This window comes from Pantherophis guttatus, chromosome 10, assembly GCF_059756535.1.
Source record: "Pantherophis guttatus breed Tessera chromosome 10, ASM5975653v1, whole genome shotgun sequence".
Lineage (NCBI taxonomy): Eukaryota > Metazoa > Chordata > Lepidosauria > Squamata > Colubridae > Pantherophis > Pantherophis guttatus.
Window position 1 is genome coordinate 2,194,288 of NC_142072.1, and position 111,062 is coordinate 2,305,349.

Consider the following 111,062-nt stretch of genomic DNA (forward strand, 5'->3'; position numbering starts at 1 on the left):
GGTGCGGGAAGGGCGGTGTTCACACGTTCCTGGTGGCTATATGAGTGCCTGGGGTGGGAACCCCCTGTTACAAACAAGGGCTCACTGTTTTGTTTTTTGTTTTTTAAAAAATAAACGATTTTCAAATCTTCATGAAAAATGACGTGTGTCTGTCTGTGTAAAAACCCAACATCTCTCTGTGATCTGTCAGTCACCAGTTTGCTGTTCCCATCATATCTGTGGCTAAGTATTAGTAACTGCCAGTCCCCTAGAACAGGGGTTTCCAACCTTGGCAACGTTAAGACTTGTGGACTTCAACTCCCAGAATCCTTCGCTTTGCTGGCTGAGGAATTCTGGGAGTTGAAGTCCACAAGTCTTAAAAGTGGCCAAGATTGGAGAACCCTGCCTTAGAAACGGTCCCAACTCGTGATAGGTGATTAGGGTTTCAGCCTGATACAAAATTTAGACTAGAGGTCTTCAAACTTGGCAGCTTTAAGACTTGTGGACTTCAACTCCCAGAATTCTTTGCTTTGCTGGCTAGAGAATTCTGGGAGTTGAAGTCCACAAGTCTTAAAGCTGCCATGTTTGAAGACCTCTGATTTAGACCCATGACTTAACCCTCTTATATCAGTATCACCCCCACCCCTCCCCGGACCACAAAGAACCATATGGCCCCAAATTTTGCCAGTTTTGCGATGGAATTTCAGAGGTGTTTATCTCTGCAGGGCATGGAACAGCTTCTGTTGTAGGGCCTTAAAAATGGGGGTGAGTTGCGGTTCTGGACACCTTTCGATTGCCAGGGAAAAGAAGAAAGTTGCATTTGTGATTTTTTTTTGCCATTTTTTTGTTATTTTGTTCCTCTTTTAATTTTGGCTTAAAACACAGCTGTGATTGATGTCAGTAGAGATCACAAGGCCTGCTAGCATTCAAAAGTTTCATTTCCTTTTGTTCCGCTTGCTATTACTAAGAACAGCAGCTCACACGTCCTTTGGTGCGGTCCTGAGAACTTCTCAGTTTTAGGGAACAGGAAGGGGGGGGGAAATATCACATTTATTGTATTTGGTATTGCAGTAAATGAAACTCAACGTAGTTGTGGCTCAAGCCCACCGGGGAAACGTCATTTTCCATCCTCGCCTGAAGGCCGTCCTTGGCATGCGCATGTCCTGAGATGTTCCCCCCCCCCATCATTTCGATTCTTCCGATTGTGTGGGCTCATGGGTGTGTTTTGCGGTAGAAGTGAAACAACCGTCCCTTGTTGGGTATACACACATACTTCCCTTCAGATTAATCTGGAACATCCGGTTCCTTAAAGCAAGACCAAGTGATTACCAGGTTTTTTTTTCTTAAAAAAGGCATTTGAGTTTTTTTTTTTAAAACACTATATACATTTGGTCACCACACTATAAAAAAAGATGTTGAGACTCTAGAAAAGGTGCAGAGAAGAGCAGCCAAGATGATGAGGGGACTGGAGGCTAAAACATACGATGAACGGTTGCAGGAACTGGGCATGGCTAGTCTAGTGAAGAGAAGGACCAGGGGAGACAGGAGAGCATCTTCCAATATTTGAGGGGCTGCCACAGAGAGGAGGGGGTCAAGCTATTCTCCAAAGCACCTGAAGGCCAGACAAGGAATAATGGATGGAAACTGACCAAGGAGAGATTCAACCTGGAAATAAGGAGAAATTTTCTCACAGTGAGAGCAATCAACCCATGGAACAGAAGTTGCCTTCAGAAGTTGTGGGAGCTTCATCACTGGAGGCTTTCAAGAAGAGACTGGACTGCCATCGGTCAGAAATGGTGTAGGGCCGTGATGGCACGTGTGCCACAGGTGGTGCGCAGAGCCATATCTGTGGGCACGTGAGCATTGCCCTAGCTCAGCTCCAGCGCGGATGCACGCGCCGGCCAGCTGATTTTCGGGCCTTCCGGGCCCACCGGAAGTTGGGAAATGGGCCGTTTCTGGCCTCCGTGAGGCATCGGGGGTGGGGTGGGGGAGGCTGTTTTTGCCCTCCCCAGGCTCCAAGAAAGCCTCTGGAGCCTGGGGAAGGTGAAAAACAGGCCTACTGGGTACACCAGTAACCTTTTTGCCATCGTGTGCCAAAGGCGGGGGGAGTGTGGGGGAGTCATGTGCACATGCGCGAGGTATGGGGGACATTGAATTATGGGTGTGGGCACGCACGCATGTGATCCCCCCACACTCCCCCCACTTTTGGCATGTGACGGCAAAAAGGTTAGCCGTCACTGGTGTAGGGTCTCCTGCTTAGGTGGGTGGGTTGGACTAGATGACCTACAAGGTCCCTTCCAACTTGTTAATCTATTAAAAGACTCCACCTTTCACTGATCTGCACATGGGTGCACACTGAGGTCCGGTGTGCTGCGAAGCCTTCCTGCAATTTATCACACCCAACCAGTAGAATACCACCTGGGGAGGGTTGACAGGCCCATCTGGAGATCCCCTGCTTCTCGGAGGCAGTGTGAACAGGTTACGGCAACGTTTGCAAGCCAGAAGCACAAGTGAATGACGGGCAGGAAGTGGGCATCGAGAAGAATGCAGTGAAGCTGGATTGCGGCCTTGCTGAGCAAACCTCGGAGGAATGTTTGCTGCTGGTCGCAGGAAGCGATGAGGCAATGAGTCACGCTGCCAATGCTCCTAGTTGCTCCCTGGCTGGATTGGGACTGAATGATACGAAGCAAGCGATGTACAGTTGCGCCATGGTGCAATGCTCATCTTTGCAGTGTTACAGTAAGACTAACATGTTACATGAACCTAGCTTCGGAAAATGGATCAGTGTGTTCTTTCGCAATTAGGCAGCTCCCAGAATTCCTCAACAGCGGTGAGTTTAAGTCCACACGCCGGGGAAATGCTGGGTTAGTGCTATAACTGTGGTTGGTTTAAAACGGGCTTAGGCTGGGCCATTGTGAACTGTCACCCAAAGTTTATAACTTAGCCTTCTATCTGAATCTAGCCATTCTCGTTTCACTCAAAAAATCCAATTCTATGTTACTTGAATGGACAATATCAAATGTTAGAAGTATAAGGAAGGAATGTAAGGTTGGTTTACATGATCAAGGTTGAAATAGATATAGTTATTTCTGACACTCCTTACTGGACTTGATGACAATCCTTACCAGGATTGAAATGATAATATTTTATGGATTTGTTTAAAGATAAGAGATAAGATATGGGGAAAAGAGATCATTTGTTGCAATTTAAGAGGTGAAAATTACTAAAATTGCTTACACTTATTTTGATGAAAGTCAGGAGTTACTTATTTGTTTTTCTTTACTATATCCTTCCTTTCTTCCTCCTTTGCATCTTTCTTTCTTTTTTCTTCTTTCCTTCCTTTCTTCCTTCCTTTTTCTTTCTTTCCCTCCCTTCTCCTCCCTTCCTCCCTCCCTCCCTCCTTCCTCCCTTCTCTAATTTTTACTATTGCAATTATAATACTTCATGCCATTATTTAAAAGAAAACAGAGCACCTTGCTGGATTAATCCCTGGTGCTTTTGAGAAAGTGGGGCAGAGGGCAGGCGGGATGGATGTCTGTCCCCCACCTGTTGACATGTGACAGGTTGAAAGCTTGTTCCCTTGTCAAGCCTGACCGGCTTTTAAAAACAGCCAAGCAGGTTAATTATTGTATGGTTAATATTCCACCTTTGTTCAAAGCCTGTCCTGCCATTGAGTTTGCTTTGTCGGCTACTTGCAGCTTGCAGAAGGGACTGCCAAGCGGGGGGACGGGGGGGAGGGAGAGACTGACCCATGGGGGAATGCTGAAGCTGGAGCTCTTCAAGAGTTTAGCAGTCATTGTACTGCGTGGGACATTTTTTGCAAACAACAGGTGACGCTGGGCTGACCTCTGAGTTTTTTTCTATTTATCTTGCCGGCTTCTCTGATGTTCTGGGTTTGTCAGTCCAACATTTAGGACAGTGTTTCTCAACCTGGGCCCCTTTCAAAAAATGTGTGGACTTCAACTCCCAGAATTCCCCAGCCATCATGCCAGTGAATTTTAAAATGTGTGGACTTCAACTCCCAGGATTCCCCAGCCATCGTGCCAGTGAATTTTAAAATGTGTGGACTTCAACTCCCAGGATTCTCCAGCCGGCATGCCAGTGAATTTTAAGACATGTAAGACTTCAAGTCCCAGAATTCCCCGGCCAGTGTGGCATTAGGCATATCAGAAATTTCAATCACGTATTTTCTACCTGCTTGGAAGCCCACGCAGATCAGTGTGACCTGGGCTGAAAACGTTAAAGCTTTGCTTGTTGGTTTGGGTAGGTGGGAAAGAATGTCCAGGAAACACTTTGGGATCTAAAAATGGGCAGTGGCTCTCATTATCCTTCCAAAAAGATGAGGAAGGGGGAGAAATAGAGACCCAGGACCCGATCTGTGCTATGAGGTACAAAAGTTTACTCTTCCAAGTTTTGGGGGCCAGTACCGGAGCCCATCTTCACAGAACTTCTCTCTCTCTCTGGAACTTGTGTGAGAAAGAGAATTCTGGAGAGAGAGAATGAGAACGAGCCCGAAATCCTAGAAGAATAAACCTCTCGTCCCGGTGATCAACTCATTTGGGGATCCTGCAATATTATCCAGGGACACCTATATTTGCCTTCATTCGCAAATAACGACCCAGTTTGCTTTTCCAAATTTATTTATTCCTTAACCAGCCTAGGATAGGATGCTAAAGAAAATTCAGACAACGGCAAAATTTTCTGTCTCAACTCAAGGCATAGGAAGCAGCTCCCTCCCCCGCTTTGGCCCATCCTAAATCTTGTGCTAGAGGGGAAAAAAGGCAGAATCCCAGCAAGTGGAAAATTTGACGCAAAAAGTCAAATAATAGTAAGGGGGAAGCTTCCAGTTTCTGTATTCCCTCCCCTTTCAACCGCGAGGACGGCAGGAGCTGGCTTTTAACAGCCAGCCTGCCCAAGCTGTTTGCAGCTGTTTCCCTGCCCCATACACACAGCTCCCTTCCGGAATCAGAGGGTTTCCCTGCCACGGATAATATTTTGAATTTAAAAATAAATAAATAAAATTGCAGAGCCTGAACTTGCTGTCCCCTCCAAAAAGGAGAGTGAAAAAGAGGATCGAAATGGAGAAAAACCAGTTTCTTTTGACCTCCAATGTCTGGGCGTCTCTAAAGAAAATGTGCAATCTGGTGTTAGAGACTTAGAATAGTCTGGACCACAATCCGGTGCGTGACACAGGCAGTCCTTGACTGACAACAGTTCGTTTAGTGACCGTTTGAAGTTTATTTATTTATTTATTTATTTATTTATTTATTTATTTATTTATTTATTTATTTATTATATTTCTATACCGCCTTTATCCCGTAGGACTCAAGGCGGTGTACAGTCAAGAAAAATATAGATACGCAACATCATAAAATTGCTAATTAAAATTATTACGACGACATCGAAAAAAGTTTTTCACGCAATCATACAGCATCCCCATGGTCACGCGGTCAAAAACACTTGGCAACTGACTCGAACTTATGACAGTTGCAGTGTCGCAGAGTCCTGTGGTCACTTTTTGCGACCTTCTGACAAGCCAAGTCAACGGGGAAACCAGATTCACTTAACAACCAGGTGGCAAGAAAGGTTGTAAAATGGGGCAAAACTGACTTAACGAATGTTTTACTTAGCGACAGAAATTGTGGGCTCCGCTGTGGTTGTACGTCGAGGGCTACCACTGATTTAAAGTTCTGTCTTGCTCTCAGTCAATACATAAAGAAGGGAGATACGAAGGTTAGGAATAAGGAGTTGCTTTGCTCCTTTCAGATGTGATCTTGGCCTCCCAACTTTTGAACCAGATGGACTCCGTTTTCTGGGTTTTCCCATGACATCAGACCTCAAGTGGCTTCACACAATATGGTCAGGCACATCAGGACCTGAAACCAACGAGCATGTTGGGAAAATACGGCATGTGAATTTTTAACGGATCTGGTTAAGAACACCATGCATTGTCCACCTTCTTGGTAGACTTGGACATATCGATGTGAGGCCTTTGGAGCTCTCTGACCTTGGTGGTTTTCTTGCAGACCTTTCATGACCCAGCTAGGGAACATCATCAGCGGTAGAAGGGAGTGAGCTTTATAAACAGAGCAAATTCCACTCCACCTTAGCACTGGTGACTTAACATCAAGCTCAGAGAGCACCAAGGACCCCTCATTTCAACGCTGAGCTTCAGGCAATTCTCTACAGCAAATCAGTACCAGTGTGACTTTTCCCATCTACAAAAAGGATTGCAGTTGAGCTGACCAACTCCTGACACAATGCATATGAAGAGCTTGACAAAATAGCCACTTAGCTATAATGCTTTATTTATTTGTTCCATTTCTATGGCTACCCAGCTCAGCCAAAAGGCTCTGCCTGGCTTACAATTCAGCGCTTGGGCCGATTTACTTAATTCCTACTCCAGTTTTACGGTTTCTGCATTTCAGGCCCAAATCCCCGCCTTGCCTAAACTCTACACCCCTTCCAACTGTTGCTTCTCGAAAACCAACTGTGCAAAATACAATCTCCCCAGATCATTGAGAAAAGCCGACAGCAGAATTTGGACTTCAATTTTAGATCACTAAGTGTTTTTCCCATCCAGCTTTGATTCCAACTGGGTAATGCTTTAGATTTAGAATTTAAAAAGAGGTAAGCAATTTTTTTTTTCCTCTTCCCGGGAAGGAAGAAGGGAGGGATCAAAGTCATAAGCTCAGCCGAAGAGCAGGCTAGATTGCCTTTTTCTGCTGAGCAAACGGTTGTCTGTGCAAGCATCTCAGGATTATTAATTGCTGAGCGACCATAAATTCTGATCTGAGACACAGGAATGTTGCTGACAGCTGTGGGTGCAAATGATAACTTTGTCCTCTTTTTCCTTTCCTGCCCCATTAAGGAGCAAGGTTCTCTTTAATGGCCTTCCCCGTGTTTCAAAGTTTGGAGAGATTCTCAGTCATCCAGGTCATGGGGATCCCAAAGCGGCTTTTTCAGGAGGCAACTGGACTTCCTTGTTTTTTTGCCTTTTGAAGACGTTTCGCTTCTCATCCAAGAAGCTTCTTCCACTCTGTCTGAATGGTGGGGAATGGAATTCTTCAGTCAGAGTGGAAGAAGCTTCTTGGATGAGAAGCAAAATGTCTTCAAAGATAAACCAAGAAAGTCCAGTTGCCTCTTGGAAGAAAAGCACCTTTGGGACAACGGTGACCTGGAGGACTGAGAATCTCTCTAGAGCAGGGGTCTCCAACCTTGTCAACTTCTGAGACTTGTGGACTTCAACTCCCAGAATTCCTCAGCCAGCCAGCTTGTTTGCTGGCTGAGGAATTCTGGGAGTTGAAGTGCACAAGTCTTAAAGTGGACAAGGTTGGAGACTCCTGCCCTAAAACAAAAGCATTGGAAGGGACAGCAGGCAAAAGTCCATAGAAGTTTGGTTGCGTATTACGTTTTTTTTGCCACTCGGCTCCAAATGACTCGGCCCAAAGTTAATTAAAAAAAAAAAAACTTGCTAAGTTCTGCTAGATGGTCAAAACAGTCTAGATGGTGGACTTTCCTTGCTGCAAAGTGGCAACTTGGGAAAGGTAATGTCGCAACACCAGGCCAGACGTTCTGGATGCTGCAAAGGTCGTAAGTGTGAGGACCGGTCGTAAAAGTTACTTCTTCGGCACCGTTATAACTTGGAATGGTTGCTCAACAGAGCAGTCTTAAGGGAGGTCTTCCTGTGAATCCAGGTCCCAAGTCATGAGCTTCCATGGTGGATGATTGACAACTGACCTGGAGGACTGAGAATCTCTCTAGAGCAGGGGTCTCCAACCTTGGCAACCTTAAGACTTGTGGACTTTAACTCCCAGAATTCCTCAGCAAAGCAAAGCAAAGCTGGCTGAGGAATTCTGGGAGTTGAAGTCCACAAGTCTTAAAGCTGCACGTTTGAAGACCTCTGGTCTAAATTATATATTAGGCCGAAACCTAATCACTTATCACGAGTTGGGACCGTTTCTAAGGCAGGGGTCTCCAACCTTGGCCACTTTAAGACTTGTGGACTTCAACTCCCAGAATTCCTCAGCTGAGGAATTCTGGGAGTTGAAGTCCACAAGTCTTAAGGTGGCCAAGGTTGGAGACCCCTGCTCTAGACAAGCCAGGGGAAGCTATCGGGGAGCGGAAACAGGTCCTGGGACCTCTCCCCCTGCTTGGCTGGGATCCGTGGGTGACGCTCCCGAGCGCCTGCAGGTGGGTGTGAAGCAATAAGAGAGGCAGGCTGGGTTCACACAACACCTGGGCCAGCATGGGGTTAACAGTATGGTTCTAGTGTCGCATTGACCCAGTTCACGTGGCTTGATTAGGGTTAGTGCGTTGCATAAACTGCATAAGCCATCTTTTAGCCAGCATTGCCTTGCATGCAACTCCTTGGCCAAAGTTCAAGACAAGCTCCCATGATCCTTTGCGGTCCAGAGGTCCTTTGAACCAATCCCCGGGCAGGGTTGGCTCAGTACCAGGCCTTTCCCATGAGCCTTTGCTTCTCCACCATCTCGACGTTAAAGGAGGGAGGGACGGAGGGCGGGGCTTCTCTTGGTTGAACGTTCAAGACGACCGTTGGGAGAATCTGCCCCCTCCCCTTTTCTATTCTGGAACTGAGATTCTTATTGGTTCATATGATGAAGAGGGGCAGGGTTGGGACCGAAGTCACGTCTACCAATTAAAATAAAGCTCGAGCGTTGCCGGTCCAATGGGTTTCCAGAAAGAGGAGTGACGGGCATAAAAATCGGCCAATATCGTTTAACATCTTGGAGCGAACGCGTCTCCTTTATGGGACCCAATCAGGGTGTCCGTTTCAGATTTGGGGCAATCCGGTTTCGAACGGCTGAGATTGACCCTTCCTTGAGCCAATCGGATTTCAGGGTCAAACCGTCGCTTTTCAGGGGTCCCGACGGTTTTAATGAAGAAGAAGGAGGGAAGTTCATGAGGAGCAATGTGGTGGGGCGGGATGCCGCGAGGAGAGACGTCGCCTTGATCCAATCACTTTGAAGGAAGAGGGGACGGATGTTCCTGCTGGCCAACGGAAAAGGCCAAGACCTTTGATAAACGGATGCGAGAGCGAATCACATCGGCAGGCGGGAGATAGTCGACCCTATGGCGGCGGAGGGCGGGACAAGGGTAGGTAAGACACCACCTCGACCCAATGAGAGCCCGGAAGACCTTGAGCGACGGCGGGCCAGCCCAATAGAGGCGTGTCTGAGGTGGGAGCGAGGGTGGGCTGGTGTAGTGTGGGCGCCATGTCGCGGCGGAGGTGGCGAGGTTCGCAGAGCGGCGAAGGCGGCGGCGGCGGCTCGGGACGCGGAGGGGACATGGTGAAGATGGCCGGCGGCGGTGGTGGCGGCGGCGGTGGATCCGGCCGTTATTACGGGGGCGGCCCTGAAGGCGGGCGCGCCCCGAAGCGCCAGAAAACGGAGAACGCGGATCACGGGCCGGGGGGAGCGGCCGGCGGAGGCGGGGTGAGAGAACGGCCGCTGGGCTGAGGAGAAAAAAAAAAAAAGAGAGAGAAGAAAAGCAGCCGGGGCGGGGGAGAAGGGCGGCGTTTCCGGGCCGAGACGTCCCGCGGGGCCGAAAGGCCTTTTAAAGCGCGTCTGTCGCTGGACTACAACTCCCATCGTCCCTCATGGGAGGGGGCGTTTGCTTGTCCGCGGGCTGCGTAGTGGCTTGGTGGAAAGATGGGAGTTGTAGTCTTAGCGCGTGGGAGCCGAAGGCCCGGCGTGGAGCCTCCACGGGTAGGCGCAGTCTACCGTTAGACTCACGCCTTTTTTTCTCCCCCCTCTTTGAACCTGCGGCCACCTGGGAGGGAGGGGCCAAAGAGGGGACGTCCCTTCCTCTCCCCCCCCCAGCAGCTCTTCAGCGCTTATGGAGCTTGGAGGGGGAAAAGTGGGAGGGGCCTCAGGGCGGGGGTCGCCCTACCGGGTAAGTATAAGGTGGTCCTCAAGTTACGACCGCCAGGGAGCCCAAGGGTTCTGTTGCTGAGTGGAAACGTTGGTTCCAGTCAGCTTTGTCCCGTTTTAAGACCTTCCTTCCTTGCCACGGTTGTTAAGGGGGATCCCTGCGGTTGAGTAGCTCTGTGGTTAAGAGAATCGGGCTCCCCCATTGGCTTTGCCCGTCGGAAGGTCGCAAAAGGGGGAATCGCGTGACCTTGGGGCACTGCGACCGTCATAAAGAGGAACCACTTGCCAAGGGTCCGGATTTTGTACCAAGTGAACACCCCCCCCCCCCAAAAAAAAAGACTGCTGCAATGGTCGTTTAGTGTGGAAAAAAGGGTCCTGGGTCAGGTTTTTTTAGTGCTGTCACTAAATGAACTGTTGTAAGTCGAGGACTTCCTGCAGACAGGAGCAGTCTGTTGGGGCTGCTGTGAGGAAGGACAGCTGCCTGCTTCGCCTTCCTTCCTGTGATGCTTTAACATGGGTGGGCACCTCTAGCCCCTTTATGACCTTGGGGACTTCAGCTCCCAGAATTCCAGGAAGGGATTCTGAGCCAGGAATTCTGGGAGTTGAAGTCCCCAGATTGTAAAGGGGCCATAGGTGCCCATCCCTGCCTTAACATGACTGCATTCAGTGGCCCTTTGAAAGACTTGGGTTCACCCCAGGTTCGAGTCAGGACGGGAAGGCCCGTAAGGAAGGGTTGGCCTTGACTAGCAGAGCCTTATGGATCCACAAAGACGCCTCTGAGGCTCAGACCCCAGGCAAGCCATCGCTTTTACCTGCTGCAAATGTGCATGACAAGGCGGGTGTATTTACCTTGTGCACAAAGGTGGTTAGATTTGGGAGGAGTGGCTTGTTTGCATGCTTAATTGTGATTTATTGCACTCTAGTTCTGGTGCCCCAATTAAGAGCCAGTGGAAGGGATGTGGTGATCAGGATCAAGGCAGCTCATTCTGCAGCGTCCAATTCCATCTGCAGGGAGAGTCATTTAATCTTGGGGTTGGGTTGGGTTGGGTGTCCAAGGGCTTTTTCCTTTTGTGGAGAAAGTCATTGGTTAACTGCCTTTTTTTTTTTTTTCAGTTTGGGTGTGTGCATCTTGCAGGGTTTTTCGTAGCGGTTTCCTGGTTTAACTGTAAAGCAAGAGTCGCTTTGCATATTGAGATGGGCCACGTATAAATTTAATACTTTACTGGATTTAACTGTTGGTCCCAGAACATCTAGATTGTGGGTTCAAATTTACTGGAACGGTCAAAGGATATGTGGGATATATTTCTTTCTTGAACAAGAAGCATTTGCATAGATTTAGGAGGGGATTTTGAGCATGAATTGGCCAAAGAAATGTAACTGGTGCTCTTTTAGCATAAGCTGGGAGCAGAAGAGCTGTGCTGGATCCAGGCAACAGCTGCTTCTGTTGCTTCCCATCAACATATAAAATAGGCCACAATAGCCAAGGATGGTCTTTTCGTGGTTAATTTTCCCACTAAAAAAATAAGGCAGTAACTTTACCTCTGATGACGGGGAATTCCATTTGAACTGCATCCTGCTAAGTTATCCTCTGCCCAACAGAATCCGTTCGGGCTGCTTAGCGTTGCTTCAGCTGTTCCAGTTTGCAGTCTCCCAGAAACACATTTTTGTGAAAGAGTCTCCTCTTGTTATTTTGCACTAAAATTTTACCAGGGAAGCGTCAAATGACCTCCTCTTCTCTCGCAGGAGAACTATGATGATCCTCACAAGCCGGCTGCTTCTCCTGTGGTCCATATCAGGGGTCTGATTGATGGTGTGGTGGAAGCTGATCTGGTGGAGGCCTTGCAAGAATTTGGCCCTATCAGGTGAGGAAGGGCAGCCAGAACATCCATGGGGGGGGGGGGGAAATCATGACAGGTTGTGGAGTTTCAGTGACTTAATTCTTTTTTCTCTCTCGCCTCCCCAACCCTCCCCCCCCCCAAGCTATGTGGTGGTGATGCCCAAAAAGAGGCAGGCTCTAGTAGAGTTTGAGGACATACTCGGAGCATGCAATGCTGTGAATTATGCAGCGGACAATCAGATCTACATTGCTGGGCATCCGGCCTTCGTCAACTATTCTACCAGCCAGAAGATTTCACGGCCCGGGGACTCAGATGATTCGCGAGGAGTAAACAACGTTTTGCTCTTCACTATTCTGAACCCCATCTACTCCATTACGACGGTGCGTTACAAGGCTGCTTCGTTGTGGGGGGAACCCAAATCTAGGATGTGGCAGTCCTGGCTTTTGTTGGGCCTCCAAGTTTGCTTTAGACCCAGGCAGGAAGAGCAGACTGAGGGTTAAGATACTGTCTGAATGGTTTGTGGATCTGTCTCCTTGTCTCAATAAACTGAGCATTGAGGTCTGTGACAGGACAGGGCTGTCCTTGTGAGATCATGTTGACTTTTACGGTCTTTGTCTTATAGGATGTCCTGTATACCATCTGCAACCCGTGTGGTCCAGTCCAGCGCATTGTTATCTTTAGAAAAAATGGGGTCCAAGCTATGGTGGAATATCCTTTTTTCTTTTGATAGCTGAGAAGAGCGAAGCAGAACTGTCTGCTTCAGCAGGGGCGGTGGGAGGTTAGTAGCTTGAAGAGAGTTGACTAGGAAACACCCAGTTAAGATCTCCTTAATTCTGCAAACATTTGACTCTGTGCAAAGTGCTCAGAGAGCCAAAGCTTCTTTGAACGGGGCCGACATTTACTCTGGCTGCTGCACGCTGAAGATTGAATACGCCAAGGTGAGTGGGGGTTGCAGAAGAGAGGAGGGGCCCCTGTGTTGCACAGGAGGGTCTGCGGCCTCCCACCCCAAATCCGCAAACGCTTCTTTTCTGAAGGGCTCAACGAAATTGCTTCACCCAGATTCCCCCCCTAATTAGCTCTGTACCCTTGTCCTGAAGGTTCCCAATGGTTGTGCTGATACCGAAAAACCTTGTGAAATGGCAGAATTGTAGCTTCTTTGACGTTACTTCTTTGCATAAGATAACCTTGGGTTGAAAAACTGGGGAAACCAATCTAGCGTTTCTGCTCTGTTACAGAATGGTAGGAATTCCTACCAGTAGGGCAGGTAATCTATAAAATATAGCTAGTCCTCACTTAACGGGGATAATTGAGCCCAGCCAGTTAACGGTTGTAAGTCTTTACACTTGGGTCATTATGTGACCAACCTGATTTTACAATCTTTTGAGCAGCAGTCATTAAGCAAACTCCAGGACTTCTGGTTTCCAGTAAAAATGTACATTGTAGTCATGGGATGCTACAAACAACTGTAAATGCCAGCCTGTTGTCCAAAATGGCACATGGAACCGTTTTGGTGGCTGTTAGAACTTTGGAACCAGGTCGGAACTTTGGTCCCTAAGCAACCAGTCATAAGTCGAGGACTACCTGTGAGTTACAGCAACACTGTTGCAGTGGCTGCCAGAACAAAGAACTCTTAACATGCTCCCACTGGCTATTGGATGTTAAACTTCAGGGGGGGGGCCCTCTTCCCCCACCCTCCAAACTAGGAAAAAATTGTAAGTCCAGCATCCTTAATAGGAAGCGGGTTTATGACTCGGCCTGTTGCTAAAATTACATAGGCTTTACTAACAGTTGTGCTAACTGTTGTATACTATGGGCTAAGCTGGAACAGATAGATACCTATTATAAGCCAGTTAGGTCCCTGTTTTGTGACCTGTCCGCAGCCCGTATAATCGCACAGTGTGGCTTTGCTGCTTCCTCTCTCAATCTCCCTGTATTGTTTTTTGACCCATTTGTGCTTCGTTTTAGCCCACTCGCCTGAACGTCTTCAAGAATGACCAGGATACCTGGGACTATACCAACCCCAACCTCAGCGGGCAAGGTAACCTTGATAGCCTGCTCTCAAGCTACACACAGACCCTTTTTCCTGTTGAAGAAGAGCACACTTCCTCCAGCTGAATTGTGTGATGTAATGCCATTTGCCTGCTGTCCAACATGGGGCCCGGTTTGGGGGAAGCTTGGAGGGCAGCGTCCTGGCTTCAGGGCAGGAGGCTTCCCGAGCCTTCTAAGACTGGAGGCGCAGTGGGGTGGGTGGGTCGAGAATAGCTGCAAGGGAATCGGGGCAGCTCCGTCTCCCTGATTGCATCTGGTCAGGTATCCTCCCCCCCTCCTTGGTATTGCGTCTCTAGGCTCTGTGTGTGGATTGCAGCTACTAGGAAGGTTGGGGATGTAGTAGCGGGGGGGGGGGGGGAGTCGAAAAGCAAGCTGTGCTCAGATTTCCTTTTATGTTCTGGGGCATCCCAGAATGGATGCTAGGGAGCTTTAACTCCTGGAAGGTCCAGAGATGGCTATTCCCATCAGCCTCAGGCCTTATACAGACCTTTGGCCCTGGTGCTAATTGAGCCACCTCCTTTGTGGGTCTGGGGGCATATTGCATTTCTGCCATTCCATGGCTGGAGGGTGGTGGGCAGAGAGGAAAGCACTTCTCTCATGTTCAAGGGAAACGTTTTCTGCGTGCAGACTCTGGGACGTGGGAGGGTGGCATACGTCTTGGCTAAAGGGGTCTCCAGTGCCATTTCCTTGAGGGGGACAGTGAGGAGGGGGAGGGGGGTCGCCATCTGTGTCAGCTCAGTCTAAAGCGAATTGGAAGCCTTGCCTTGGCCTGCCTTCTTACTGCACGCGTGCAGAAAGAAAAGCACGTTCCCTCTGTGAGGTGGGCAGCATTGTCCCTCCAAGCACGGGCACGGCTAGGCTTTTACAGGAGGTGTTGCCTTCAGGCTTGGCAGTTGGGTTGGTTGGCTCCATGGAGCAAACCTGCCTGGGGAGGCTGTTGGATTGCGGGCAGGTGGGTGAGGCTCCGGCAGAGGTCACTTTTGACCCCACCCTCACGGCGAAGCAAGCAATGGCATTACATGACTTGACATGAACATGACTCACTTTCTCCTCCAAGGTACATACTTAGGCGCTGTGCAGATTGGCAGTGGCTTAAGTTGGCAGGGCTGGGCAGTTCAGAAGCTGCCTCCCGGCTCTCTGCCCTCTCCCTCAGGCTGGGCACCGAGGAAGGGGCGATATATCTGGCCTTTCCCCAGCTCTGAATCGATTTCCCACATGACCCTGGGGGACCCGCGCGCAGCTGCCGTGGAAGTTCTGAATTGCCTGGGATCTGCCTTCTGCTAGACACTCTCTTTAACAACACTACACAGTGTAGGAAAAAAAAAAACAAAACCTCAACCTTGCATTAGCTCTTCCTGGAGAAAACATGCAGCATCTTAAGTGTTACCCGAAAGGCAACAGATTGAGTTCATGTCCTCACATCAAGAACACCACACCGTGATCCGAGAGACATCTACAAGCACAGAGGGAGACAGAGAAAAAGAGAGAGAGAGAGAGAGAGAGACAGAGAGAGACTCACCAGGCCACGACATGCTTACAAAACAAAAACAGACAAAAGCCAAAAAAAAAAACCTTGAACCCAAGAAGGTAACACAGAAACTAGGAAAAACACCAGAGGGGTCTCAGACAAAGTGCGCCAACGGTCTTACGGAGAACGGAGTAGATCCCCGAGACCCTTCAAGACATAAGATGCTCTCCATATCAACTTGGTTTGGTTTGGGAGGGCCTTTTATTACTCTTTTCTTGCAGTCCTCGGCTGCCGACATTTTTATCAGCGCCAAGCGGAGACAGACAAACCCCAGACAAAAACACCCAAGTCCCCGACAGCCTCCCAGTTCCCTAGAGACTGGGGGGTCTTTTCCGCTTCAGGGGCACTTGAGATCCAAGGCACACTCCATTAACAGAGGAGAGAGACACGCACACGGGAGACCTACACAGCCAGAAGCACCAAAAAAAACCTGTTAACAGCACATGACAAAAAAAAAAACATCAGGAGACGCAACACGGAAGGGACACTCATTCACACCTTTTGTCATGTCCTTTTTTTTCCTTGATACCATCTGAAGACAAAAACAAAAACAAACAAAAATCTGTGAGCCCTTTTTCATTTAATTTTTTTTTAAAAAATTTGATTGTGTCAGTTTGGTGCCTTTTGACGTGACTTTGACTCTGGAACCATGTAACGCAGGGTCGCAGTGTATGTTTGATGGGACGCCATCTTTCAGAACTGTGCTTACACTGTTGAAGCGTCCAATGGTAAGAGAAATGCAGAATATATTTGTGACAAGGGACATTGTACTGTAAACTCCTGCTGTAAGTAGCCTTTTTCAATCTTTGTAAATGCCTATTGAAATAAACTGCGAAACTCTTTTTTACTTTTTTGTTTTTTTAAAAAAAGAACGAGAATTGTATGACTTGCTTTAAATTCTTCTGTCTTTGTATATCGATTTGTGTTTAAACTGGACAATTTTTGCTTTGCTTTGCCATCTTCTTCTTGGTCTTGTTTTAATCCTTTTAGCTCTGCTAGAGGTGGGGAGTGGGCTGGCCAAGACTTCCGTTTCCTCTTTTTTTTTTTTTTTTTCCCCCTGCTGCTCTAATGTTCGAATTGGTGAGGTGAAATTGACTTCTGTCGATCCTGTTATATATTTTTAAAAGCCTTCCCTGCCCCAGGGTTACATTTTCGGGAGGAAAGGGTGGCAGGCTTTAAGATAAGATGGAGAACCTTTGTTAGGCCAGATAGATGGTTGAGAACAACGCTTGGTGCCCAAGAGAGTTCTAGTTCATCAGGTTTGCTGCTTAAATAAAGGTCCGGAAGACGCATTAGTTCGAGGTAGTATCAGGATCTGTCCCAAATGGCCTCTTCGGGCACTCGCCTAACTGGGTGGACTGGGAGGAGAGGGAGTTGTACGGTGTGCCTCTGAAAAGGAAGTGTTGTTTTTAAAATCCCCCCCCCCTTCTCCCATGGTGGAAAAAAAAGAGACATATTCAGAGGAATCTGGAGTTTTAATATGGAGAATGCTTTAGGCCGGCTTCAGAGCATAACCAAAGTGTCCCAACACAGGTCAGCCTTAGAAATCAAGGCGACTGAGCTGTTTCCAGAAGTTTCTAACATTGGTCTGCTTTTGACAGGGGAGCCAGGCGGGAATCCGAATAAGCGCCAGAGGCAGCCTCCTCTCCTTGGGGATCATCCTGCGGAATACGGTGAGGCCCAGTTGGTGAGTGGGGCAGCGTCGTCTCTGGCCCTCATCCAGTTTTGCCTTGGCATTGGCTGACTTTTGCTTCCTCCTCCAGGAGGACCTCACGGGGGCTACCATGGCCACTACCACGACGAAGGCTATGGCCCTCCTCCTCCTCATTATGAAGGGAGGAGGATGGGGCCGCCTGTGGGGGGCCGCCATAGAGGACCCAGCCGCTACGGGCCTCAGTACGGGCACCCCCCGCCTCCACCACCCCCTCCGGAGTACGGCCCCCATGCCGACAGCCCCGTTTTGATGGTCTACGGCCTGGACCAGTCTAAGATGAACTGTGACCGTGTTTTCAACGTCTTCTGCCTCTATGGAAACGTGGAGAAGGTGAGCGGCTGAGGGAGAGGGCAGGCCTGATGTTGGCAGAGCTTCTGGAACGGCCTAGTTGGTGCTGAGTTTGGCCTCCATACATATCACACACACAAAAAGTTTTTGCTTGCTTTGGAGATATTTGGGCAAGATGCTGTACCATCTCTGGATGCCTACCTACCTGCTTGCTTTGTCTTGAGATTGGCCAGTTCCCCAAACCAGGTGTAAGATTTGGACCTGGTGAAATTGGAGGTGGAGAGACTTCCTTCCCCCTGATCACAAGAGGCTCCCTGGGTAGAATTCCTGGAAAGGCTGAGCACCCTTCAGCCTCTGGAAATCCCAAATCCCACTGTGGGAGAAGTTGAAGCCCTCGGGCTCCCGAGGGCCTGGAGCCTTCACTTCTTCGGAAACAGGTTTGCGTTCAAAGGGCAGCTGGTGCTACATTGGAAAGGCTTTGCTCTTGCGTTGGTTGAGGTGTGGTCAGTTGCCAAGCGGCCAAATTTTGATCACACGACCGCACGGATGCTGCAAAGGTCAGATGAAAAACGCTCCTAAGTCACTTCTTGCCGTGCTGCCGTAACTTCAAACCAATGAATGGTTCATAAGTTGAGGGTTGCCTGTGTGATTCGCAGGGTGTACCCAAGCAAGTCGTTTTGAATGCAGAGGCCGGTGGTTGCTTTGATCTACTGTTTCTGAAACCATCCCTATTAAAATGGAGACAAAGTTTGTACCCGTGCTGAGTGGGTGGGAGGGCGTCTCATGTCAGGGTTCCAAGTAACACCCCCAATGGAAAGAAGACTCCGAGGCTACCTCAAAATTCCATCTTATTAGAGGTGTCATATTAGCACATCTGGGGAAACCCGAATCTGAAAGCTTCCAGGTTTTCCCCACCCAAAAGAAAGTTCAAGTCCCTTTCCCCTGCACCCACATGTCCATCACATGGTCCACTCCAAACACTGTCCCAACTGGAAATGCCTCCCAGTTCCAGGTACAGGGCGAGATGACCTTGACTTTCTGAGAAAGGAATAATGTTATGACTATATATCACCCCTGCTCCATACAGTCCCCCCTCCCTGTTCCCCACAGTAGTAAATGTGGCCAGCCTGAAGGCCCAAAGAAAAAGATGCCTTCCAGGCCTGACAGTCTACCTTTGCCCTCTTGCAGTTGAATCAAGAAATCCTTTTTTTTTTTATTTAAAGGTGAAGTTCATGAAAAGCAAGCCTGGAGCAGCCATGGTGGAGATGGCAGACGGCTACGCGGTGGACCGAGCCATCACCCACCTCAACAATAACTTCATGTTTGATCAGAAGTTGAACGTCTGGTGAGTTCCACCTGCATTTTTCCCAGTCCCTCTTGAGGAACTTGGGTCAAAGCCAGGAAGGCGGGACTGAGCAAGCCTGTCTCGCTTTGTCCGCAGCGTGTCCAAGCAACAGGCCATCATGCCTGGTCAGTCTTACGGTCTTGAGGACGGTTCCTGCAGCTACAAAGATTTCAGCGGCTCCCGGAACAATCGCTTCTCCACCCCGGAACAAGCCGCCAAGAACCGAATCCAGCATCCCAGCAACGTGCTCCATTTCTTCAACGCGCCTCTAGAAGTGACGGAAGATAACTTCTACGAGGTAAGGATTGTGACCTGGGGCAGCCTCAGCCTGCTTGGCCAAATGGCTAGGCCTTCTTTTTGAGGAGTGTCTTAATTTTTCCCCCGTGCGCCTGGCCTGGCCACCGGGCTTTTTTGCGTCCTCGTGCACCCTTTCCTACTTGTAATGGTCACTCCAGCTACCGGTAGCCGTCCACCTGAAAAAGCCTGCCATCGTCCACTCCGGCAAGCCTGGCCATGCATGCAGTTAAATAGGGCCAAATTTGGGGGGGGTAGGGCGTAATTTTAACGCATGCGCACAAAACAGTGCTGGGCCTTTTTTTTTGGGTGGGCCGTGTTTTAGGAGAAACACAGTATTCAACACAACACAGAAATATATGTAAAATGCAGTTCCACGATGGCTGAAAACTATAGGAAGGCAGTGGCGTCTCTGTAAGAGCCCCTGGGAATAGGACTTGACCGAAGAGGAAAATCCTAAAATATACACTGGTGTGATCAGGGTAGTGGCTTAACGCTCCTGTGTTAATACATGTGGCATTGTTCCCCTCCCATCAGATTTGCGATGAGCTAGGGGTGAAGAGACCGGCTTCCGTCAAGGTGTTTTCAGGGAAGAGTGAGTATCCCTCTGCAGAGATTGCTTTTGGGAACGCTGCTGTTTGGAAAGCAGGGACCCGGGGCCACGCTGCTCTAGGACGACAGAGCGGTTTGTGTTCCAAGGAGGTGGGCCTGCTCCAGCTTAACCCGTATCTTGCTTGAAATGCCCGCAGGTGAAAGGAGCTCGTCGGGACTGCTGGAGTGGGAAACCAAAGGGGATGCGCTGGAGACTCTGGCTTTCCTCAACCATTATCAGATGAAAAACCCAAGTAAGCCCCTGTCGCATTTTGTAGATGCTGAAGAAAGGGAGGCCTTGATAACTCTAGGATTTGGGAATCTCCCTCCTCTTTCCCCTTCCTCTGTTTAATTTGAGTGGCAGGGAAGGGAAGGGAAGCTAGTAGATCTTAAAAACACCCAACTGATTTTGACCGTCTTGGAGACTTGGCCAAATTAATCGGTTTGGGATCAGTCAGGAAAAAGCAGCTACTGAGCCTCAGTGTTTAGAACAGAAATATCCGGCCTTGGTAACTTTAAGGCCTGTGGAGTTCCATCTCCCAGATTCACATAATAGCCGTGTTACTAACTTCACGACGGCAGGGGGTTCACTTAACAACTGTGGCAAAAATGGTTATAAAATGGAGCAAAACTCAATTGTCTTTGCGTAGCCACAGAAATGTGAGGCTCAATTGTGTTCATAAGTTGAGCATTACTTATAATCACTTAAGTACAAGTAACACCTCAAGTGTTTTTAGTTTAAATCTGAATATGAGAGGTTTATTTGTTTAGACACGTTCTCTTGACTGTTCAGCCCCAAATGGATCACAGTGGGAGATGTTGGGGAAAGCTGGAGAAATGTTTCTTTCCTGTGGATGATGACTGTTGTTTTTATTTTCACGTAAATACAGTTGAGGGGACTCCTAAACCTGTCTGGCTTTTTCCTAGATGGGCCATATCCCTACACCCTGAAACTCTGCTTCTCCACCGCCCAACACGCTTCCTAATTGCTCTTCGGTTCCTGACCGAGAAGGCTGCTCCGTTAACTTACTTGTGTGTGATTTTGTTTTTGTTTTTGTTTGCTCCGGTGTCCCTTCGTTTTTTGTAAAAAAAAAAAAAACAATAGAAAACAAAAAAGCTTAATTAGAGGCTGCCTGCAGCTAGGTCAGCTGGGAAGAGAAGCCCCGTGGCATTCTGATGACATCGAATTTTAAAACGATGGTACCTGTGATATGTTTCCCCCCCCATTCATACAATGTGTGCTGCCTGTGCTAGTTGGCACATTTAATAAAGCTGTTTGGAAAATAAATTGTTGTACAAACTGAACCTGATAACGCCTTGAGAAGTTTTTTTGTCCAAGAGGACAGGCAGGTACGTCGAAGGTCTTTTTTTATTTTTATTTTTATTTGTGAAGGGAATTAAGTTGGTCTGGGTGTCTCTCTACCTTGTTTCCATGGAAGGCCAGGCTAAATTTAAAAAAGGGAGGTACCATTTAACTTGTTTTATGCAAACCTTTTATTCTTTTTCATTGCTTTATTGTCTGCTGGGAGGCTTTATAATTTAAAGAATGGAGCAGGGAGATATTACTAAATCTATGCCACACTATGCAATACAGTGTTCAACAGCCTTCATGCTTAGTTTTAGCTTTCCTAGGTTTCTAAGAACATTTAAGTCCCAAAGGTGCTTTTTTCGGGAGGCAACTGGACTTGCTTGTTTTTTCTTTTTTGAAGACGTTTCACTTCTCACCCAAGAAGCTTCTTCCGCTCTGACAGGATAGGGTTAGGGTCAAATCTATCCTGTCAGAGCGGAAGAAGCTTCTTGGATGAGAAGTGAAACGTCTTCAAAAGAAAAAAAAAAAAGGAAGTCCAGTTGCCTCCTGAAAAAAGCACCTTTGAGACAAACCGTGATCCGGATGACCGAGAATCTCTACAGAATTTAAGGCCCAGCATCTTTGCTACCTTTAATTAAAAAAATAAAAAAATAAAATCCTATATTGGCTTCCTGCAACACCAGCATTTAAAACATTTTGGAAAATTGCCAACTTCTGAATGGCTGAGAGCTGCCAGTACTCCTGCCAAGGGGGAGAAGGTAAAAATGCTTCCAGATAGGAAGGGATGTGATTGTGCTCTTGACTTTTGTCAACATTTTTGCATGAAAGGCCTTTTCTACAAGGGAAGACCAGGGGTTCTTCCTCTTTTGCCTCCGTGGAGCTTCCAGTGTTGGCTTAGATCAGGGGTGGGCAACTGTGGCCCTTTTACAACCTGTGGACTTCAACTCCCAGAATTCCTGAGACAGCTTGGCTGTCTCGGGAATTCTGGGAGTTGAAGTCCACAGGTTGTAAAAGGCCCACTCCTGGGTTAGATTTAAGCCATTTTTAGATAAAATAATTCTGGGCTAGGGAATTCCGGGAGTTGAAGACCACACGCCTTAAACTTGCTTGAGATTCATGGGATAGAAAGCGAGGTCCCTTTTCCGCTTGCTGTTTTCGAGAGGGGACTACAACTCCCAGCAGCCTCCCTGCTAACCACGCTTGACAAGTCTGCGGCGGCCCAAACGTCATTCCCTGCTTTCTCATTTCGGCCACAAGAGGGCGGGAGAGGGAGGGCGGCGCTTTATAGCTGTCCGGCTACAGAGGCGGAGTGCGGAAGCGGCGCCTCCTTCCGGAGGGGCGGTGGAAAGAAGGACGGAGCCCGTCTAGCCCATCCACTCACTGGTACGTCCGCTCCTTCGCCCTTGCCTGTGTTAGGAGAGCCATGGCGGTGGCGGCGTCGGGGGTCCTCGGGGGGCTGCTTCGGAGGCGTGAGTGGGCCGACTCCCCCTCTCCCCGGTCCCTCCCTCCGCTTCCAGCCCCTGCTCTCCCCCCCTCCCATTGCCCCCCTGCTTCTCTTGCTGACCCCCCCTCTGCCCCCCCCAACCCCAGCTCATCCTCCCAAGGCCTTGGACCTCAGTGCCCATCATCCTCAGCCGGCTGGGGAGAAGCCAGCTTGCTCTGGAGGGGCCCCTGCACAGCTTCCCAGGGATTGTGGGGTGGGGGGGAATGCAGATGGGGCCCCCTCCCCTCCCTGCCTCGCAGCCCTTCAGTTTCTGGAGGGGGGGGCAGTGGGAAGGGTGGGGGTGGGGGGTTTCCTCCCTATCCTTTGCCTTCTTTGCAAGCCATGTTGGCTTGCTCATTCTCTCTCTCCACACCACACCCCCCAAAATCCAAAGCAGGTGTCTTTGAACCACCCACAAACTCATCTCTCGAGGTAGTCCTCGACTTACAGCAGTTCGTTTAGTGACCGTTTTCCAGCACTATGGCACTGAGAAAAAAAAAAAAGGGACATGGCCATTTTAAAGACTTATGACCGTTGCGGCATCCCCAGGGTCAACATTCAGACGCTTGGCCACCGACTCCTATTTACGACGGTTGCAGCGTCCCCAGGGTGTGTGTGTGTGTGTCTGTGTGTCACGTGATTTCCCCCTTTTTTGTGACTTTCGGACAAGCCAAGTCGAATGAAGGAAGCCGGATTCACTTCCAACGACCCTGGGACTAACTTAATCATGGATTCGCTTAACGACGGTGCCTTGCAAAACGGGGCAAAACTCACTCTTAAGAAATGCCTCGCTTACGGAATGGAAATGTTGGGCTCAGTTGTGGTCGTAAATTGAGGACCACCTGACCTTGCGGTTTTAACCCCTCTGGATTTGCAGCCTTTTTGGAGCTGACGACCCCCCCACATGCCCCCTTCTGCCCCGTCCTGCTTTCCCTGCTTGCTGCTTCCACTCCTGCCCCGTCCTGCTCTTCCCACCTCCATCTTTTTTTTTTGCCTACGGTGCATGCAACCTGCAACTCTCTTCCTTTTAGGATCAGGCTGAGCAGTTTGCAATTCCACCGCAGGCAAAGAGATAAACTGTCAGCTGACTGTGGTGGAATTGCAAAAACAGGACAGGACAGGACAAGCAAGACGTTTTCCCAGGAAAAAGAGCCACCTTTGGCCCTGTGAAGGGAGGGAGGCGGGGAAGGCGAGTGGGTGGGCATAAGAGCAGTCAGGGACCTCCCTTCCCTGGGATCTCCTCCTTTGCCAGAAACTCTTGTTATTCTGCAAAGAAAAGACTCTCCACCGCCTTTTCAGCGAAGTTGCAAACCAATCTCTGCGGGAACTTTGGAGTTGGGCTGGAGATTCTTTGGTTTCTAAGGCTCTACAAGTTGGCCCATCTCTCCTTTGGGGTGTCCCGGCCACAGCAATTCGGTTTCTCCTCATTGGAGGTAGTTCTAGCCACTAGAAGGAAAAGGAGGGGTGTCTTAAGGAGCAGGAAGGTACAGGTAATCCTCGACTTACAACAGTTCATTTGGTGTCCGTTCAAAGTTACAACGTCGCTGAATGAATGACTTATGACCGTTTTTCCCACTGACGCCCATTGTAGCATCCCCAGGGTCCCGTGGTCCAAATTCAGAGGCTTGGCAACTGGTTCGTATTTATGACGGTCACAGTGTCGCGGGGTCACATGGCCCCCCTTTTGCGACCTTCTGATAGAACTAAGGAGAAATTTCCTGACCGTTAGAACAATTAACCAGTGGAACAACTTGCCTCCAGAAATTGTGAATTCTCCAACACTGGAAGTTTTTAAGAAGATGTTGAATAACCATTTTGTCTGATGTGGTGTAGGGTTTCCTGCCTGGGCAGGGGTTGGACTAGAAGACCTCCAAGGTCCCTTCCAACTCTGTTATTCTATTCTATTCTAAGCAAAGTCAACGGGGGGTGGGGGGGGAGTAACCAGATTCACTTTACAACCGTGTGACTCGTTTAACACCTTCAGGGATTCACTGAACAGCAGGGGCAAGAAAAGTCGCAAAATGGGGCGAAAATTCACTTCACAACCATTTCACTTAGCAAAATTCACTGAACCGTTTCACTTAACAGAAATGTTGGGCTCAATTGTGGGCGTAAGTCGAGGACTCCCTGTGTGTAGGTCCCTCGTGCTCCTGTTGAGAGAAGCCACAGCTTTGGGATTCTTGAAATCTCCCAGGGAGCTTCTGTGGCCGAGCGGGGAGGGGGAGGGGTGGGAAAGGGGCCTGGGTAGAACCAAGGCTTGGGGGCAGGGAGGGGTCTTCATATGATCACGACGTAAATCAGGCCTCCCACACTTCAGGGTTTCAGCCCCACTGGACTCATCGGGGAGTTAGTTTGTTGGTTTGTTAGAGAGCCCTGCTTTTCATCTTTGGCAGCTAGACAATGCCCAACCTCTAAATCGGTGTTTCTCAACTTCTGCGATCTTGAAAGTTGCCAAGGTTGAGAAACAGAGATTTTAGAGGTTGCCTAAGTCTTAATTATCCCAGGTGGTGAATAATCCACGATAGAAAAAAAGCCAGGAGACTCCCAAGGGGAAAGATATCAACAAAACATCCATCCATTTGAAGCTCAACCATCATCCTGACCCAGAGCCTGGGAGGAGAGCCAAGTCTTCAGGAGCTTCCTGAAGGACACGGGGATTCAAACCCTCTGGATCTCTGTGGCAAGGCCTTTCCAGAGGTCCCACTAGATCAGGGGTTGGGGGAACCATGGCCCTTTTGTGACTTGTGGACTTCACCTCCCAGAATTCCTGAGCCAGCCACCAAGTTGTGCTTTGTCTATGGACTTTTGCCTGCTGTCCCTTTCAATGCTTTTGTTTTAGGGCAGGGGTCTCCAACCTTGTCAGCTTTAAGACTTGTGGACTTCAACTCCCAGAATTCCTCAGCCTGCAAGCAACCACTGCTGGCTCTGGAATTCTGGGAGTTGAAGTCCACAAGTCTTAAAGTGGCCAAGGTTGGAGTCCCCTGAGCTAGATGACACTAGTTAATTGGGCAGCCAAATCCCACCGTTCTACCTGCATATGTGGAGTTTACACCTGAGCACAGGTGACTTTCCTTCCTTTCAGGACGAAGCTTAGCCCTCTGCTGCTCACCGTCCATTTTTTCCCCTCCTCCCAGATCTCTCCGTTCATCCTGCTTCCTGCCGCGGCTTCAGGATCATGGCCTCAAAGCCACAGCAGCAACAGCAGCCGTCGCAGCCGCAGTCCAATTCCTTGCCCGCCTACGAAACCTTGAAGTTGGAACGGGTCCGCGAGAAAGTCCTGCACGTGGAGCTCAACCGCCCCGAGAAAAGGAACGCCATGAATACCGCCTTTTGGAGGTAACGGGAAATCAGATTTTTTTTGGCGCTGCTGACGGAAGTCGCGGGGGGCCCGGGAAACACGGCAGGAGAAGCCTGGGAGGCATCCGCCCTGGCTTTTAACCCGTAAGCCTTATCGTGCTCTTGAGTAGCCAAACCGAAAATGAGGTACAGGTGGTCCTTGACTTACGACGTTGGTTGAGCCCAGAATTTACGTTGCTAAAGCGAGAAATGTGCGAAGTGAGGTTTGTCCCATTTTATGACTTTCCTTTCCGCAGTGGTTCAGCGAAGTGGTTAAGTTCGTGACAACGGTCATTAAGTGAATTGGCTTCCCCGTCGACTTTGCTCGTCAGAAGGTCGCAAAAATTGGTCACGGGACCCCGGGACGCTGCAACCGTCATAAATATGAATCCGTCGTATGAATCAGTCAAGCATCCGAGTGTAAATCACGTGATCATGCGGGTGCTGCAGTGGTCATAAGTGTGAAAAATGCTCATAAGCAAGTCCCTTTTTTCAATGCCGTTGTAACTTGGAACAGTCACTAAACGAACTTGTCAGTCAGGGACTACCTGTGTTTCTTTTTTTTGTTGTTGTTTTCAATAATTTTTATTAAACAGTTTTTAAAAAACAAACCAAAAACAAACAAACACAAATTTACATCTTTTCAACATCTTTGCATCAGTAATCCGTATTTATACATTTTCTCTTTCTTACCTTAATCTATCTTTTATACATATATTTCTAGTATATCATATATATATATACCGTCATAATATATTCTCTTAATCTAAATATTTTATTTACCCTTAACATAAACAGGTACCTAATTTCCTTTCCACAATTTTTATATCTCCCCATTTGTTTCCATATTCCTCCACCTAATTTAACCATTGTTTAGTTTTCTTTTGTCCCCCCACTTCCCCCCCCCGCTTTCTCCTCCAACCATTTATACCATTTCTCCCAGACTTAGTAATATTCTGCTTCATTTTTTTCTTATATCTCCTTGGGAAACTTATTACAAAGCAACTTCATTGATATGGATTAAGGATTGGGTGGAACTGTGCTTCTTTTTTTTAAAATGAGGATTAATCGGGGAAGACTAAGGCACGGTTCCTCTGCCCCATTGGCCCTGGGCTTTCAATGTCCCAGATAAATGCCTTCGGTCACTACACTGTTTCAAGTGTTCAGGTAATCCTCGATTTACAACAGTTCGCTTAGTGACTGTTCGAATTTACAACGTGTTCTGTTCCCCTTCCTCACACAGGCAAACGTAATACCAAGCACGCCTGCCAATATTTTATTAGGTAAACAGATTAGAATTCCTGGCAGACCAAGGTTTTGGCAGCAAACTGCCGAATGCCTGCCAAGACCGTTTTCACTCCCATAAAGCAGAAGAGGACTTATCTTCAGTCCGTTCCAGGAGCAACAAATTATCCATGAGACAAGAGTTTAGTCAATGTTCAGTCCAAAATATATCCAAGCCGAATTTCAGAGATCACGATGTGACTTTCAGGGTTTAACTTTGTCCGTCACAAAGCCTGAAGAGCAATCCCACCCACTTTTATTCCTGGGTGGGGCGTGGCTCCGTGGCTCAGCTCAATCTCTGGCCCTCCCACGCCTCTTCCGTTGCTGCGCACGCTTCTCCCTCCGACGCTGCCTGGGATCAAGCCAGGATTCATCCTTCTCGCTCCCTATCAATTGGTGCTCCAATATGCCTTCCTTCTGGCACATCCCAGGCTGTTCCTCCTGGCCTTCGGATGGAACCTGAGGCATTGCCAGAGAGGAGGGTCCTGGAGAGGAAGGCCTTGTCAGTTCCTCCCCATCACCTTCTGAGTCCTCTTCCTCTGTTACGACAGGCTCGGGAGTCGGGATCACAACACAACGGCACTGAAAAAAGGGACGTCTGGCTGTTTTTCGCCCTTATGACCATTGCAGCATCCCCATGGTTGCGTGATTGACATTCGGATGCTTGACCACTGGTTCATATTTATGACGGTCGCAGTGTCCCCGGGGTCACGTGATCCCCTTTTTCCGACCTTCAAAATCAACAGGGGAGCCAGATTCACTTAACAACGGGGTTACTAATTTTACAAGTGCGCCGATTCCCTCAACAAAAGTCATACGACGGGGTAAAACGCAACAGATTTCTCGCTCGGCAACAGAAATGTTGGGCTCACTTGTGGCCGTAAGTCAAGGACTGCCTGAATTGGTGAAAAATCTAAAGCCAGCCGCCTGGCAGATCAGGTCTCCAAGGTTCTTCGTCCCATGTGATCTTCTCTTGTCATAGAGAGATGGTCGAATGCTTCAACAAGATTGGCCAGGACTCTGAATGCCGCGCAGTGGTGATCTCGGGCGCTGGGAAAATGTTCACTGCAGGTAAGGAGAATGGAGGCATTATGGCCAAGAGGTTCCTTCTCCTCCTTAGGTCAGGAAAATCTAGCAAGGAGAGAAGCAACTTAGAACTAAGGAGAAATTTCCTGACAGTGAGAACAATTAACCAGTGGAACAACTTGCCTCCAGAAGTTGTGAATGCTCCAACACTGGAAGTTTTTAAGAAGAGGTTGGATAACCATTTTGTCTGAAGCAGTGTAGGGTTTCCTGCCTAAGCAGGGGGTTGGACTAGAAGACCTCCAAGGTCCCTTCCAACTCTGATATTCTATTTTCTACTTTAGGTAGGATTTCTGTCTGCAAGGAGTATAAATCCTTCCCTTCCCCCAACCATCCAGTCAGAGCTGAAGAAGCTTCTTGGATGAGAAGTGAAACATCTTCAAAAGAAAAACCAGAAAGTCCAGTTGCCTCTTGGAAACAACCAGGATTCTCGCATGACCGAGAACCTCCATAGACATTTCAGATCAAACTTTCAGTCCTATCAGAATTCAATTTACACAATCACTCCAAGTTTCCTTTGGCTTAGTTTTTGCATGTTGGGAAGTTACAGTTTATACCACAGATCAGGTTTAGGGCAGGTTTGAAGGGACTCCTTTCAGAGTTTAAAGAGTGCGTGTGTGGGGGATGGGGGACAGAATCCCGAGTTTTAAGGAGAAATGTGAGTACTTTTAATACCTACAAGATACAAGTCAAAGAGTTTTGCTTGTGCTGCTGAGTGAGTCCAATCAGTTGCAAAATGGGATGCAAAATTTGATTCCACCCGCTTTGGAGAAACCTCCAGGGCCCAAGGATCTCCAAGTTTTGCAGCCTTGTTTTCAGGAGTTGAAGAATGCATTTAACAAATAACATAGCCCATGGTGGCTTAGTTGGCTGAGGGCCGGCAGCAGCGGTGGGCTTCAAAAATTTCAGCATGGGGTTCTCTGCCCAGTTGCTGGGTGGACGTAGCCACAGTGGGTGTGGCCTAGTCGGCCTCCACCACCACAGCGGAGGAGGCGTTTTTGCCCTCCCCGGGCTCCGGAAGCTTTCCTCAAGCCTCCGGGAAGGTGAAAACAGCCTCCCCAGGCTCCAGAGGCTGTCTGGAGGCCGGAAACGGGCCCATTTCCAGGCTTCCCGAACTTCCGGTAGGGTAGGCCCATTTTTCGCCCTCCCTGAGCTCTGCGTGCGCCGTGCACTTACCTGCATCCAAACCGGGCTGCATGGGGACTCCTCGGAGGAGCGGGGTGGGAGGGGCCACCAGGAGTGGATTTGGGGGTTCTCCAAACTGCAGAGAATCTTAGCTTAGAGATTCTCTCGAACCCCCAGCAACCTATCCCTGGTTGGCAGGTAAACATGGCTTAGAGCAGGGGTCTCCAACCTTTGGCTGGGGAATTCTGGGAGTTGAAGTCCACCAGGCTTAAAGTTGCCAAGGTTGGAGACCCCTGACTTAGAGTGAACCCCTATTGTTCTCTGTCCATGTTCTCCCTTCCGCAGGCATCGACCTCATGGAGATGGGCAGCGTTTTCCTGATGGCAGAAGGTGACGACGTGGCTCGGAAGGCTTGGAACATCCGCAAGAAGATCCGAGACTACCAAGAATCCTTCACGGTCCTGGAGAAGGTGCCTGGGTTGAGGGGAGGGACTGGGGTTGGGCAGGTGTGCCAGAAAACCTCTCCCACCCACACTTAATGGCGTCTCTGCTTTTCAGTGTCCCAAACCCATCATTGCAGCCGTTCACGGAGCCTGCATCGGAGGAGGTGAGCCCCATAAGTCACGCGTATCTGAGCCTGTGGCTTCGGTTCCTGGAATTGGTTGCATGGGTGGGCTGCGGAAACGGCCAAACTCCAGATTTCTGTACCGTTTGAACGACAGGAGCTAAACAGTAGGATCTTGCTTTGCATAAGGGTACAAGTCGTTTCGATTAAACTGGTTGGCATAACTCGGTGTTTCTTAACCTTGGCAATTTTTAAAGACTTTGCCAGACCAACTCTAGGAATGCTTGTGTGATTTTTGGTGTCAGCCTGGCTGGAATTCTGCTCTCATTTAATCTATGAGTAAAAATGGAATTCTGGAAGGAAAAGGGTTTTTTTTTTTTTGTCCCCTACCTGACGCAACCAAGGATGTTGGTTTTTGAGATGCATTTTCCCCCCCTGCTCATGGAAGAAAGGAACGTCGTCTCTTAGATCAGGAGTCTTGGCAACTTTAAGACTTGTGGACTTTATTGTCGTAGGTTGGGCTGCCTGTCGTCTTCCTGTGCCGATCCTTGTTTAAGTTCGGTATACTCGTCATCTCTAAACCAACCTCCCCACTTATTTATAATCTTCTTGCTTCCCTCCAGTACTCCCTAACTATTTCTTAATTTATTCCTTTCCTATTTATCACCGGATCTATCTTCTTATTTCTATATCTATTATACATTCTCTTAACACACTAGGACCAATAACTTGTAATTTCTGAGTACTTATATCAATCCACGATTCAAAGTTATCAATCTACCACATCAATCAATATCCAAAATTCATTAGCAGTAACATACGTGAATCCTCATCTGTAGCATTAATACCATTAATATTAATATCTTAATATTAATCAATATCTTAATAATATCAGCAAAGCTGGCTGAGGAATTCTGGGAGTTGAAGTCCACAAGTCTTAAAGTGGCCAAGGTTGGAGACCCCTGCCTTAGAAACGGTCCCAACTCGTGATAAGTGATTAGGTTTCGGCCTAATATATAATTTAGACCAGAGGTGTTCAAACTTGCAGCTTTAAGGCTTGTGGACTTCAACTCCCAGAATTCCTCAGCCAGCGAAGCTTTGCTGGCTGAGGAATTCTGGGAGTTGAAGTCCACAAGTCTTAAAGTGGCCAAGGATAGAGACCCCTGTCTTAGATACCCCCCTACCTAGTCATGGATCTCGGCTTTTCAAAAAGGCGAACGCCCTGCAACTCTGGCCCTTTTGATGCTGCAGCATTATGGGCTATTGAGTCGTCTTCTGGGCTGTCGCCACACCTGAGTCCCTGGGAGTGGCCAGAGGACAGGTGATGCAGGACCTTCCTTGAAGCCGGGCTGGGTGGGCCCTGAGACAGGAGCCTGGCCCCTCCTTTGCTTTACGTAACTGTGGTGGGAGAAAAATGGGATAGGAAGGTGGAAAACAGACTGTGGCTCTCGTTCCTTTCAAGGTGTGGATCTCGTTTCGGCCTGCGATATTCGCTACTGCACGCAGGACGCTTGGTTCCAGGTGAAGGTGGGTTTGCCGCCACACAGTTTTACCCTTGAAACGTCTACTTGATAAGCACCAATGACGCTAACAAAGGCAGAGATACGCAGGCAGTCCTCAACTTAGGACCACGATTGAGCCCAAAATTTCCATTGTTAAAGTGAGATACTTGTTTAAGCGAGTTTTGTTCCATTTTACGACTTTCCTTGCCGCAGTTGTTAAGTGAATCACTGCGGTTGATAAGTTAGTCACCCGGGGGTTAAGTGAATCTGGATTCCCCGTGGTCTTTGCTCATCAGAAGGTCGCCAAAGGGGGTTACGTGACTTTGGGGACACAGCGACGGTTGTAAGTACGAACCAGTTACCAAGCATCTGAACTCTGATGACCGTGGGGATGCAGTCAAGGTTGTAAGTGTGAAAAATAGCAAGAGCAACAGCACTTAGACTTATATACCGCTTTATAAGTGCTTTACAGCCCCTCTCTAAGCAGTTCACAGAGTCAGCCTCTTGCCCCCAACAATTTGGGTCCTCATTTGACCCACCTTGGAAGGATGGAAGGCTGAGTCAACCTTGAGCCTGGTGAGATTTGAACTTCCAGATTGCAGGCAGTCAGCAGAAGGAGCCTGCAGTACTGCACTCTAACCACTGCGCCACTGCAGCTCAATGTGTCATAAGTCCCTTTTTTCAGTGCCGTTGTAACTTAACCCTTCCTCGGTCTCTTAGCACACAAACACATGCATAAATACACGTATGTTTATTCCAGGCCATAGGCTTGCCAGATATGGATTTATACCAGTGGAAAAAACTTCTCCTTATGGGCCGGCATTGCAAGGGGCCACCTGAGTATTATAAGGCCCGGGGTGGGTGTCAGGATATCTCCGTGCCCATATCACCCTTTGGAATGGGTGACCTCAGTGGATGAATGACCTTCTTCTTGTGTTTCCTTTCTTCAGGAAGTGGATATCGGGCTGGCAGCCGACGTTGGCACATTGCAGCGTTTGCCACGGATCATTGGAAATCGGAGGTGAGGGCTTCGCTTCCTGTCGGCTCGGCTCTCTTCCGGGTTTTGCACGACAGGAACCACAGCTTCCCCTACTTTGGAAAGCGACCGTTGGAATTTTTCTCTGGCTTAAAGGAGCCAGGAATATCCAGCCCATCGTTTGCTCAGATGATCTGCATCTGAGATTTGGGGTATTTTGGAAGACCCCATGAGCCGCACCTCAAAACATCAAGGGAAGCCCGCTACACGTGCTGGAAGTGGGGTCAAAGGTCGATTGCCCAAATATAGTCTGGGGATGGGCAAACAGCCTCCCCCCCATTTCCTTCTCTGCCCACCTGAAAACTGCCTGCTTGTGACCGAGGTCTCTCCTCCTGCTTTTAACATTTTTATTGAGTTATCAAATATTACAAGGTACAAAATACAAAAGTAAATAGGAAAAAGGTGGGGAGGAAGAGGGGGGGAAGAGAAGTGAGGAAGGATTAGAAAAAAGAAAAAGAAGCCTTGACTTCTGACTTTGTTGCAGTAAAATCAGGCATTAACATCAAATCACAACTTTCTGCTTTTCCATAAGAGGAGCAAGCCATTTCTGTAAAGATCTTTCAGTCTAATCGGTAAAACCCAAAAGCAAAGTTTCGTTCTTTCCCACATCAAGCATGAAGTTCAGAAACGGTCTCCATGTGGAAACAAAAGTACTTACATTCTTTTCTTTAAGCAAAGTACCATATTTTTTCCGACTATAAGACGCACCAGATATAAGATGCACCATGATTTCGAAACAAGAAAAAAAAAGTTTTTGCCCTCCCCGGCTCCCAGGAGCACTCTGCAGGCCTCCCAAACCCTCTGCATATCCTGTTTGTCAGAAAAACGGGCCTGTTTTTGGTGAAAACAGGACGCGTGGGGTGTGGTTTCAGGAGGCAAAAAAATGGCTGTATTCGGTATATAAGACGCACCAACATTTCCACCCTCTTTTAGGGGAGAAAAAAGTGCGTCTTATACTCCAAAAAGTATGGTAGTCCATTTTGCCATTTCAGCCAACTCCATCAACTTCTGCAATCATTTGTCCATGTTAGGAATCGAAGCGTCCTTCCATTTTTGTGCATACAATAGTCTTGCTGCTGTCAACATAGATTTTTATTTATTATTTTATTATTCATATTTTTATGCCGCCCATTCTCCGAGGACTCTGGGCGGCTTACACCAAAGACAGTATATTAAATAGCCTATTGCCCCCAACAATCTGGGTCCTCATTTTACCTACCTCGGAAGGATGGAAGGCTGAGTCAACCTTGAGCTGGTGAGATTTGATCCGCTGATCTGAACTAGCAATCAGCTGAAGGAACTGCAGTACTGCACTCTAACCACTGCGCCATCTCGGCTCATTTTAGTAACCATGTTCCATTTTTGTTCTCCAGTTCTTTCTCTGTTAGGCCTGACTGAGGTTTCTCTTAACCCCCTGTTGATCTTCTCTTTCCAGCCTAGTGAACGAGCTGGCTTTCACTTCCAGAAAGCTGATGGCTCCGGAAGCGGAGAGCTGCGGCCTTGTCAGGTGGGTCTGCCTTGAAGCCGAGTCCAGGGGCTGCGGAAGTTTCTCAGCCTTGTGATTTCCACCCAGAGCCCCCTTGTCAAAATCAGCTCCCTGATTTCCCATCTCGTTGAGGCAGGAAACTGGAAAGTATCTTCTCAGATAGAATGAAATGGGTTAGCCTCCATCTTTTAAAAAAACCAAACTCTAAATATTATCTGAGTCTTCCATGCCCAATTGCAAAAGATCCTGTTGTGACCTTGGCGTCTCAAAAGCACAAAGCAGACTCCTTGTGCCGACAGAACCCCTCTTTATTAAGCGAATGTGGATTCCTCTCATTCACATCCAGCAAAGTCCCGGCAAACAGTCTTTCAAGGGTGAATTTACAACCACAGACCTTATCAGGCTTGGAGAGTGTCAGAGTTTCTTGCAAAATCAAATTCAGAAGCACACACAGGCAGACTGATGCAGCAGCATTCATCAACTTCTTTATATTCACAATAATACATGAAGTAAACGTACAATACCAACAGCAGATTCACAGTTTCATTTCAGCTCACATCAGCAGACAAGTTCACACACACACTGGTTTCAGTTTCTCTTCACAGACTCAGAAGCTGCAGACTAAGACATGCCCTGGCTTCAGTCTGTCTCAGCTCCCAATTGGCTGACTTAGTTGCTATGCCTATTCATTGGCTGACCTTGTTACCATGTCTTCCCAGTCATGAATATTCTGACAGAGAGCTGCCAGGCCGATAATCTTCCAAATGCAATGCTGTGTAGAAGGAAATACTTGGCAAGAAGTCTCTGAGTGTCACAAACAGATCTTCACACTAATGAAATGAACTAATTGTCTCCTGCAAACTCCACTCCCTTTTCCCTCCTCTTTTATTCGCTCTGGGAGAGGCCATTCATCATCCACCTGTGGCCTTACTCCCAAGTCGACCCTTGTTCTTTAGCTGTTCCCTTCGTCTGGCAACTCTGCGCATGCGCACATGGGAACAGGCTCCAGCTGTTCGTCTGCCTCACTGATGTCCGACTCCGAAGGCAGCTGATAACTGTCAGACGGCCCTGGCCCCCTCTCTGCCTCTGATGCAGAGCCCTCCTCAGAGCCTGCCCCAGACTCCAGGACTGGCCCATGTTCCTCCCCAACCTCCTCACCGTCCGAGTCTGCCACCAGCTCTGCGGCAGGCGGTCCACAACAGATCCTCACCTCCTCCCAGAGAGCTCAATCCAGATGTTTTCATGGAGGCATCCCCAGAACTCTGTGCTTTTCATTCTCCCACAATTGTCTGGCATTTCCCATCTTTTCTATAGAAGATTTCCTGGCTGAGTTTTTTTCATCCAGGAATTAAGCAGGCTTAGCTTTCAAGACCAGGCAAGGTTGATCTTCTTCTGAAACATCTGCAACCAGGGGAAGTATATTAATTCCATGAGCTTTGCTGGCTGGGAAATTCTGGGAGTTGAAGTCCACCCCTTTTAAAAGTTGCTAAGTTTGAGAAACCATGAGCTAAAGTAGATTGTCGAGCAAGATTGTAAGGTTTTTCTCCCAACTTCCCTTGGACTGAAAAAAGAAAAGGAGGATTGGCCGGCGCCTAATGCAGCCATTCCCTACCTGGGGCCTTTATAGTTTATTAGAACATTCCCTCGAATCCAAGGCTTGGGCTGGAGGAAGCTGCCAAAAACCTCCGAAATTCCTCTGGCTTCCTTTCCCAGCCGTGTCTTCCGAGATCACGAGACGATGCTGCAGAGCGCCTTTGATTTGGCCAGCGAAATTGCCAGCAAGAGCCCCATCGCGGTGCAGGGGACAAAAATGAACCTCCTTTACGCCCGAGACCATTCGGTGGCCGAGAGCTTGAAATACATGGTGAGTTGGTGGGTCTTCTTTATACGTGCAACTTCTGGGTCTGCGTATTGGGAGGTCTCGTTGGATGTTTGGGCCGGATAGTGGAGAACAGAATAAAGGGACCTCGGTTGGAAGGGACCTCGGAGATCTTCTAGTCCAACCCCCTGCTCAGGCAGGAAGCCTTATTACCATTTTGGACAAATGGTTGTCTAGACTCTTCTTAAAAACTTCCAGTGTTGGAGTATTCTATTTTCTATTCCTGTTCCTACTCCTGTTCCTACTCCTACTCCTACTCTTACTCCTATTCCTACTCTTACTCCTATCCTATCCTATCTTCACTATGCTACGCTATTCCATTCCATTCCAATTTCCATTTCCATTTCCATTCTAAATATTTGCAGCATGTCGCCAGAACCCATTCACTGGCATTTGCGTCTCCTTCATGAGGACTTGTAACTTTGTGCTTTCTTTTTTGCTTAAAAAAAAAAATGATTCGTTTGGAAAAGTCTCCTTTTAATAGCACTGCAAGCCAGAAGGGGCACACTAAGTGTGACAGGAGGCCGGCAGCGACGATCAGCATCTGCCTTAAAAGTCCGAGGTCGGAAAGGACCAGGCAGAAATTTCTCCAACTCCTGCCTGCCTTTTCCTTCAGGCCACCTGGAATATGAGCATGCTTCAAACGGAGGACATCATCAAGTCCGCCCAAGCTGTGATGGAGAAGAAGTCCCCCAAGGACGTGGTCTATTCCAAACTCTAGGTGGCAACCTGTCCTGAAGCAATTGGCTCACACACGGTACCTTTGCAGAGGCCGAGCCCGGACACAAGCAAGACAACAGTAGCATCAAGTGCCTTTGAATCACGCACCTCCTGCCTCTTCCCTTCTGGCTCACCTGCCGATTTCTTTTGGGGGTGCTGTGAAGCGAAAGCCCCCCCCCTTTGAAACGGGGGGGGGCGTTTTCCCAAGCACGCAGGTTAGCAGCGGAGGAGCGTATATGAATGTAGACGCTGAAAAAGCTTTAAAAAAAAGATTAAATCCTGTTTTCATTGTACGGCGTGGCCTGTTTTGGCTTTTTATTTTGTTGTTGTTCTTCTATCAGCAGCCGTTTCCAAAAAAACAAAAAAAAAAGTCAAATCTTATTTTTTTTCCTTTTAAGGATTTGGTTATGAATTTTACAAGGAGGTGGAAGGTCAGCCGGAAAAGAGGAAAGTAATGGGAAACTCTCTTCTATTTTACTGCAGACAGTTTAAAAAAAAAAAAAAACTCCAGAGGAACGTGGTTAGCATGTTTTCTGATTAGTAAATTTTATTTACAAGCAGGAGTTTTTGCGGAGTTGATTCTCAAAAATCAGGAGACCAGCAGTACCTTTTCCGACTTGCATATTTTATTCCACGGCAGGTTTTTTTTTCATCGGGCTATTTTATTTGAACAGATGGAAGGGACCTTGTAAGTCATCCAGTCTAACTCTCCACCCAAGCAGGATTTCTGATAGATGGCAGTCCAGCCTCTTCTTGAAAGCTTCCAGGGATGAAGCTTCCAGAACTTCTGAATTTATTTCTTTATTGCTGTAGGCCAATACATATTTCCTCCTACAAATAAAGTGATTCTAATTTATCGTCATTTATCCGCTGCTGCGGCTGTATTAGAGAGCAGGAGGAAAATACGGGGTTTTTGGGCTTGGGGTTAACTTTAGGAATGGAGCCCCGGCCTACGGGGGCACAATTGTGATTGTAAGAATAGAGTAAAAGCCGACAGGAGTTTAATGATCGTGTTGTTTAGTTTAAGAGAAATCTGAGGGCATTTGAGAAAATAAGTGCTTTGTAGCTAAATTTGGACAGAGGCTTGTTGTTAGTTGTGAAGTTGTGTCTGACCCATCGTGACCCCATGGACAACGTTCCTCCAGGCCTTCCTGTCCTCTACCATCCTCTGGAGTCCATTTAAGCTCACGCTGACTGCTTCAGTGACTCCATCCAGCCACCTCGTTCCCTTTCTTCTTTTGCCCTCCATCGTTCCCAGCATGAGGCTCTTCTCCAATGAGTCCTTCCTTCTCATTAGGTGGCCAAAGTATTTGAGTTTCATCTTCAGGATCTGGCCTTCTAAAGAGCAGTCAGGGTTGATCTCCTCTAGGACTGACTGGTTGGATCGCCTTGCAGTCCAAGGGACTCTCAGGAGTCTTCTCCAGCACCAGAGTTCAAAGGCCTCCATTCTTTGGCCTTCTCAGCCTTCCTTATGGTCCAACTTTCAGAGGATACTGCCTGCTATATCCTCTTCCATCTCCTGCCATCTGGGCACAGAGATGGGCCAGAATCCAACTGGCAGGGCGTAGTTGCAGTCTCCGTAGTATCTTTTTATGGCTTCACTTCTCTGCCCCAGCGCCATCCTGCCCTCTCTCCCAATTCACCGAGCTGCCCTCTTGTCTCCCAAGTTACGTTCCATAAAACTGTCAGCTTGTTTAGTCAGGAATATCCTCACCCACCCACTCTATAAAACCCTACAAAGTTATTTGCTGACCGCTCCCTCCAGTGCCGCGCCCTGCCTCGGCCTCTGCAGACCGCCCAAGCCACCCGTTAACCCTAACCGATGCCCCAGTTGAAAGAGGTTTTTATGGGGCTGACTTCCTGCTGATCGAACCAAGCGGGTAGGGCTCAGGTGTTTGCAACGCACGCCTACCAAATGGCTGGTAAAGCTCAGGAAGAAATTTCCCAAAGGTGTGGAGAGATTCTCAAGTCATCCAGGTCATGAATGTCCCAAAGGTGCTTTTTTTCAAGAGGCAACTGGACTTTCTTGGTTTTTGATTTTGAAGATGTTTCGCTTCTCATCCAAGAAGCTTCTTCGGCTCTGACTGGACGGTGGGGAACGGAAGGATTTATATTCCTTGCAGACAGCTGGTCATTTGCATCCCTTTAGAGCAATGTTTCTCAACCTTGGTAGCTTGAAGATGGGTGGACTTCAACTCCCGTTGCTGGCTGGGGGATTCTGGGAGTTGAAGTCCACCCATCTTCAAGCTTCCAAGTTTGAGAAACACTGCTATAGAGAGTCATTGAGGCCCCTTGGAGGTTTCTCTGTGTCCTCAGGGCTACCTGAGTGGCGCAGATGGGTATGAAACCCTCTTGGCTGCAGGATGTTTTCTGCAAGGAAGTCCAGTTGCCTCCTGAAAAAGCACCTTTGGGGACAGCCATGACCTGTCGTTGAGCCTAGACTACAAGCCCTCGCTTGCCTTGCAGTTGGTGGGATAACGGGGATGGAATCCAAGAAGGAAGTCAACCCTTCGACCCCGCAAGATAGATCGAAAGAAGAAATCACAATGCTCTTCATGTTTAATAATACCACTTGCGCCTTTAAAAAAAAGCGCAAGTGGAATCTTGCGCGTCTGAATTTGCTTCCCCCTCCCTTTGGTGAACTAGGTGGGGTTTCTCTGAGATGCTTTTCACGTGACTTCCTGCGGTGGGGCTCAAGCCCCCTCTTCACTGACCCATTGCCTTGGCATGGCTCTTCTGTAACAAGGTGGACCTGGCCCATGAGCCTTTCCTACCTCGTCCAGGACATGCTGAGCTACCAGAGCAGTGGCCTCTCATTCGTCAGGACAGGTGGGCTGGTGCCACCTGCTCTGTGCTCCACCCTTCCTTCCTTGTTTTATAAAAGCAATAGATACAGTTGCTTCGCTTCTGATTTGGGCACTGAATCTGGACCAGCAGCTCGAAACAGGATCAGCATGACTTACTTCCCAGCACCTGGCTACATGCCTGTTTATAATCCGGTAAGTTATAACCAAACTAAGTGGCAATTTTAATTAGCAATTTTGTGGTGTTTGTGTGTCTATGTTTTTCTTGACTGTACACCGCCTTGAGTCCTACGGGAGAAAGGCAGTATAGAAATATAATAAATAAATAAATAAATAACCCGGTAATAAGACCCACCTGGTCTTATTAACCTCACTATTATCTTTGCGACAAAATTATTTATACACCCCCCGGATGGAGAAATACTGAAAACTGGAGCGATGGATAAGAAAGGTGGCGGAACTGATCTGTTTGAATCAGGGATAAAACGGTAAGTACTTTCTATAAAAGATTGGACATCCTGTTTTGGACTTTTTGCTGAAAATGGACAAAATGATGGACGTCTGGGTTTGCTGATTGAAAAATGACTTGAATGTGGGATATTCTAATGCAGAGGTCTGCAAACTTGGCAGCTTTAAGACTTGTGGACTTCAACTCTCAGAAGGCTAGAGAATTCTAAGAGTTGAAAGTCCACAAGTCTTAAAAGCTGCCAAGTTTGAAGACCTCTGTTCTAATGTAATATTAAAGAAGAGCAGAGAGAATAAATTAGTGGAGATTTTGATGGTTTCTAAACTTGGTGGTTTCCTTCAAGCTGGGAGAGAGCCACGGACTTGAGTTGAACTCTGAGCTTACATATATTTTCTTCTCTTGCAATAATAAGTTGGTTTGAAACTCCTATAGAAGGTCAGAAATCACATCTTTTTTCCTCTTTTGTCTTTCTACTGTTCATTTTTTCCCCTTTTATATTTTGGTCTTTTTCTCACTTTTCTGTATTTTTTCAGGTTTATCTTGGAAAAATAAGGGGACAATGGGATAAAGGAAATTTGAGTTTGGGGTAGAAATGTAAGGTGAGAAAGCGCCTGAGACAAGACCCTTCCTCCTTCTCAAGTAAATGAAGGAAGGGAGGGGGAAGAGCATTCAGATTTGCAAGACGGAGCTCAGCCCTTCGAAGTACATCAGACTAGGAAACCAAACTCCCACAGGTTAATACTCCCTTTTATAGGGACACAATCTTTCTGCTGTCGGCAAGCACGCACCCATCCTCAGACACCACCAAGTACTCCATGGTTTAATCCTGAGCTTCAGAGATTCTCTTCTATCGGAAGAAATGAAAATATTTGTCCGTTATTTCTCAAAATAAATTGGCCAAATGGCCTAAATGGGGTTCAAATCTCCTCCCCACTTTTCAATCCAATTCCTCTCACCCACCTGCAGATGAAACACAGTTCTCCTATTAAAAGCTCCAGAATTTCAGAGGAAAAAACAAACTCATTCTTGCTCCTACCAACCTGACCCAGTTGGCACTTGCAATGTTTCTCCTTTCCTTAGGGGTTCTTCCGGTGCATGGAGAGATCTGATAAGAGGCTGGCATCCAGCCAGTCTGGCTCAATCCACTGAGCACCCATAAAGCAGCATTGGTCTATGGCTGTAGATCTGGTGCTTCCTCCACGCCTTCCTTCCCCTGTCACATTGGGAGACATTAATCCTTAGCAGAGGCCCTCCCAGGAGGTCTTTATTTGACTCAGAACCTCATGGAAAGGCTGATACAAGGCACAAGTTGTAGTTGCCCGATTCAAAAGTTGTGTTTTGTTTATAAAATGTTTTACAGGTGGCATCTTCGCCCGGCAAGATTGGCTAAAAGGTTTAGCAACACTTCCCCAAAATGTTGGAAATGTAAACTATTACCAGGCACATACTATCACATGTGGTGGACCTGTAAAAAAGCAAGGAGATTTTGGTTACAAATTCAGATGTGGCTAGAAAAAATGGTTGGACAACGTATAGAATTCAAGCCAGAACTCTTTCTATTAGAAGGCTATAGCCTAATACTTCACATCCTAACAGCAGTGAGAATGGTGTATGCACAGCAATGGAAAAGGGAAAACACCCCTTCAGAAAAGGAGATAATAAGGAAGATATTAACATGCGCAGAAATGGATAGACTAAAGTTAGAATTAAAAAACAAAGGAGAGACACATGGGATAGATTTTGTCAATGGCCGGAAACACCAGGTGGGAGTCGGAACATGGAAAAATTAGGCTAAGTAGACCTGAAATGAGATATTATGTATGTATTAGAATGAATACGTTGGTCAAAAATAATTGTATAAGACTAGCACTGAGTAAGTTGTATATATGTTATCTGCAGGGGTGAAACCTATTTACCTTCCCTACCGGTTCGGAAGTGTGCACACCGGATCCTCTGCACATGCACAAACTCTTCCGCACATGTGCAGAGGGTAAAAAACAGGTTACTTCCTGGTTAAAACCAGGAAGTAACAATCACCGGGCGGGTGGGCGGAGCCTTGCCATCGCTACCGGTTCTCCGAACCGGTCCGAACTGGTAGCATTTCACCCCTGGTTATTTGCCGTTCACTTTGGCTTCTATGGCGTTTGAAACGCCAGGACAGTCACATTGTGTTTGATATATTTATATGTAAATAATAGATTTTTTTTTTTAAAAAAAAGTTGTGTTTTGCAATAAAGTCCCTGGTTTGGCTCATCATTTTCTGTCTTCCAGACTCTCCCTTACCATCAACCTGTCCCTGGCGGGCTCCGTCCTGGCATGTCGGTATATGTGCAAGGCACGGTGCCCAAACATACCAAGAGGTAATTGTGTTTTGGGGTCTCAAAGGAAGGGCAAGAAGTTACCTTACTCAAAATATTTGTTAAAAATATATATAATATATATAACAAAATATTATTTTGTTATGGGTACTTTATATAATCCAAATTCGATACCAAGATTGTCCCAAAACTGTGGCATGGATGCATTTGTACACAAAGAAATGGACATTTATATATATCTTTTTAATTGTATTTTAATGTTTGTAGTTTATGTTTTTATTTGGCTGTTCACCGCCCTGAGTCCTCAGAAGGGCGGTATACAAATTTAAAAATAAATAAATAAATAAATAAATTTTCTGCTCATGTGACTCCGGGTCTTGGGTAAAGTTTTCAATCTGACCTCGAAAAGCCTTTCTTAATTCTTCAGATAATTCCACTTCCTGGTTCTTCCAACTCCTAGGGGAGTTCCTAAGCCCTGAGGACTAGGAACTTGATTCTTCAGGCAAAAACTGGCTTTCTGTGGGGTCTAGCTTCAAGGCAAAGGAGAAGGGAGGAGAGAGAACTCTACTCTGAGATTTCTGCACCTCTCTTAATTTTCCTTCCCCCCTCCCTTCTTCTTCTTCTTCTCTCTCTACCAGATTCCGGGTGAACTTTGCCTGTGGCCAGCATGAGGGGGTTGACATTCCCTTCCACTTCAACCCTCGCTTTGATGGGAGGGACAAAACTGTGCTCAACACGTTTCAGTCCGGCAGGTGGGGACACGAAGAGATTCACAAGATGCCCTTCCGGAAGGGCGAGCATTTCGAGATCATCTTCATCATCAATGACGTCGGATACCAGGTTGGTACACCTGACCGAGGCGCCTTTGGGACCGCGGGGGCCTCTTTCTCTCTCCCCCCCACAGAATTCACCCTTTGTCTGGAATGAACCATGAATGTATTTCTAACTTCCTCTCTTCCAGATAGGGATTAAGGGATGTTCAGGTAGTCCCAGGGGTGAAATCCAGCAGGTTCTGACAGGTTCTGGAGAACTAGTAGTGGAAATTTTGAGTAGTTCGGAGAACCGGCAAATATCACCTCTGGCTGGCCCCAGGTTCTGGAGAACTGGTAGCAGAAATTTTGAGTAATTCAGAGAACCGGTAGTAAAAATTCTGGCTGGCCCCGTCCCCATCTATTCTCTGCCTCCCAAGTCCCAGCTGGGAGGAAATGGGGATTTTGCAGAAACCTTCCGATGGAGTGGGAGGGAATGAAGATTTTGCAATATCCTTCCCCCAGAAGTGGGGAGGGAATAGGGATTTTGAAGTATCCTTCCCTTGCCACGCCCACCAAGCCACGCCCACGGAACCAGTAGTAAAAAGAATGAATTTCCCCACTGGGTAATCCCCATTCAGTGACAACTGGAGCCAGCAAACTTAGTCATTAACTAAGTGACTGTTTGTGATCAGACTTCAGCTTTTCTCATGCTTTACAGACCTGTGAAGGTTGTAAATACAGGATTGGTGGCAGAGTTACTATTTCACCACTGTTGTAACTGCAAACAGTCACTAAATGAAGACAGCCTGTAGCTGAAGGAAAACATTTTGGTCTAGGGGGAGAAAAGGTTATTTGTGAAATAGTCTTGCCCTTTTTTACATGTACATTTTTTGGTTTTTAAACCCTTTTGCGGCCATTCTGCATAGCTTTGGGGTGGGATGTGTTCCTGGCAAGAACAAACAGGTTTTTCTTGCAAAGAAAATGGAGGATCCCAATGGAGACCTGATCCCTTTGGCTTTGCCCTCTAATAGATCCTGGTGAACAGAAACCCCTTCTGTACCTACGGGCACAGAATGCCCCCCCAAAGCGTGCAGGTTGTGAGTGCTGATGGAGACCTGGAGCTGCAATCTCTGACTGTGATGGGAGGACAAATGATGGGGAACATGGTAAGGGTTTGGTATGGACAAGTCGGCACCTTCGGATCCTTGATTTCTCTTTGGGAATTGATTCTGGGTTGGTTCAATCCCAGATTCTCTTTCTCCCCTCCAATCTGTTCTGACCTAGGCTTCCCCAGCAGCATGAAGCCGAGTCCTCGTCCCGATAAACCCCTTTTATTTAATTTACGATGAATTCCTCTCCAGCAAAGTCTTTCCTCTCCCACAGTCTTTCAAGATAGTTCACAATTACCGACCTTGATCAGGCTTGGAGAGTGGCCAAGCTGATATCTTTCAGACACCGCAATACTTGGCAAGAATGCAGTAATGAATTAATTGTCTCCTGCAAACTCCACTCCCCTTTCACTCCTCTTTTATTCTCCCTGGGAGGGGCCCTTCATCATCCACCTGTGGCCTTACTTCTGAGTCGACCCTGGTTCTTTAGCTGTTCCCTTCGTCTGGCAACTCTGCGCATGCGCACTCTGGGAACAGGCTCCAGCTGTATGTCTGCCTCACTGATGTCCGACTCCGAAGGCAGCTGATAACTGTCAGACGGACCTGGCCCCCCCTCTGCCTCCGACGCAGAGCCCTCATCAGGGCCTTCCTGGCCCATGTTCCTCCCCAACCTCCTCACTGTCCGAATCTGCTGCCAGATCTGCTGGCCACTGGTGGGCCACAACACAATCACACTTTGTGACCCCTTAAGAATGGCTGCTCCTCTGGTACCTGGAGTGGCTTACATCCCTGCATGCTAGCAAAGATAATCATCCAAGGGTGATACTGGGACCAGCAACTGCACATATGGAGCAATTTTCTCCCAGGCCAAGGTCCTGCGCTTTCCCCTTACAGAGGTCCATAAAACAGAATTTCTCAAACTTGGCAACTTTACGTCGTGTGGTCTCAACTCCAAGAAGGGCTTAGATCAGAAGATGCCCGTGCATCTCTCCAGAACCCATCCAAGTTGAAAGTAACCGAGTTGAGCAAATGGTACAAAGGCACCCATGGAGGCTTCAACTGACCTTGGGTGAATATACCACACTAACTCAGTGTCAGGGTTCCAAGTAACACCCCCAACAAAAGAAGACTGTGAGGTTAGAAGTTCTTCAAAGTTCCATTTTATTAGAGAGGTCATATTGGCACACCTGGGAAAACCCGAATATGAAAGCTTCTGGGTTTTCTCCACCCAAAAGAAAGTTCAAGTCCCTGCCCCATCACTCACATGTCCATCACATGGTCGAATCAATGCACTGTCCCAACTGGAGATGCCTCCCAGGCATGCAACTCTAGGTGCAGACTGAATGTCCTTGACTCTCGAGAAAGGAATGTTGTTATGGGTAGATATCCCTGCTACTCCACGCAATCTCTCCCCTCCCAGTTTCCCACAGCACTAAGCATGGCAGCCCTGAAGAAAAGGATGGCTTCCAGGGCTAACACTCAGACACTGTTGTCTTCCTATCCTTTAGGATATGATGCCAAACCCTGCATATGGGCCACCGCAAAATCTTCCCGTAAGTACTCAGAAGGGGGAAAAGGGAGGCCTCGCGCAAGGAAATACAAGGCTAGGGATCTTAGGAGAATAAAATGGAGTTAACACAAGTCTCTTTGGATTTCTCTCCCTCCAGATGATGCAGTCCCCTGCAGTCTACCATCCAGTAGGTACCAAAAGACTTTCTAACCCAGCCTATTTCTCCTTATGTTAGCCTGGATTTGCGGGATGGGACAGAAACCAGGAGGTGGGGAGTTTGTGTGTGTGTGTGTGTGTGTGTATACAGGTAGTCCTTGACTTACAACAGTTCATTTAGTGACCATTCGAAGTTCAATGGCACTGAAAAAGGGAACCTATGACCATTTTTCACACTTACGACCGTTTTAGCATCCCTGTGACCTCATGATCAAAATTCGGACCCTTGGCAATTGACTCGTAGTTATGACGGTTGCAGTGTCCCGGGGTCATGTGATCGACTTTTGCGACTTTCTGACAAGCAAAGTCAACGGGGAAGCCAGATTCACTTAACCATTGTGTTATACTAACTTCACAATGGCAGTGATTCCCTCAATAACTGTGGCAAGAAAGGTTATAGGATGGGGCAAAACTAGCTTCACAAATGTCTTGCTTGGCAACAGAAATTTTGGGCTCAGCTGTGGTCGTAAGTTGAGGACTACCTGTGTTCAGGTGGAATTGAAGGAAGCTTGTATTTTCTGCTCTTCGGCTCGGAACCATGTCATAAAATTGAGTTCAAGCCGCTCAGAATAGAGTTTCCCAGAGTTTTTGTGTTATTTGGACAAAAAGCAAAGCAAGTGTGCAACTAAGCTTAATGAGTGCCTTTATATTTGTACATATAATTGTCTAATTTCAAAGCTATCGTACTACACTAAGCTATGGCCAACAAGGCTATTCAAATAACTGTGCCCAACAAAGCTGTTTTGGTTGCTGTAAGTATTGTTGCCCAACAGGTTTGGCTTTGATGGCCGCCATCTTGCTTATTTTGACCTCACCCTGCGGAGCAAACAAACCATTTGAACCAGTGGTGGGTTGCTCCTGGTTCTGTCCGCTTCTTTTACTACAACCTCTTCGGCCGAAAAAAATGCTTTTAAAAGTAAAAATAAAAAAGCCTCTGATGATCGCGCGGCTCAGCTGGGATCATCAGAGGCTTTTAAAAACATTTTTTTTTACAACCTCAAAGAGGTTGTAGAAAAAATGTTTTTAAAAGAAAAAAAAGCCTCTGCCGATCAGGCAACTCAGCTGGGATCGTCAGAGGCTTTTAAAAGCATTTTTTTTTACAACCTCTTCGGCCGAAGAGGTTGTAGGAAAAATGGTTTTAAAAGTTAAAAAAAAAAAGTTGGCCACGCCCACCCAGTCACATTACCCCCCCTCCACTAAGCCACGCCCACAGAACCGGTAGTAAAAAATTTTACATTTCATCACTGGCCCGGACGTCATAATTGATGATCTGCACAGGCGCAGAAGAGTGTGCGCGCACCCCCGTTGCAAACCGGTAGTAAAGGTAAGTAGAACCCACCCCTGATTTGAACATGCCTTACTTTTGAGGCCAAAAATTACTGGTCTGCTTTAAAGGAAGATATGCTTGAAACCACCGAGGAATGCAGGAAAAATCCATCCAAGACAAGATCCTGCAAGCTGCCTTCTGCGCGATATGCTGGATCCCCTGCTTGGCAACCCAAGATCGACTGGATTGCAGCTATCTTGATCCCCTGGTAGCAGGGCCAAGAGCGCTGCTTGGGGGCGAGGAGAGCATTGAGTGTAATTTGGATTTGTGTCTATTTCAGACGGTGCCCTACATAGGCAACATCTCTGGCGGTCTGGGAGCCAAGAGGACCATCGTAGTACGAGGCTCTATTCCGATGAACTCTAACAGGTCTCAGCTCTCTTTTTCAGCCTGCATTTGGGGATTCCGGCAGAGGAATGGAACAGTTCTCACAATTGGGCATCACTGCCCTTCCGCAATCAGGGCTACCGGCCTCACCTTGCCAGCCTGCCCCTGGCATCGACTCGCCCTCTGCCTGAAAATTAGACACCAAGATTCTGCTTTGGCACAGCAAAACACCAGTGTTAGGGCCCCTCGTAGACCTTTCCCGGTTCAGCTCCTTTCTCTGATTTTTCCCATCCCTGCACATCTGCTGGGGACAGCCCAGAGGGCAAGGAGACTAAGGGCAGTAAAAGCCACAATTTCACACAAAGCCACAATTTCACACACATCGCCACATGGAGAAGCAAGGGCTGCTAGTTTATGGCAGGGTTCTCTACATGAAGAATCTCAAACTTCACGAAGAGATGGACAAGATAAAAAGTTTGGGGGCCCCTTTAAAGAATGATTAGATCATTAAGCAGTGCTTGGCTCTCGTTCATCAGAAGAATGCTGTTCACTGCTAGACCGCTGCTGAATATGTGGGATTTCCCCCCCCCCCCCTATATTTGTGTGCTTCATTTATAGTCCACCGAGAGTTGATTTGGTTGGGGCAGGAGCTAAATATAATGAACAAATACCTAAAATGCTAAACAAACTTACATATTCAGCAGCAGTTCACCGATAAATAATATTTGCAAAGGAGAACAAGAGCTGTTTTTTTTCTTTACCCATGGAAGCATCTTATTGGAGGAGGTGGGGGTGTGGGGATAATCAGATTTCCCTTTATTTCATTCAATAGTCTTTATGCTCGCTTTTTTTCTCTTTCCAAGGTTCCACATCGATCTTACGGCTGGCCAGGATATCGCTCTGCACATCAATCCACGCATGCAAGAACGAACGGTAGTGCGCAACAGTTTTCTGAATGGCAGCTGGGGTCCTGAGGAACGGGAGCTGCCCTTTAACCCTTTCCAACCTGGACAGTACTTTGAAGTGAGTTGGCTTTGATTCCAGCACAGAGTGGGGGTCTCATCAAGCAAAGAGGTAAAAAAAGTCAACATGGCAGCCACAGCTAGGCAACTGATGCTTGGTTCCTATTTTATCTGGCTCATGGAGATATCTCTGGATTACAGCAGAGAGCTAGACCTGCGAGAAGGCAAGCAGGCAGGTAGGCAGGCAGGCAGTGGGGAGTGTAGAGAAGATCCACTCGGGTGCCTCCAGAGGTGTAAGACTCCATCTCTCATAATTCCCAGCAAGCACAACCATGAGGAATTGATATCTGAACCTCTGGAAGGATGTCGGGATGAATCACCCAATATAGTGTGGTTTTGGTCACCACTCTATAAAAAAGATGTTGAGACTCTAGAAAGAGTGCAGAGAAAAGCAAACAGGATGATTAGGGGACTGGAGGCTGAAACATACGATGAACGGTTGCAGGAACTGGGCCTGGCTAGTCTAGTGAAGAGAAGGACCAGGGGAGACATGACAGCAGTCTTCCAATATTTGAGGGGCTGTCACAGAGAGGAGGGGGATCAAGCTATTCTCCAAAGCACCTGAAGGCCAGACAAGGAATAATGGATGGAAACTGAAAAAGGAGAGATTCAACCTGGAAATAAGGATAAATTTTCTGACAGTAAGAACAATCAAGAACAATCCCATTAATAAAGCTCCACTCCTTATAGTATTGTGGGAGTCTTCTGATTTTGATGCAGGCCCCAGGCCCGAAGTTGATCCAGATGTGCTGTTTTGACCACACTAACATCTTTCTTCTCTTGCCAGCTCTCAATCCGTTGTGGCAACCACCGATTCAAGGTTTATGTCAACGGCCAGCCTTTCTTCAACTACGCCCATCGTTACCGCAATTTTCCACAGATCAACACCCTGCAGATTGATGGAGACGTGGTCCTTTCTTATATCCAATGCTGAGCATGGGTGGTGGGGAAGGGGAGGGAGAGGGCAGCCCTGGCAGAGACCCTCCATTTTTCCTCTCTTGAGGTCTGCCAGGAAACTCCGAGTCCTGCTGGATTGGTGTAGTCCACATAAAGATTTTAATAAAGATTAAATGCTTTAATTAATTTGGCTTTTTTTGGAACAGCAGTTAATATATAAGCGACAAAATAAAGAGCCAAGACGGGCACTGTTGTATCGTTCACTCTAAGCCATGTTTCCCTGGCTGCCTAAGCCACAATGGGCTACTTTATTTCATTGTTAAATGCATTCTTGAACTCTTGAAAACAAGGATGCAAAAATGAGGCCTGGAGACTTGTTTGACCCTAGAGTTCCCTCCAAAGCTGATAGGAACCAAATTTTGCATCAGCAGCCAAGCAAAATTACCACCTTAGCTTGCAGGTGTCTCAAAGCAAATGAGCACTTGCCGGGATCATATTATCATATGTGGTGGTCGTGTAAAGAAGCAAAGTACTATTGGGTTAAAATACAGACATGGTTAGAGGGAATGCTGCAGCAACATATAGAGTTAAGACCATCATTGGCAACCTTCAGTCTCAAAAGACTATGGTATTGTGCTCTGGAAAGAGGTCCTAAAACAGCATCTGTGGGACTAAAAAGGCCAATTCAAGAGTGGCAATCCCTTCCACTATTCTGTCCCCTGCCCAGTCCCCAAATTTTGTTGGTTCCGGGTTAAGACAAGAGATACTTTTATTGGGGATATTACTGGAGAAATATAGTAAAGAGGATACATATTTGATTATTCATATAATAACAGCGGCCAGGATTGTATTTGCACAGAATTGGAAAGCAGATAAAATCCCGTTGGAAGGATAAATTATAAAGAAAATTTTAGAATGTGCAGACATGAACAGATTAACACTGAGAATAAAAGATAAAGAGGAGTCGATGTATTTCAAGACATGGGGAAAATTTTATGATTGGTTAGAAAAGAGATATGAATAAAAGTATGGAGATAAAATAGATAGGGAAAAGATGAAAAAGAGCAAAAATAATTAGAAGAATAGAAACCCAGATGATGCCTAGGTAAAGGAAAAAGGGGGGAAGTGGGGGGGAGGGAAAAAGTGAGATCATTATTAAAATGTACACAAATGATGAAACAGATGTAATTACTAAACAAATAAGAAACTGAAATGAATGATTTTCTTTATAAGCTACCGATTTTGTCATACTGTAATTGTTTTCCCATGCCCTTTCCCATTCTTCTAACTGTATACTGTGCCCGATATTCCTCACCCACGCTATCATCTGCCCTTTGACCAATTCTTCTGCCAAATCATATTCAAGTAAGTATTTATAAATTTTTGAAATTAATTTCCCTTCTTTAGATTCTAATAATTTATCCAATCAGTTTTGTTTTAGGTCTATTCCTCCCTCCTCTTGATCTTTTCTATATCTTATCTTTATTTGTGAATAGGGCCACCAGTCTATTACTATTCCTTGTTCTTTGAGTTCTTCCCTAGTTTTCAATTTCCCCTGTACATCTAATATTTCTCTGTATCTTAACATTTTTTGTTTTGCTAATATATTGGGGTGAGTTATTGCTTCTATTGTTGATAGCCAGCCAGGAATTTTTATATAGTGTTTGCATTTGATTTGTTGCCATGTGTTAATTAAAGATTTCCTGATAGTGTGATTGTTGAAATGTTTGTATATTTTATTTCCAGAGCTCCATATAAATGCATGCCATCCCTTCATTAAGTCGTGTCCTTCCAGATTTAACAGTCTTTGGTTATCCAGGGTTATCCATTCTTTAATCCATGATAGAGAGGGAAAGGAGTAGAGAGAGTGGAAGGGAGAAGAGAGGAAAGGAGAGGGAGAGATAGAAGAGAGGGAAAAGGAAAGGAAGAAAAGGGAGGAGAAAGAGGAGTAGGAAAGAGGGTTAGAAAGGGAGGAAGAAGAGAGGAGTGGGGAAAGGGAAGGGGAAGTAGGAAAAAGAAGGAGAGGAAGAACGAAGAAAGGAGGAAGAAATGGAGGAAGGAAGAGAAGGGGAGGAGAAGAGGAAAGGTTGTGGTAAAATAAAGGAGGGTATATGGTAAAAGAGCAGCCCCGAACAACTAAAAATGAAAGTTAAAAGATAAGATGAATGGAAAATGATGGATAAAAGATTGTACATTTAAATATGTTTATGAGAAATAAAAATAAAAACTCTTTGAAAAAAAAAAAGCCAATGAGCTCAACATCCCCTCACACTCGTAGGTGACGTCAGCAATTTGTGATTGGTCGAATCTATTTACCTCAGTTTTGGCGGGCTTTCTCTGTCTCCGGGCAGATTTTCCTCACTCCCTCAGAGGGCGCCTGATAACCAGAAACATCCAGCAGCCTTTTGTGATGCCTCAGTGTGGCAGTGCCCGTCCACACTCATACCCACACCCACACCCAGACTCACACTCTTCCCAGCTCTACAAGTTGACACACTTCAAAAGGGCATCCATGCCTTCCTCCTGGGTATCTCCTAGTCCATCTGGGCTTCTCTTCCAATTGGGACCCCCAACCAAAACTCTCTTGGGGACTTCAGGCAGGGGGAGGCCGTGTGATGCCAGCCCTGTGAGGCAGGCAGGCAGGCAGGCAGGGTCACCAATGTCTGCTTGTTAATGTTGCATTCATACGAAAGTTGCAGCCTCAGATCTTGCAAGACTGGCTGGACTTCCTGCCTTCCTCTTCAGCCTGGCCTGAGTTGTTCTGTGGCTGGATTCGGGTCTCTTTCTCTGACCCGACTTGCCTGGGCAGCGGCTCTGACTGGCCCTTCAGCCCCTTTCAGGGGGCAGCTGGAGACCTTGTGCAGGGCAGGCCTTTTTGTGGATGGGCTGAAGCCCCAAAGGAGCTGTGGGGCATCCTTGATTTAACCACAGCCACAAGCATGGCTTACACCCCTTACTCCCTCTCTGCCCTTTGGGGACTTTGCTGGGATCTCCCCCCCCCCAATGCAATCCGAAGCATCTCTGGGGCAGTAAACAGGTGCAAGACCATTCTAATTGGGGGGCACACCCATTATGTAAGGGATGCCTTTCACTCCCAGCCAGAACTTCCCTCCTCTTCCTCATTTCTCCCATCACCTGGCATCCCTCAGTTTCCCCTTTGTAAACATGAAGAAGTGAAAAGGATGAAGAATTTATTAAAGGTTTTAGGAGCAATGATCCCAGTGGATTGATAAGACCTCAGATTCCCTTTAGGATCTCAGATGCTGCTCAGCGAACAGTCCTTGAAAGTCTTGCAATTTGGAAATAAGAGGAACCAGCCATGATCTGCTTTTGAATGGGTGAACTTCCTTGCTTTTCTTGCAGACATTTCATTGGCTATTTTGGGAATGAAACCTGTGCAAGAATAAAAGCAGGCTCAAAGGACCTAACAATGCAACCTACACTATGAAAAATTAGATGTCTCTGAAAGCAACCAGAAGTTCAGCTGAAGTAGCTGAAACACACCTCACTGTTTAGCAGAGCTGTCCATCCAGTCCAGTGGTGGGTTGTTCCCTGTTCGTCCCAGTTCAGGCGAATCAGTAGTGGCGGCAGTGGGAGGCTCCGTCCACCCACCCAAACGTCATTGAAAACGCTCTGCGCATGCGCAGAAGCACCATGCGCTCGCAAAGCAAACCGGTAACACCAGGATTTGAATCTCACTACTGATCCAGTCCATCTTCTCTCAGGGCGGAAAAATACACATATTACATTCAGTCATGCCCCCCCTCCTCACTCTTGGAGGGAGGGGACTTTCTCTATTTTTAGACAGGCTGAAGCGTTAAATGTTGGAGTAGGATCAGGCGAGTAGAGGTCATGGGGCACTTTCAGCCATGTCGTTTCCGTAAATGACTGGCTCAATCGTTCTCAATCGATTTTGTATGGATGGAAAAATTGCAGGAAGATGATGTGAAACCTGAATGATGTTAGGTCTTCACAGAGGGTGCATTTCAGCTTCCGTTTGAGCATGGACGATGGAATAATTGTGCATGATGCAATGGAAGTTCAACATTTCCTTGTAAATCAAGTAACAATGGAGGCATTGGGTTTGGGCAATGAAGCCTGCGGATTAAGATATTAAAATGTGCCAGTGGAGCTGAATAAAGTCACTTAGAAGAACAGCAAGGACCAGAAGAGCTGAAGGGCAACCAAGGAGATGCGTCTCTTTTTAATCTTTGCTTTGACTTTTGCTCTTTCTGCACAGCAGGTAAGGCTAAATTTTGTGGGTTGCAATAACCTTTCAGCTGGAGTGCCTGCAGATAAAACAAGTAAGCATTTTGTTGAGGTTCTCCCCATGCTGTTATTAATATTTCTTGATCAAGGGGTTGAAAATGCAGGCAGAGGGCTTTGCGTACTCAGCCTTTTTAATCACTGGGAATTCCACTGTATCAGTGGTTCTGAATTTAGTTTGGCATCCTGTTCTCTGCATTGGATTTCTCAGGGTTCACATTAGCATAAGAATCAAAGATAATAACCTCTTGTTGGATCTACTGAATTGGACCAATAAAGAAGGCTGCACGTTTCTTTGGTTGTTATGAGAAGTTTGAGATGAATAGAAATAAAGGATAGAGCAAAATTCAGAGGTTCATTGGTAGTTAAGCTGTATATCATATCTTGCTATATTACCTATAAACATCTAAGGGAGTGAATCCTAAACGCAAAAGATATGTTGTTTGTTTTCTTTTCAGGATAACAAGAATGACGCTGATGCAGAGTCTATGGTAAGTAAATTACTTCATGATGTCTCAGAACACAATTAATTCAAGTTTGGGGTTTTTTGGTCCTGTCATTCATACTTTTGGTAAGAAATAGCTTTTCCTATTTGGAGAATACAGCCATTCATATGTGTGGGATGTAGTCATGAAACAATCGGAGAAGTCATATATGCTGTTATGTGCTGATCAGACTGATACCTTTCATTTCCCTTGTAGGAAAATGGCAGAGAAATTATGAAAAAAATTATAGTAAGTACAAAATCACAGAATTGGGAGGGAAGTCTTCGAGTCCAACCCCTTGTTCAAGCAGGAGATCCTATACCATTTTGGACAAATGACTGACCAATTTCTTCTTAAAAGCCTGTGAAGAGGCAAGGCTGTCAGGGTCCAACTGATGCCCTAATTAAAATATTGAGCCTCGAACCAAGCTTAAAAAGAAATCCAGTTATTTATTAGGAGGGTCATGTTGGCACATTTCAAGTGAAGCCAACTCTGACCCCACATAATTTACGCCCCAATCATGACTCTGTTTCCCCCCTCCCCCCAGGGTGTGTCATTTGCCAACGGAGCAATTGTAGAGATCACTCCCCTCCAGCTGCTGTGGGTAACCCTGGGAGACAGCCTTGAGAGAGATAAATCTAGAATGTGGAATTCAATTTTATCATGTAGGAAATGGCTCCGTTTGATAAGTCATATGTTCTCATGTGAGAAGAGAGTTGATACCCTTTTTTCCCTTGTAGAGTGGAATTGATGGGAACACTCTAACAAAATTAATGGTAAATAGCTCTTTCATCCTTTTCTCTCTCTCTCTTTCTTTCTTTCTTTCTTTCTTTCTTTCTTTCTTTCTTTCTTTCTTTCTTTCTTTCTTTCTTCTTTCTTCTTTCTTTATTGTGCCACCCCATCTTGTCCATAGATGACTCTGGGCAGCTTAAAAATATTAAAACTACTATACATTCAAATCATAAAGAAAAAAAAAACAACTGTAATAAATACTATTAAAAGATGGGGAGGAGAGCAACCCAAAAGTATCTAAGATGGTAGTGATGGCACGGATGGAGAGGTCCCAGGTGTCTTTTTATCAGAATAGAATTTGATGTGCTTCGATCCTTTGTAGGTATCTTTGAATGATGACGATTTGGACAAATTAACAGTAAGTAGCTTTCTTCATCTTCTGCTTTTTTCTTTTTTTCTTTTGAAGTATTATACTTCTTGCCTGTAATGAAGCTTCCTTGTGTTATAACAGCACTGCCCATTTTATGCAGCCCTATCCGGCTTAGAGAAGTCATATTTTGATAGCATGTCAGAATAGAAGTCATAATTTTTTTTTCTTTTTCTTTGCAGGAATGTATCCAGAGTGTTTGTGAAATGAATGATTTTGTGGTAAGTACCTCTTTGTTTATCCCCTGTTTTTTCCTTGTGAAATGTTGTCCTTTCATGCGATGAAATCCCCCTTTTGTGAGTCTGCTCCCAACTCAGCCTCCATCGCCATTGTCCCCAGAGCATCAAGAAAGAAGGCAAGGCTAAAATCTTGGGCCAGTTTTGAATAAAGCAACTTGAGGCACCTCTTTTCCCTCTAAAATACCCCCACCGCCTGCACTGCTATAAAGCAGGGTACCCAGAAGTGAGGAAGGGTCCACGGGATTATCCATTATTGTTGTTGTTGCTATTATTATTCATAGTACTGTTAGAAGGGAAGCAACCAAGCTCAGAGAGCAGCAAGGAATCCCACAGGTTGTCTGATTACAAGCCAGGATCTTTAACCTAGCAACTATCTTGCAATCCAGCATCCAAATAACCACATTCCATAAAGTAAGATAGAGATCCCCAGCACTGAGACAACCAACAAATTCATACCAACCTACCAGGCATTTGCTGTTAGAATAGCAGTTACAGTATAAAGAAGAAAAGTAAAACATGTAGAAAAAATTAGATATACAAAAATTATCACCATAGAAAAAAACAAGATATACAAAAATGATTGCCCTCTCAGTTAATACTTAGTTGGGTAACCTTTAGCATGAATGACGGCCTTACAACGTCTTCCCATGCAGTGAACCAAGTCTTTTAGTTCTGCAGCTGTTATAACGTGAAACCAAGATTGAATGATTGCTTCTGTTAACTGAGTTTTATTGCTGAGTCGCTTCTGACTAACAAGTTGCTTTAGTCGGTTCCATAGATGTTCAATTGGGTGAAGGTCTGGGCTATTCCCAGGCCATTCCAGCAGTGGAATAGGATTATCTTGAAATGCCCCCCCCCAAAAAAGTGGTGTTATTAGCCATCAAACCTCAAAAATACACTTTTCCCAAAAGGTTTCCATAATTTTGGCCATTACTGTAGTGGACTATAAATCATAGCTGTTAAAGCCATATAAGTTATAACTCTGATTCTTAACCCTAACCCCATTTCATTTTGTTGCCTGTGTGATCAAAACCTTTTGGAAACTATCCCTGGAGGAAGTATTTGGCATGGGAAGAGTCCTACAAATTTTCTTTTCTCTGCCTTGTGGTTTTTCTTTCTGCAAAATGCCAAATGGTTTCAGCTAAGATCCAAATTTTGCACTCAAATTGAAGGCTGAGTGGTAAAAAGAGTGTCTTAGTATTCAGATTGGGATATGATTTGTAGAGAAAGTAATCTCTGGCTTTAAGAAATGGGAAGGAGAAGCAAATGATCGTCTAACTCTGTGTAAGTAGAAGGGGTGAGAAAGGGAGTCAGACTAGCTCCAGATTGATATTCTTGTCCTTAAAAAGGAGTAATGAAGGCTGTGGATGGGCTTTCAAGATTCTGCTACTAAATCCAACAATAATATAGTAGCATTCCTGGAATCCTTGCCATGGTTTTCTTTGACCTTGCCTACCTCAAAGGTGGCTTTACGTGCCTTCTCTGGTGATGTGAAGCCATTCACCTCAATATCCTCCATGGCCCTCAAACGTTCACCAATTAGCTTTAATGGATGCCAGTGGCCCAGGCAACCCCCACCCAGATCTTTCTGGCATAACATAGTTATGAAGGAATCCATAAAAGAGGGTAATGTTTATTTCTCCTTCCTTGCAGGACCTCATGCAGAAGATATTATCTGTTTTTAGGAGAAAAATTCAGGATGATATTCTGATATATCAATTGATGGTAAGTTACACAGTTGAGTTCTCTCATTTCTTACGTGTCTTCTATGTTATCTTTCTTAGTTATGATCTCAGCAGCTCTCTTGAGCCTTACTCCCCTCAAAGGATCTCCAAATATTTCAGGAAGAATTCCAGCAGGAAGCTACTGTATAAACTCTTGGGAACATTTAAAGGAGGGCATTGTGTTGACTATTGTTGGAAGCTGAAAGTGTCCAGCTTCACAGGTGTTCTCTGTGGCTTAGGAGAAAGACTTAAAAGATATTCTCTCCTATATCTTACACCATATACATGTATACATATATATGATAAGATATATTAGAATCAGTGGTGGGTTGCCCCCAGTTTGGACCAGTTCGCAAGAACCTGTAGTAAAACCGGCAGGAGGCTCCACTCACTGACCCAGATATCATCATAGGTGATCTGCATGGGTGTGATGCGAACCGGTAGTAAAGATAAGTAGAACCCACACCTGAATAGAATAGAATAAAAGAATAGAATGGAATGGAATGGAATGGAATGGAATGGAATGGAATGGAATGGAATAGAATAGAATAGAATAGAATAGAATAGAATTTTTTATTGGCCAAGTGTGATTGGACACACAAGGAATTTGTCTTTGGTGCATACGCTCTCATTGATATATTATCTATATATGATATCTATCTCTATAGATATCATATATATCCATATTAATATTTTAATTAGAATTTCACAATACATGTATAAAAATGAAAAGAAAAATGAAAAGAAATAATAGCATAAAGGTAAAGGTTCCCCTCGCACATATGTGCTAGTTGCTCCTGACTCTCGGGGGCGGTGCTCATTTCTGTTTCAAAGCCAAAGAGCCAGCGCTGTCTGAAGACGTCGTAAAAAAAAACCAAACAAAGTCTGAGAACTCTGTTAATTCGGATTTGTTTTTTGGCCCTACCTAGCACTGCCTCTTATGATAACAAATATGTGTTTCCTAACTGGAGGGAAATAACAATTTGTGTTATTTGACAATGATATCTAAATTGGCAGTGATGGCATGGCTACAATAGAGAGATCCTGGGTGTCCTGAATCCTCAGATTTATTTATGCATATTGTGGTTGTGCCAGTGTGGAAGAATAACTGAAAAAAGAAAGGAAAGATAAAAAATATATCAGAACACTAATCATTCATGTTTGGGTTTTTTGGCCTTATCACTCATTCTTATAGTAACAAGTATATATTTCCTATTTGTAGAATGCAGCCATTCATATGTCTGCTGTCCATAGATGGAGAAGTTAGAGAAGTCAGATATGTTATCATGTAAAGATCAGGCTGATACCCTTCATTTCCCTTGTAGAAAAGCGGCAGTGAAATGATGAAAAAAGCTATGGTAAGTACTTCTTGGTTTATCTTGTGGCTTCCCCTTGGGTGATCCCAATCCTTAATTATTCAGGTTCCTGGAGGGTAAAAAGCAATTTATAATCAACCTATGGATTCTTATTTCCACCCATGCTCAACAAACACCAATTCAATACTCGCTGAATTCAAAATTACTCATTGTGAGAACATCTGACCAGAAGTGTGCATCTGAGCAAAAGTGCAGTTACTCTTTGTTTCCGTTGTAGAATGGAATTGGTGAGGAAATGCTAACAAAAGTAATGGTAAGTGTTTTTTGACCAACTTCTCCCCTTTCCTTGTGATTTATTTATTTATTCATTTAATTCCCGTGTGCCACCTATGTTTTCCAGAGATAACCCAGGGTAGCTTAAAAACATGAAAACCAACTGCAAATTAAAATAATAAAGCAAAAAAATAATAACCGTAAAAAATAACTTTAAAGGTGAGGAGAAGGGGAAGACAAAGTACATGGGTTCAGTTGGGTCTTTCCCAACCTCCAGGAGGAGGCAGCCCTCTTTGAAGTCCCCTGCCAGCTGACAGAGCCAGGTCTTCAGGCCCTTACGGAAGGTCAAAAGGGTGGGTGTGGATCTCACATAGGGGGCACAATATTCCAAAGAGCAGGAGCTACTGCAGAACAGGCTCTTCTCCTGGACCCCATTAGCTGAAATTCCTTGACTGATGGGGTCTGCAGCAGTGGTGGGATTCAACATTTTTTTACTACCGGTACTGTGGGCATGGCTTGGTGGGCATGGTTTGGCTTGGTGGGTGTGGTGGGGGAAGGTTACTGCAAAATCCCCATTTCCTCCTGATCAGCTGGGACTCGGGAGGCAGAGAATAGATGGGGGCGGGACCAGTCAGAATTTTTACTACCGGTTCTCCGAACTACTTAAAATGTCCTCTACCGGTTCTCCAGAACTGGCCAGAACCTGCTGAAACCCACCTCTAATCTGCAGAATGCCCCCTCTGCTGGCTCAGGTGGAGTAGGCCAAATCTCATGGGGGTGAGAGAGTTCTTCAGATAACCTGAATTACCTTTTTTGCACACAATCAAGCAGCACTTTCGGGATTCTACCCCTCCCACACCAAGATTGAGCAGTGAGCAATACCCAAGTTATATATTTAGAAGGATAGTTGTCTTTTTTCGTGATTAAATCTATGATACTCATTCTTTTTTTTTAAAAAAAAAAACTTTTTTTTAATACTTCTACTGATCTCCCCCAAAGTTTGGGTGTCCAAAAACCTTATTTAAGTACTCAAAGTACTTAAAGTACTGGGTGGATGGAAGAAGTGGTATTTTGAGTACTTAAATAAGGTTTTTGGACTCAGGATATCCTAAATTGTTTTTGAACCACCATTGAGAAGAGAAAGAAAAGAAAAAACTCGGAACACCGTTCATTCATTATGGTTTTTTTTAGTCTTATGACTGAATGGAGGAAAGCAGCAATTCATATCAATGATACCTATGATTGTAGTGATGGCATACAGAGATGGCACAGTCCTGGGTGTCTACTATTAGGATAGAATTTGATGTGCTTCGTTTCTTTGTAGGAATCTTTGAATGATGACGATCTTGACAAATTAACAGTAAGTAGCTCTTTCTTCATCTTCTGCCTTTTCTTTGAGCAATATGCTTCTTGCTTTCAATGAAGCATCTTAGTCTTACAATAACACTGACCCCAAACCCAAACCGGTGGTGGGCTGCAGCCGGTTCAGACCGGTTCGGGCAAACCGGTAGTTGCGACCTGTAGGACCTGCGCCCCAGCGCTATGCCGTCCTATATAGCCATGTTTTTAAAGCCGTGTGCATGTGTGCAAGCCATGTGCGAAAGCAAAGCACAGTTTATGTGCTGGAGTTTATGACTGTTTTTTGAGACAGTTGTTCAGAAATGCTCAAGTTATTAAGCCCTGGGTTGGAAGAAAACTGGAAGTAAATGTAATTTTCAGAAAACTGCATTTGCTGTAAATCGTAATCACGTGACCTTGGGATGCTACAAACATGGGCTGGTTCCAACATGTGGGGAGGCGACAGCAGGGCAGAGGGGCCCAGCTGTTGGAACCGAGTTGTAAGCACACTAGGAATGTCTGTTGCAACTTCACACAGTTGCAAAGCGATTGGTTGTAAGCCGAGGACTACGAATATGGAATGTAGAGATTTAATGCCCAAACAGCTTTAAACCGCCAACTTAGTGATGGGATTCAATTTTTTTTTACTACCGGTTCTGTGGGCGTGGCTTGGTGGGCGTGGCAGGGGAAAGATATTGTAAAATCTCCATTCCCTCCCACTCCAGGGGAAGGTTACTGCAAAATCCCCATTTCCTCCCTATTAGCTGGGACTTGGGAGGCAGAGAATAGATGGGGGCAGGGCCAGTCAGAATTTTTACTACCGGTTCTCTGAATTACTCAAAATTTCTGCTACCGGTTCTCCAGAACTGGTCAGAACCTGCTGAAATCCAGCTCTGCCCCAACTGCTTTTTCTGTTAATGGCATGCAGCTGAAATTCAGCACAAGGATTATTCCATTGGATTCTCTGTGAATTCTGTAAATGTGGAAGAACATTGAAAAGAGAATGAAACAAACCGTGTTCCAGAACACAGTTCATCCACGTGTTCCTTTTTCACCCTATCACAATCTGTTCTGATAAGAAATGCATGCCTCTCGTCTGTAGCATGGGTGGAGCGAATCTCATGTAGGTTATCAAAGACGGCATATATCTTTTCTAATAATCGCATGGTTATTTCATGGTTTCCAAAGATTTATATAGCTGCCCATCTTAAACAGCAGAATCCGGGTTAGAGAAGTCATGTATGATATGTCAGAATAGAAGTAATATACTGTATTTTGTTTTCTTTGCAGGAATGTATACAAAGCGATTGCGAAGTGGATGATTTCCTGGTAAGCATCTCTTCGTTCATCCTCTGTTCTTCCCTTGTGAAATACCCTCCCTGCATGGAATCAACTCCCCCTATGGCCCAGGGGTGAAATGCTCCCGGTTCGGACCGGCTCGGGCGAGTAGGTAGCGATGGCGGCGGGCAGTTTGGAGAACTGGTAGCAAAAATCCCTGGCCCCGCCCCCCATGCCCAGCTGAGCCGTGCAATCATCAGAGCCTTTTTTTTCCTTTTAAATGCCTCTGACGAGCCAAGCTCTGACGATCCCAGCTGAGTTGCCTGCTGATCAGGCAACTCAGCTTGGATCGTCAGAGCCATTTAAAAGAAAAAAAGTTGTTTTCTTTTAAATGGCTCTGATGATCCCAGAGTTTTAAAAACCCTCTGACCATCAGGCAACTCAGCTGGGATCGTCAGAGCCTTTTGAAAGCATTTTTTTTACATGGTTTTACATGTAAAAAATGGTTTTAAAAGTAAAAAAAAAATTGACCACGCCCACCCAGTCATATTACCACCCCCCACCAAGCCACGCCCACAGAACTGGTAGTAACAAATTTTAGATTTCACCACTGCTATGGCCACTGTCCCCGGAGCCTCAAGAAGAAGGCAAGGCTTAAAATTTTGGGCTAGTTTTTACAAAGCAGTTTGACTCCCTGCTTTACCATTTAAAATACACCCATGTTGGAAACTATCCTGGGGTGGTGGGGGAAATGTTTGGCATGGGAAGGGTCCCTACAAATTTTCTTTTCTCTGTTTTTGTGATTTTTGTTTGTGCAAAATGCCAAATGGTTTCAACTCAATTACGAGGTCCAAATTGCACTCAGATTGAAGACTGATTGGGTCAAAAGAGGGTTTTAATATTCAGGTTGGGTTATGGCTTGTAGCAAGGGTGCTATTCAGCAGGTTCTGACAGGTTCTGGAGAACCGGTAGCGGAAATGTTGAGTAGTTTGGACAATCGGCACATACCACCTCTGGCTGGCCCCAGAGTGTGGAGGGAATGGAGATTTTGCAGTATCCTTCCCCTGGAGTGAGGTGGGAATGGAGATTTTGCAGTATCCTTCCCCTGAGAAGGGGAAGGAGAAGAAAATGATCATTTAACTCTGTGTAAGTAGAAAGGGAGTCAGACTCGCCTCAGCTTGACATTCTTGTCCTTAAAAAGGCGTAATGAAGGCTTTGGATGGGTTTTCAAGATTCTGCTACTAAATCTGACAACAATATAATGGCATTTCTGGAATCCCTGTTATGGCCTTTCCTTGACCTTGGCCTACCTCAAAGGGCTGATGTGGCATTTTGTAATTTTTCTGATGATGTGAGGCCATTCACGTCAATATCCTCTATGTCCCTCAAGGCCTCACCAGTTTATTTTAATGGACTGCAGTGGCCCAGGCAAGACCCACCCCAATGCTCATATCATTCACTGGAACAAAGTAGCTACGAAGGAATCCATAAAAGAGGTTAATGGTTTTTCTCTTTCCATGTAGGACCTCATGCAGAAGGTTTTAAATGTTCTTAAGGGAATATCGCATGGTGAAAAAGCGATATATCAATTGATGGTAAGTTGATACATACTTAACTTCTCTCATTACTTCTATATCTTCTACGTTATCCTTTCTTAAAAGGCTATTTTCAAGAGCAGATCTCTTGAGCCTCACTCCCCACAAAAGGATCTCCAGGCATTTCAGGAAGAATTCCAGCAGGAAGCTATAAGCTCTTGGGAACATTGGAAAGAGGGCATCCTTTTGATTATTGTTGGAATTTGAAAGTGTCTGGCTTCACGGGCCTTCCCTCTGGCTTAGGAGAAAGGGTTAAAAGAGAATGTCAGCAAACCTTTAGAAGAGCTGCATAATCATGTTTCTTTTAAGAAAAAAAATCACAAAAACTCTTTGTAATAGCAAGTCTCAGAATGCTATTAATTCATATTAATTTATCACTCCATTCCCACTTCCTGCCTAGAGCAAACCGGTTCTCTGTTGCTATTAAAGTGGGCCTGCCCACCCACCCCCAGCAGTGGTGGTTGATCCCGGTTCACACCGGTTCACAAGAACCGGTACTAAAAATTTGTAGTAGTTCGGAGAACTGGTAATAACATTGGCTGGCCACGCCCCCAAACTGGTCCCCGGCCCAGTCGCTGCTCACTTACCCCGCCCACCTCATCAGAGGCTTTTTTTTTTTTTTACTTTTAAAAGCATTTTTTCTACAACCTCTTTGGCCGAAAAAATGCTTTTAAAAGTAAAAAAAAAAGCCTCTGATGATCGCGCGGCTCAGCTGGGATCGTCAGAGGCTTTTAAAAGCATTTTTTCTACAACCTTTTCAGCCAAAGAGGCTGTCGGGAAAAAAAATGCCTTTAAAAGCCTCTGGCGATCCCAGCTGAGTTGCCTGATCAGCAGAGGCTTTTCAAAGCATTTTTTCCTGCAGCCTCTTGCAGCCTCTTAAGATTGTAGAAAAAATGCTTTTAAAAGTAAAAAAAAAAAGTTGGCCACGTCCACCCAGTCACATTACCCCCAAGCCACACCCACAAAATAAGCCACACCCACAGAATTGGTAGTAAAAAATTTTAGAACCCACACCTGACCCCTGGGTTATGCTGACCTTTATTTCTGCTTCTGAAGCCCAGCTGATCAGGGATGGCAGATTGAATTGGCCCTCCTCAGCTGTTTTCCTTGCTCCTTTCCTTGTTTGCAACGCAAAACTTCAATTTTATGGAAGCTGCGCATGCGGGCTCACCGAACCGTTTGTTCAACTGGTAGGATCCCACCCCTGGATATAGATGAAACTGATAAATGGCACTGAAGTTGTCTGTGATGGTATATTTAGTGATTGTTATCTTATTAGAATAGAACTGATGCACATTGTTTCCTTTGTAGAAGGCATTCATCAAACAAGGTCCTCTGGCTGAATTGGAAGTAAGTAGCCTTGATGTATCTTGTTTCATTTCTTCCTTTAATTTCTTCTTGCACCTGAACCAGTATCTCCAGTTAGCCTTAGAATCAGCTGAATCAGAGTGCAAATGGGTGTGGAACCTTTTTGGGACTGCTGAAAGGAGTGTGCTACAGAGAGGAGATAGGTGTGTCATATCCCTTCCCCACTGTTGAGAGAGGACTGTTCAATTTTAACATAGATGGCCACTTTGACTTTTCTTTCAGACCAGTGGTCTTCTTTGTCCAGAATGTGGACTTTGAAAGACCTTTTTCTTTTAACCTTTTAAACCTTTAGTTAATTAACTAAAGAAATATCTTTTAAAAATCCCTAACTCTTTGTAAAAGCTGATTACTAATATGTTTTTTCCCCAAAAAAATTGCCCAAAGCTTTTGTTCATGAAAACAAGATCAAATCCTGAAAGAACAATCTTAATTAATGTGTGTTTATTTGGCCTTCATCATTTCTATGTTAGGATAAGAAATCATATTCCCTATCTGAGGAATAAAATAAAAATACAATTATCGATTTAAATATATGATATGGTATATAAGGGACCCGGTGGCTCAGTGGCTAAGACGCTGAGCTTGTCGATCAAAAGGTCGGCAGTTCAGTGGTTCGAATCCCTAGTGCCGCGTAATGGGGTGAGCTCCCGTTCCTTGTCCCAGCTTCTGCCAACCTAGCAGTTCGAAAGCACGTAAAAAATGCAAGTAGAAAAATAGGGACCACCTTTGGTGGGAAGGTAACAGCGTTCCGTGCGCCTTTGGTGTTTAGCCATGCTGGCCACATGACCACAGAGACGTCTTCGGACAGCGCTGGTTCTTTGGTTTTGAAATGGAGATGAGAACTGCCCCCTAGAGTTGGAAACGACTAGCATATATGTGCGAGGGGAACCTTTACCTTTACCTTATGCTATATAATGTTGAAGATGGCAATGATAGCATGGAGAGAGAAGACGTGTGTTATTGTACTGGATTATTGGAAAGTAGCCATTTCCTTGGATCACTGCAGTTGTGTTGTGTCTGTTGGTTGATGTTGCTTATTTCTATTGGTTCAAATGGCTTTATCTACTTTGCTCAAACCGTCCCATTGACGTTAATACCCTCTATGATGTTCACGGAGTCTTGATTTGAACACAGAACAGTGGCCCAGGCCTGATGCACAAATATCTTGGTAGGGTATCCTGTCATCACCATAATTATAAATATATCCTTTCATTTCCATTTTAGAGTATATTCTCCAATAGTGACAAAATGGTAAGTAAATTCTGTTTATTTTCTGCTATTGCTTTCTTTCATATTCTTCTTTAATCTGAACCAATCACCCCTCTTATCTTTATTCTGCTGGTTGGAAAGTCAGTGTTGTGTTTTGCAAGAATGGTCATTGGTTTGGTTCATGGTTTCCTGTCTTCCAGGCTCTCCCTTACCATCAACCTGTCTCTGGTGGACTCCATGCTGGGATGTCTATATATGTGCAAGGCACGGTGCCCAAAGACAGCAAGAGGTAACGTTCTTTTGGGGGCTCATGGGAAGGGCAAGAGGCTACCTTATTCAAAACAATAGTAAAAAGGTGTTTATGTTATTAAGGGTAGTTTATATCAGCGGTCACCAACTGGTGGTCTGTGGGCCACTGGTGGTCCGCGAGAAAATTTTGGTGGTCCACAGAAAAATTATTTGCATTTTTTATATTGCACTAAATCAGGCGTCCTCAAACTACGGCCCCTGGGCTGAATACATGCAATGAACGTTTGTGTTGCTGCAGAGAGTCTCCTCCTTCAGGGTCTTCTTGTGTGGATCGGAGGGGGGCAGAAATTCTGACTTGGGATCTGCTTCAGCCTCCTGGTGTGGGGCTTTGGGTGAAGTCTGGAGGGAAGTGCTGCGGGTGGCAAAGAGCCGGAGGGCCTCATTCCAGTAGGACTGCATCATGGCCTGGAACTGGCTGACCATCTCAGCCCGCTGAGCCTCCAGGCATTGATACCTGACTTTGAATTCCTGCAGGTGTTCCCTCTGCTTGGAAAGCCTATGCTCCTAGTCCTCAGTGAGGTGCTTTTGCTGAGCCTTCTTCTCGGTCAGATCCAATTTGAACTGAGATGTTTTGCCAACTTTTTCTCACGGTGGTTGCTTAGCCCCAACATTTGCTTCTTGTTGGGGCCCTAAGGAGCCCAGGCGGGGAGGCGAGGAGTGACTGGGTGGGGAGTCTTCGGACAGCGCAAGTAGAGGCCGGTGAGGCACCCCTCGATGTAAGTGACATCGAGTTGACCACGCCCACCCAGTCACATGACCACCTAGCCATGCCCACCCAGCAGATCGTTAGGCAGATCATATTAGTGGTCTGTGGGATTTATAATTATGAATTTAGTGGTCCCTCAGGTCCAAAAGGTTGGTGACCCCTGGTTTATATAATCCAAAAAAGGGATGTGGTGGCTCAGTGGCTAAGTCGCTGAGCTTGTCGATCGAAAGGTCGGCAGTTCGGCAGTTCGAATCCCTAGTGCCACGTAACAGGGTGAGCTCCCATTACTGGTCCCAGCTTCTGCCAACCTAGCAGTTCGAAAGCAGGTAAAAAAGGCAAGTAGAAAAATAGAGATCACCTTTGGCGGGAAGGTAACAGTGTTCCATGCGCCTTTGCCGTTTAGTCATGCTGGCCACATAACCACGGAGACGTCTTCTGACAGCGTTGGCTCTTCGGCTTTGAAACGGAGAAATAGCACTGCCCCCTAGAGTCGGGAACGACTAGCACATATGCGTGAAGGGAACCTTTATCTTTATATACCGTATTTTTCGGAGTATAGGATACACCTTTTTCCCCCCTAAAAGGGGGTGAAAATTTGGGTGCGTCTTATACACCAAATGTAACTCTCTGGCCCCCACCCTCTGGCCTCTGCCTCCCAGCAATTTACCTCCTTGCAGCAAGCAGCAAGAAGAAACAGCCCATTTCAGCTTCAGCACAGCCTAATTAGCACAAGTTGATTGTCCGTTGGATTGGCCTTCCGACTCTCAGCTGTTTCAGGCTGCAGGGATTGCCATTGCCTATTGCTGCGCGGGCCTCCGCTGCTTGCTGCAAAGAGGTAAATTGCTGGGAGCAGATTTTTTTTCTTGTGCTAATCAAGCTATGCTGAAAACAAAAATGAAAGTAAAGCAGGCTGCTTGCTGTTTGCTGCAACGAGGCAACATTGCTGGGAGGCAGAGGCAGATTTCTTTTTCCTGTTTTCCTCACCAAAAAAGGTAGGTGCGTCTTATAGTCCGGAGCGTCTTATACTCCAAAAAATACGGTAATCACAAATCTATGCCAAAATTAAAACCTTTCTTAACTCTTTGGGCAGTTCCACTTCCTGCTTCTTCCAACTCCAACTAAGCCATGAGGACTAGGAACATGATTCTCCTCTTCAAGCAAAAACTCAGCAATCTAGCTTTAGGGCAAAGGAGAAGGGGCAGGGGCATAATTCTCCTCTGATATTCCTGCACCTCCTGTTTAATTTTCCTCTTCTTTTTTCCTCATTCTCTTCCAGATTCCGGGTGGACTTTGCCCGTAGCCAGGGAAAACAGGCCGACATTCTCCTGCACATGAGTCCTCGCATTAATGAGGAGAAAATTATGCTTGCCACGTTTCTGAATAGGAGGTGGGGAAATGGAGAGACACACAAGATGTCCTTGCAAAAGAGCGAGCATTTCGAGATGATCTTCTTTGTCAATGGGGCTGGTTACCAGGTTGGTACACCTGACAGAGGCTCCTTTGGGACTCCAGGTGCCTCTTTGTTTCCCCCAACAGAATTTGCCATTTGTCTGGAATGAACCACGAATAATAGTAACTTCCCCAACTTGATATCTTCCAGATAGGGTTTAAGTGATGTAAAGGTAGACCTTATTTAATGAACTACAACTGGGAACTGCAACTTAGTCATTAAGTGAAGTGCTTGCTAAGTGAATCCGTGACTGTGTTTATGAATCGGACCTCAGCTTTTCTTTGCTTTATAGTTCTGTGAAGGTTGTAAATGCCGGGATTGGTTGCAAAGTTACTATTTTATCATTGCAAGCAGTCACTAAAGGAGGAGCTAAATGGAAAATATTTTGACCCAGGAGGCAAAAAATGTACAGTAGAACCTCTGGTCATGGACGCTTCTGATCATGACCAAATCGATTTTTTTTAATCTGGTCACGAACACATACTCGGGTGGCGATCAAACACAGCTGCGGCCGATTTCCCCTTCTGCGCCATTTTTTTTGTAAGCGCCAAAAAACAGTGACCTTATGTGGCCACTGCATTAATCTTGCATTAATTTTGGTTAGGTTCGGATCACGACCAAATCGGGTTGCGACCAAAGTTATGGAATGAATTATGGTCGTGACCAGAGTTCTACTGTATTGGTGAAATAAACGCCTCTCCATTTTTACATGTATACAAATCCTTTCAGTTTGCCCTCTGACAGATCCTGGTGAACGGGAGCCTCTTATGCACCTTCAAGCACAAAATGCACCCACAACGTGTGCGGGACATTCGTGTGGATGGAGAACTGAAGCTTCAATTTCTGACTGTGATGGGAGGACAAATGATGGGCAACTTGGTAAGTGTTTCATAAGAGAGTGTTTCAGTGCTACTAAGAGGCTGAACAATTTACAGTGAACAAAGAAATGTAAACAAAGGAGTGGTGTGATGGCCTAAAGGCGGAGCTCTCATCTTACAATCAGGAGGCTGTGAGTTCGAACCTAGGTAGAGGTAGATATTTCTCTCTCTCAGCATATTGAGAATATATCTGCTGAACAAAACTCTGCATTGGCAACAGGAAGGGCATCCGGCCATTAAAAAAGATGTGAAGGTCAGAAGTGGATGGTTGAGCATCCTCAATCATCCCGCCTCTCCCTGGATAGATCCACAGAGTCTTGCATGGGTCCAGTAGGTGGCTCAGCAGCTAAGACACTGAACTTGTCGATCAGGCAGTTCGGCAGTCCGAATCCCTAGTATAGGTCTCCTGCGTGAGCAGGGGGTTGGACTAGATGACCTCCAAGGTCCCTTCCAACTCTGTTACTGTTACTAATCAACCAAAATGGATTCCTCTGCGCCAGGAGCTTGGTCAGTTGTAATCTTTCAGGGAAAGGTTGTGCAAACTGCCAAACAAATTCAGTAAATCATTGGTTTGATTCATTGTTTTCTGTCTTCCAGGCTCTCCCTTACTATCATTCTGTCCCTGGTGGACTCCAACCTGGGACGTCTGTATATATGCAAGGCATAGTGCGCAAAAATGCCAAAAGGTAACGTTTCTTTGGGGGCTCACAGGAAAGGGGAAAATACTACCTTGCTCAAATAAGATTATTAAACTTATTTGAGCAAGGTAGTAATAAGATTATTATATTTTTAAGGGCAGTTTATAAAATGCAAATTCTCTGCTAGGAGTAAATCTTTTCTTAATTCTTCGGATAGTTCTACTTCCTGCTTCTTCCAGCTCTAACTAAGCCATGAGGCCTAGGAACTTGATTTTTTTTTTCCTCAAGCAAAACCCCAGCATTCTACAGATTCTAACTTCAGGGCAAAGGAGAAGGTGGGGGGAACAGCGAGAACTCTACTCTGAGATTCCCGAATCTCCTATTTGAGTTTCTTCTCTCTCTTCCAGATTCCGGGTGGATTTTACCTGTAGCAAGCGTAAGACGGCTGACATTCCCTTCCATTTCAACCCTCGCTTTGAATATGAGAAATTTGTGCTCAACTCGTTTCAGGCCAGTAGGTGGGGTGATGAAAAAAGTTGCAAGATGCTCTTGCAGAAGGGCGAGTATTTCGAGGTCATCTTCGTAGTCACAGAGGCCGAATACCAGGTTGGTACCCATGAGAAGAGCTCCTTTGGGCCTGCAGGGGCCTCTTCGTTTCACCCCCCAGGTTTCACCCTTTGCCTGGAATGAACCATGAATGTATTTAATACCGACTTTCCCAACTCAATAACTTCCAGAATGTACAGGTAATGTACAGGTAGTCCTTGTTTAGCGACAACTGAGGCCAGCATCTTTTTCATTACATGATGCAGTCACTAAGTGAAACAATGATTGTATTTATCATAAGACTTCAGCTTTTTTATGTTTTGCAATCCTGTGAAGGTTGTAAATGCTAGGATTGGTCACAATTTACTATGTCATCCCTGTCAGTAGGGGGTTTCAAAACCCGTCGCTACTGGTTCGCTCGTGGGTGCGCGCTCACTTGCGCATGCAACGTTTCTCTGCATGCACAGAAGCATCTGCGTGGGTGGGCGGAGCCTCCCGCCACCGTCGCTACCAGTTTGCCCGATCCGGGGTGAACCGGTAGCAACCCACCACTGATCCCTGTCCTGACTGCAAACAGTCATTAAATGAGGACTACCCGTAGCTGAAGGGAAAACATTTTGATTCAGGGGAAAAACGGTTATACTGGCCTCTGCCTATTTATATGTACATATTTTGACCTTTTTGTGTCCTTCTATATCCATTCAGCTTTGGGGGAGAGATGTGTTCCTGGCAAGAATAAACAGGTTTTTTTTTTTCTGGAAAAATTTTTTTATGAATGATCCCAATTGAAACTTGATCCCTCTGACAGATAATCGTGAACAAGAAGCCCGTTTGCAGCTTCCAGCACAGAATGCCACCAGAAAGAGTGCAAGGCATTGAGGTTGAGGGAGACCTGGAGCTGCAATCCCTAACCATGATGGGAGGCTCAGTAATGGAGAACACAGTAAGTGTTTGTTACGGGCCAGTCGGGACCTCCTGATTTATTTATTTATTTATTTATTATTTTATTATAAAATATCTCCGAAAGGAGAAGGGCGGTATAGAAATCCGAAAAATAAATAAATAAATAAATAAATAAATAAATAAATAAATAAATAAATAAATAAATAAATAAATAAATAAAATTAAATTTATATACCGTCCTACTCCCGAAGGACTCAGGGCGGTGAACAGTCAAAAAATAAAACACATAGATTACAAAATTTAAAAGACAGTATAAAACCACATTAAATAATTTGGCCCGGGACAAATTAAAAACACCCCCAATGGTTAAGACAAATTTAAAATTTACAATTTAAAAAGGGAAAGTTAGGCCAGGCCAGCCTGTTGAAATAGAAAGGTCTTGATGGCGCGGCGGAAGGTGCATAGATCCGGGATCCTCCATATCTCGGGGGGGAACTCATTCCAGATAGCAGGTGCCCCCACAGAGAAGGCTCTCCCCCTGGGGGCCACCAGTCGACACTGTTTGGCCGACGGCACCCGGAGGAGCCCCTCTCTATGAGAGCGTACTGGCTGGTGAGAGGCTACTGGTGGCAGCAGGTGGTCCCGTAAATATCCAGGTCCTAAGCCATGGAGCGCTCTAAAGGTGGTAACCAAAACCTTGAAGCGCACCCGGAAGACCACCGGGAGCCAGTGCAGCTTGCGCAGGAGAGGTGTTACATGGGAATGCCACGTCGCTCCCATAACCACCCGCGCGGCCGCACTCTGCACCAGTTGGAGCCTCCGGGTGCTCCTCAAGGGAAGCCCCATGTAGAGAGCATTACGGTAGTACTGATCTTGATCTCTCTTTGGAAAATGATTCTGGGCTGATTCCATCCCCAAGTGGCTACTTCCTCTGTCTCCCCTCCAGTCATACATCATTCCTGGCCCCTAAGAATCGCTGCCCCTCGGGTGGTCCTCAGTGCTCTTGGCTTACGGACTCATAATGGCTGGTTTGAAAGTCGAAGTTGTGTTTTGTAATAAAGTCACTGAGTTTGGTTCATCATTTTCTGTTTTCCAGACTCTCCCTTATTATCAACATGTCCCTGGTGGACTCCATCCGAGGATGTATGTATATATGCAAGGCGCAGTGCCCGAACCCAGCAACAGGTAACATGCTTTTGGGGGCTCGCAGGAAGGACAAGAGGCTACTTTACCCAGAACAGTTGTAAGATTTTTAGGTTGTTAAGGAAAGTTTACATAATCCCATTTCTATGGCAATATTAAAGCCTTTTTTAATTCTTCAGAAAGTTCCACTTCCTGCTTCTTCAAACTCCAACTAAGCCATGAGGGTTAGGAACTTGATTCTTCTCTTCAAGCAAAAATGCAGGAACCTACAGATTCTAGCTTCAGGGCAAAGAAAAGAAAAAAAGAAAAAGAAAAAGGGAGCGGGTCAGAATTGTACTCTGAGACTTCTATACCTCTCATTTAATTTTCCTCTTCATTTTCTCCCCTCTCTCTTGCAGCTCCTGGGTGAACTTCAATGTGGACTTTGCATGTGGCCAGCATAAGGGAGCTGATGTTCTCTTCCACTTCAACCCTCACTTTAATGGGGGCAACGTTGTACTCAACACACTTCAGGCTGGCAGGTGGGGAAAGGAAGAGAAACACCAGAATCCCTTCCGAAGGGGCGAGCATTTTGAGGCCATCTTCATGGTCACTGAGGCTGGATACCAGGTTGGTACATGTGACAGAGGCTCCTTTGGGACTGCAGGGACCTCTTTGTTTCCCCCTCAGAATTCACCCTTTGCCTGGAATGAGCCACAAATATATTTAATGTCAACCTTCCCAACTTGATATCTTCCAGTTAGGGTTTAAGTGATGTTCAGGTTGTCCTCGTTTAGTGGCAACTGTGGTCATCATCTTTGTCATTAAGTAATGCAGTTGCTAAGTGAAACTGTGATCGTGTTTATGATCAGAGTTCAGCTTTTTTTGCTCTACAGTCCTGTGAAAGTTGTAAATGCCAAAACTCGTCACAAAATTACTATTTCAGCACTATCCTAACCGCAGACAGTCACTAAATGAGGATGACCTGCTGTTGAAGGGAAAACAATTTGGTTCAGGGGAAATAAAATGGGTATCAGTGATGAAATAAAGGCCTCTCCCTTTTTAAATATACATTTTGACTCTTTTGACCCCTTCTATGGCCACCCTGCTCAGCTTTGGGGTGGGATGTGTTTTTGACAGGAACTTCCTGCAAAGAAAATGGATGATCCTAATTGAGACTTGATCCCTTTGGCTTTGCCCTCTGACAGATCCTGGTGAACGGAAACCACTTATGCAGCTTCAGGCACAGAATGCCACCAGAAAATGTGCAGGGCATCTGTGCCAATGGAGACCTGAAGCTGCAATCTCTGATGGTGATGAGAGAACCAACGATGGGGAACATGGTAAGTATTCGTTATGGGAAAATTGGCATCTCCTGATCCTTGATCTCTCTTTGGCAATTGATTCTGAGCTGATTCAATCGCCAGTTGCTCTTCTTGTACACCTTTCTTGCCCCTTAAGAATGGCTGCCCCTTTTGCATGCTAGCAAAGATAACCATCCAAGACAGTGGTGAAATCTGAACCAATTTGTGCTATGTGCACGCATGCGCAGTGCATGCCTGCACATGCACTGCATGCCTGCACATGCATGCCAAACGTGCGCTGCACACACATGCACAGTGCACACCAAAAGGAGGCTTGGGAAGGTAAGTAGAGCAACAAAGGGGGGGGGATCAGCTGTGCCGCGCGATTTAGATTCACTAGATTTCCTGCTTTCTCGCGATTTTAAATCGTGGGGCATAGCTGATCATCAGAAATATCGGTTCAGAGGAACTACTGAACTACTTAAACTACTGGTTCGCGTGAACCGGTGTGAACCGGTAGCCTTTCACCGCTGATCCAAGGGTGATACTAGGACCAAACACTGAAAAGAGAGCCAATTTATCCCAGGCCAAGATCCTGTGCTTCCCCCTTGCAGATGTCCATAAAGTAGAATTACTCAACCTGGCAATTTTAAGATGTGGGGCCTCAACTTCCCAGAATGGCTTAGCAGGCACCCACACATCCATTCCTTATTAGCAAAGGGGGAATGCCAGAGGTGCGTAGTGGCTGAATCTCTTCAGTCTCATCATTAGAAGTTTGTTGTTTTCTGCACTGCAAAGCCAGACTCTGAGACATGGGATGATAACCCATGAGAGAAAAGAAAATATTTGTCACTTGTTTCTGAACAATAAATTGGTCAAACTTCCCACATTTCTTTGGGGTTTGATTCTCCTCCTTTTGAACATAATTCCTCCCACCAGAAATGCGCAGAAAAAGGCAAACTCTCGCTTGGTCTCACCAGCCTGTCCCTCACACTTGCAAAGTTTCTTCTTTCCTTAGAAGCTCCTCCAGTGCACGAAGAGATCTGATAAGAGGCTGGCAATCCAGCCAGTCTTGCTCAATCCAATGATCACCCATAGAGTTAAAACAGAACCGGTCCATGGCTGCACTTCTGGTGCTTCCTTCACATCCTCCTTCCCCTGCCTCATTGGGGGGATTAATCCTTAGCAGAGACCCTCTCAGGAGATCTTCATTTGACTCAGAAGCCACATGGAAAGGCTGATACAAGACAGGAATGGTGGTTGGCTGGCTGGAAAGTCAGAGTTCTGTTTTGCAATAAAGTCCTTGGTTTGGTTCATCATTTTCTGTTTTCCAGGCTCTCCCTTACCATCATTCTGTCCCTGGTGGACTCCGTCCTGGGATGGCTGTGTACTTGCAAGGCACAGTGCTCAAACACATCAAAAGGTAACATGCTTTTAGGGGCTCACAGGAAAGGAAGATGCTATCTGACTAAAAAAAAAGAATAGTGATAAGATTATTATGTTCTAAGGGTAGATTATATAATCCCAATCCTTTGCCAAGATTAATTCTTTCGATTGTTCCACTTCCTGCTTCTTTCAACTCCAGCTAAGCCATGAGGGCTAGGAACTTGATTCTTCTCTTCAAGCAAAATACGAGTATCGTACATATTTTTAGCTTCAGGGCAAAGGAGAAAGAAGGGCCAAACCTGTGCTGTTTCTGCACCCCCCATTTAATTTTCCTTTCCTTTTTTCCTCTCTCTCTTCCAGTTTCTGGGTGACCTTCCAGGTGGAGTTTGCTTGTGGCCAGCATAAGGAGGCTGACATTCCCTTCCACTTGAAGCCTCGGTTTATTGTGGACAAAGTTTTGCTCAACACATTTCAGTCTGGCAAGTGGGGAAAGGAAAAGAAATACAAGAATCCCTTCCGAAAGGGCGAGCCTTTTGAGATCATCTTCGTTGTCACAGAGGCGGGATACCAGGTTGGTATGCATGAGAGCATCTCCTTTTCGACTGCAGATGCCTGTTCGTTTCCCCCTTGAAAACATTTCGCTTCTAATCCAAGAAGCTTTTTCAGTTTCTTCTGCAGAACTGAAGAAGCTACTCAACAGTAACAGAATTGGAAGGGACTTTGGAGGTCATCTAGTCCAACCCCCTGCTCACGCAGGAGACCAGTACTAGGGATCCAAACCACCGAACTGCCGACCTTTCTGATCGACAAGCACAGTGTTTTAGCCACTGAGCCACCTAGTCAGGCTTCTTGGATGAGAAGCGAAATGTTTCCCAGGAAAAACAAGGAAGCCTTTTAGTTGCCTTTTGAAAAAGCACCTTTGAGACAGCCATGACCTGGATGACTGAAAATCTCCATAGACATTTATCTGTAATGAACCACAAATGTATTTTCCAGCTAGATATCTTCCATATAGGGTTTAAGTGATGTACAGGTAGTCCTTGTTTTGCAACAACTGGCACCAGCAACATAATCATTAAGTGATGGGGTTGTTAAGTGAAGCCATGACTTTTTTGATCAGACTTCAGCTTTTATTTTTTCTGCAATCCCTGTGAAGGTTGTAAAGGATTGGTTGCAAAGTTACTATTTTATCGCTGTCCTAACTGCAAATAGTCACTAAATGGGAAGGACCTGTAGCTGAAGAGAAAACATTTTGGTCCAGCAGGGAGAAAACGCATATTGGTGAAATAAAGGCCTCTCCCTTTTTACATGTACATATTTTGACTTTTTTGACCCCTTGTATTGACACTCTGCTCAGCTGTGGGCTGTGGGCTGTGTTCCTGGCAGGAATAAACAGTTCCTCTCCGCCCCACTCCCCGCCCCCCTACAAGCAAGATTGATGATCCCAACTGAGACTTGATCCCTCTGGTTTTATCCTCTGACAGATCCTGGTGAACGGGAGCCTCTTCTGTACTTACAAGCACATAATTCCACCACAAAGCATACAGGTCATCAGTGCCAGTGGACACCTGGAGCTGCAGTCTCTGATTGTGATGGGAAGACCAGTGATGGAGAACACAGTAAGTGTTTGCTATCCACAAATCATCACCTCCTGACCCTTGATCTTTCTTTGGGAATTGATTTTGGGTTGCTTCAATCTCCAGGTTGCCACTTTCTCTTTCTCCCCTGCAGTCGCTCTTCTCATAAAACTTTCTTCACCCCTAAGAATGGCTGCCCTTCTTGATTTACGATTCTGCTTGCTATAAAAAATAACTATCTGAGGTTGATACCTGGACGGACAACTGAATAAGGGGCAAATTTACCGGATCTTCCCCTTGCGAATGTCCATAAAGCAGAGTTACTCAACCTGGCAGTTTTAAGAAGTCTGCCCTCAATTTAGGAGATGCCCATGCATCCTTATTAACAAAGGGGAACTCCAGAGAGTGTGTAGTTGCTGAACGCGGCAACCTGCCTTTTCAGTCACAAGATTAGAAGTCTATCACTTGTGTTTTCTCAACTGAAAAGCCAGATTCTGAGGTGATAACCTTCTGTGATCCATTCACAAAAAAATGGTTGGGCCAAGGCCATGGTGGACTATTTGACGGTGCAAATACCTTTCTATGTTTATGCAGAACAAAGGTGACAATTCCCAATTGAGTCTTATGTGTTGAGTTCAGTTGCTTGTCCTGATTGCGGACACAGACAAAGATAATATGAGAGAGAGAGAAAGAGGGAGTTTCTTGGGCGATAGTCAGTTTACCGTGATGCTGAACAATTTATGGTGAACAAAGCAATGTAAACAAACTGTACAGTTGGCTTCATGAATGGGAGAATGCCGAAGAGTTGTCCAGAAATTCCAGAAGTTTCAGAGCCAGATCAAAGTAGTCAACCAGTCCAAAATTCAAAAGTCCAAAAAGCAGAATCCACACACACACGTGACATGAGCCAGATGCCAGACATCGTTCCCAGCACAGGGAACAGAGGCAGATCAAGCCTCTTCCATTTGCTTGTTACTCATTAGAAGGTCTACCACTTTGCTTGGCGAGTAACCTAATAGCCTTTCTCTGTTCTGCTTTCTTTTCGGTTAAGCTTGTGTCCTCCATTCACACAATAGAATGATTCTCCACAAGCTAAGATACCTCTCCAAAACTAACCCAGATTAAAACTAACCAAGTCGGGCAATCATGAAGGCTTCAAGTGACCTAGTTTATGTGCCACACAAACTCAGCAACTGTTGTCTTCCTATCCTTTAGGGCACATTGCCGAATCCTTCATATGGGACACCACAAAATCTCAGAAGGAAAAAATGGGGGGCAGCGGGCAAGGACATCCAGGGCTAGGGATTTTAGGAGGAAAACATGGAGTTTGTAACAGCCTCTTTGGATTTCTCTCCCACCAGATGATGACAAACCCTGCCTTCTACTCCCCAGTAAGTATCAAGAAACTTGTTAACCGGGCCTGTCACTCCGGCTTAATTTGTGCTTTGGTTCACTCAGCCTCTAAAGATGACACAGAAAGGGAAAAAAGGGATCAATCAATGGGATATTTAAGGGAAAATTAGTTTCTTTATGGCTGAGGAGGGGGTTAATATTTAACCCTTTCCCCCCTATTAAAATCTGCCCTCTTCTAGCAGCCATAAGAGCCACACAGTCAGAAGGAGGTTAAGCATAACCTGGATTCTTGCCTATTTCAGCCGGTGCCCTACACAGGCAACATCCCTGGAGGTCTGGGAGCCAACAAGACCATCACAATGCGAGGATCTATTCCAAAGAATACTACCAGGTCTTGGGTCTCTCCTTTTTTTTGCATGCATTTTGGGATTCAGGTAGAGGAATGGAATTGTAACCACTGGGCATAGCTGCCTTTCCACAGTCAGGGCCACAGTTCTTACCTTGCTAGCATCTCCCTGGCATCACACATTTCAGCCCAACTTTCCCTCTGCTCACAAGTACAACATCAGGACTCCGGTTTGGCTTTGCACAGCAAAATGCCAGTGTTAGGCCCCCTTTCCTGATTCATCTCCTTTCTCTGATTCCCATCTCTGGCTTTGCGGAGAAGTGAGCACTCCGCAAAGCCAGAGCTGCAAATGCTGCAACAATGGTGCCCACACATGTCTGCCAGACATGTGGCAAAACATTCCGTACCCGTATAGGCCTTACCAACCACCTGCGGACACACCGTGGACAGCCCACAACCTGTTAGATGTCAAGGTCCTCTTTGAACACAATGGACGAACATCATCTTCTCTGCACATCCAAAAGCTAAGTCCAGAGGACGTGAAGGGGAGTGGCAGCACAATTCTACACAGAATAAACACAGGCTGTGGAGCTCATTGCCACAAGAAGAAGCAAGGGCTGTTAGCTCAGAGCAGGTTTCCCCAAAGTGGGGAATCAGAAATTTGATGAAAGGATTGACGAGTTGAAGAGTTTGGGGGAACTCTGGCTTAGGAGGTGGATTTAAAGAATGAGTAAGACTTGATCCATCCATCCAAGATCAGCTGTTCTTCATTAGAATACTATTCACTGCTAGACTGCTGCTGAATATGTTTTTTTTAAAAAATGTGTTTGTCTGATTTATAGCTCTCTGAGAATTGGTTTGATTGTGTCAGGATGTTAAGTGCAATGAATTAATACCTAAAATGCTAAATAGCACTTACACATTCAGCAGCAGTCTACCAATAAATAACATTTGCAAAGAGAAACAAGAGCTGTTTTTTTTTCCCTTTAGCCTTCACCAACGAAGCATCTAGCGTGCAGGGAGGTTTCAGGCTTCCTATTATTTATTCCAAAGGCTTACTTTTTTCTCTCTTTCCAAGATTTGAAATCAGTCTTATGGCTGGCCAAGAACTTGCTCTAAACATTAATCCACGTATGCAGCCATGGAGATGTGTGGCGCGCAACAGTTTACTGAATAACCAGTGGGGAACTGAGGAACACAACCTGCCCTTTAATCCTTTCCAACCTGGGAAGCACTTTGAGGTCAGTTTTTCTCTGATTTTAGCAGGGAGGAGTGTCTGCAGGGAGGAGGTCAAAAAAGTCAAAAGGGCAGCCACCGCTGTTCAATTGATGTATCACTTCTCTTTTAATAACTTGTGTGGACACCCCTGGATTCCAGCAAAGAGCTTGGGTAGCTGGCTGATGAGAAGGCAGTCAGGCAGTCAGAAGTGGAGAGAAGATCCAGCTGGTGTCTTCCAGAGGTGTAAGACTCCATCTCCCATAATTCCCAGCTAACACAGCTTTGAGGAATTGAAATCTGAACCTCTGGATTTTATTTAAATAGCATATTGCATCTACAGAGGTCATTCAATCACTGATGTACAAACATACATTTAAATAAAACATTAGCATCAGTGGTGGGTTGCCCCCGGTTCGGTCCGGTTCTATTGAACCAGTAGTAAAACCGCCCACCTACCACAACATCATCATGGGAGATCTGTGCATGCGCAGAAGCTTCTGTGTATGCACGCACATGCTCCCATTGTAAATCAGTAGTAAAGGTAAGTAGAACCTACCCGTGATTAGCATATATATATATGTGTGTGTGTGTAATGTATATGTAAATGTATAGGTATACACACGTTATGTGGATGATATAATACATGAGATAAAATATTAAATTAAGATAAACATAATAAAATCATCATAATATAGTGCCATAGAGTTGCAAGATGCTAAGTATAAATGAGCCTCTGGAAGGCTGGTGGAACAAATACCGCCGCTGGTGGACAAGAGTCAAACTGACTCACCAGAAAGCCATTCAGAATCATGTTCTTAGCTCCCTCCTGGGAAATTGTCTTTGCATTGCCCTTGAGGGTTTTTCGGTGGTGTGTGTGTGTCAGTGGTGGCAGTGGTGGGTTGCCCCCGGTTCGCACCAGTTCTATAGAACCGGTAGTAAAACCGGGGGAGGCTCCACCCACTGACCCTGATGTCATCAAAACGCTTCTGCGCTTGTGCAGAAGAGTGCACGCGCATGTGGCCCTGTTGCAAACCGGTAGTAAAGGTAAGTAGAACCCACCCCTGGGTTGCCTCCAGTTCGCCCTAGACCGGGCGAACTGGTAGCGGCAACAGCGAGAGGCTCCACCCACCTGCCTGGACATCTCTGTGCATGCGCAGAAGTGTTGCGCGCATGCACGAGCGCACATGCACCCACAAGCAAAACGGTAACGGCCTAAATTGAAATCCACTACTGGTGTGTGTGTGAGAAAATAGTGTGGCACTTGCGTTCTCCCAATGAAGCCTCACTCCTTATGAATGGGCCGTGCTTTTTTGATTTTGAGATTTTGGACTGTGGCTCAAATTCAAACCTTTATTGTCAGAGTACAACATGTGTACTATGAGATTGGCTGAGCCTCCCTTCGTGCACCCCCCCCCAACACAATACAATTCACAGTGAAAAACAAAAAAACCCACAAATCCCTAGCCCAGTGAATCCTGCTAACAATCACCCAATTCTATTGCACCATGTGAACTTATTGCATGTCGCGCTGGCCCCGCAAGTCAATCATACTATGTTGCTGTAGTAGTTATTTTCCATCCAGTCCATGGATAAAAACTGTTCTTCAGCCTGTCTGAGCGGCTGCCTATGCTTCCATATCTCCTTCCCAATGGAAGGAGAATAAAGAAGTAGCTGACCAGGGTGTGAGTCGTCCCTGAAGATTTTCCTCACTCTTCTAGGAGGACCAGAGGTGTTCCAGATGTGCTGATTTGCAACACTAACCTCCTTCCTGTCTTCCCAGCTCTCGATCCATTGTGACAACCACAAGTTCAAGGTTTATACCAACGGCCATCACTTGTTCGACTTCACCTATCGCTATGTCCCTATCAAAAACATCGAAACTATCAAGATCACAGGAAATGTGACCCTTTTCTACATCAAGTACTAAGCAACGGAGGGGAGGGGGGAGACACATCAATATCAACATAGACCCTTCTTCTCTCTTCCTCAGTCTGCCAGAATCCTACTGAATTTGAGGGGGTCTACAAGCTCCAATCAATCAATCAATCAATCAATCAATCAATCAGAGACTTGAAAACAATCAAAAACATTAAGCAGCATTTTCAATAAAGCATCTTGATCTAGCGGTGCAACAGGACTATTTTTCTGCCTAAATTTGATTTGTAGATGACATAAAGCATTTTTTTTAAAGTTAGTGCCTTCCAGTTATGTGGGAACAATGTTTCTCAAACTTGACAACTTTAAGATGTGTGGATTTTAAACCCCAGAAATTCCACCCCCCCTTTTTTTTCCTTTTTAATGCTAACACCTTTCCACCTTGCAATTGTCCATGCGTTCAATTCCTAGTAGAGGTTTAAATCCCATTTAATAATAAATGGCTACCATATGTCTGAAGACAGAATGAATCTGAAGTGCCTGCTGATGGTCAATGCAACTCTTCTTTGGTCTTATCATTTTCTGTGGAGAGCTTTGAGGGAACATTTTCCTCTTTCTTCCTAGCCAGAAGATACAAGTGGAGAGATTAGATATGCTTGGCTTTAAAAAAAAAATTGCACCAAAATTGCCACTTGAGAAAGATCAGCCTTCTTCCAATGCTTTGTAGATATGGAGTGAGTTACCTCAGTCAGGCAAAACTTTAAATAAGGTGATCAACTGTGATTCCGTTCTTGGCTGATTAATTATTTTTACCTGACTCACCTCAGAACCAGGATTGCATTCAAGGTACAGTTAAAATAGCAGGGTGAGGCGTTAAATGTTAGAAAAGGATCAGGCAGATTTAGATCATGGGCACTTCAGCCATGTGTCCAAAGATGCTTTTTCAAGAGGCAACTGGACTTTCTGGTTTTGCTATGAAGACGTTTCACTTCTCATCCAATTGCGCTTCTCTGAGAGCTGAAGAAACTGTTTGGATGAAAAACGAAACATATTCAAAGAAAAACCAGGACACTTTTTATTTATTTAATTTGTTTATTTATTTTGTCAAGCATGTATAAGATAACAGATATAAGTATAAACATGATTATGAATACATGAAATGGATACGAATAAATGGGGACAGTAGGACAGGGATGATAGGCATGTTGGTGGGCTTATGCACGCCCCTTACAGACCTCTTGGGAATGGGGTGAGGTCAACAGTAGACAGTCTAAGGTTAATGTTGTGGGTATTTGAGGAAGAAACCACAGAGTCAGGTAGTGCATTCCAGGTATTGACCACTCTGTTGCTGAAGTCGTATTTTCTGCAATCGAGTTTGGAGCGGTTTACCTTGAGTTTGTATCTATTGTGTGCTCATGTGTTGTTGCGGGTTGAAGCTGAAGCAGTCATTGACAGGTAGGACGTTGTAGCAGATAATTTTGTACTACACTTAGGTCAGACCAAAGATGGCAAAGTTCTAAGTTGTCTAAGCCTAACATTTCAAGTCTGGTGGCATAAGGTATTCTGTTGTGAGCAGAGGAGTGGAGGACTCTTTTTGTGAAATATCTCTGGACTCACTCAATTGTATTAATGTCCGATATGCAGTGCGGGTTCAGCTTCTTGGATGAGAAGGGAAACATTTTCAAAGAAAAACCAGAAAGTCCAGTTGCCTCTTGAAAAAGCACCTTTGGGACAACCATCACCTGGATGACTGAGAATCTCCATAGACTTTCAGCCATGTGGTTTCCAATGTGTGACTTTGGTTCAATCCCTCTTTCATCCAATTTGGTATGGAAAAGTTACAGGAAGATGTGTTACCCATATGATGTTAAGACTTCACAGAGGGCAGAGACACAAGTTCTGCTTCTTAGTTTCACTTTGAGCATGGACAATGGAATAATAGTGCATGATGCAATGGAAACTTAACTTTTCCTTGCAAATAAAGTAACAATGAAGACATTGGGTTTGGGCAATGAGGCCTAAGGATTAAGATATTAAAATGTGCCAGTGGAGCTGAATAAACTCACTTAGAAGAACAACAAAGACCAGAAGAGCTGAAAAGCAACTAAGGAGATGCGTCTCTTTTTAATCTTTGCTTTGACTTTTACTCTTTCTGCACAGCAGGTAAGGCTAAATTTTGTGGGTTCCAATAGCCTTTCAGCTGGGGTGCCTGCAGATGAAACAAGTAAGCATTTTGTTGAGGTTCTCCCCATGCTTTAATTAATATTTCTTGATCAAGGGGTTGAAAATGCAGGCAGAGGGCTTTGAGTACTTAGTCTTTTAATCCAAAGAAAAATTCAGAGGTTCATTGGTGCTTAAGCCATATATCATATGTGGCTATATTACCTGTAAACATCTAAGGGACCTAACCCTAACCCTAAAGTTTTCTTGTTTTCTTTTCAGGATAACAAGAATAATGCTGATGAAGAGTCTACGGTAAGTAAGTTACATCATGCTGGATGTCCTGATTTTTTTCACCTTTGGGAAAATGTCTATCCTCCTATTGAAAAAAGAAAGAAAGAAAGATTAAAAAAGTCTAAGAAGACCATTAATTCCAGTTTGGGAGTTTTGGCCCTGTTGCTCGCTCGCACTTGTAGTGAGAAATATGTGTTTCCTATTTTGAAAAATGCAGCCATTCATATGTGTGCTATCTAGTGATGGAACAGTGTGAAAAGTCATATATGTTATTATGAGAGCATCAGACTGATACCCTTCATTTCCCTTGTAGGAAAGTGGCAATGAAATGATGACGAAAGTTCTAGTAAGTACAGAATACAAAATAACAGAATTGGAAGGGACCTTGGAAGTCTTCTAGTCCAGCCCCCTGCCCTGCCCATGGCAGGAGACCCTACCATTCTAGACAAATTACTGTCTGATCTCCTCTTAAAAGCTTCCAGTGATGGAGCACCCACTATTTCTGATTGTTTTCATTGTCAGAAAATTTTTCCTTATCTCGAGCTCTTTTCTTTGAGTCCTGAATTTCCTGGAGGCTAAAAAGCAACTAACATCAACTTACGGATTCGTATTTCCACCCACACTCACCAAACACCAATTCATAGTTACTGCAGTGAATTTCAAGACTTTCATTTTTAAGTTAAACTTATACCACTTTCCTGCTTAATTGATCAGCTTCAGAAAAATACCACAAAGGGGGGGCCACAGACTGCAATGAAAACTGCATCCCACTCCCCATTCCAGCATGTCCCCCAAAGGTCCCCTTCATCCAGATAGGCAGAGGGCTTCCCCGTTGACTGCCTGTGTTCCCTGGTCAGTCCCACCTCAGCTGGCGTCCCCTAGTCAACCCTGATTTCAGATTTTGGCCTTTGCTCCAAAGCAGACAATGGCCTCCAGCCCATCAGCCTTGCTGCCAGCTGATTGGGCACAGGGGCCAGAGGGAGGTGGGAAAAACATCAGGGACAGGTCCCTCCTATCTTCCCTTCCCACACAGCCTACGGGTTTTGGAAAGTGTAGTTGGAAGGTGTGGAGGTGGTCACAACATTCCCTAATTTTATTCCCATTGGAATCATAGGTTCTGGCATTATATATATTACTCGATTTGAATTATTTGGTTCAAGAATGGTTGCCAATTTGGCCCAATTGAAGGCTACAAATGAACTGCTTGGTTCACAGAACCTGCAATTCACAAAATGCAGCTGCTGACTTCAGACAAGTCCCTAACTCTCTCTTTTGGGATCTGTGTTAGCAAAGCCATTTTGGAGCCTTCCCAGGGACCCTTTTTGAATAGAGGAGGGGGCCTGTGGAGAGTTTTTCCCCCCTCTAGTGAAGGATATCGCAACATCAGCAATATTAAGATGTGTGGGCTACAACTCCCAGAATTCTCCAGCTCAGAAAGGGAAATGATTGGAGTCCACCCATCTTAAAGCATGATATATATATTCTCATGTGAAAGTTGATCTAATACCCTTTGTTTCCACTGTAGGATGCACTGAGTGACAAACATACAATGGAAATAATTGTAAGTAATTCTTTGACCACCTTTTTCTCTTTCATTGTGAAATATCTCTCTTGCATGCAATCAAGAGACCCTTTTGGGATTCTACCCCACCAAAGTTTAGCAGATATATACAAAGAAGTGAACTATAGCAAGGTTATATATTTAGAACAGCTATCTTGTTTTATGATGAAAGCTATGATACCTATAGTATTCTTAATAAATATTGCACACTTCCACCCACTTCCAAAGTTTTGGGAATGGCTGGGGATGTGTTGAAAACCTAAATAAGGTTTTTATGACTCAGGATGACCTAAATCTTTTTTGAACCCTTTTCTTGCCAGAAAATGCTCTGAAACAGGGACATTCTTGTAGCAGTTGAAAGAGGAAATAAGATGCTGGAAATTGAGGATTTCAGCAGCTCCTTTTCATCACATGGCTACACTGAAAATCAAGTAGAGCACATGTAGATAGAGACACAAACCTGCATATTTAATCATGAGTATATTTCACATTTGAACCTACTTGGAGGAGGAAGAGGCAGAGAGGGTAGAAAGGGGGGTACATGAAGGGGTACATAAAAAACAACATTCCATCATAAAGATGTCTTACCTGTATAGATGTATAACTAATGGAAATCTTGATTAAGGAATGGAATGTGGACGTGTAGGGTGATGTTCTCAAAAGAGCATCGACCCCCCAAGTGCCATGTCTGGTATAGCTCCTGTTTCCTAATCTTATCTGTTTCAACCATCATTCCTCAAGTTTCCCAATGCATATTTTGATTCTGTGAATGTTGAAGGAAATTTAAAAGAGAAGGAAAAGCAAAAAGAACCCTCACACCACCATTAATTCAATTTGTTTTTAGAATCACTTCCTGTTTTGATAAGGAATGTGTGTTTCCTAAGTGGTGTGAGGTACAAATTCATGTCAATGATAGCTAGGATGGTAGTGATGGCATGGATTAGAAATGTCCTCAGTACTTTCATTGTGACAAAATTTCATGTGCTTGATTCTTTTATAGAATGCTTTAAATAAAAACGATATTGAAAAATTAATGGTAAGTTGCTCTTTCTTCATTTTCTGCTTTTTCTTCTTCTTCTTTTTTTTTTTTGAGTAATATACTTCTTGTCTGCAATGAAGCATCCCTATGTTATAAGAACACTGACTCTCAGACCAAATTCATTTGGTTGTATGTCTTTTCAGAATTTTTCAGTCCCCAAGGAATCTTTGCCTTTGGGGAAGATTGCCCTGGACAATTTATTTCTCTCCCTGTAATTTCTCTCCTCTTTGGTGTGACACCTGTGTGGTCCAAATGCAGTTTTGTTGGTCAGTTGGTGCATTTCCTCATCTCCTTTTCCAGCCTCTGTTTTACCAGGAAATATGGAAAGGAGAAATAGGTATTTTTCAAATGATCCAAAAAATTATAATGAAACCTAAATCTTTCTCTGGGTTACTTAGTCCACACTTTAGTGTTGTATAAATTTTATGCAACCTTCTTCTGTTGGCTACAAATTCAAGTGAATTTCTGGGGTTTGCATAATATATTAAATACTAAGATGATCAAACAGTCTGCATTTCCACAATATAGTAAACAAAAAAGCAAACAAACAGATTAAAACTATCTAAATTTAAGAAGTTGTGCTGATGCAGTTACCATGTTATTCTTTTGTCCTAGGATCACATACTATACAGATAGACCTTGACTTATGACTTATGACCTCAATATAGTCTGCCCATTATGGGCATAAATTGTGATGGTAACCATAAATTGGGTCACCCATGTGACTGACCTGGTTTTATGACCCTTTTTTGTGATGGTTTTATGACCTTTTTTTGTGATGGTTGTCAAGAAATGCCTCAGTCATTAGGGCTGGTTTTGCCACATACTGGAATGCGGTTTTCTGCAGAACTGTCCTAAATCAGGTTAGAGAAATCATATGCAATTTCATGTCATATGTGATTTCACGTCAGAATAGAAGCAATATCTTTTGTTTTATTTACAGGAGTGTATGGAAGACGAGTGTAAAATGGCTGATTTTGTGGTAAATACCTCTTTGTTCCTCCTCTGTTCTTTCCTTCTGAAATTACGCTCCTTCCATGTGATCGAGGACCCCTTTTGTGATTCCACTCCCACCCCAGCAACCATTGCCATTGTCCCCAGACCTTCAAGAAAGAAGGCAAGGCTAAAATCTTGGACCAGTTTTGATAAAACAGCTTCAGGCACTGTTTTACTCCTTAAAACTCAGCCACCATTGCACTGCTGTAAAGCAGGGTGCCCGAAAATGAGGAAGGGTTGGTGTGATTATTCATTATTGTTGTTGTTACCATTATTAGTGTTGGTGGTTCTAAATCTTGGCAACTTTAGTATGTGCGGACTTCAACTTCCAGAAGTCCCCAGCCAGCATGTAGCTGGGGAATTCTGGGAGTTATAGCTGTTATAACCATATAACTCTGGCTCCAAACCCTAATACCTCTTTACGTTGCTGTATGTGTCATCAAGGCCCTATGGAAATTATCCCCAGGAGAAATGTTTCACATTGGAAGGGTCCCTACAAACTTTATTTTCTTTACTTGTGGTTTTCTCTCTGCAAAATATGAAATGCTTTCAACTCAACTATGAAGTTGAAATTGCACTCAAATTGAGTGGTTAAAAAGAGGGTTTCAATATTCAGGTTGGGATATGGCTTTTTGGGAAAATCAGCTCTGACCTTGGAAGTACCTCTTGTACTTTCTCTGCTGATGTGAGGTCTTTCACATCAATATCCTCCATGGCCCTCCCGAATTTATTTTAATGGACTGCAGTGGCCCATGTAAGGCCCACCCAGATGCTCATATCATGTCCTGGCACAGCATAGTTATGAAGAAGTCCATAAAAGAGGATAATGATTTTTCTTTTCTTGTAGGACCTCCTGGAGAAGATGTTATATTTTTTTAAGGAAGTATCACATGGTGATAAGCCAATATATGACTTGATAGTAAGTAGATGTACACTTACATTATCTCATTTCTTCTATGTGTCCTATGTTATCCTTCTTAGATATGAACTGATCAGACCTCTTAAACCTCACTCCCACTAAAAGATCTCCAGACATTTGAGGAAGAATTCCAGCAGGAAGAGGCACTGTTTTGACTATTGTCGGAAGCTGAAAGAGTCCGGCTTCACAGGCCTTCCCTCTGGCATAGGAGAAAAGTTTAAATGAGGATATCAGGAAACCTTTAGAAAAGCTGCACAATAATGAGCCTTTTAAGAAAAAAATCATAGAAAAACTATTTTCTCACAACATCTCAGAATGTTATTAATTCATGTGTCTTTTAGGTTTTATCACTCCATCTGTGATTGGAAAGGCACTGCTTCTATCTGGAGAATGAAATATATAGATGAAATTGATAGATGGTACTGAAGTTACCTGTGATGTTATAGTAATAATTATTGATAGTTATCTTATCAGAATAGAACTGATCCTCTTGGTTTCCTTTGTAGAAGGCACTTGTCAAACATGGTCCTCTGGCTGAATTGGTAGTAAGTAGCTTTGATTTGTCTTCTTCTGTTTCTTCCTTTAACTTCTTGCATCTGAACAAGCATCTCTTTCATTTTTCTTCCGTCAGTACTTAGAGCATTACAATAGTGGCGAATACCAGTATCTGTAGCTCAGGTATAGGAAGAGGGTAAAAGTTCATTCTCCAAGCTTGTGGGTTGGTTTCTGAATGTTTCATTACCAGACTAGGCAACATCTTCAGCAGAGTTTAGGGGATGTCAATGTCAGTATTCTGTTTATAAGGGCTTCGGCAGTGTAGGTGTCAAGTGAGGGTCTTGGGACATGTTTTGTGATGAGTCAGCTGTGCACCTCCAGAACCTTGAGGGACAAACCCAGCAGGCAGAATAAAAACATTTGCCTTGTCTTTACATTTGTTTTTTAAACATCTGGCAACTTTTGTTTCCACTGCAGAATGAACTGAGTGAGGAACATACATTGGAAATAATTGTAAGTAGCTCTTTGACCATCTTCTTCTTTTCCATGGGAAATATCTTCCTGGCATGCAATCATGCCTTTTTAAAAAATCCCCACCTCCAACAGTCCCCAAACCTTAATGGGTGGGAATGGTTTGAGTGGTAAAATAACAGCTTTAGGACCTCAGGATGATCTAAAGCGTTTTGGTTTTTTTTTTTCTGGCCAGAAAATACTCCGAATCTCAGTTGACATTCTTGTAGCATTTAGAGGAGGATATATGATGCTATTGTGGGATTTCAGAAGCCCATTTTCACACAAATATGCATATTTAATGTCTATATTTCACATTTGAATTTATTTAGAGGAGGAAAAAGCAGAGGAAGTAGAAGTGGAGTACATGAAGCAGAATAAAATAACAACAACATCCATCATTTTATTTTATTTTATTTTATTTTATTTTATTGAATTTCTATACCGCCCTACTCCCGAAGGACTCAGGGCAGTGAACAGCCATGAAATAAAACACATACATATACAAAATTTAAAATCGAATAAAATGAATTAAATAAATTTGGCTGAATTGATACCCATAATTTAAAATACCCATATTTTAAAATACAGTAAAAATTTAAAATTTACACTTAAAAGGGAGAAGATTTAGGCGAGGCCAGCTTGATGAAATAAAAGAGTCTTCAGCTCGCGGCGGAAGGTGTGCAGATCCGGAATCCTCCGTATCTCTGGGGGGAGCTCATTCCAGATCGTCGGTGCCCCCACAGAGAAGGCTCTCCCCCTAGGGGCCGACAGCCGACATTGTTTGGCCGAGGGCACCTGGAGGAGCCCCTCTCTGTGGGAGCGTACTGGTCGGTGGGAGGCTATTGATGGTAGTAGGCGGTCCCGTAAGTAACCAGGTCCTAAGCCATGGAGCGCTTTAAAGGTGGTAACCAGAACCTTGAAGCGCACCCGGAAGACCACCGGGAGCCAGTGCAGCTCGCGCAGGAGAGGTGTTACATGGGAGCTCCACGCTGCTCCCATAACCACCCGCACGGCCGCACTTTGCGCCAGTTGGAGCCTCCGGGTGCACCTCAAGGGGAGCCCCATGTAGAGAGCGTTACAATAGTCCAGACGAGAGGTGACGAGGGCATGAGTGACTGTGCGTAACGAGTCCCGATCTAGAAAGGGACGCAACTGGCGAATCAGGCGAACCTGATGAAAAATCCTCCCGGTCACGGCCGTCAAGTGCTCTTCTAAAGACAGCCGTGAATCCAGGAGGACGCCCAAGTTACGAGCCCTTTCCGTGGGGGCCAATGATTCGCCCCCAATAGCCAGCGATGGCGCCAGCTGACTATATCGGGACGTCGGAAACCACAGCCACTCGGTCTTGGATGGGTTGAGCCTGAGCCCGTTTCTCCCCATCCAGATCCGTACGGCCTCCAGGCACTGGGACATCACTTCAAGGGCATTGTTGGGGTGGTCTGGGGTGGAGATGTACAGCTGGGTGTCATCAGCGTACAGATGGTACTTCACCCCGAAACCACGGATGATCTCGCCCAGCGGCTTTACATAAATGTTGAACAGAAGGGGCGAGAGAACCGATCCCTGCGGCACCCCACATATAAGGGGCCTCGGGGTCGATCTCTGCCCCCCTGTCAACACAGACTGCGACCGGTCAGAGAGAAAGGAGGAGAACCACCGTAAAACGGTGCCTCCCACCCCCAACCCTTCCAGCCGGTGCATCATAAGAATACCTTAGATGTATAGGTGTATAACAAATGTGAAGAAAATGGAAAAGTGGAACAAAAGGAAAAAGACTCCTGAGAACTCTATTAATTTAAATGTGTTTTTTAGACTAAGCATTCCCTGTTGTGATAAGAAAAGTATGTTTCCTAAATTGAGGGAAGCAGCAATGCATGTTAATGATATCTAAGAAGGTAATGATGGCGGAGATAGAGAGGTCCTTGGGGGCTTTGAGTCAGAATAGAATTTGACATGCTTCTTTCCTTTGTAGAATGCTTTGAATGCAAAAGAAATTGATAAATTAATGGTAAGTAGTTCTTTCTTTGTCTTTTGCCTTTTCTTTGAGTAATATACTTCTTGCTTGCAATGAAGCATCTCTGTATTATGACAGCACTGACCCAAACCCAAACCCACTTCATTTGGTTATATGTGTGGACAAGGCCCCCAAGGATGTTTTGCACTGAGGAAGATTGTATTGAAAAGAAAATGAAAGGAAGTGTTTCAGAACACAGTTTACCCATGTGTGCCTTTTTGGCTCTGTCAGTCCCTGTTCTGATAACAAATGCATGTATCTCATCTGTAGAATGAAGCAATTCATATATATGATATCAAAGATGGTAGAGATGCCATAATTGGAGAAAACATGTGTGATGTCTTTTCAAAATAAAAGTATTATCTTTTTTGCCCTTGTAGAATATAGGCAAACGTCCAATTAATATTTTTGCGTTAATTGTAAGTATACGTTTCTTCATAATTCTTTGCTTTTTCTGAGTAATAGTCTTCTTGCATCGGAAAAACACTCCATTTGTTAATTCACACCTCCCAGAAAGCATCTTCAGAGACCCCAGAGGAGAAACAGAGAAGACAGGGCCAAAATATTTCATCTGTTTTAACTTTTCTTTTAAAGCAGCTTCAGATAGCACTACACCCAGTAGCCAAGGGAGAAACTTATATTTTGGAATTGTTGCCAAGGGACACTTTTTGGATGGGGAGGGTTTCTCCAAAGTTACTTTACTTATTGTGGTTTTTTTTCTCTGCAAAATGGTAAACTGTTGACTCTAATGGTCTTTCTGTCAGATGCAATTTTCGTAGTGAGACCTGTTTCCTCATTTCCCTTCCCAGGATTAGTTTTATCAGAATTTGTTTTGGAAAGCCAGCTTGACTTTGCTCTCCTTGAAAAGGAATAATGAAGTTTCAAGATTCTGCTAATATATATTATGATAGTTTTCTGAAATCCTTCTTGTAGCCTCCCTGATTATTCCTACCTCAAAGGCTGATGTGGCTCTACGTCCCTACTCTGATGTTGTGAGGCCATTCATATCAATATCCTCCGTGGCCCTCAAGGGCTCACCAGTTTATTTTAGTGCAGTGGTTCTCAACCTGTGGGTCGGGACCCCTTTGGGGGTCGAATGACCCTTTCACAGGGGTCGCCTAAGACCATCGGAAAACACATTTTTTCAATGGTTTTAGGAATAATTTTATGGTTGGGGGTCACCACAACATGAGGAACTGTATTAAAGGGTCGCAGCATTAGGAAGGTTGAGAACCACTGATTTTAGTGGACTGCAGTGGCCCAGGCAACTTGTATCATGCATTTGCACAATGACAATGACTTGTGACAGATTCCATAATGTTTTTTCTTCTTCTCATAGTCAACTGGGAAAAAGATAGTACCTATTATCAAGAAAGCCAATCGTGGCAAAGGAGTGTCTAAACTGATAGTAAGTAGATACACAATTTGTCTCATTTCTTCTTTGTTTTCTATGTTGTCCTTCTTAGATGTGACCATAATAACTCTCTGAAGACTCCCCCTCCCAATAGGTATACTGTCACACCATAATTATAAATCCATGCTTTTGTTCCCATTTTAGAGTATATTCACTGGTGGTGGTGATGGAAACATGGTAAGTAGGTTCTGTTTATTTTCTTCCCTTCATATTCTTCTTTGAACTGAACAAGCACCCATTTTATCTTTATTCCACCACCTAAAACACTGAGGGGGCCTCACTTTTAGTAAGAACTATGGGTTTCCTATTTGGAGAATGCAGCCATTCACATGTGTACTAGTATCCAGAGATGAAACAGTTGGAGAAGTCATCTTTTTATCATGAAGTTATCATGTGAGGCTCAGACTCATATCCTTCATTTCCTTTGTAGGAAAATAGCAATCATATGTTGGAAAAAATTATGGTAAGTAGAGATTTGTTTCAAACCATCCAATCCAAAATGTTCCAGAGAACTGGTAGCGGAAATTTTGAGTAGTTCGGAGAACCAGTAAATGGCACCTCTGACTGGCCCCGCCCCCATCTATTCTCTGCCTCCCGAGTCCCAGCTGATCGGTAGGAAATGGGGATTTTGCAGTAACCTTCCCTGGAGTGGGGTGGGAATGGAGATTTTACAGTATCCTTCCCCTGCCACATCCACCTAGTCACACCCACCAAGCCACACCCACAGAACCGGTAGTAAAAAAATTTGAAACCCACCACTGCTCTGTATCATATATGTTGTCAGATGAGAATTGAACTGATACCCTTTGTTTCCATTGTAGAATGCACTGAGTAAGGAACATACAGTGAAAATGGTTGTAAGTAGCTCTTTGCCTATCTTCTCTCTTTTCCATGGGAAATATCTTTCTTCCATGCGTTCAAGCTGATCGTTTTGGATTCAATCCCACCAAAATTTAGTAAATATACCAAGGTTTCATATTTAGGAAAATAGTTATTTTATGATGAAAGCTCTGATACTCACTCTTAAACAATATTGCACACTTCCACCCATTCCAAAATTTGGGGAGCGTCTTGGGGTGTGTGGAGAACTTAAATAAGGGTTTTAGGACTCAGTATGGCCTAAATCTATTTTTAACCTTTTTCTGAGCAGAAAATGCTCTGAATCTGAGCTGACATTCTTGTAGCACTTAGAAGAGGAATTTGCTATTGAGGGATTTCAGTAGCCCTTTTCCCTCCTATGGCCACACTGAAAATCAAGAAGAGCAGTATAAGTGGGGACACAAATACAATACACCTTTGAACTTACTTGGAGGAGGAAAAGACAGAGAGGGGACCTAGGTGAAGGGGAATAAAAAACATTCCATCAAAAAGATGTCTTGCATCCACAGGTAGTCCTCAACTTACAAACACGATTGAGGCCAAAATTTATGTTGTTAAGTGAGAAAATTGTTAAGTGAGTTTTGTTTCATTTTATGACTTTTCTTGCCTCATTTGTTAAGTGAATCACTTAACGAATATGACCAAGGACACTGCAACCATCATAACTATGAATCAATTGCCAAACATCTGAATTTTGATCATGTGACCATGGGGATGCTGCAATGGTCATAGATATGAAAAATGGTCATAAGTCACTTTTTTCAGTGGTGTTGTAACTTGGAATGGTCACTAAATGAACTGTTGTAAGTTGAGGACTCCCTGTATAGGTGTATAACTAAAGTAAATCTAGAGTAAGGGATGAAATATGGATATGTAGGGCAATGTTCTGAAAAGGGTGTTGAACCCCAAGTGCCTTCTTGTTAAATTGTTTTTTTAGAATTAGAATTCAATTCAAATTGTTTTTTAGATTCACTTTCTGAAAAAAAGGTGGTTGTTTCCTAAGTGGAGGAGAGCAGCAACTTATGTAAATGCTATCTAAGATGGTAGTGAGGGCATGGATAGAAAGGTCCTTGGGGTCTTCTATTAGGATAGAATTTGATGTGCTGCTTGTTTCCTTTGTAGAACGCTTTAAGCACACAGGATGTGGGGAAATTAATGGTAAGTAGCTCTTTCTTCATCTTCTGCCCCCACTTATTTAGTAATATTCTTCTTGCCTACAATGAAACATCCCAGCATTACAACAACACTGGCCCCAAAACCCAAACCTACTTCTTTTGGTTGTATGTGTGGATAAAGGCCTTTTCAGAACTGTCCCCAAGGAACATTTTTCCACTGGGGAAGACTGATCTGAACAATTTCTTTATCTCTTTCTAATTTCTGACCCTTTTTGGCATGATACATCAGTGTGGTCCAAATACATTTTGTTGCTCAGGTGGTGCATTGTAGAAGTCATATGTGTTGTGATGACAAAATAGTAGCAATTCCTTTTCTTTTATTTATAGGATTGCCTAGAAGGCGAGTGTAGTATGGCTGATTCTGTGGTAAATACCTCTTTGTTTATCCTTTATTCTTCCTTGTGACATATTCTCTTTGCATGTGATCAAAGACCCCTTTTGTGATTCCATTCCCACCCCCAGCAACCATCACCATTCTCCCCAAAGCATCAAAAAAGAAGGCAAGACTAAACTCTTGGGCCAGTTTTGAATAAAGCAGCTTGAGGCACCTCTTTAGCCCATAAAATACCCTCACCACCTGCACTGTTGTAAAACAGGGTGCCCTAAAGTGAGGAAGGGTCCATGGGATTATCCATTATTGTTGTTGCTGTAGCTGTTATTATTCCTAATAATATTATATCTTCAAGGAAACAATCAAACTCAGAGAGCTCCAAAGATTCCACAGGGTGTATATTTACAATCCAGAATCTTTAACCTAGAAGCTGTCTTGCAATCCACCATCCGAATGACCACATCCAATAAATTAGGATAGATATGCCGAACTGACACTCTGGGAATTGGGCAGCCCATAAATGTAATGTATTATCATATCACCATCAAGGTTGTTCAGCTCTGGTTAGGTAGAATGGGTGAGAAAAGGACTCAGTGTAGCTCCAGCTTGACTTTATTGTCCTTAAAAAGGAGTAATGAAGGCTTTGGATGAGCTTTCAGGATTCTGCTACTAAATCTGACAAAAATGTAGTAGTATTTTTGGAATCCCTGCCATGTTTTCCTTGACCTTGGTTGCTTCAAAAGGTTGATATGGCTTTACATACTTTCTCTGATGATGTGAGACCATTCACATCAATATCCTCCATGGCCCTCAAGGCTGCCCAGTGTACCAGTTTATTTTAATGGACTGCAGTGACCCAGGTAAGACCCACCCAGATATTTATGTCATGTACTGGAACAATGTAATGTAGGAATCCATAAAAGAGGATAATTTTTTTCTCCTTCTTTGTAGACCATCATAGAGAAGATGTTAAATATTTTTAAGGGAATATCACATGGTGATAATCTGATATATAACTTGATAGTAAGTAGATACACACTTCTCTCATTTCTTGTATGTCTTCTATGTTATCCTTGTTAGATATAATCTGATCAGTCCTCTTGAGATTCACTCTCCCCAAAGGAACCCCAGACATTTTAGGAAGAATTCCAGCAGGAAGCTATAAGCTCTTGGGAACATTTCAAGAAAGGCATTGTTTTGACTATTGTCAGAAGTTGAAAGGGTCTGACTTCACAGGCCTTCCCTCTGGCTTAGGAGAAACACTTAAACGAGGATATCAGGAAACTTTTAGAAGAGCTGACAATAATGTGTCTTTTAAGGAAAAAATCCACAAAAATGCTTTGCTCACAATAAGAAGTCTCAGATTGCTGTTGATTCATGTGTCTTTTAGGTTTTATCACTCAATCTGCGATTAGAAAGGCACAGCTCCTATCTGGAGAATAAAAGATATAGATGAAATTGATGTATGGTGTTGAAGTTATCTGTGATGGTGTAGTTATAATTAATAATAGTTATCAGAATAGAACTGATCCCCTTCATTTCCTTTGTAGAAAGAACTCTTCAAACATGGTCCTCTGGCTGAATTGGTGGTAAGTAGTTTTTATTTATAAAGAAATTCATTTTTATGGCATATGAAATGGCAGGGATAGCATGATAGGAGGAGTCATATATCTTCTCATGTGAGAATAGAGTTTTGACACACTTTGTCTCCATTACAGAATGAACTGAGTGAGGAATATGCATTGGAAATAATTGTAAGTAGCTTTTTTACTATCTCCTCCCTTTTCCATGTGAAATATCTTTCTTGCATACAACCATACTTTTTAAAAATTTCCCACCTTCAACCGTCCCCAAACCTTGATCGGTGGGATGGGTTGAGTGGTAAAAGAAAGGCTTTAGGACTAAGGATGGCCTAAATCTTTTTGGGATTTTTTTCTCCCCCCAAAAATCTCAGTTAATAGTCCCACTATATACACACACACACTCACACATACACACACACTATCCTCTTGTAGCTGCTACAAGACTATATATATATTGCAGATTTGTGTGAAAAGGGGCTACTGAAATCCTCTTTAATTATAAAATTATATAAATATATAATTTTTTCACATTTGAATTTACTTGGAGGAGGGAGAGACAGAAGAAGTAGAAGGGGGTTTGCATGAAGCAGAATAAAAACAACAACATTCCATCATAAGGATGTCTTACCTATAACGGTGTAGAACTAATGTGAATCTAAATTCAGACAAGAAATGTGGATATGTACTGTAGGACAATGTTCTCAAAAGAGTGTTGTCTCCCAGGGGCCATGTCTGTTAAAGCTCCTCTTTTTAAAGCAATCTTCTATCTGTTCATGAATAGGTACAATCTTTATTTCTCAGGTTTCTCAATGCATATTTTGAATGTTGAAGAAAATTGAAAAGAGAAAGAAAAGGTTAAAGAAGCTCAGAACTCTGTTAATTCAAATGTGGTTTTTGGACTAAGCAGTTCCTATTGTGATAAGAAATGTGTGTTTCCTAACTGGAGGGAAGCAGTAATTCATGTAAATGATATCCAAGATGGTAGTGATGACACGGATAGAGATAAAGGTCCTGGGTGTCTTTGAGTCAGAATAGGACTTGACGTGTTTGTTTCCTTTGTAGAATGCTTTGAATGGAAAGGACATTAATAAATTAATGGTAAGTAGCTCTTTCTTCATCTTCTGCTTTTTTGTTAAATGATAGTCTTCTTTGCATGCTGACATAGTTGGAGAAATCATGTGGGATATCGTTTCAAAATAAAAGTAATACCTTCTGTTTCCTTTACAGAATATAGGTAAAGATCAAGTTAAGAAATCTGAGATAATAGTAAGTAGATTTTTTTTTCAAATGCCATGATTTTTTTGAGTAATATTCTTCTTGCATGCCATAAAATAAGCCTCTTGTTATTCATACCTGCTAGAATGCCTTCTTCTTTTACCATCTTCAGAGACTCTGGAGCAGAAACTGAGCAGGCAGGGCCAAAATATTTCATCTGTTTCATGTGAAGCAGCTTCAAATACCTATTATATCCCCTAAAAACACTGACTCCTAAACTAGAGTGATGGTTCCCCTGGGTTTATTTTATTTTATTTTATTATAATTTGTTAAACAAAAATGAGAACAAAAATAAAGGAATAAAAATACAGCAACAGGGACGATAGGCACATTAGTGCACTTATGCACGTCCCCTCTATTAACCACTTAACTATGATGTAAGATCCACGGAAGTCAATTGGTGACTGAAACTGAAAATTTGTAGCTGAAACAATTGAATCAGGTAGAGCATTCCAGACTTCGACAACTCTATTATAGAAATCATATTTTTTACAGTCAAGTTTAGAACAATTTACATTAAGTTTAAAGCGGTTGTTGGCGGCGTATTATTGTGATTAAAACAAAAAAAAATCATTTACAGGTAAAACATTACTAAGTATAATACCTAGGCCTGACCGCAAGTGATGCAGTTCTAAGTTATCCAAACCGAGAATTTCGAGCCTAGTAGCCTAGGGAATTCTATTGTGTACAGAAGAGTGCAAGACTTTTCTTGTGAAATACTTCTGAACCCGCTCAATTGTACTGATGTCAGATAAATGGTGGGGATTCCAAACAGTTGAACAATACTCTAAGATTGGTCTAGCATAAGTTTTATAAGCTCTAATTAGCAATGCAATGTTTCCAGAAAAAAAACTGTGCAAAATTACATTTACAACTCTTAATGCTTTTTTAGCAATGCTGTTACAGTGAACTTTGGAGCATAGATCGTCAGAGATAAGTACACCTAGGTCCTTGACAAAGTGAGGGTCATCAGATAGTTCAGTGCCATCTAGCTTATACTTGACATTCTGATTACATTTACCAATATGTAAGACAGAGCATTTATTGAATGAAATTTAGTTGCCAAATAGATGACCATTCAGACACATAGTCGAAATCATTTTGCAAAACAACAGAATTATCTGTAGTATTGAATAATTTTATGTCATCGGCAAAAAGGATGCAATTGCTTTTAAGTTGAATAGCAAAGGGTTCTGAATAGCAAAGGGAGAAGCATATATTTTGGAATTGTCCCCAAAGGACACTTTGGTGATGGGAAATGTTTCTCCAAAGTTTTTCTTTTACCAACTTGTGGTTTTTCTCTTTGCAAAATGGTAAATTGTTGGCTCAAATGGTCTTCCTGTCAGATGCAATTTTGCTAGTGAGATGCCTTTCCTCATTTTGCTTCCCAGGATTAATTTTATTTATTAATTGGTTAATTGACTTAGCCTGCCTTGAAGGGTTGATATGGCTTTACGTACCCCTCTCTGGTGTTGTGAGGCCATTCACATCAATATCCTCCATGGCTCTCAAGGACTCACCAGTTTATTTTAGTGGGCTGTAGTGGCCCAGGCAAGGCCCACACGTATCATGCACTGGAACAACTTCTAAAGGGATCCATAATGGTTTTGTTTCTTCTTCCTTATAGTCAATCGGGAAAAAGATAATACCTATTATCAAGAAAGCTAAGGGTGGCAAAGGAGTGTCTATACTAATGGTAAGTTAACTTGTCTAAATTTCTTCTATGTTCTCAATGTTATCCTTCTGAGATCCTTCTGAGGTAGTCCTCTAGAGACTGCTTCCCCCCACCCCACTGATTTACAGACATTTCAGGAACAATTGCAGCAGGAAACAAAGGAGGGTATTATTATCACTATTGTTAAGACTTGAGAGATTCTGGCTTCATAGACCTTCCCTGTGGCTTAGAAGGAAAAGTCAAGAAACTCCGTCAATATTTGTACTTTTCCTCAAGGTGTCTGTTTGGCCCCAATCACTTTATGTTGTGATAAGAAATGCATGTTTCCTATCTGAGTAATGAAATTATAATTATAAAAATATGATATGTATATCTAATATTGAAATTGGCAATGACAGCATGGAAAGAAAAGTCATGTGTTTTTAGATGATTGGATTATTGGAAAGTAGCCATTTCCTTGGATCTCAGCAGATGTTAAGTGATCTATCTGTTGACGTTGCCTATTCCTTTTGGTAGGAATGGCTTTATCTACTCTGCTCAAACCATCCCATTGCCATTAATACCCTCTGTTGACCTTAGTGATCCGCTCTGAACAAAGAGCAGTGGCCCAGGCCTGGTGCACACAAAGCCTCATAGGATTCACAGCCACTTCATAAAGATATTCTTTTGTTCCATTTTAGAGTATATTCACTGATGATGAAGATGAAAAAAATGTAAGTAGCTTCTGTTTATTTTCTGTCCTTGCTTTCTTTCATATTCTTCTTTGATGGAGGGAGTACCCCTCTTATCTTTATTCCACCTAAACCAAAAGCATCTCCAGAATCCCCAGAGCATCATCACAACAGGAAGAGCCAAATTATTCGTCCAAAGGCATCTATAACACAGGATGCCTGTTTTTTTCTCTTTTTTGCAAAAGCAGAGCTGGTCCATGGCTGCAATTCTAGTGCTTGCTCCACACCTTCCTTCCCCTGCTATGTTCTGGGGATTAATCCTTAGCAGAGGCCCTCCCAAGAGGTCTTTGACTCAGAAGCCATGTAGAAAGGCATTTCAAGGCACGGGTTGCGGTTGGCCGGTTCGAAAGTCAAAGTTGTATTTTGCAGTAAATTCATTGGCTTGGTTCATCATTTTCTCTCTTCCAGGGTCTCCCTTATTATCAAAATGTCCCTGTGGGACTCCATCCTGGGATGTCTGTTTATATGCAAGGCATAGTGCCTGAACGCAACAATAGGTGAGGTTTCTTTGGGGGCTCACAGAAGGGCAAGAGCTACCTCACTGAAAATAATAGTGATAAGTTTATTATGTCCAATTATCCAATTGCATGCCAAGATTAAACCCTTTCTTAATTGTTTGAATAGTTCAACTTCCTGCTTTTTCCAACTCCCAAGTAAGCCATAAGAGCTAGGAACTTGATTCTTCTTTTAAACCAACAAACCCAGCATCCTACAGATTCTAGCTTCAAGGCAAAGGAGAAGGAAGGGGCAGAACTCTACTCTGAGATTCCTGAACCTCCCATTTAATTTTCCGCATATCTTGTCCTCTCTCTCTATTCCAGAACCTGGGTGAACTTCCAGATGGACTTTGCCTGTGGCCAGGATAAGGAGGCTGATGTTCCCCTCCACTTCAGGACTCACATTAATGCAGAGACAGTTGGGCTCAGCACACTTCAGGCTGGCAGGTGGGGAAAGGAAGAGAAATTCTTGAATCCCTTTCAAAGGGGTGAGCAATTCGAGGTCATCTTGATTGTCTATGATTTCGGATACCAGGTTGGTACGCATGACAGAGGCTCCTTTGGGGCTGCAGGGGCCTCTTTGTTTCCCCCTTAGAATTCACCCTTTGCCTGGAATGAGCCACAAATGTATTTAATACCGAATTTCCCAACTTCGTATCTTCCATGTAGGGTTTAAGTGATGTACAAATAGTCTTCGTTTAGTAACAACTGAGTAATTGATGTGGTTGCTAAGTGAAACCATGGCTGTGTTTCTGATCAAACTTTAGCTTTTATTTGGTTTGCAGTCCTGTGAAGGCAAAGTTACTATTTCATCAGTGTCCTAACTACAAACAATCACTAAATGAGGATGACCTGTAACTGAAGGGAAAACCTTTTGATCTGGAGGGAAAAATGGGTATTCAAGAGCCGAGGTGGCACAGTGGTTAGAGTGCAGTACTGCAGGTTACTTCTGCTGACTGCCAGTTGCCTGCAATTTGGCAGTTCAAATCCCACCAGGCTCAAGCCTTCCATCCTTCTGAGGTGGGTAAAATGAGGACCCAAATTGTTGGGGGCAATATGCTGACTCCGTAAACTGCTTAGAGAGGGCTGGGAAGCTCTGTGAAGTGGTATATAAGTCTAAGTGCTATTGCTATTGCTATCATTGAAATAAAGGCCTCTCCCTTTTTACATGTACATATTAACCTTTTTGACCCCCTCTAGGGGCTCCCTTGCTCACCTTTGGGGTGGGATGTGTTTCTGGGCAGAATAAACAGGGTTCTTTTGCAAAGAAAATGCACCTCCCAACTGAGACTTGATCCCTTTGGCTTTGCCCTCTGATAGATCCTGGGGAACAGGAAGGTCTTATGCAACTATAGGCACAGAATCCCCTCACAAAATGTCCAGCTCATTAGGATTGATGGAGATCTGGAACTGCAATCTCTGTCTGTAATGGGAGGACCAATGATGGTAAGTATTTGTTTTGAGATGTTGGCACTTCCTGATCTTGGATCTCTCTTTGGGGATTGATTCTCCAAGCTATCACTTTCTCTTTCCCCTCTCCAGTCACTCTTCTCATACACCTTTCTTCATCCCTACAAATGGTGGCCCTTTTGGGTCCTCAGTTGTGTTGGCTTATGACTCTGCATGCTAGCAAAAATAACCATCCTGGAGTGATGCTAGGACCAGCATCTGAACAGGGAAGAAATTTATCCCAGGCCAAGATCCTGTTTTATCCCTTGCAGATGAATATAAAGAAGTGCTTCTCAATTTAACAATATTAAGATGTGTGGCCTCAACTCCTAGAATGGCTTAGCAGATGCCCACACATTCTTATTAACAAACACCAACAGCCAAGAATTATGTGATGGCTGAACACGGCAGCCTGTGTCTTCAGTCACAAGGGGAACTGTGGTGTAGAGTGGCACAGTGGTTAGAATGCAATATTGCAGGCTGACTCTGCTCACTGCCAGGAGTTCAATCCTGATTGGCTCAAGGTTGACTCAGCCTTCCATCCTTCCGAGGTCAGTAAAATGAGGACCCAGATTGTTGGGGGCAATAGGCTGACTCTGTAAACAGTTTAGAGAGGGGCTGTAAAGTCCATGTTGTTTGTGCCCCTCAAGTGCCACTTCCTGCCTCAGCCCGACTCAGCACAGCTACCTCTTACCCTAAACTATGTCCCAGTTAGAATTTTTATGGTGCTCATTTCCTGCTGCTGATTGGACCAACAGGCAGGATTCAGATGTTTGCTAAGCGTATCTCTCTTGCCTGGTTGTTCCTTGGGAAAGTTCAGGGGAAATGCAAGGGGTGAGAACATTGTCTGATCTATTATTAGAACTCCCATCATCCTGTATGTGATCCGGGCTGGTAAAAATTCTGGAACCTGAGGGCCAACATGTTACGAGATTAACCTGGGTGGGAAGCTGTCCATGGGAGGTGGCCCATGGGACTTACCTATCTTGTCCAGGAGATGCTGAGGTCTCAATACAGTTGGTGAATAGTGTGGCCTCTACCTGTCCCCCATAGAGCTAAAGCAGAACCGGTCCATGGCGGCAGTTCTGGTGCTTCCTCCAGCCTTCCTTCCCTGCCACGTTGGGGGAATTAATCCTTACAGAGGCCCACCCAGGAGGTCTTTGGTCGACTCAGAACCTCCTGGAAAGGCTGATACAAGGCACAGGCTGCGGTTGGCTGGTTTGAAAGTCAAAGTGTCAAGTTCGACGTGTGCTCATGCTGTTGCAGCCATTATTGCTTTTCAACTTGCCATTCATCAAGGGGGGAGGGGCGGGGAAGATTGGAATGTCAGTGCCAGACAACAAGAAACTGTCTCATGGGAAGCAAGGCCATTTCAACAGGTGTTTGACAGAGCCATGGACATCTTCTCACAACAATACCTCTACACCTAATTGGACAATGTGACCTGCATTAATGGGGGGAGGGAAAGTTCTATACTTTATCTATACGGGACACGTGGGAGTTAGCTAGAGCTGGTTTTGCTTTCATGCTGTGCTGAAAAGATGTACTCAATAAAGTTTTGCATTAAGAGATTCGATCATCTCAACTTTGCTAGCTTGATTGGGTTTGTCAGTCAGAACCTTGACACAAAGTTCTGTTTTGCAATAGTCATTGGTTTGGTTCATCATTTTCTGTCTTCCAGACTCTCCCTTACCATCATCCTGTCTCTGATGGACTCCATCCTGGAATGTCTGTATATATGCGAGGCAAAGTGCTGAGAAACTGCAACAGGTAAAGTTCCTTTGAGGGTTCACAGGAAGGGCAAGATTACTCAATAGTGTTAAGATTATCATATTGTTAAGGGAAGGTTAAATGATTCTATGCCAAGATTAAAGTCTTCCTTAATTCTTTGGACTACTTCTTCCAACTACAACTAAGATTGATGGCTAGGAACTTGATTCTTCTCTTCAAGCAAAAACCCAGCCTCCTGTAGATTCAGGGCAAAGGAGAAGAGGGAATGAAGACCTCTACTCTGAGATTCTTGCCCCTCCAATTTAATATTCCTCTTCCCTTTTCCTCTCTTCCTTCCAGGTTCTTTGTGGATTTTGCCTGTGGCAAATTTCAGGAGGCCGACATTCTCTTCCACTTCAACCCTCGCTTTAGTCAGGGGACTCTTGTGCTCAACTCATATCAGTCTTACAGGTGGGGAAGGGAAGAGAGACACAAGAATCCCTTCCAAAAGAGCGAGCATTTTGAGATAATCTTCATTGTCAATGATGCCGAATATCAGGTTGGTACATATGACAGAGGTTCCTTTGGGACTGCAGGGACCTCTTCATTCCCCCACCCCCTTTAAATTCACTATTTGTCTAGAATGAACCACAAATGTATTTAATACTGACTTTCTCAACGTCATATCTTCCAGATAAGGTTTAAGCGATATGCAAGCAGTCCTTGTTTAACAATAATGGGGCCAGCAATTTAGTCATTAATGGGGTCAAAAATATGACTGTTTTTTTATTGGACTTCAGCTTTTCTTTGCTTTGCAATCCTGTGAAGGTTGTAAATGCCAGTGTCAACTTGCAATGCTTTCAAGTTTCAAGCTAGTTGCGAAGTTACTATTTCATTAGTGTCCTAACTGCTAACAGTCACTAAATGAGGACGTCCTGCTGCAGAATGGAAAACCTTTTGGTCCAGGGGGAAAAATATATATCAATGAAGGACTCTCTCTTTTTACATGTATTCATTTTAACTCTTTTGATCCCCTCCATAACTCTGCTTACTCTGTTCAGATTTGGGGTGGGATGTGTTCCTGGCAAGAATAAACAGGTTTTTCCTACAAAGAAAATGGGTAATCCCAACTGAGACTTTCCTTTCCTTTCAACTTCACCCTCTGACAGATCCTGGTGAACGGGAACCCCCTCTGCAAGTTCAAGCACAGAATCCAACCCCAGTTTCTAAAGTTCATTGACCTTGATGGAGACTTGGAGTTTCAATCTCTGACCATGGTGGGAGGACAAATAGTGGGGAACCTGGTAAGTGTTTGCTATCAACCCTTGATCACTTTTTAGGAATAAATACTGAGTTGATTCAATCTCCAAGCTGTCACTTTCTCTTTCTCCCCTCCAGTCATTCTTCTTGTACATTTTTCTTAACCGTTAAGAATTGCAGCCTTTTGGTCGTCAGTTGTCTTGGCTTACAACTCTACAAGCAAGCAAAAATAAACTAGGACCAGCAGCTGCACAGGGAGCAGTTTTACCCCAGGCCAAGGTCCTGCTCTCCCCTTTGCAACTGTCCATGAAGCAGAGTTTCTCAGCCTGGCAACTCAACTCCCAGAATGGCTTAGGAGATGCCCACACATCCTTATTAACAAACACCAACAGCCAAGAAGTGTGCAATGGCTGAGCACAGTTTTTAACACCTTCTTTGTATTTCTCTCCCATCAGCTGTTGACAGGCTCTGCAGTCTACTACCCAGTAAGTGTCAAAAGACATGCTAATTCAGCCTGTCTCACTGCTTAATGTTTGGTCTGGTTAATGTTTGGTCTGGTTCACCAAGCCTATAAAATCACACAGAAAGGGGAGGAAAGCAACAGTGACTGGAATATTTAAGGGAAAATCAGCTTCTTTACTGTTAAGAAGGGGGGTTAATAGTCCATTTGCCCCATGTTAAAATCTGCACAAGGAAGCCAGCTCTTAGAACGAAAGTTTATGATTTGCTCGGTAAAGTCAGTCTGTTGTGATAAACCGGGGCTTTCACAGGGTTTGATAAATAAAATTCAGCAGCCATGCCAACCCCATCACAACCCCATCTATCTTTGTGTTCATTGCCCATTGCCATGGTGGCTCTACCTAGACTGCCATCTTGACTGTTTTGACCACAGCCCACTGAGAAAACAAAAGCTTGAACCCAACTGGTGTCTTACTTTTGAGCCCCAAAATTGCTTGACTGGTTAAAGGCAGGGATGCTTGTAACCGCATGGAATGCAGGAAAAGATAAGATCCAAGATAAGATCTCACAAGCTGCCTTCTGCCATGTTGTGGAACTCAAGACCTACTGGACTGCAACTACCTTGACCCACAGGTAGTGGGGACAAGAGCTGCATGGTTGGACAGGGGGCGCTAAGTGTAACCTGGATTCTTGCCTATTTCAGCCGGTGCCCTACATAGGCAACATTCCTGGAGGTCTGGGACCCAACAAGACCATCACAATGCGAGGCTTTATTCTGAAGAATGCTACCAGGTTTCGGGTCTCTTTTTTTTTTTTTTGCAGGGCTGGTTTGGATTTGGCACAGCAAAATATCAGTGTTAGGGCCTGTCGTAGACCTTTCTCGGTTGATGTCCTTTCTCTGACTCTCCCATCTCCTCTGTACATCCACAGGGTCAACTCAGAGGACAAGGAGGTGAAGGAGAGTGGAAACAAAATTCCACGTGTACTCTTTGTAACTCACTGCCACCAGAAGAAGCAAGGGCGGTTAGCTTAGGGCAGAGTTCCCCAAAGGGGGACATCTGACATGCCATGAAAGGATTGACGAATTGTTTAGGAACTCTAGCTAAGGAGATGGCTGTAAAGAATGATTAAGATCGGAATAGTCCATTAAGCAAGACCAGCTTTTTTTCATTAGAAGAATGCTATTCACTACTAGACTGCTGCTGAATATGCATTTTTTTTTCATATGTGTCTATCTCATTTATTGCTTACAAAAAGTTGGTTTAATTGTGGCAGAACGTGAATGCAATGAATAAATACCTAAAATGATAAATAGAACTTAAATATTCAGCAACAGTCTACCAATAAATAATATTTACAAAGAGGAAGAAGAGCTGTTGTTTTTTTCTTGTAGCCTTCCCCCATGGAGGGATCTGTCAGACTGCTATTGCATTAAGGGAAAGGGAGAATCAGATTTCCTTTTTATTTATTCCAAGATCTAGTCTTCAACGCCTGCTTTTTCCCCTCTCTTTCCAAGGTTTGTAATTGATTTAAAGGCTGGCCAGAATATTGCTCTGCACTTTAATCCATGCATGAAACCATCGAGATATGTGGTGCGCAACACTTATCTGAATGGCAGTTGGGGAGCTGAGGAAGATGAGCTGTCCTTTAATCCTTTCCAATTTGGGCAATATTTTGAGGTGAGTTGGGCGATTTCAGCAGGAGGGAGGTCACAAAGCTCAAGATGGCAGCCACAGCTATTCAACTGATGCTATCACCCCTATTTTAACTGACTTGGGTGGACAGCCTGGATCCCATCCCATCCAGTGGTGGGTTTCAAATGTTTTTACTACCGGTTCTGTGGGTGTGGCTTGGTGGCTGTGTCATGGCTTGGTGGGCGTGGCAGGGGAAGGATACTGCAAAATCCCCATTTCTTTCCCAATCCAGGGGAAGGTTACTGCAAAATCTCCATTCCCTTCCCACTCCAGGGGAAGAATACTGCAAAATCCCCATTTCCTTCCCAATCCAGGAGAAGGTTATTGCAAAATCTCCATTCCCTCCCACTCCAGGAGAAGGATACTGCAAAATCCCCATTTCCTTCCCAATCCAGGGGAAGGATACTGCAAAATCCCCATTCCCTCCCCAATCCAGGGGAAGGATACTGCAAAATCCCCATTTCCTCCCGATCAGCTGGGACTTAGGAGGCAGAGAATAGATGGGGGCAGGGCCAGTCAGAATTTTTACTCCCGGTTCTCCAAACTACTCAAAATTTTCACTACCGGTTCTCCAGAACTGGTCAGAACCTGCTGAAACCCACCTCTGATTCCATCAAAGAGCTTGTTTGGGTTGGCCGACAAGCAGGCAGGCAGTGAGGAGGGGAGAGAAGACCCGGCAAGTGCTTTCCAGAAGTGTAAGACTCCATCCCCCATAATTCCCAGCTAGCACAGCTTTCAGGAGTTGAAATCTGAACCTCTAGTGGAGAAGAGTGGAATTGCCTCGTCAGAAGGGCATTCAGAACCATGCGTCAACATTCTGACTGACAAACCGAACCAAAGCAAGCACGGCCGAGACGATCCCATCTCTCAATGCAAAACTTTATTGAGTACATCATTTTGGCAAAGATGAGGACAAAACCAGATCTAACTATTTCTCGCACAAACCTACATAGTTAAAGTTTAGATTCTCCTTCCCCCTGTTAGATCAGGTCACATTGTCCAATGGAGTCTCCTGCTATAGAAAAGACTTTTGGCTCTGGTAAACATCTGATTTTGATGCAAGCTGTGGATGGCGTAGGCAGCAGACTGTCCTGCCTGGAGGATCGAAAGTGATCCAGGTGCTGATTTGCCAGACTAATATCCTTCCTCTCTTCCCAGATCTCGATCTCCTGTGACAACCACAAGTTCAAGGTTTATAACAGCGGCCGTCACCTGTTCAACTTTGCCCATCGTTATGCCACTATTGGACACATCCGCACTTTCAAGATTAGTGGAGATGTGACCCTTTCCTATATCAAGTATTAAGCAATGGAGGGGAGGGGGAGAGACCTCAGTAGCAGCACAGATCCCCCCTCTTTTCTCTCTGTCTGCCAGTACACTTCAAATCCTGCTGAATTTGAGTAGTCTACAAACTCCAGTAAATAAATCAGTCAATTAAGCAATCAGACTCAAGAACAATATTAAGCAGCATTTTCAATAAAGCATCTTCATCAAGGAATGCAACAGGCTTATCTTTCCGCCTTCTGAATTTGATCTGTAAATGATACAAAGCATTTTGTTAAAAAGTTGGTATCTTCCAGTTGTGTGGGAACAATGTTTCTCAAACTTGGCGAATTTAAGATGTGTGGATTTCAACACATCTCCCAGATATCCCGATCTCCTATTGGTTCCTGATCCATTTTATGGCTTTGTATAATCTACAGATTGCAGGGTGGATGGATTGAGAATGGAACTTTTTCAAAGGGGCAAACAAATTCCCAACTTCCCTAAAGCCTAGGATGCCACAAAGACCAAGTCTCTCCATTCACACAGCTTGTTTTAACTCTGGTGAGCTTGGGGGGAGCTTAGTGTGAACTCCACCCATGTGGTAAATTTAGCATTCATTCTCCAAAATGTGGGAATTCAGTAGCCTATTAAATGTGTTGTGTGAAACCGACCCAAGTAGTTGATCCAATCAAAGGGACTGCTGCTGGGTTACCCTTTGCTTTGCTTCAGAATGAGGTCTTCCAGAATCCCCTGACCCAATTGTACAACATGTGCTGTAGAGTGAAAAATTGAGATGACAAGTGGTGCACAATGTTTCTAGTCCTCTTGAGGACAAAACAGTGTCTTTACTCTTAGAAAGGCCCAGCAGTTCAAACACCTCTGTAGGCCAGAATTATTGGTCTGGAGCTTAAAAATATGGCTTCAAATTCAAACTTGGACGACTATCTATAACCTACTTAAATACCAATTGTGAGGGAATGCAATGCTTGCTTGCTTTGAGACACTTAAAGTAGAACATAGAATAATAGGGTTGGAGGGAACCATGGAGGTCTTCTAGTCCAACCACATGCCCATGGTAGGAGATTCTATACGCGTGTTGGTGAACCTATGGAATGTGTGCCAGAAGCGGCACGCAGAACCATCCCGCGAGGAATGTGCAGCTTTGCTGGCTCCTCTTCCGCGTTCCTGTGCACACATGTGCACCAGTTAGCTTGCTGTCGCGTGCGTGGGAGCGGCGAAACCCAGAAGAGCGGCGTTCCGTCGTGCATGCGCAGCCCAGCACCCAGGGGTGAATCTAAAAATTTTCGCTGCTGGTTCTGTGGGTGGGGCTTAATTAGTGGGTGGGGCTTGGTGGTCAGGTGACTGGGTGGGCATGGCTTGTTGGTTAGATGGGCGTGGCCAACTCGAAGTCATTTCTTTGCCCCTTTTTAACCTACAAAACACAACACAACACAACTGGCTCACCCACAATGTAAAAGCAGCTGTGCTAGACCCAAAATGGCCCTGCAACAAGCAGGAACCTCACACAACCCCAAAAAGCCCAAAAATCCAACTTTCACACTTTACACACACACAACACAACTCAACACAACACAACTGGTTCACCCACAATGTAAAAGCAGGGGCAAAATGGCCCCTGCAACAAGCAGGCACCTCACACAGCCACAAAAAGTCCAAAAAACCTACTTTCACACTTTACCCAAACAGAATTCCACATACTGCTTTGTGAAATTTTGTGTGTTTGTGTAGTTAGAGTGAAACACTACAGAAACACACAAAGTCTCAGAAAGCTGCACAAATATTATTTTATTTTATTTTTATTTTTATATAAAATCAGCTAAATTTAAAACTTCCTAAACTTTAAATGGCTAGGTCTAAAAAAAGAACAACTAAAAAAAACCCCAATTAACTATTTTTTTAAGCTCCCAAAGGGGAAAAATCTTACAGGCAGGCAGGCAGGCAGGCAGGCAGATAAAGCTGCTCACCGATGAGCTTGATTGCAGGCAGAGAGATTCAGTTGCTTGCTGATGCAATGGATTGCAGGGATTACAGCAAGCGAAGCAAGGCCGGCGTGCGAAGGTAAGCAAGCTGGAGGCTGTGGGGGAAGGGATTTTTGCTACCGGTTCTCTGAACTGCCCGCTGCCATCGCTACCTACTCGCCCGAGCCGGTCCGAACCGGGAGCATTTCACCCCTGCTGGCATTTAAACCTCTGGGCTTATATCACCCGCATACACGATGGCCAGCTATACATCTGGTGCGTATCTGTGCCAGAAACTGGAAGTTTGGGTGCCAGCTCGCGTATGCATGACGGACCGCCACTCTTCCGGGTATCGGCACTCCCACGTGTGCAAAGGCCAGTGGGGCCACACATTCCTCGTAAGATGGTTTCATATGCCATTTCCGGCACACAGGCTGGCACGCAGTGACGTAACAGGCTAGCCATCACTTTCCTATACCATTCCGGACAAATGGCTGTCTAGTCCCTTCTTCTGAATTACATCGCGGTTTGGAATATGGGGTTGAAAGGGGGTTGGGGTTCCTGATAACAATTATGTGGGTGCTTTGGGCATTGATGGGTTTGGATTTTCTGGAAAGAGATGACACAGGTGAAAGCAGGTTAAGTACCTTGACTAAACTTGTAACCTCCAAAGTACAGGTAATCCTACACAGAGTCAGGTAGTGCATTCCAGGTATTGACCACTCTGTTGCTGAAGTCGTATTTTCTGCAATCGAGTT

The 111,062-nt window shown here is 44.7% G+C and overlaps 5 protein-coding genes across 11 annotated transcripts; all 5 read left to right on the forward strand.

Annotated features, from left to right (window-relative positions):
* The first annotated feature begins 8,631 nt into the window (after positions 1 to 8,631).
* Positions 8,632 to 20,824, forward strand: HNRNPL (heterogeneous nuclear ribonucleoprotein L). 2 transcript variants are annotated; one of them, XM_087876520.1, is made up of 13 exons: positions 8,632 to 9,096; positions 11,616 to 11,734; positions 11,853 to 12,090; positions 12,333 to 12,418; positions 12,552 to 12,648; positions 13,676 to 13,748; positions 16,889 to 16,960; positions 17,051 to 17,331; positions 18,513 to 18,634; positions 18,731 to 18,932; positions 19,466 to 19,523; positions 19,678 to 19,773; positions 20,447 to 20,824. In XM_087876520.1, the coding sequence occupies exons 1-13, from the start codon at positions 9,073 to 9,075 to the stop codon at positions 20,503 to 20,505; spliced, it is 1,527 nt and encodes a 508-aa protein (XP_087732646.1). In that variant the 5' UTR covers positions 8,632 to 9,072; the 3' UTR covers positions 20,506 to 20,824. The 2 variants fall into 2 exon arrangements, with proteins under 2 accessions (XP_087732646.1, XP_034294027.1); XM_034438136.3 differs by having other exon boundaries at positions 9,095 to 9,434.
* Positions 20,825 to 22,200: 1,376 nt separating this feature from the next.
* On the forward strand, positions 22,201 to 36,620 carry ECH1 (enoyl-CoA hydratase 1). Of its 2 annotated transcripts, none has more exons than XM_034438133.3 (10): positions 22,201 to 22,297; positions 25,446 to 25,647; positions 27,914 to 28,002; positions 29,485 to 29,609; positions 29,698 to 29,746; positions 31,167 to 31,231; positions 32,157 to 32,227; positions 33,678 to 33,749; positions 35,442 to 35,592; positions 36,224 to 36,620. In XM_034438133.3, the coding sequence occupies exons 1-10, from the start codon at positions 22,252 to 22,254 to the stop codon at positions 36,326 to 36,328; spliced, it is 975 nt and encodes a 324-aa protein (XP_034294024.2). In that variant the 5' UTR covers positions 22,201 to 22,251; the 3' UTR covers positions 36,329 to 36,620. The 2 variants fall into 2 exon arrangements, with proteins under 2 accessions (XP_034294024.2, XP_087732647.1); XM_087876521.1 differs by having other exon boundaries at positions 22,220 to 22,920.
* A 2,069-nt stretch (positions 36,621 to 38,689) lies between these two features.
* Positions 38,690 to 50,790, forward strand: LGALS4 (galectin 4). Its single transcript, XM_034438132.3, has 9 exons — positions 38,690 to 39,326; positions 41,869 to 41,957; positions 42,554 to 42,755; positions 43,699 to 43,833; positions 45,285 to 45,329; positions 45,444 to 45,473; positions 47,110 to 47,198; positions 48,020 to 48,179; positions 48,966 to 50,790. The coding sequence occupies exons 1-9, from the start codon at positions 38,811 to 38,813 to the stop codon at positions 49,110 to 49,112; spliced, it is 1,413 nt and encodes a 470-aa protein (XP_034294023.2). The 5' UTR covers positions 38,690 to 38,810; the 3' UTR covers positions 49,113 to 50,790.
* Positions 50,791 to 54,468: 3,678 nt separating this feature from the next.
* LOC117677723 (uncharacterized) lies at positions 54,469 to 81,253 on the forward strand. 2 transcript variants are annotated; one of them, XR_015729483.1, is made up of 27 exons: positions 54,469 to 54,602; positions 54,941 to 54,976; positions 55,168 to 55,206; positions 56,878 to 56,949; positions 58,274 to 58,306; positions 58,542 to 58,577; positions 59,862 to 59,897; positions 61,166 to 61,204; positions 62,677 to 62,748; positions 64,060 to 64,098; positions 65,341 to 65,367; positions 65,526 to 65,614; positions 67,617 to 67,815; positions 68,535 to 68,669; positions 69,266 to 69,354; positions 69,714 to 69,912; positions 70,661 to 70,795; positions 71,852 to 71,940; positions 72,297 to 72,507; positions 73,086 to 73,220; positions 74,516 to 74,604; positions 74,928 to 75,138; positions 76,052 to 76,186; positions 77,360 to 77,535; positions 77,800 to 77,888; positions 78,922 to 79,084; positions 80,842 to 81,184. XR_015729483.1 is itself a non-coding variant. In XM_034438129.2 (27 exons), exons 1-27 carry the CDS (start codon positions 54,600 to 54,602, stop codon positions 80,986 to 80,988), a joined length of 2,577 nt encoding a protein of 858 aa, XP_034294020.2. In that variant the 5' UTR covers positions 54,469 to 54,599; the 3' UTR covers positions 80,989 to 81,253. The 2 variants fall into 2 exon arrangements, 1 of the variants encoding a protein (XP_034294020.2); XM_034438129.2 differs by having other exon boundaries at positions 77,506 to 77,535; positions 80,842 to 81,253.
* A 1,744-nt stretch (positions 81,254 to 82,997) lies between these two features.
* LOC117677717 (uncharacterized) lies at positions 82,998 to 108,557 on the forward strand. Of its 4 annotated transcripts, XM_060693802.2 has the most exons (34): positions 82,998 to 83,099; positions 83,379 to 83,411; positions 83,704 to 83,736; positions 84,916 to 84,951; positions 85,952 to 85,987; positions 86,934 to 86,972; positions 87,834 to 87,905; positions 88,412 to 88,450; positions 88,878 to 88,913; positions 90,886 to 90,921; positions 91,308 to 91,346; positions 92,267 to 92,335; positions 92,486 to 92,518; positions 92,772 to 92,804; positions 93,163 to 93,198; positions 94,343 to 94,378; positions 94,723 to 94,761; positions 95,678 to 95,749; positions 96,277 to 96,315; positions 96,445 to 96,480; positions 97,372 to 97,407; positions 97,537 to 97,575; positions 99,212 to 99,280; positions 99,940 to 99,972; positions 100,399 to 100,487; positions 100,812 to 101,022; positions 101,808 to 101,933; positions 103,618 to 103,706; positions 104,007 to 104,205; positions 104,816 to 104,950; positions 105,362 to 105,391; positions 106,069 to 106,157; positions 106,882 to 107,044; positions 108,218 to 108,557. In XM_060693802.2, exons 1-34 carry the CDS (start codon positions 83,049 to 83,051, stop codon positions 108,362 to 108,364), a joined length of 2,298 nt encoding a protein of 765 aa, XP_060549785.2. In that variant the 5' UTR covers positions 82,998 to 83,048; the 3' UTR covers positions 108,365 to 108,557. The 4 variants fall into 4 exon arrangements, with proteins under 4 accessions (XP_060549785.2, XP_060549786.2, XP_060549789.2 ...); XM_060693803.2 differs by lacking the exons at positions 106,882 to 107,044; positions 108,218 to 108,557 and adding an exon at positions 106,296 to 106,535; XM_060693806.2 differs by lacking the exons at positions 105,362 to 105,391; positions 106,069 to 106,157; positions 106,882 to 107,044; positions 108,218 to 108,557 and adding an exon at positions 105,045 to 105,213.
* The last annotated feature ends 2,505 nt before the right edge of the window (positions 108,558 to 111,062 follow it).

Bases quoted from the DNA above. Each gene is read 5' to 3' on its own strand.
- HNRNPL (XM_034438136.3), top strand. From the start codon at position 9,216: ATGTCGCGGCGGAGGTGGCGAGGTTCGCAGAGCGGCGAAGGCGGCGGC. The intron at 16,961-17,050 runs GTGAGGCCCAGT...TTCCTCCTCCAG, and splicing joins GGATCATCCTGCGGAATACG to GAGGACCTCACGGGGGCTAC. The intron at 18,635-18,730 runs GTGAGTTCCACC...CTTTGTCCGCAG, and splicing joins GATCAGAAGTTGAACGTCTG to CGTGTCCAAGCAACAGGCCA.
- ECH1 (XM_087876521.1), top strand. From the start codon at position 22,839: ATGACCGTTGCGGCATCCCCAGGGTCAACATTCAGACGCTTGGCCACC. The intron at 29,610-29,697 runs GTGCCTGGGTTG...TCTGCTTTTCAG, and splicing joins CCTTCACGGTCCTGGAGAAG to TGTCCCAAACCCATCATTGC. The intron at 33,750-35,441 runs GTGGGTCTGCCT...TTCCTTTCCCAG, and splicing joins GAGAGCTGCGGCCTTGTCAG to CCGTGTCTTCCGAGATCACG.
- LGALS4 (XM_034438132.3), top strand. From the start codon at position 38,811: ATGGAATCCAAGAAGGAAGTCAACCCTTCGACCCCGCAAGATAGATCG. The intron at 41,958-42,553 runs GTAATTGTGTTT...TCTCTCTACCAG, and splicing joins GTGCCCAAACATACCAAGAG to ATTCCGGGTGAACTTTGCCT. The intron at 48,180-48,965 runs GTGAGTTGGCTT...TTCTCTTGCCAG, and splicing joins AACCTGGACAGTACTTTGAA to CTCTCAATCCGTTGTGGCAA.
- LOC117677723 (XM_034438129.2), top strand. The intron at 72,508-73,085 runs GTTGGTACATGT...GCCCTCTGACAG, and splicing joins TCACTGAGGCTGGATACCAG to ATCCTGGTGAACGGAAACCA. The intron at 77,536-77,799 runs GTAAGTATCAAG...TGCCTATTTCAG, and splicing joins ACCCTGCCTTCTACTCCCCA to CCGGTGCCCTACACAGGCAA.
- LOC117677717 (XM_060693802.2), top strand. From the start codon at position 83,049: ATGCGTCTCTTTTTAATCTTTGCTTTGACTTTTACTCTTTCTGCACAG. The intron at 90,922-91,307 runs GTAAGTAGTTCT...TTGCCCTTGTAG, and splicing joins AAGAAATTGATAAATTAATG to AATATAGGCAAACGTCCAAT. The intron at 104,206-104,815 runs GTTGGTACATAT...ACCCTCTGACAG, and splicing joins TCAATGATGCCGAATATCAG to ATCCTGGTGAACGGGAACCC.